This window comes from Cervus elaphus, chromosome 1 (genome assembly GCF_910594005.1).
Source record: "Cervus elaphus chromosome 1, mCerEla1.1, whole genome shotgun sequence".
NCBI lineage: Eukaryota > Metazoa > Chordata > Mammalia > Artiodactyla > Cervidae > Cervus > Cervus elaphus.
The window spans coordinates 51,092,168-51,214,959 of NC_057815.1; the positions used below are offsets into that span (position 1 = coordinate 51,092,168).

Sequence of the window (122,792 nt, forward strand, 5' to 3'; positions counted from 1 at the left end):
TAATTCAACAAGCTAGAATAAAACTCAGTAAGACAATTCAATGAAATCTTGAAAAAAATATATATATGATCAAGCTGATTTTTTTCAAAGAGATAGAAATACATAAAAAAAAAGAAGCAAATAGAAATTCTGGACCTGAATAATTCAAGAAATGAGATGAAGAATGCAATAGAGAGCATCTGTAGTAAAGTAGAGCAGATGGAAGACAGAAAAATTAGCTTACAGTTTGAAATAACACAGAAAAAAACAAAGATAAAAATAAAGACTACACGATCAATGAGAATCCCTCCAAAGGACAAATATAAAAATAATCAGGGTCCCAGAAGAAAAGAGGGATAAAGGGAAGAAAGTTTATTTAAAGAAGTAATAGCTAAGAAATTCCCAAACCTGGAGAAAGACTTGGATATCCAAGTTCATGAAGCTAATAGACCACCCTATACTGTCAGTGCCAAAAGACTTCTAAGATACACTATAATGAAGCTGAAAAATCAAAGTTAAGAAAGAACCCTAAATGTAGCCAGGGGAAAAAAGAATGTAACTTACAAAGGAACCCTTATTAGGTATCAGCAGATTTCCTGGCAGAAACTCTATAGGCCTAGAGAGAGCGGAATGACATATCCAAAGAACTTAAAGATAAAAATCGTCAACCAGAATACTCTATTCCCAAAGTTATCCTTCAGGTATGAAGACATTCCCAGACAAACAAAAGCTAAGGAAGTTCATCATCACTAGACTCGCCTTGCAAGAAATGCTAAAAGGAGTTCTCAAAGCTGAAATGAAAAGACAAAAATCAGTGACGTGAAAACATGAAAGTATACAGCACATTGGTATAAATGAAAAAAATATGCAGTCAGATTTAGAAAACATGAATTCTGTAACAGGATAGTGTGTTAACCATTTAATATAGCATGAAGGATAAAGATTATTCAAATAACTGTAGCAAAAAATAAATAAAATAAAATAACTGTAGCAACTACAATTTGTTAATGAATGCACAATGTAAAGGTGGTAAATCGTAACATCAAAAATCTAAAAGGGAGAAGTAAAAGGGTAGAGTCTTTGAAGGAAAATGAAGATAAGTTGCTATCAGCATACAATGGACTGTTTTATCTATGAGATGTTTCATGTTAGCCTCATGGTAACAACAAAGCCAAAAACCTAGGGTGGATTCACAAAAGAAAAAAGAGGGGAAACAGAGCACACCAAAATGAGAAGTCACCAATTTACAAAGGCAGGCAGAAACAGAGGGAAAAAAAGAACAGTGCAAATATAAAACAACCAGAAAACAATCAATAAGATGGCATTACTAAGTCCCTTCATAGAAATAATTGCCTAAATATAAAATGACTGAATTCTGCAATCAAAAGATAAAGAGTGGCTAAATGGGTAAAAAAGAATATCCAACAATATGCTGTCTACAAGAGATCACTTAAGCATTAAAGACACACATAGCCTCAATGTAAAGAGATAGAAAAAGATACTCCATGAGAGTGAAAACCAAAAGAAGCAGGCTTATATCAGACAAAACAAAGTAAAAATGCAACAAGAGACAAAGAAGGTCATTATATAACAGTAAAAGGATCAATTCATCAGGAAGATAAAACAACTGTAAATATATACAAACTCAGTATCAGAGCACCTAAAAATATTAAGCAAATACTAACAGATCTGATGTGCTTGACATGATTAGTCGCTCAGTCGTGTTTGACAATTTGCAACCCCGTGGACTGTAGCCCACAAGATTCCTCTGTCCATGAGATTCTACAGGCAAGAATACTGGAGTGGGTAGCCCTTTCCTTCTCTAGGGGACCTTCCCAACCCAGAGATTGAACCCAGGTCTCCTGCATTGCAGGCAGGTCTTTACCATCTGAGCCACCAGGGAAGCTCAACAAATCTGAAGCCAGACATAAACAATACAAAAATAGTAAGGGACTTCAATAGCCCACTTTCAGCAATAGATAGATTATCTAGACAAAATCAGCAAGGTAACTATGGATTTAATCGGAGAATAATTTCTTTATAGCGTTGCCATACATCAATGAGAATGAGTCATATATATATATATATCCCCTCCCTCTTGAGCCCCCCACTTCCCTCCATTCCACCCCTCTAGGTTGTCACAGACTGCCAGGCTGGGCTCCCTGTGTTATTCAGCAGCTTCCTGCAAGTTATCTATCTTACGCGTGATAGTGTATTTATGTCAATGCTACTTCCTCGATTTGTCCTACCCTCTCCTTCCCCTGCTGTGTCCACCAGATCTACATCTCCATTTCTGCTCTGTGAATAGGTTCACTAGTACTATTTTTCTAGATTCCATATATATGCATTAATATAAGGTATTTGTTTTTCTCTTTCTGACTTACTTCACTCATATAACAGGCTCTAGGTTCATCTATCTCACTACCACTGACTCAAATTCATTCAAAGGCTGAGTAACATTTCATTATATATCCATACCACAACTTTTTTATCCATTCATCTGTCGATGGACATCTAGGTTGCTCCCGGTTATTGTAAATAGTCCTGCAGTGAACCCTGGGATTCATGTGTCTTTTTGAATTGTGGTGTTCTCAGGGTATATGCCCAGCAGTGAGATTGATGGGTCATCCATACATTAGACCAAATGTACCTAACATATATCTATAGAACATTCCATCCAACAACAGTAGAATATACATTTTTTTCAAATGCACACAGAACTTTCTCCAGGATACATCATATTATAGGACAGAAAACAAGTCTCAGCAAATTTAAGAACATGACAATCATACTAAGAATCTTTTCTAACCACCATAGTAAAAAACTAGAAATCAACAAGGGGTAGCAGGAAAATTTACAAATGTATAGACACAAAAGAATACTCTCCTGAACAAACAGTGAGTCAAAGAAGACATCAAAAGGGAAATAAAAATTATCTCAAGGGACTTCCCTGGCAGTCCAGTGGTTAAGACTCCACACTCCCACTGCAGGGTTTGACCCCTGGTTCAGGAACTAAGATCCTATATGCCATATGGCACAGCCCAAAAAAATCTTGAAACAAATGAAAATGGAAACACAATATACTAAAACCTATGAGATGCGGTAAAAGAAGTTCTGAAAGGGATGTTTATAACAATAAATACATATATTAAAAAATTAGATCTCTATTAACAACCTAACTTTACATCTCAAGGCACTAGAAAAAGAACATGTCAAGCCCAAAGTTAGAAAAATGAAGAAAATAGCACAGATCAGAGTGGAAATAAATGAAATAAGCACCAAAAAAAAATTTTTATTAAGATGAAAGAAACTAAGAGTTAATTTTTCCAAAAGATAAAACTGACATACTTTTAGTGAGTCAAAGAAAAAAGAAAGAAGACTCAAAATCAGAAATGAAGAGGAGACATTACAACTAATATTACAGAAATATATAGGATCACAGGAGACTGTGACTAATAATTATATACCCCAAAGTTATAGAACCTAGAAGAAATGAATAAATTCCTAGAAACATATGGCCTACCAAGAATTAATCATGAAGAAATAGAAAATTTGAACAAATGAGTTAAGAGATTGAATCAAGCAATCAAAAACCTTCCTAACACAGAAAACACCAGAACTAGATACCAACACTGGCAAATTCTACCAAACATTTGAAGAATTAACACTCGTCCTTTTCAAACCCTTCCAGTAAATTGAAGAGGCAGGAACATTCCCAAAATCATTCTACAAAACCAGCACTATCCTGATATCATAGCCAGATAAGGACACTACAAGAGAAAAAACTATAGATCAATATCCCTGATGAATATAGAGGCAAAAATTTTTAACAAAATATTAGCAACCCAAATTGAAGTACACATTAAAAGGATTACACACCAAGTGGGACTTATCACTGGGCTGCAAGAATGTCTTAACATACACAAATCAATAAATGTGATATAACACAGTAACAGAATAAAAGGTAAAAATTACAAAATTATCTCAAAAGATACAGAAAAAGCATTTAACAAAATACAGCACACTTTCATGATAAAAATTTACAACAGTTGGGCATAGTAGGAAAAAGCCTCAACAAAATAAAGGCCATATATGACAAACCCAGTTAATATTATACTCAATGGTAAAAAACTATCAAGTTTTCCTCTAAGTCAAGAATAAGACAAGGGTGCCTACTCTTATCATTCAAATTCAATGTAGTACTGGAATTCCTAGCCAGTGCAACTAGACAACACAAAGAAATACAAAGAAAAAAAATTAGACAATACAAAGAAATAAAATATAAAAATGCTTTTTATTTTCCATTCAGAAAAAAGAATTATCTTATCCACAAACGATATGAGCGCATAAGTAGAAAATCCCAAAGACTCAACCAATAAACATTTGTCACTAATCAATGAATTCAGTAAAGTTGCAGGATATAAAAAAATCAACATACAGAAATCAGTTGCAATGAAACATCTGAAATTTTACAAAACGTGTTCCATTCATAGGGATTCCCTGGTGGCTCAGATAGTAAACAGTCTGCCTGCAATGTGGGAGACCCAAGTTCGATCCCTAGGTCAGGAAGATCCCCTGGAGAAGGAAATACAATGCACTCCAGTATTCTTGCCTGGACAATCCCATGGATGGAGGAGCCTGGGGGACTACAGTCCATGGGGTCACAAAGAGCAGGACACAACTGAGCAACTTCACTTTTCACTTTTTTCATCGCATTCATAATAGCATCAAAACAACAAAATACCTAGGAATAAACTTAACCAAGGAGGGGAAAGATCTATATAACAAAAACTACAAGACTGTTGAATTAAATCAAAGGCAACACAATAGAAAGACATCCTGTGCTCATGGATCAGAAGAATTAATATTATTTAAATGTCCATACTACCCAAAACCACCTACAGATTCAATGCAATCCTTGTTAAAGTTCCAATGGCATTTTTCACAGAAATTTTTTTTAAAACTTAAAATTTTTATGGCATCACAAAAGACTCTTAATAGCCAAAGCAGTCATGAGAAAGAACAAAGCCAGAGACATCACACTTCCCGATATCAAACAACATTACAAAGCTCTAGTAATACTGGCACTAAAAATAGACACATACATGAGAGGAACGGAATAGAAACCAGAATGCAACCCTCACATAAACAGAGAACCAATATTTGACAAGAGTGTCAAGGACATTCAATGAGAAAATTCTCTTTAACAAATGGTGTTGGGAAAACTGAGTAACCACAGGCAGAAAAATGAAACTGGACCCCTATCTTACACCAATCACAAAAATTAACTTGAAAAGACTTAGGCGGGGCCTTAAGGACAAGGGCATTATGCTAAGTGAGATGTCATTAAAAGAAACACAAATACTATGGATATCACTTATGTGCAGAAATCTGAAAAAGCCATACCCCTAAAAACAGAGTAAGATGGTGACTACCAGGGGCTGGATTAGGGAGGAATAGAAGATGTTTAAGTGTACAAATTTGCAGCTAGGAGATAAAATGCTCGAGAGCTAATGTACAGTGTAGTGATTATACACAACAATACTGTATTATAGACATCAACCTAGCTTAAAAAAGAAATGACGATTATGTGGTAGAGGTGTTAGCTAACACTACAATGACAGTCATATTGCAGTATATAAATGTATCAAATCAACATGTTGTATGCCTCAAACATACACAGTGGTGCGTGTCAGGTAAATCTAAATTTTAAAAAGAGAAATTTCTCAAATCAATTAACTAATTCTACAACTCAAATAACTAAAAATAAGAACAAACTAGGGAGTTCCCTGGTTGCCCAGGGGTTGGGATTCTGGGCTTTCATTGCTGTGACCTGGATTCAGCCCCTGATTGGGGAACTGAGATATCCCACAAGCCGCACAGCACAGCCAAAAAAACAAACTAAATGCAAAGCTAGCATAGCAGAAATAAGATTAAAGAAGAGAAAGCTGAAATAACACAAAATGATAGAGAATAGAGAAAACTAATAAAACCAAAAGATGATTCTTTAAAAAGAGCAACACAATTGACCAACCACTGGCCAAGTAAGCTTAAGAAAAAAAAAAAAGAGAAGACTCAAATTACTAAAATCAGACATGAAAGTGGAGACACCACTATCAATTTTACAGAAGTGAAAAAGATTGTAACAGGGTATTATGAATAATTGTAAGCCAACAGATTGGATAACAGATGAAATGAACAAATTCCTACAAACATAAAATCTACAAAGACTAAACCACAAAGAAATAGGAAATGTTAATATGTATCTTTTTTTAATTTTATTTTTTTCCCATTTATTTTTATTAGTTGGAGGCTAATTACTTATCTTAATAACTACTAAAGTGACTGAATCTTTTTTAACTTTCAAAGTGATATTTATACACCCATGTTTGCAGCAGTATTACTCACAATAATGTGAGTAAGTAACTCAAAGTGTCCATTGATAGATGGATGGATAAACAAAATATGCTAAACACATGCAATGAAATATTATTCAGTCTTAAAAAGGAAGGAAGTTCTAACATATGTTACCATGGATGAATCTTGAGAACATTATGCTAAGTGTATAAGCCAGTCACAAAGAGAAGAATACTATATTGTATGATTCCACATATATGAGGTAATTAGAATAGTCAAATTCATAAAGACAAAGAACAGAATGATATATTATCAGGGGCTAGGCATAAGGAGAAAGGGGGAATTTAGTGTTTAATAGGTACAGAATTTGAGCTTTGCAAGATGAAAATAGTTATGGAGATGGATGGAGGTTAGGGTAACACAAAATTATGAATGCATATAATACCACTGAATGGTATAACTAAATACAGTTGATAGTAAATTTTACGTGTATTTTACCACAATTTTTTAAAAAGCTTTTTTAAATGGAAGAGTCACCAGTGTTAGGTATTAAAGATAAGTTTAGCACTGACCTGAGACTTCTTTTTTATAAAAAGAATCGAAATCTTTAGAATGCAAAACAAACAAACACAAAGAGGTAATCCTTGATCCCAGCTCTTTTCTGGATCTTCATCTAAGAGATGGGCTTAAGGCCCCCTTTCCTGTCCCTGACCACCTTTTTGATTCCAAAGCTTCTCTCTGCTCATCCTCAGTGTACAGTTTTCCAAATTCTTCTCACTATGAAATGCAAACAGGCACACTTACCTCTAACAGCTTGTATAAGGGATCTGTGCATCATTCTCTACCTTTTTTCTTTTTTTGTAAAATACAAGTATTAACTTATTAACATCCTCTAAGTACTGAGGGGGCCTGGGTTCGATCCCTGGTCAGAGAACTAAATCCCACATGCCACAACTAAGACCCAGCACAGCGCAATAAATAAATAAATAATTTTTTAAATTAAAAAAAAAAAAAGCTTAAAAAAAAAAAAAGCTTTCAGCATCGATGTCATTGATAAGAGTAACATCACCCGAATGGCCACATAAATCATTTCTGACTTTGTCACCCCCTCACAAGAGCAACAACTAGCAGCTATTCATGAACAATAGCACCGAGAGAATCCTAGCACTTGAGGTGAGGCTGATACGCCCTCACTGTGCCACAGAGGCAAGGACAGATAGCATCAGATGGGTAAGAGGACTGGTTGCATGCCAACTGCCTTGCCCGTCCCCCAGGCCGAGACGTCTCCCCTGAGCCTACAGCTCCGCCAGTGGGAAAATAGAGCCCAGATGGCCATCCGGATCTCCTGGCTTTAAGAGTCCCTTCCTGGGAGCCTCTACTCTGGTCTTGCCCACAGGGGTTGGGGGAAAATCTGTGGGGCTTGACCACTGGGAATCTGATTGGGATGAAGAAGAGGGAAGTCCAACTATGGGACTTCATAATAAAATATGATTTCTTTAAAACTGCAATGACTAATGCCTAGTCTTGGATGAAGACATGTTTCACTCAGCCAGTTCTCCCTGGAGAATCAACACAAGTATGGATCTCTTGATGTTTTTCTCTTCACCAAGTGAATCAGAAGAGAATGTGAATTCTACTCACACTTGGAAAAGTTTTCTTAGAGTCAAAGTGATGCAAAGATAGAATGAGCTACCTCAGGAGAGAGTGACATCCAATTTTCAAAACTAAGTTAGAAGATCAGTTGGGGATGTGACAGAGTAATTCAAGCATGAGGGCTGGTGTACGTGATCTCAATGGTTCTCTTCCCACCACAAGAAACTTAGAGGCAGAAAGAATGATGTGAGAGTAGCTATGGGATGGAGACACTGAGAACTCAGAGAAAGAGGTTGCTGGTAAAATGCACTCAATTTCTATCAATTCCAACCTCCCACTTCATCACACCATCACTACTATATAACTAATGAGAGCCTACTGCACACCACGGGGAACTCTCCTCAGGGCTCTCTGGTGACCTAGATGGAAAGGAAGTCCAAAAGAGAGGGGAGATGTGTGTACGTATGGTTGATTCACTTCGCTATACAGCAGAAAATAATACAACATTGTAAGGCAACTAGACTCCAATTAAAAAGTTTTTTTAAAAGAGCATTCAATAATGAGGAGGAGGGAGGGGGGAACAGGATAGGGAACACATGTAAATCCATGGCTGATTCATGTCAATGTATGACAAAAACCACTACAATATTGTAAAGTAATTAGCCTCCAACTAATAAAAATAAATGGAAAAAATAAATAAATAAAACAAACAAACAAAAAAATAATGAGGAGGAACAGAAGGAGCTGCTTATACCATTGCACCTAATATGATCTGGCCTTGGGAACCAGGGGAAAGACATCTGACAACGTATCCTTTCTGGGAACTGTGACTTCCCAGAACTTGAACTCAGGTCTGCCCATCTAGTGAACTTCCCTTGAAAGTGCTTTTCAAGTAGTATAGATGTATATACACTATCACGTGTAAAATAGATAGTGAGTGGGAAGCTGCTGTGTAACATAGGGAGCCCCGCCTGTGATGACCTAGAGGAGTGGGATGGGGGGCGGGGAGGGAGGCGGTAGAGGGAGGGGATATATGTATAATTAGGACTGATTCTTGTTGTACAGCAGAAACCAACACAAAATTGTAAAGCAATTCTCCATCAACTGAAAATAAATAAAAAATTTTAAAGTACTTTCCAGATTTTGCAAATGAACTAAACTTATAATGGTTTGGATGTTATATTGGTTGTTATTGTTGTGTAGCAAACCACCTAAAAACTTAGCATCTCAGAAGGACAAATACCTATTATCTCACAGTTTCTGAGGGTAGCTTATCTGGGAGAGGCTCAGCTGGATGTTTCTGACTCACAATATCTCTTGAGGTTGCTGTCCAGCTCTTAACTAGGTCTGTAGTCATCTCTAGGCTCAAATGGAGCTGGAGAATCCACTTATTTTATTTTTTAATTTTTATTTTATATTGGAGTATAGTTTATTTACAGTGTTGTGTTAGTTTCAGGGGTACAACAAAGTGATTCAGTAATACATATACATATATCTTATTATTTTTCTAATTATTTTCCCATACAGGCCATTATAGAATCTTGAGTAGAGTTCACTGTATTATATAGTAGGTCTTTGTTGATTATCTATTTTATATATAGCATTGTGTATATATTAATCCCAAACTCCTAATTTATCCCTCACTCTAACCTTTCCCCTTTGGTAACCATAAGTTTTCTTTCTATGTCTGTGGATCTATTCTGTTAGTAAGGGCCTTTGTAACTTTTTTTCTAAAAATTCCACATGTAAGCAATGTCACGTGGTATTTGTCTTTGTCTGAATTCACTTAGCATTAATTTGATAATCTCTAGATCCATCCATGTTGCTGCTAATGTAGCATTTCTCTTTATGGCTGTAATACTCCATTATATATACCATCTAGAATATGAAAGATTTCCTACAACTCAAGAATAAGAAAAAAAGCTGCCCAATAAAATATGGACAAAGGATTTGAACAAAAATTACACAAAAGAAGATAAACAAATAACCAATAAACACATGAGAAGATATTTTATTTTCACTAGTCATTAGGGACACAAAAATTAAAATCTACAGTGAGATACTATTTCAGAGTCATAAGAATGGCTAAAATTAAAAGACTAAAAATACCAAGCATTGTCAAGGATGTGCAGAGCAAGCTGGATGATCATACATCACGATCATGGAATTTATACCTCATGTAACTTGAATTTTAAAATAAGAAAAAAGTTCAAATTATGTAAACTTAACAAATTCTAGAATTACGAGGGATAGTTCACAGAGATTGAATAATACTTGGAAACTCTATTGCCCTCTGCTCAGACAAAAAGAATATTTATGAATAACATAATTGCTTTAAATATATATAAACAAAGATATATATGGAGATAGATATAACTACCAAATTCTATAACTGAGGGATATTTCCAGGTATTTTTAGTCATTTATGGGTAAGGATCATATGATAAACCTCATAGAAAATCTCAGTTTCACAAGTCAAAAATTAATGGATACTTTTTCTTGTTTCTCAGTCTTTTGACAAAGATCAACTGTAGTATGGGGACTTCCCAGATGGCACAGTGCAAAGAATCTGCCTGCCAATGCAAGAGACTCAAGAGACTTAGATTCAATCCCTGGGTCAGGAAGATACCCTGGAGCAGGAAATGGCAACTCCCTCCAGTATTTTTGCCTGAAAACTTCCATGGACAGAGGAACCTGTTGGGCTACAGTTCATGGGGTCACCAAGAGTCAGACATGACTAAGCATAGCATAACACACTTTCTCAAACCTCAGTGCAAAACCTGGAACTGAAAAGTGAAGTATAGTTTTAAAAGCTAATTTAAATTTTAAAATACACTTCTATATAACTTATTTAAAATGTTTGTCTTTATTTATTTGGCTGTGCCAGATTTCAATTGCAGCATGCAGAATCTCTGATCTTTGTTGTAGCATGCGGGATTTTTAGTTGTGGTATGGGGGATCTTTTAGTGATCTCTCAGTTTTGACACCTGCACCTCACTCTACAACCTGTTGCCCGAGACTCCTGGAGGACAGTCTGAGAGTACCTGTCACCACAGCTTTTCCCCTTGGGTAACCCAGAGCTGTTCTCCTAGTGCTGGGCTTTCCTTCATACCTGATTGGGAAAAGGGGTTAGAGAGGACTTATCACTGCAATTGGAATCCCTGAGAAACTAAAGAACTAAATTCTACCGGTCAGCTGATGGACACTTCGGCAAAGAGAACTCTGTAAGAAGCAAGCTGAGAGAGTCCTGAATTGAGAACCAGGACTTAAACTGGGAAAAATATTTCCAGATCTCAAAACAGGGGCTTGCATTTAATGGCTGCCTGCCTCTCAGTCATCGCACCTGTTTTTCACCTGCCTGCACTGTCCTGGGTTCCAAACCCATTTCCACCAGTCAATTAGGAATGTGACCTGTGACAACACTGGTTACACAAAGCTATTCCTGCATCCAGATCAGCCTGCGGGGCCCGGGGAGCTCCAGCATACCAAATGGACCTAAGCATGAGCGCCACAAGAAAGAGACGGGAGCCCACTTGGGCCTGCGGAGAGTGAAGAAGGGAGTTTACAAACTGAGACCATCCAATGTTACCTTGGAAGGAGCCCTGCAGAGTAATGCAGACTGTGTGAAGAGACCTGGACAGGAGTGGACAGAGACATTGAGACAGGAAGAGATCTGCTAAGAAAAAGTACTGGAGAGAGAGAGAGAGGGAAGCAAGGGGAGAAAGAAAAACAGAATCCCAGCTAGGCAAGAATCTCCTGACTTACCTGACAGCCGGCGCCAGGGGGCTGGGAGCAGAGGAAAGAGCAGCAGCAGCAGTAGCTTTGGCGGCAGGCGATGGCACTCTGGCAGAAGGGGCAGAGACAATTGAGTGCCTCTGAATCCTCCCAGCACCAGCAGCTGCTTTTATTACTGCTGCTGTGGGTCTAGGGGGGTTCCAGGAGCTCCGGGCAACCAATGAGGGGAAGGATGTGAGCCCCAGAAAGACTGTGTCATCACTTGCGTCCAGAACATGGAGTACCCAGAAGTACCACCCCACTTGTATTTGCATTGAGGTCATTGATGGCGGGGGTGGGAAGGGGGCACAGAGGGGGGTTGGAGAGGGTGAATGAAAAACACAGGAAAAGTGAGTCGAAATTTGAGGACAGTCATGGTTAACTTTACCTGTTCGGTTTCAAGTGTTTTGAACAGGCACGCGTCCCACTCCATCCCCAGCCGTGTTATCTTATAGAGTAGAATCCAGCATTACAGGGAACCCTGACTCCGCTTGACCATAGACCCCCGTCCAAGAGAATTTCAGGGATAATGCGCAGCAGAGGTGATGATTCTGTGCCCAAGCGGGGTGTTGGATTCAGACCGCAGGAAGCATGCACAGCAGAGCAGGGCGTGTGGAGAGGAAAGGATAGAAGTCCAGGAACTTTGTCAGATTTCAACTCTGCTCTGGCTATAACTTTGCCAGGTGGTAGGATTGTGGGCTAGAAACTAGTAAAGTCTCAACATACTTATCTCTGAAATGGGAATCATATTCCAGTCTTGAGGGAATGATATCATTACTAACCATGTACCTGTTCTCTACCCAGTTAGGGATCTGGAAGAGCTTACCAGGGAAGTTCATAGAAGATTCCGTGGGATCTCGATACACTTTCCCAATCAACACCCTCCGCAGCTACCTGGAGTCAGGCTGGGTGGTCCTTCACTGGGTAAGGAGGGGCTGGATGCCCCGCTGAGCCTGAGCAGGGAAGTGCAAGGCTTAGATGCCTCCCAGCTTCCAAGCGGACTTCTAGCCCCACGCCTCCTCCCCCAACATTCATCAGCTAATGCTCACCCTCCTTCCCCAACCATTTGCCCAGCTGCCCCTTGCTTCCGGCTGCTGTTTGCCAAGATGTTCCAGTGACCCTGCACCCTCATCTACTGCAATTCAGTCCTCTGCTAGAAAGCCCGCCAAGCTTGATGGTGCTGAAGAGTCCTGCGGGAGTGTAATCCCATGCGGGCTTCTGTCTACTCTTGCACACCCACAAACTCAGCACTGACTCCAAACAAGTGCGCGCTCCCTCACCGCAGGCACTCACAAGATGACCCTGGTGCACCGGGGCATCCAGGTGATGCTCACAGTCCGGCAGGAAGCGCATAGCACACAGCAGCAGGAATACGTCCTGCGTCCATGACTCTCAGGAATAAACGTGCTCTGTAAAGCCCGATTGCCCAGCACCTCGACCCTCCTACACCCTGCTCAACAGGTTTCTGGATCTCCCTGTTGGAGCGACTGCTCTAAGCCCTCCAGGATGGTCTAAGGTCCTGACTTGTCCTCAGCAGGTAAAACGCAGAGAAAGACGCTTCTCACTGTACACAGGATCACTGGGTCTGAGCGCACAGCACATGATCCATGCAGCCTGTAGAGACCCTCCAGTACCGCAAGCACGGCAGCGTCATATTGGCGGGTAGGGGCGGAGGGTGAGGGTTTTGGAAGAAAACATGGATCCCTGGTAACGCGCTTCACAGGGAGAAGCGATGCTAGTTGAGCTATGATTGACCAAGCCACAGGTTCACACCCAGACCTCAGTGTCAAGAAGCCTCAGTGTTCCATTCGACACGCCTGCCTCGCGGCACATCTCTTCCCCTGCAGGTTCGTGGTCTCGGGGCTCAGGATATCTAACTTCAAAGGCGCCCTTATTCTAATTTTCTGCTTCTTAATGCCAGGGGTGGCATGAGTTAAAATCTTGGGGCAGGGGACCTGGGTATCTGAAACTGGCTCTCTTCAGGCAGCGCGGCAGCGGGAGAGGGGAAGGGATTAACCCGTCGGAAGCGCGCGAGTGTGATTGGGCACAGAGCCGGGAAAGGGAAGATGTGCAAGGGAAGGATTCAGGATGGCGGACCGCGGGCTCCTATCCTGGTGTCTAGAAGCAGAAATTGTGGGTTGAGACCCAGACAGGGGTTTGGGGGCTCGGCCGTAAGACCAAATTGGCAACCGCGGCAATGCAGATGTTTTGCGGCATTTAAGTGGGCTCTGATACCTAAGACTGTTGTAGGCAAGGCTTTAAAACTCAGGTGGGAAACAGTTTTGCCAAAATGACTTCCAAGACCCAAGGTTTCTGATCTGAAGTCATTTCTAAGTAGGGGTGTCCTTGGATTGCCTTTTCCTATTGAGAGAACCATTGCCTTCACCAGTGCAATGGTGATGCAAAATGGTTCAGAAAGGAGGACTTCAAAAGCCAAATTTATAACGCTGGGACTATGTGGGCTCAGAACTCTACTCCTGGCTTCCACGTGTCCTATCAGCCTTCCAAGCTCACATTCATTCCCCACTCTGAAATCTGCAGGGTCTGCTCCCAGAGGGTGCTAATGCAGCCTCCAGCAACTCCAGCTTTTCTTGAAAAGTCAGTCTGTCCAGATAGAAAGGGATTAAGATTAACTCATCCATCAAGTATTCTGAATTTCTAAGGCGTGCTGATGCTGAGTTGAGGGCAAGGTTCAAAAACAAATTGACAGACAAAAACCCCAAGTCCTTTCTTTGAAACACAGAGTGTGTTGCACACCAGGTGGCACTCACCCAATGTTTGTTAAATAATGGAAATTCATTTACTGTGGCAGATTTACCAGCCAGTCTCCATGCTTTTATAGGACTCTAGTCCCAGTCAGCAGAGCAACCAGACCTACTTAGGTAGCACAGCTTCCAACTGATTTCAAAATTGTGAGCTCACACATTTCAGAAACATTCCTCTCATTCTATTTGACATGCAGAATTGGTTTCCCCATCAAAGTTTCCAGGAATGAGACAAGGAAAGCAAGGTTAACCCTAGAGGGTTTTTTTGAAAGTCTATAGTCTCCTACTATGAGACACAAAACCATTTTCCTCTGGGTCCATCCCAGCTTTACTGAGTGAACTAAAAGTTGAGACCTTACCATATGCAGATTGCTTAGACTGCATCTCCCTGTGACTTCTTTTAACTGAAGCTCTGAATAGAACATGATCAAGAGAGAGCTGCCAAGGAAAATACTGATTTAAAAGTAGTTACTTGGGACCTCACTGGTGGCTCAGTGGTAGAGAATCCACCTGCCAATGCAGGAGACACAGGTTCAATCTCTGGGTTGGGAAGACCCCCTGGAGAAGGAAATGGCAACCCACTCCAGCGTTCTTGCCTGGGAAATCCCATGAACAGAGGAGATTGGCGGACTACAGTCCATGGGGTCACAAAAGAGTCAGACACGACTTAGTGACTAAACAACAACAACAAACTGCCTCTGATGAGGAAGGGAAATTCCCAGTTAACTTCAGTTCTAGACTTCCAAGTGGGAGAAGAGCAACACTCAGCTTCATGACCCTCTTATCACCTCACTCATCTAAGGGGGAAGGAAAAAAAAAACTGAGAAACACCTCTGAAGTTCACTGTCTGGAGGAATAGGCTCCCTATAAGACCAAGATCTAATTACAGGGCTATGGAAAGTTTCCTCTGCGCCCCGCCCCCCACCCACCACCTCACCACAACCATGTTGTTGAGTCGCTCAGTTGTGTCTGACTCTTTGCGACCCCATGGACTGCAGCAAGCCAGGCTTCCCTGTCCTTCATCATCTCCTGGAGTTTACTCAAACTCGTGTCCATTGAGTAGGTGTTGCCACCAAACCATCCCATCCTCTGTCGTCCCCTTCTCTTCCTGCCTTCCATCTTTCCCAGCATCAGGGTCTTTTCCAGTGAGTTGGCTCTTCACATCAGGTGGTCAAAGTATTGGAGCTTCAACCTCAGCATCAGTCCTTCCAATGAATATTCAGGGTTGACTTCATTAGGATTGACTGGTATGATCTCCTTGCTATCTAAGGGACTCTCAAGAATCTTCTCCAGCACCACAGTTCAAAAGCATCAATTCTTGGTGCTCAGTCTTTTTTATTGTCCAACTCTCACATTCATACATGACTACTGAAAAAACCATAACTTTGTCTATATGAACCTTTGTCAGCAAAGTAATGTCTCTGCTTTTTAATATGCTATCTATGTATTTGTCATAGCTTTTCTTCCAAGGAGCAAGCATCTTTTAATTTCATGGCTGTGGTCACCATCTGCAGTGATTTTGGAGCCCCCAAAAATAAAGTCTTTCACTGTTTCCATTGTCTCCCATTTGCCATGAAGTGATGGGACCCAATGCCATGATCTTCATTTTTTGAATGTTGAGTTTTAAGCCAGTTTTTTCAGTTTCCTCTTTTACCTTCATCAAGAGGCTCTTTAATTCCTTTTCTCTTTCTAACATAAGTGAAGTGAAGTGAAAGTCACACACTCATGTCCAACTCTTTGTAATTCTCCAGGTCAGAATGCTGGAGTGGGTAGCCATCCCCTTCTCCAGGGGATCTTCCCAACTCAGGAATTGAACCCAGGTCTCCCACATTACAGGCAGATTCTTTTCCAACTGAGCCACTGGGGAAGCCATTCTGCCATAAGGGTGGTGTCATTTGCATATCTGAGGTTATTGATACTTCTCCCTGCAATCTTGATTCCAGCTTATAGTTCATCCAGCCCAGCATTTATCGTGATATATTCTGCATACAAGTTAAGTAAGCAGGATGACAATATACAGTCTTGATGTACTCCTTTCCCAATTTGGAACCACTCTGTTGTTCCATGTTCTAACTGTTCTAACAACAGTTCTGGTTCTAACTGTTGGCTTTTTGACCATATCACAGTAATCCAAGTGTATGTCTCAACCACTAATGCTGAAGAATCTGAAGTTGAACCATTCTATGAAGACCTACAAGACCTTCTAGAACTAACACCAAAAAAGGATGTCCTTTTCACCATAGGAGACTGGAATGCAAAAGTAGAAAGTCAAGAGACACCTGGAGTAACAGGCAAGTTTGGCCTTGGAGTACAAAATGAAGCAGGGCAAAGGCTAAAAGAGTTTTGCCAAGAGAATGCACTGGTCATAGCAAATACCTTCTTCCAACAACACAAGAGACAACTCTTCACATGGACATCACCAGATAGTCAATACTGAAATCAGATTGATTGTATTTTTATAGCTAAAGATGGAGAAACTCTATACAGTCAGCAAAAACAAGACCGGGAGCTAACTGTGACTCAGATCATGAACTCCTTATTGCAAAGTTCAGATTTAAAGAAAGTAGGGAAAACCACTAGGCCATGCAGGTAGGACCTAAATCAAATGCCTTACGATGGTACAGTGGAAGTGACAAATAGATTCAAGGGATTAGGTCTGATAGACAGTGCCTGAACAGAGGTTTGTAACATTGTACAGGAGGCAGTGATCAAAATCATCCCCAAGAAAAAGCAATGCAAAAAGCCAAAATGGTTGTCTGAGGAGGCCTTACAAATAGCTGAGAAAAGAAGAGAAGCAAAAGGCAAAGAAGTAAAGGAAAGATATATCCATCTGAATGCAGAGTTCCAAAGAATAGCAAGGAGAGATAAGAAAGCCTTTTTAAGTGAATAGTGCAAAGAAATAGAGGAAAACAATAGAATGAGAAAGACCAGAGATCTCTTCAAGAAAATTAGAGATACCAAGGGAACATTTCATGCAAAGATAGGCACATTAAAGGACAGAAATGGTATGGACCTAATACAAGCAGAAGATATTAAGAAGAGATGGCAAGATAATACAGAAAAACTATACAAAATAGATCTTAATGGCCTAGATAACCACAATGGTATGATCACTCACCTAGAGCCAGACATCCTGGAATGCAAAGTCAAGTGGGCCTTAGGAAGCATCACTACAAACAAAGCTAGAAGAAGTGATGGAATTCCAGCAAACTATTGAAAATCCTAAAAAATGATGCTGTGAAAGTTCTGCATTCAATATGCCAGCAAATTTGGAAAACTCAGCAGTGGCTACGGGACTGGAAAAGGTCACTTTCATTCCAATCCCAAAGAAAGGCAATGCCGAAGAATATTCAAACTACCACACAATTGCGATCATTTCACATGTTAGCAAAGTAACTCTCAAAATCCTTCAAGCCAGACTTCAACAGTATGTGAACTTAGAACTTCCAAATGTACAAGCTGGATCTAGAAAAGGCAGAGGAACCAGAAATCAAATTGCCAACATCCATTGGATCATAGAAAAAGCTAGAAAATTCCAGAAAAACATCTACTTCTGTTTCATTGACTACGCTAAAGCCTTGAACTATGTAGATCACCACCACCATGCTGCTGCTGCTGTGTCGCTTCAGCCGTGTCCAACTCTGTGCAACCCCATAGACGGCAGCCCACCAGGCTCCGCAGTCCCTGGGATTCTCCAGGCAAGAACACTGGAGTGGGTTGCCATTTCCTTCTCCAAAGCATGAAAGTGAAAAGTGAAAGTGAAGTTGCTCAGTTGTGTCCGACTCTTAGCGACCCCACAGACTGCAGCCCACCAGGCTGCTCCGTCCATGGGATTTCCAGGGGAGAGGACTGGAGTGGGTCGCCATTGCCTTCTCCCACCACCACCATACCAGAGGCCTATTTCCAGCAGTTCTTTTGACCTGGCATATCATCTTCAACTATCCAAAAATTTTGAATTATACTAAAAGGCAAAAAACACAACATGAATACACAGTAAGCATCAGATTGGTTTCTTTTTCTCATACTTCTTGTTGTTGTTTAGTCACTAATTCATTTGACTTTTGTGACCCTATGGACTATATAGGCCTCCAGGCTCCTCTGTCCATGGGATTTCCCAGGCAAGAATACTGGAATGGCTTGCCATTTTCTTCTCCAGGGGAACTTCCCTATGCAGAGACTGAACCCATGTCTCCTGCATTGGCAGGCAGATTCCTTACCGCTGAGCCACCAGAGGAGCCCTTTCCTATACTTAGCTGATCTAACAGAAACAATTTGTTCAAAATAGTTATAACTATGATGTATTAAATAATATGGATATTGATATACATAATTACATCTATCTTTATGCTTCAGTATGATATACATCAATAGAATAAATGACAGCAATGATATAAGGATCAGAAGGAAGGAGTTATGATTATTTTGCTATTACAAGGTTTTCACACTACCCACAAAATGGTATAGTGTTATTTCAGAGTCAGTTTGGATTAGTTGTAAATGTTAATTGCAAACTCTAGGGAGACCAACAAAAAAATTTTAAAGGAATATAGCCAATATGCTAAGAAAGGAGAAAAATGGAATCATATACAGATAAAATGACTAATTAAAACCTCAAAAGTCAGAAAAGGAGTGGATGATAAAAGTAGCAAACAAGAACAATACAACAAATAAGAAACAGTAACAAATACAGTAGATATTGATCCAACTATGTCAATAAACTCTTTGAATGCCAGTGGTCTCTGAACGTACCAATTAGCAGATAGAAACTGTCAGAGTGTATCAAAAATCAGGACCCACTACATGTTGTCTGCAAGAAACTGACTTTTAAATATAGACACAGATTGAAAGTAAATAGGTAGAGAAAAATATACCATGCTGTGAAAGTAACTATGTAGCTATGTTATTTTCAGATAGAATAGACCTCAAGAAAAGGTACAGGGATAAAGAAGGGTATTGCATAATAATAAGGGGTACAATCTCCAAGAAGACATAATACTCCTTAACATGTGTGCATGCTAAGTCACTTCAGTCTTATCCAATTCTTCGACCCTATGGACTCTAGCCCACCGGGCTCCTCTGTCTGTGGGATTCTCCAGGCAAGAATACTAGAGTGGGTTGCCATGCCCTCCTCCGGGGGATCTTCTGGGGAACAAACCTGCATCTCCTTCATCTCCCGCATTGGCAGGTGGGTTCTTTACCACTAGTGCCACCTGGAAAGCCCACACTCCTTAACATGTTTGTGCCTAAAAACAAAGAGATAAAATATATGAGGTAAAAACTAATAAAACTGTCCAGAGAAAGTGATGAACCTACTACACAACTGGAGACTTCAACCCTCCCTATCGGAAATGGACAGATCCAGCAGGCAGAAAAATCAGTAAAGATATAGTTGAACTAGGCAACAACATCAATCAACTATAATCAACATCTGTAGAGTACTTTTACAATAGCAGAACACACAGTTTTCTCTAGCTCACATGGAATGTTTATCAAGTTAGACCACGTTCTGGGCCACACAGCAAACCTTGACACATTTAAAAGAAAAGGATTCATGCAATCTCTGCTCTCAGATCATTGTGGAATTAAACTAAAAATCATTAACAGAAAACTACTGATACCAAATGTATTACTCTGCTGTGGGATGTTGATAATGGGGGAGACAGATGGTGCATGTGTAGGGGCAGGAGTATGTGGGAAATCTGTTTACCTTCCTCCCAATTTTGCTGTGAATCTAAGACCATGCTAAAAACCTAAAGTGATTTTTAAAAATTATGTGTACTGCGTAAAGACAGGGAGAATCCCAAGCTTTCCATTAGTGATTAGTACAAGTGAATCTCTACAACATTGGAGGAGAGGAACATCCTGAAAAATGTTGTAGGTACTGTGAGTCTGAAAGATTTTGTAAAAATCATATTGAGATAAAACAAAGCAAAAAAATATTAAAATTAAAACTATGAACAATTGAGTTCCAGCTCTATATCAAGCACTACGTATACATTCTCTGTTATACTCTCAACATTTTAATGAGTCTCATTATCTTTGTTTTATAGATGAAGAAATAGTAAGAGAATTTGGCTTGAATTGATTGTATTTTCTTTTTTTTTTTTTTTCTGAATGTTGAGGTTTTTTTTTGTATTGTATTTTCAAGGTGTCACTGAGGCTCTGAGATGCTGGAACCTGGCTAATCTGCTATAATATCAGGTAAGAGTTCTGGTCCTCTAGACATGATGCTGAATCAGAGGAGGACATAGGCATGTTATCCTGTTTCAGGGCTAATGTGATTTGTAGTCAGAAGCTCAATGACCAGGCATGAATTATTTACAATCCTGTACCAATATCTGGGAGATTGACAATTTTGCAGCAGGAAAATGTCAGTGCTGCCACTTAAGTAAATTGCTTAAAAAGAAAGAAAGAAAACAAATCAGACCCATAACAACATTCACAAAATAACAATTTTAAATGCTTCAAAGTTCAAAGAAACAGTAATCCAATAACTTACGTTCTTAGGTTGGTATTTTGCACTGTTTCACCTCATCTGAACTGTGGTTGTTTGTGTTGTGTTTTATTTTGTCAGTGGATGCAGTAGAGACATCTGGAGAAGGAAATCGCAACCCACTCCAGTATTCTTGCATGTAGAATCTCATGTAGAATCTCTATGAGGTCGCACAGAGTTGGACACAACTGAAGCGACTTAGCAGCAGTAGCAGCAGCAGCAGCAGCAGAGACAAGGGCAAGAGTGCTGGGATCCAGGAGATAAGGTTCTAATTCCTACCCCTAACTCTAAATGACGTGACTTTAAGAAAATCATCTGGACTTCTACTTCCACATTTGTCAAACAGATCTCTTGAGTTGGGAGATTTTGAAGTTTCTTTCTAATTCTGACATTCCACAAATACACTGTAAATGTCATGCTGTCTTTACAGTATCTTTATTTAACATCAAGATATTCACTATTTGACCTCCTCCACTTGCCCTGGAAGGCACCATTGTCTTCCGAAAGAACTGCTGAAGGGGTCAACATGAAGGAGTAAGGAAAATCTCTCTAAGTGATGCAATCAGAAAAGGCTCCTCCTACCACCAGCTGCTCAATATGAGGAGGGAAGGATTTTCAAGATAGATAGGACTAAGGGAGGACAGACACCTTGCCCTTATATCCCTGACAGTAAAGTATGTAACAGTGCCCTCTGACAGCAGAGAGAGAGCTTGCCTCCTGGACTGGCAGCACCAGATCTTTCTCTACTTACTAAAATGGGTCTACAGCTGACTCCAGATTCTTGCCTAAAAAACACGCTTGCTGCAAGTTTTCAGCAGAAGCTTTGTAAAATGGCTGCTTAGTGAGTTCACCTAGAACTAAAGCATATATCTAATTGAGCCTTAAAAAGAAGGGGGAGATGAATAAAGACCAATCTCCTAAGAATGATTCTGGTTTCTTAGGAAGGTAAGACTCACACAAATGAAATAATTTACCAACAGGGACCACTATATAGTCAAGAAGCTATACTCAATATTTTGCAATAACTTAAAAGAGAAAACATCTGAAAAAATGGATACATATGTATAATTGATCACTTTGCTGTATACCTGAAACTAACACAGCATTGTAAATGAACTATACTTCAATTTAAAAATAAATAAAAATCAAGAACAATAAAAGAGAATAAGCACTATTTTCCTATTGCTGCCATAGCAAATTATTACTACTTTAAGCACCTTAAACAATACAAGTTTAACTTACACTTCTGTGGCTCTAAGTCCCATGTCCAACAGGGCTCTCAATGTGCTAAAATCTTGACAGGCTTGGGTCCTTTCTGGAGGTTCTAGAGGAGAACCCATTTCCTTTCCATTTCCCATTTCTAGTGGCCAGCACGTTCCTTCGCTCAAGGGCCCCTTCCTCCGTTTTCAGTTTTGGCAGATAGAGTCCCCCTATCGCCTCACCCCAGCCTCCTCTTCTGCCTCCCTCTTCTACTTAGAAGGAGCCTTGTGATTCTATTGGACTCACCTGGATAAATCTGGGATAGAAGGAGCCTTGTCATTCTATTGGACTCACCTGGATAAATCTGGGATAATCTCCCCATCTCAAAATCCTCAGTTTAATCACATCTTCAGAGTCTCTTTTGCCATGTAAAGTAACATATTTGCATTTCCAAGGATTAGGACGTGGACTTCTAGGGGTGGAGGAGTTCTCTACCTACCACATTAAGTAAATGCTGGGCTGATTGGCAGGGACAGTAAGTGCTGGGGCTTTAAGAGAGAGAGGCTGTTGTGGGCTGGAGCACTGAGGAAGTCTCCCAGGGCAGGTGGGCCAGAGCCAGAAAGTGGCAAAACAGAGTGGAAGTAACAGAGTGTCTAAAAAGAGAGTGCACCCGATGGGGTGTGGGGTGGGGGCGAGGAGATCACTCTTTATATCAGGGGCCATCCTCTGTGCCTCTTCTGCTGGGAATGGCACCCCCTTGAATTTACCGCCTGTATGGCTGACTGTGTTCACTCCCCAGACAGTTGTGTCTGGGAATCATGAAATCTCACATATGAGATGTCCCTCCTCTAGCAACTTCCGGTTTGTGGTCTCCAATGTTCCTGTTCATATGCACTCCAGAGAAAGGGAAGTTATTGAGCGAACTGGTGTTCATGCTCGGTGACACTCCAGGAGAGGTGGGAAACGGACTGCTTTACATAACATAACTCCAGGCCTTGACAGGTCATTGTTGTTATTCTTTAGTCACTAAGTCGTGTCCAACTCTTGGCGACGCTATGGACCGTAGCCCTCCAGGTTCTTCTGGGCATGAGATTTCCCAGCAAGAATACTGGAATGGGTTGCCATTTCCTTTTCCGGGTCATCTTCCCAGCCCAGGGATCATCTCCTGCATTGGCAGGCAGATTCTTTACCACTGAGCCACCTGGGAAGCCCCTGATGGGTTATTAAGATGCAGTTAAATCCTGAAGTTGGTGCTTGAATGTTGAGCTGCATGCCTTAGATTCCTTTGCCAATAACTAACGGAAGGCTTTTAATTAAGTGAAGATTGGATTAGAGCCCACCTGAAAAAAGCCCCTTCATTTTTTTAAACTTTATCCAGTATTTAATGATGCATGCAGGTTGGGCAGGCAAAAGGGAATTGTTAACACGTGGAAGGTGCGCACCACCTGGGCTTGGAGAAACTTTCTAATGTGTCTGTGCTCCCAAGAGACATTTTGACCATTATTTAGACATCAGACTTATGGAGCTTTAATATAGGGTTCCCTGGTGCCATTAGAGCCTAGAACCAAGGACACAACCTCAGTGAATTTTAAGTTAGACGAGAAATGAGAAAGGTATTGTATCCATGGGGTTTTCTTGGCTTCTCATTCTTGGAAAATGAGACAGCCTTGCTTACTTTCCTGTAGCATGGAGGTGACTTGTCTTCAGGGGCTCCTTTTAATCCTTTTTAATCTCCTAATCATTTATGTGAAAGGATCAAATAACAAACCTAATTGAAAATTTTAGTAAATTTCAGAAGTCAAAAATTAATAAATTCTATCAATACTTTCTCAAACCTCAGTGTAAAACCTGGAACTAAATAAGTGAAATATATTTTTGAATGCTAGTTTAAATTTTAAAGTACTCTTCTATGTTACTTTTCAAAGTGAAAATCAAAACAAAAATTATAGACCATTTTAAATGTGAGATCTTTACATCTCATAAACAGGACAATAGTTAAAGATGAACTCAGAGAACAAATCGGAGCATTCACATAAAAGCTCAACAAATATCAGGGCTTCCCTGATGGCTCAGTTAGTAAAGAATCTGCTTGCAATGCAGGAGACCCCAGTTCAGTTTCTGGGTCGGGAAGATCTACTGGAGAAAGGGATAGGCTACCCACTCCAGTATTCTCAGGCTTCCCTCTTGGTTCAGTTGGTGAAGAATCTGCCTGCAATGTGGGAGACCTGGGTTTGATCACTGAAACTGGGAAGATCCCATGGAGAAGGGAAAGACCACTCCAGTATCCTGGCCTGGAGAATTCCATGGACTGTATAGTCCATGGGGTCGCAAGGAGTTGGACACGACTGAGAGATTTTCACTTCACTTTCAACAAATATTTATTGAGGGTTTATAATGTTCTACAGAATTTTCTAAGCTCCAAGGATACATGTAACTTTCCTCAGAGTGTTACACGCTGTGGGATGACATAGACAAAAACAAAAATAATAAATAAAAAATATAAAAAATAATAAGTATATCATAGCTACTGGTAAGTTCTATGAAAAAATTATTAAGTTGAAAATTATTAATTTGAAGAAAATTAAGTTGAATAATCAGGTGGCAGAGAGTAATCTGAGGAAGGAGTATAATTTTGTGTAGGGTGGTCAGGAAAGTCTTCTCTGAGATAATTCATCGGAGTTCTAAAGGTAGGGAGGGAATCAAGCATGCAGACTTTTGGGGAACAATATTTGAAGCAAAACATTAAAGTAAATAAGTGCAAAACCCCCGAGAAAGTTGGGAGTAAAACAAGCAATGGGTTAGTTTACAAGAGAGCAGAGACATGATATGGGTCAGATCATGAGTACCTCAGACTGAAAGGGAACCAGAGAGTTGACAACAAACACAAAAGACAAGAAGATTTAACTTTTCATTTAACAAATATTTACTGAATGCTGCCTTGTGCCAGGCATACTGTTCAGTGAGTATCAGATTCAACAGTTAATGAAATAGCCATATTCCTATATAGGTGGAACTTAAATTGTTTACAAAGAATGGAATATACATATAAGTTAGCTAAATAAAATACATGTTGTGATAGTAGGTAATAAGTAGTAAAGAAGTAAAAAGAAAGAGGCAAAGAGGGTTAGGGTGGGCTGGCAGGTGAGGGACAATATCAGAAAAGATAGCCAGGATAGGTAATAAGTAGTAAAGAAGTAAAAAGAAAGAGGCAAAGAGGGTTAGGGTGGGCTGGCAGGTGAGGGACAATATCAGAAAAGATAGCCAGGATAGGTGATATTTGAATAAATATCCGGAGGAGTTAGGGCCACAGGGTAAGAGCATTCTGCAGAGAGGTACCAGCAGGTGCAAACACTTGAGGGGATTGTTGCTGATGGATATAAAATGAGGAGTCATAAGAAGGCTAGTGCAAGGGAGAAGTAGGAAGTGAGACTAGGTGGTAGTGAGACTGTTGGTGAGGGGAGAGGAAGGGCAGATGAACTTGAGCCTTGTAAGCCATTGCAATGTCCCAGGTCTCTACTCTGTGAGACGGGGACTCAATGGAGTATGCTATACCAAAGAGAGACATGGTCTGATCTACCTTTGCAGCTAACGCTGCAGTAGCTGGGCTACTGAGCTGAGTACAGACTGAATAGAAGCAAGAGTCATAATTCTGTGTGCTTCTGAAGAAATAATAGTCAGTTGGGTACGAGGGGATGATTTTTCCAACTAAAGAATCCCACTTAACTGACTGCCCACCAGTAGAATTGGCTTCCCCAGTAACCTTGAAAGTTATAGTTAACAGCTTGTCACCAGCATTTCCAACAGATGCTAGGGATGTTGATGCTGTAAAATTTCTATATGGAATAAGCCTTTACATTCTATGGCATCCCATATTCCTTCCGATACTAAGTATCTCCGATTCTAGAGCATGTTTCACCTAAATCTCCCCTGCCCCCGTTAGAATATAAGCTCTGTGAATGCAAGGGTTTTGTCTGTTTCATTCATTGCTCTGTTCCTGAAGTTCAAATAGTATTAAGCATATAACAGATACAATTATTATTTGTTAAATATAAGAATGTCTCTCTGTTAAACTTAATGCAGGACCTTGAGCAACACACTTTTCTTCTCTGCATCTCCGAGTAAAAAGTTGGATTAGATGGTATCTGATGGTCTTTCCAGGTCTGTCAGTCTGTGATCCCCTTGTAAACTGTGAGCCCTTATTCTTAAGGGCTTTGCAGGCTATGAAGTGAATGAAGGGGTGCTGTTGGGAGGGAAGACAGGGATGAGTAAGGACAAACCTGAATCAAGGAGAAGAGAACGGGTAACTCCTGGGGCAGGGGACTAGGGCACTCTCTGAAAATAAATGTGAATATCTCCTTGAGATGCAGAGTATTCTAATTCCAATAAGGGTGTATCACTAGACACTGAGCATACCCCCCAGCATGGTATCATTGCTTCATTTGAGCCAGCCTGGTCACAAACTGTTCACAGGTCTCTGAGGTTCTTTGGGAAAAACAGCATCACTCCTTTTAAGTGTATTGAAAATATATTTTTTATCTTGATGAAGTGTACAAATGAGACCATTTCTTTAAACAAAGAGTTACACTGAGGCTCAGCATTACTATGCACCCCCAGACACCCAGAAGGCAGTGACCTCATGTGCCCCTGAGGTTTAGCAGAATAGCTGACAGGTTGGCTGACAGGGCCCAGATTTGCTACCAGATAAGCCAATGAGATATGTGTCATATTTATTAAATACAGAATCAAATACATTGATATAAAAAAAGATGCACACTAGACAACTGCAATTATTTTATTCTGCATTTAGTTTATTTCAAGGGAAAGAAGAGTGTTTTCAATATCGAGAAGCATGCATACATGGGTATCTTCCATGCTATTTTCTTTTTTTGTAAGGTGCCTTCATGCAAACTAAAAGTAGAGTTCAACTTCCTGGTGACCTAGGAGGGGGAAAAATGTAACAAATATTACTTATTAGTTAAGAAGCTCCTGTCATGTATTATCACAATTATTTTTTTATATTGATGATACTGTTGTTGCATTCGAGTTAGATGAAAGCTGAGGCTCAGAGTGGGTCAGGACCATAATCATATGGTTAGTAGGGGACAGACAGACAGATTGAACCCAAGTCTATACTCTGAATTCAGATGTACGTGACATAGTAGGGCATACTCTAAAAGGAGAAAATAATTGCCTTTCAAACTCAAATGCTAGAATAGTCACAGTTATAATCCAGAGAACCATGTTTTAAATAAACACAATCAATATTTCCTGGCAGAGGATCTCAGTGTCACAAGAAGAGACTGAAAAAATAGAGAAAAATGAACCCAAGTTTTAGGGTTTTCAGCTATTGGGACTCTATGTTCTTTCTCCAGACACTGGTGTGGGCTCCTTCCCCTGTGGATTTTTCACCCATATGAATCCATGAAGGGTTAGAGTGTGGACTGCACCCTGAAGTAGCCAGTCAGTTACCCTCCCACCTAATAGTACAAAGAGCAGTCACCTTATTCTGAGAATCATTTCACTGCTTAAAACCAGTAGTTCCTGCGGGGCCCACTGAAGATCTTGAAACCCATCTTGGTCGGCAACAAGTTGCTCCTCACCATACTCCCAGATCTGCTCAGCCAGCCTGCCAGGCGATGGGTCATGCAGGTGGCAGTGTTGCAGGCTCTCTTCTGGATGCTGATTTTCAGGATAGAGAAAAAGGAAAGGCCTGTTACTGATAGTAGGTGCTGCCCCACAGAATCATCATGGAAAATTACTACTCTGAGAGGCACCAATAAACCTTAAGTATTTCTGCCAGAAATGGTCATAACAGCAGAATATCACAGGCCATTGGAGAAAGGGCCACAATCACTCCCCATAGACATTTTTAGGGGTGTCAGAAAACCCAAAGGTGGCTCCAGGATATGCCTTTCTGGGCAGGACAGGAGGGAGAGGATGCCTTGTGTTGGGTGGGGCAGGGCATCTCACCGGGAGCCCTCGGTCTTCTGAGCCTTCTCCGACTCCCGAGCCCTCATCTGCTCGTAGTCATTCACCATCGCAGACAGTAGGAGGCGTGATTCCTCCTCATCCAGGGTAGCAGGATCAAAACGACCATCAAAGACAGACCTAGGGAGGGGAAGCAAGTCCAACACCAGCTCTGAGCCCCGCCGCCCAATACCCCCACATCTAGGATAAGCAGCTAGGTTTCCTGGTTTCTGCGACTTCCCCTGAGGATGTGACTGCCCCATCTTTCAATGGAGAGGGCAAGAGGCCAGTAATCCATCCAAAAATGCTGCTTTTCCAGAATTTAGGCTCTGGTGTGACCTCAAAGAAGTGGTTTGCTCTACTAGAGGTTTCTCTAGTAGATTATCTGGGCCTGGGAAAACTGATGGTTAGATTTTCAGGAATTTTATGAACTTAGTGTTAAATACAGCCATTATTAAAAATTAAATGATAATGGTAGTTAAAATCTGAAAATGGTTTCCATTTAGTGTATTCTAAATGAAGGTGAGAAATTAGATATATAGGTCCCATACATCTAAATAACAAATTTGTTGGCAAAATAATTAGCAGATTAGGATGCGATCCATTTCTCAAATTATGGTTAAAGTAATAAATAGATTTCCTAAAGATACAAATATTTGGTAAAAAGAAATAAGTTATATGAAATTTACAATAAGAATATAATGTGTATGTCTTATGTCTATTTGTAAACTGTGTGCTACATATCTTTGCCTCATAAAAATGATAAATTTATATATAGTTTACATTCATTCATTACCAACCCCTCCATGAAAGCCAGATATAGCATGGTACAACTGGGAACACAGAATTTTATGAACCAGGGGCCAGGGGAGGTGAGAGAACCCTAGCAGGGCTTTCTTACCTGAGTGGTGCTGCGTGATACATGCCTGCCTGGTACAAGACCAGGATGCCGAGGACCAAGAATGGGGGGAACTTCCAGAATCCCATGACACCTCTCTGTAAGGGAAGAATAATGTCACCACCTGTAGCAGGTCCAAATTCCCTGAGCCCACTGATCTGGGCTCCGCTCCTGCCTATGCCTCTAATTCCCTTGCATCCTGGCTTCAGGCTGGTCATTTCACTCCCCTTCACCTCCTTGGCAAAGTAGACTTCTGGATGATCCAGTAAGCCTGTAGGATGCTTGGTTTAGAAAAAGAAACCTTCCGGGAGAACAGGGTGAGGAAATTTCTGAAGATAGCCCCCTCCCCAGCACCCCACACACTCTCACATACAACCTGTTGGCCAGGACTCCTGGGAGACAGACTGGGTCTGTCTGTACCTGTCACCACAGCTTTTCCCCTTGTACAACTCAAAGCTGTCATCCCAGTGCTGGGTTTTCCCTCCTACCTGATTGGGGGAGGGGGTTAGAGAGGACTTATCACTGTAGTTGGAATCCTTGAGAAACTAAAGAACTAAATTCTACCAGTCAGTCACTCCACACTTTTGCAAAGAGGACCCTGTAAGAAGCAAGTTGGCAGAGTCTCAAATTGGGACCCAGGACGGAAACTGGGGAAAAAGTTCCCAGAACCCACAACAGGGGCTTTCATTTAATGACTGTCTGCCTTTCAGTCACTGTGCCTGTTTCCCACCTGCCTGCACTGTCCTGGGTTCCAAACACATTTCCCCCGGTCTGCTAGGCATGAGATGTGACCCGTGACAGCACTGGCCGCACAAAGCTATTCCTGCATCAGGATCAGCCTGCAGTACCCGGAAGCTCCAGCATCCCAGACTGACCTAAGCACATGAGCCGCGGGAAAGAGACTGGAGCCCTCCTAGGCACGAAAAGAGTGAAGAAGAGAGTTTGCAAACTGAGACCATCCACTGTTACCTGTGGAAGGAGTCTTGCAGAGTAACTCAGTGTGTGTGAAGAGACTTGGACAGGAGTGGACAGAGCCGTTGAGACAGGAAGAGATCCGCTAAGAAAAAGTACTGGAGAGAGGGAGGGAAGCAAGGGGAGAAAGAGAAACAGAATCCCAGCTAAGCAGGAATCTCCGGGCTTACCTGACAGCCGGCACAAGGTGGCTGGGAGCAGAGGAAGGAGCAGCAGCAGTAGCTTTGGCGGCAGGCGACTGCACTCTGGCAGAAGTGGTGGAGACACTTGAATGCCTCTGAATCCTCCCAGCATGAGCAGCTGCTTTTATTCCCGCTGCTGTGGGTCTAGGGGGGTTCCAGGAGCTCCGGGCAACCAATGAGGGGAAGGATGTGAGCCCCAGAAGGATTGTGTCACCACTTGCGTCCAGAACATGGAGCATCCAGAAGTACCACCCCACTTGTATTTGCATTGAGGTCATTGATGGCGGGGGTGGGAGGGGGGCACAGAGGGGGGTTGGTGAGGACAAACGAAAAACACAGGAAAAGTAAGTTGGAATTTGAGGACAATTTGACGTCACAGTTAACTTTACCTGTTTGCTTTCAAGGATTTTGAACAAGCACGCGTCCCACTCCATCCCCAGCCGTGCTATCCTGTAGAATAGAATCCAGCATTACAGAGAACACTGACCCCCCCTAGATTTGACTATAGACCCCCGTCCAAGAGAATTTCAGGGATAATGCGCAGCAGAGGTGATGATTCTGTGCCCAAGCGGGGTGTTGGATTCAGGCAGCAGGAAGCATGCACAGCAGAGCAGGGCATGTGGAGAGGAAAGGATAGAAGTCCAGGAACTTTGTCAGATTTCAACTCTGCTCTGGCTATAACTTTGCCAGGTGGTAGGATTGTGGGCTAGAAACTAGTAAAGTCTCAACATACTTATCTCTGAAATGGGAATCATATTCCAGTCTTGAGGGAATGATATCATTACTAACCATGTACCTGTTCTCTACCCAGTTAGGGATCTGGAAGAGCTTACCAGGGAAGTTCATAGAAGATTCCGTGGGATCTCGATACACTTTCCCAATCAACACCCTCCGCAGCTACCTGGAGTCAGGCTGGGTGGTCCTTCACTGGGTAAGGAGGGGCTGGATACCCCGCTGAGCCTGAGCAGGGAAGTGCAAGGCTTAGATGCCTCCCAGCTTCCAAGCGGACTTCTAGCCCCACGCCTCCTCCCCCAACATTCATCAGCTAATGCTCACCCTCCTTCCCCAACCATTTGCCCAGCTGCCCCTTGCTTCCGGCTGCTGTTTGCCAAGATGTTCCAGTGACCCTGCACCCTCATCTACTGCAATTCAGTCCTCTGCTAGAAAGCCCGCCAAGCTTGATGGTGCTGAAGAGTCCTGCGGGAGTGTAATCCCATGCGGGCTTCTGTCTACTCTTGCACACCCACAAACTCAGCACTGACTCCAAACAAGTGCGCGCTCCCTCACCGCAGGCACTCACAAGATGACCCTGGTGCACCGGGGCATCCAGGTGATGCTCACAGTCCGGCAGCAAGCTCACAGCACACAGCAGCAGGAATATGTCCTGCGTCCATGACTCTCAGGAATAAACGTGCTCTGTAAAGCCCGATTGCCCAGCACCTCGACCCTCCTACACCCTGCTCAACAGGTTTCTGGATCTCCCTGTTGGAGCGACTGCTCTAAGCCTTCCGGGAAGGTCCGAGGTCCTGACTTGTCCCCAGCAGGTAAAACGCAGAGAAAGACGCTTCTCACTGTACACAGGATCACTGGGTCTGAGCGCACAGCACATGATCCACGCAGCCTGTAGAGACCCTCCAGCGCCGCAAGCACTGCAGCGGCATTGCGGAGCGGGGGGAAAAAACACAGATCCCAGGTAGCTTCTTTTCTCGGGGAGAACTGATACTAGCTGAAATGAGACATGAGTGACCGAGCCACAGGTTTACACCCAGACCTCAGTGTCAAGCCTCATTCCATTCGACACGCCTGCCTCGCGGCACATCTCTTCCCCTGCAGGTTGGTGCTCTCAGGGTTCAGGACATCTAACTTCCAAGATGCCCTTATTCCTATTTTCTGCTTCTTAAACCCAGGGGTGGCACTGATGCAAGGGAATAAAATCTTGGGGCAGGGAAACTGGGTGTCTGAAACTAGCTCTCCTCTGGCAGGGTTGCAGCGGTAGGGGCTAACCAGTCGGAAGCGGGCGAGTGCGATTGGGCACAGAGCCGGGAAAGGGAAGATGTGCAAGGGAAGGATTCAGGATGGCGGACCGCGGGCTCCTTCTATCCTGGTGTCTAGAAGCAGAAATCATGGGCTGAGACCCAGACAGGGATTTGGGGGCTCGGTCCCAAGACCAAATTGACGACCGCGGCAATGCAGATATTTTGCAGCATTTAAGTGGGCTCTGCCACTTAAGACTGTTGTAGGCAAGGCTTTAAAACTCAGGTGGGAAACAGTTTTGCCAAAATGACTCCCCAAACCCGAGGTTTCTGATCTGAAGTCATTTCTAAGTAGGGGTGTCCTTGGATTGCCTTTTCCTATTGAGAGAACCATTGCCTTCACCAGTGCAATGGTGATGCAAAATGGTTCAGAAAGGAGGACTTCAAAAGCCAAATTTATAACGCTGGGACTATGTGGGCTCAGAACTCTACTCCTGGCTTCCACGTGTCCTATCAGCCTTCCAAGCTCACATTCATTCCCCACTCTTGAAATCTTCAGGGTCTGCTCCCAGAGGCTGCAAATGCAGCCTCCAGCAACTCCAGCTTTTCTTGAAAAGTCAGTCTGTCCAGATAGAGAGGGATTAAGATTAACTCATCCATCAAGTACTCTGAATTTCTAAGGTATGCTGATGCTGAGTTGAGGGCAAGGTTCAAATACAAATTGACAGACAAAAACCCCAAGTCCTTTCTTTGAAACACAGAGTGTGTTGCACACCAGGTGGCACTCACCCAGTGTTTGTTAAATAATGGAAATTCATTTACTGTGGCAGATTTACCAGCCAGTCTCCACGCTATTATAGGACTCTAATCCCAGTCAGCAGAGAAACCAGACCTACTTAGGTAGCACAGCTTTCAAATGATTTCAAAATTGTGAGCTCACATATTTCAGAGACATTTTATTTAGCATGCAGAATTGGTTTCCCCATCAAAGTTTCCAGGAATGAGACAAGGAAAGCAAGGTTAACCCTAAGGGGTTTTTTTGTTGTTGTTTTTTGGGTTTTTTTTTAAAGTCTAGAGTCTCTTACTATGAGACATAAAACCATTCTCCTCTGAGCCCATCTCTGCTTTGACAAGTGAACTCTTGGTGCAGAGCCTGTGCTCTCAAGGTATGGGCTTCTTTACTTGCAGTACGTGGGCTCAGTAGTTTGGCTGTGCGGACTTAGTTGTTACAACAGCGTGGGATCTTCCCAGACCAGAAAACGAACTGGTGTCCCTTGCATTGCAAGGTTGATTCTTAACCACTGGTCCACCAGACCAGGAAGCCCTCTTGGCTTCTTCTAATAGGCATTCTAACAGGTGTGATGTGATATTCACTGTTGGTTTTGATTTGCATTTCTCTGATTAGAATTTCTGAGCACCTTTTCGTGTACTTATTAGGCATCTGTATTTCTTCTTTGGAAAAATATCTATTCAGATCTTCTCCCCCTCCCCTTTTATTTGCTATTGAGTTTGTGAGGCTTTATAGAGTTTTGGATATTAATCCCTATTCAATATATAATTTACAAATATTTTCTTTCTTTTAGTAGGTTGTCTCTTCATTTTATTCATGATTTCCCTTGCTATGCAGAAGCTTTTTAGTTTAATGTAGTCCCATTTGTTTAATTTTGCTTTTGTTTCCCTTGCCTGGGAATATCTAGAAAGATATTGCTAAGATCAATGTCAAGTTTACTGAGTATGTTTTCTTCTAGGAGTTTTATGGTTTCCGGTGGGAATCTTATTCCAGATCTTGGAGGGAAAGCTTTGAGTTTTTCATCAATGTTAGTATAGTAACACTATACTCAATGTTACTGTTGGATTTTTCATACATAGCTTTAATTATGTAGAGGCACTTTCCTTCTGTTCCTAGTTGAAAGTTTTTTATCATGAAAGGGTGTTCAAGTTTTCCAGATACATTTTCTGTATCATTGAAGATAATCATGTGCATTTTATTCCAATCATTCTTTTACTGTGGAGTAACTAATTCATCAATTTTCATATTTCAAATCATTCTTGCATTCCAGGAATTATTCTCATTTGGTTATGTTATAGTCTTTTTATGTGCTGCTGAATTCAATTTCTGGTATTTTGTTGAGGATTTCTATGTCCACGATCATGAGGGATATTGGATGCTAGGGTTTTTGTTTTGCTTTGCTTTTTTCATTGCAGAATCTGACTTTGGTATCAGGATAATGTTGGCCTTGTAGGATAGGTTAGGATGTGGCGCTTTCTCTTTAAGTTTTTGGAAATTTTTGAGTAGCATTGGTATTAGTTTTCTTTAAGTGTTTGTAGTATTCATCAGTGAAGCCTTCAGATCCAGAGTTTCTCTTTACTAGAAGATTTTTGTTTACTGATTCAATCTCCTTGCTAGTTATATGTGTATTTGGATTATCTATTTCTTCAAGATTTAGTCTTGGTAGATTTTGTGTTTCTAGGAATTTGTCCAGTTCATCTAGGTTAGCCAACTTGTTGCTATACAGTTTTTCACAGTATTCACTTATTATTTTTTTATTACTATAAAATTGGTGGTAATTAATGTGGTATTGTTTCTGATTTAGTAATTTAGTCTTCTTTTTTTCCCCTTAGTCCATCTAGCTAAAACTTTGTTAATTTTGTCAATGTGTTTGAAGAACCAGTTTTGTATTCATTGGTTTTCTCCACTGTTTATCTAAGCTCCACTGCTTCATCTCTGCTGTAATGTAATATTTCATTCCTTCTGATAGTTTTGAATTCAGTTGTTCTTTGTTTTCTAGTTTCTTAAGTTGCAAAGGTAGGTTGTTGATTTCAGATCTTTCTTGATTTTTAACATAAGCATTTGAGGCTGTAATTTTCCCCGTTAACACTACCTTCACAGCATCGCATAAGTTTTGGTGTATTGAATTTTCGTTTTCATTCATCTGTAAGCATTTTCTGACTTCTCTTATTTCTCTGATCCATTGTTTGTTTCAAAGTGTAGCTTCATTTCTACAAGTTCTGATGTTTTTCTGTTACTGATTTCTAACTTTACCTGTTGTGACTGGTGAAGGTACTTTTTATGATATCTATCTTTTTAGTTGATTGTGATTTAATTGGTGGCCTAACAAATGGTCTATCCTAGAAAATGTCCAGGTGAGAAGAATGGGAAGAATATGTATGCTATTATTTTTTGGTAAAGTGTTCCATAGGTGTCTATTAGATCTAGTTGGTTTACAGTGTTAAGTAATCTATTTCTTTATCTTCTGTTTGGTTGTTCTATCCATTATTGGGAGTAGGGTATTGAAGTCTTCAGCTACTATTGAAGAACTGTCTATTTCTACCATCAATTCTGTCAGCTTTTGCTTCATGTAGTTTGCATCTGTTAGTGCATGTGAAAATTTTTATAGTTAATATACTTTCTTGCTGTATTGAGCCTTTTATTACTATAGAATGTCCTTCTTTTTCTCTTGTAACTTTTTTTAATTTAAGGTCTATTTTATCTGAAAATTCAAAGTCAATTCATGACAAAAACTCTTACCAATGTGAATATGGAGAGAACATCTCACAACATAGTAAAAGCTATTTATGACAAACCCACAGTCAATATAATACTTAATGGTGAAAAGCTGAAAGCCTTCCCACTAAAATCTGGAATAAGCCAAGGATTCCCACTCTCACCTTTTCTATTAGCATAGTATTGGAAGTCCTAGCCACAATAATCAGACAAGAAAAAGAAATAAATAGTATTCAGATTGGAAGGGAAGAGGTAAAATTGTAATTTATGCAGATGACATGCTACTATATATATATATAGAAAGTCCTAAAGAATCTACACAAAAACTATTAGAACTGATAAACTAATTCAGCAAAGTAGCAGGGTATAAGATTAACATACAGAAATTGATTGCATTTCTTTAACAATGAAATATCAAAAAGGGAATGTAAAACAACAAAATACCTTTTAGAATCCTCTTGCACTGTTGATGGAAATATAAACTGATACAGCCACTAATGGAAGACAGTATGGAGAGTTCTTTAAAAAAAAAAAACTAGAAATAAAACTACCATACAACCCAGCAATGCCACTTTAAGGCATATACCCTGAGGAAACCAAAATTGAAAAAGACACATGGACCCCAATATTCATTGCAGCACTATTTACAATAGCTAGGAAATGCAAGCAACCTAGATGTCCATTGACAGATGAATGGATAAAGAAGCTGTGGTACATATATAAAATAGAATACTACTCAGCCATAAAAAGAAACACATTGGAGTCAGTTCTAATGAAGTGGATGAGCCTACAACCTATTATACAAAGTGAAGTAAGTCAGAAATAGTAAAACAAATATCATATACTAACACATATATGTGGAATCTAGAAAGATGGTACTGATGAACTATTTGCCAGACAGCAATGGAGATGCAGACATGGAGAACAGACTTATGGATACAGGTAGAGGGAAGAAAGGAGAGGGTGCTATGAATGGAGAGAGGAGCATGGACGCATATACGCTACAATACGTAAAATAGATAACCAATGGAAATTTGCCGTATGACTCAGCAAACTCAAACTAAGGCTCTGTAACAACCTAGAGGGGTAGGAAGAGGTAGGGGGTAGCAGGGAGGTTAAGAGGGAGGGGACATATGTATGTGCATGCACGCATGCTACGTTGCTTTAGGCATGTCTGACTCTTTGTGACCCTATGGGACCCAATAAAGACTTTAAAGACTTTAAAAATTATTTACATCCAAAAAAAATCTTAAAAGAAGAAAAAACAGTGTGATGTTGGCATAAAAATAGACGTATGGATGAACGGAACAGAATAGGGAGTCCAGAAATAAGCCCACACACCTACAGTAAATTATCTTCGACAAAAGAAGCAAGAATATACAATTGGAAAAAGAAAGTCTATTCAGCAAGTAGTACTGGGAAAGTGTGACAGATACCTGCATGTAAACCAATGGAATTAACACCCTCTCGCTATACACAAAAATAAACTCAAAATAGCTTAAAGACTTAAACATAAGACAGGACACCATAAAACTAAAAGAGAGCATAGGCAAAACATTATCTGACATAATATGTGCTAATGTTTCCTTAGGTCAGTTTCCCAAGGCAATAGAAAAAAAAAAAAAAAGAAATTAAAACAAAAATAAATCAGACCTAATCAAACTTGCCAGCTTTTGCACAGCAAAGGAAACCATAAACTGTCTGTTTTCAAAAAGACAATTTATGGAATGGGAGAAAATATTTGCAACCAATCTGCCTGACAAGGGCTTAATTTCCAAACTATACAAACAGCTCATACAACTCAACAGCAACAGTAAAAAAAGACCCGATCAAAAAATGGGTAGGATACCTAAACAGACATTTCTGCAAAGAAGAAATACAGAGGCCAATTGGCACATGAAAACTTGGTCAATGTCATTAATTATTAAAGAAATGCAAATCAGAACTGCAATGAAGTACCACTTCATATCAGTCAAAATGGCCATCATTAAAAACTCTACAAGGAATTCCTTGGTGGGCCAGTGATTAAGACTCCACACTCTCACTGCCAGGGTCCTGAGTTCAATCCCTGGTCAGGGAACTAAGATCCCACAAGTTGTGCAGCACAGCCAAATAAATAAAAATGAAAACTCTACAAATAACAAATGTTGGAGAGGATGTGGGAAAAAAGGGAGCCCTCCTACACTGTTGGTGGGAATGTAAGTTGGTAGAGCCACTGTGGAAACAGTATGGAGGTTCCTCAGAAAACCAAACCAAAAACAGAATTACCATGTGATCCAGCAATCTTACTCCTCCTCACACAAAACTGTAAGTCAAAAAGATGCATGCACCCAGATGTTCATAGCAGCACTGTTCACAAAACATGGAGATACCTAAATGTCCATCAATAGATGAATGGATGAAGAAGATGTGGTACATATATACAATGGACTGCTACTCAATCATAAAAAAGAATAGAATAGGGGCTTCCCTTGTGGTTCAGTGGTAAAGAATATGCCTGCCAATGCAGGAGACCCTGGTTCAATCCCTGATCTGGAAAGATCCTACATACCACAGGGCAATTAAGCCTGAGCTTTGGAGCCTGAGAGCTGCAGGTACTGAAGCCTGTGTACCCTAGAGCCCATGCTCCACAAAAGAAGCCACTGTGATGAGAAGCCCATTCACAACTATAGAAAAGCCTGCCCAGCAATATAGACTCAGCCAAAAATAAATAGTTTTTTTAAAAAAATAAAGAATAAAAAAGAATAAAATAATGCCATTTGCAGCATCATGGGTGTGACTAGAGATTATCACACTAAGTGAGGCAAGTCAGAAAGACAGACAAATACTATATGATATCGCTTATATGTAGAATTTAAAATATGACACAGATGAACCTATATACAAAACAAAAACAGACTCATGGACATAGAGAATGCACTTATGGTTGCCAAGCGGGGAGGGTTTGGGAGGGATGCAGTGGGAGCTTTAGCAGATGTAAGCTTTTATATATGGAATGGATTAACAACAAGGTCTTACTGTATAGCACAGAGAACTATATTCAATATCTTATGATAAACCATAATGGAGAATATTTTTAAAAGAATATGTGTGTGTGTGTGTGTATAACAATTACTTTGCCATACAGCAGAAATTAACATAAAAAGGGAAAAAAATCATTGAAGAAAAGCATACTGAAATAAAAGGCAACTTGAAATCATATATTGAAAGAATGTACAGAGTACCCTGGAAAATGTACCCAGAATGATTGACTCCAAGGTATATTCTAATAAAATAATGAGAATTTAAAGAGAAAGAGGGATCGGGTGGAGAGGGAGGTGGGAGGGGGCATTGGGATGGGGAATACATGTAAATCCATGGCTGATTCATGTCAATGTATGGCAAAAACCACTACAATATTGTAAAGTAATTAGCCTCCAACTAATAAAAAAATTAAAAAATATATATATAAGCTCAATTATAAAAGTTTTAGGAGTCTCTTTCACCTAGACATTTAAAAATTGTCCTGGCAGACTCATCACAGGGGCAGAGGTTGGGGGTACCAACAAGTGAGTGTCTCATGGGCTCCTGTCAGTTCTTGGCTTGAGTCCTACATGCTCAGTCCACAGTGTTCTCCCTGTGCAGAGTAAGGCAACTAACACAAAATCCCTCCTTGGTACATTCCATTATGTGTACTCATGTGTGTTTTTCCTAACAATGGAGGAGAGTGAGGGCCTGTAACAGGACAACCCAATTCTTTTTTTTTAATTGGAGGCTAATTACTTTACAATATTGTGATGGTTTTTGCCATACACTGACATGAATCAGCCCTGGGTGGACATGTGTACTCCCATACCACCCTGAATGTGCCTCATCTCGTCTGGTCTCAGAAGCTAAGCAGGGTCAGGCCTGGTTAGTACTTGGATGGGAGGACAACCCAATTCTTGATCTCAATGATAAAATTATACATGAGAATACACTGCATTCTTATGTGGTAAGAAATGGAACATCAGGTGAGGACTCTGTTTCCTGTTGGATAACCGTAACCACAGGCAGCAGTAAGCCAGGGGTAAAACTGTTAGAAATCATTTATACGTTAAGATCTGATGTGCCCTTCCAGCACTGAGAGAAAGACGAGTTTCTCTCACTAATGGATGAAGTTCCATTATTAGACATTCATTCCTTTGGCTTAAGCTTTACCCTTAGCACTTTGGAAATATTTAAAGCACTTGGCTGTTTTCATGGAAATTCTCAGGATCCTTTCAAGCTGCCTACTAACTAGGAAAACTAAAGCCTAACTGTTCCCATACTTCCTTAAAGCAACTGTCTTAGACGATTATTTTTTTTCCAATTACATTTCTCATGTGAGAAAAGAAAAACAGAGTTGGACAGATCTGTATTTCTGCTCTTCTGTTTTCTGCTGATGAGCAGTCAAGAAACCAGGTGTTCGACAGCAGGGCCCAACATTTCATGACTGTGGAAAGGTGAGTGAAAGTCGCTCAGTCGTATCCGACCCTTTGCGACCCTATAGACTATACAGTCCATGGAATTCTCCAGGTCTTTCCCTTCTGGAGTGGGTGGCCTTTCCCTTCTCCAAGGTAGCTGTGGCAACACCAGGGGCAGTGTTCCAATCCCTGGATCTCAGGCTTCATGGGATTTTCTTCCTGTCTACAGTTCAAGTGTGCGGACTTCTGAGTCCCCATCTTTTGGTTATGGTAACTGTAGCATCTTCCAGAACTACATACATTATTTTTTAACATCTAGTTCCCTATATGAAATCCCTTTCTGTTAAAATACCTAAAGTAGCTTCTATTTCAAAAACTGAATTGGGACTGTCACATGTGAGTAAGCAGCTTAGTGGAAAATGGATAAAGGATCGTGGGGCAATAAACCTCCTAGTAAGGGTATGAGCTTCAAAACTTGAGAAAACAAAGCTCATGGAAAACCAGTCCCATTGAAAACTGGACTGAAGGATGCCTTCCCTGAAAATGGCTTCTCTCAGAAGAACTCACCAGTAAGTCAGGCTGGGGTCTCCACACACACACACACAAAATAAATAGTTATAATCCGTGTCTCTCAACTAACCTCCAAGGAAATCTCATCACCACTGTAGTGTCCCTCATTTGTTCTTTGTTGTTCTATGTCCACCTCCTTAACTCCCCTTCTCATTTTAGTAAAATTAAAGAATAAGACTGAAGTGTTCCTCACAACTATTTTCATTAGATACTACTATTTTCTAGACTTAGGAAAAAGTCAAGTCACTAGAATGACTTACAGAATATGATCTATATATGATCTAATATCTACATATGATCAAAATTTACCCTGTACCTCTTAAGACTGTAGAGAAGTCAAATTAACAGAAGAGGGCTTGTTGAAACATTTAATGCTGAAGTACACCATAGAGGTAAGAATAACATTTCTAACAACCTCCACCTCATCCTGCTGTCACCTGCAGGACCTGAAATCTATCTTCCTATAGAGAGAGCAAAAAGGATTTCACAGCCTAATTTTGGCCCAGTGAAAACTCCTTAACTTCTGAGGCAAAAGAAACAAGTTGTCTCAGATTGACCACAAGACAAAGCAGAAAAAAAACAACAATTCTCTAACCTGTGATCTCTGAGTCTTTGGGATCTTCTATGAACCCATTCTTCACATTCTTATTTTAACTTATTTTCTTATTTCTTATTTTAATTGGAGGTTTGCTGTGGTTGGTGCTTATTGGTGCTGAAGAGAAGTTAGGCATTGATTTCTTAAGTGTGTGTGACTACTGCTTACTGCTTAAAGTGTGCTAAGGACAACTGACCCAGGGCTGAAGGGTTTCCAAAGGACATATAAAATCCTTTTGGTCTTTGATGCCAAAATTTGACTTTGAATTACAGAAATCAATACAAGACTGACATCAGAAAGTTAGCTGATATCACACCAGCTACAAGGATATTTGCCTGGAAAGAGAAACACAGTTTCTACTCATGTCCTCAGAGCACTATTATCCAGGGATGCAGCCTGAATCACTGAGTCTTTTCCACATCACAGACTTTGTCTTCACTACAACGGTGGCTCCTGAGAGAAACTACAAAACGCCCACTTGTCAGGTGTCCCCTGCCTGACGACCTCCGTTAAACCAGACAAGGCTGAGAAGAGACCAAGAAGATAGCCTCTGGAAGACTGAAACAGGCATCACAACAATTCATTATTGCCATCCTGATCACTACTAAGTTCTCACTCAATGTTTATAGGCTCTTCACTCACACCCAGCTCTAACTTGCTTGGCTGTTGTTACAAAAGACCAGGAGGAGGATTCTGAGAAGGTAGCAGAGTAGGAAGTACCAGGTCTCTGTCTCCCCACGGTGCCAACAACTGTGCTGGTAAACCTGTCTAATGTAATTACTTTGGAACTCTGGAGTCTGTTGAAGGCTTGCAACTTCAAAGGGAAGACTTGGACTAAAAACTGCAGTTTATGTTAGCCAATTCCATATCAACAAGTCACAGCCCACCAATCTACCATCCCCAATCTATGTGGCAGTCACCTGTGCATGTGTTCCTGAAGTGAGCTGCAAACAGCTTACGGCAGCCAGAGTGGACCAAAAGGACCCTGTTCTGCAAGTATCAGGGAACTGTGCTCTGACTGCTGATCACTGGTTTTTATCACAGAGGTTGAGGCAAGGAGGAGGATCTGAGGGGCATTTTTGCACCTCCTCTCATCCTTGCAAGCCTTACTCCTCTGCCTGTTATGACGTCCAAGGAACTTAAAGGGCCAGCGTGCATTTTCTCTCCTGTTCAATTTTCTCTTTTTCCTATAGGAAAGCAGATTAAAGACTAAGCCACTCAAAATGACTGCATATACAAGGGAAATTAGAAAGTGACCACACAGACACAGAGGGAAAATTCAGAAGACATCTGAGAAGACTTTAAGTATACACATTGGGTTGATTCTCAGGAAAGAAACCAACGTCTTGGGGCACAAAGTGTATAAAGATGTGATTTTTGACATCAACCAACTGAAAAGGATGGGGAGAGAGATGTAATGTAATGGAGTTAAAGGGGTTTTTTTGTTTATATTTTTTAAAAAATTTGGCCATGCTGCACAGTATACAGGATCTTAGTTCAATGATCACGAATGGAACCTGTGCTCCCTGCAGTAGAGGTGTGGAATCGCAACCACTGGACCACCAGGGAAGTCCCTGGAGCTGAGTTTTTTGCATGTTATTGAAGTTTAGCAGGTATAGATTGAAATTAGAGTGTATAACTTTCGGGCATTAAATGTGATCCCTATGCCAGTGACAAGGAAAATAGCTATAGAATTACAAAAAGGAAATGAGAAATGTATTTAAGCATATATTACAAAAAATCAACTGAACACAAAAGAAGGCAGTAATGCAGGACGTGAGGGACAGAAAAGCTATTAGGCATTTAGAAAACAAATAGCAGAATGGAGGTTTAATTAAACATAAGTGGATTAAGCTCTCTGGTTAAAAGACAAAGATCAGCAAAATGGATAAAAACACATGGTTAACCTATATATTCCAAAGAATCCCTTTTGATCCAAAGACACAAATGTATTAAAACTAAAAGCATTAGAAAAAGGATACTCTATGCAAATAGTAACCAAAAGAGAGCAAAACTGGCTATACTAATATCAGAAAAAATAGACTTTATTTTTATTGAAATATAGTTGATTTACAATGTGCTAATTTCTGCTGCACAGCAAAGTTATTCTGTTTATATATATATTCTTTTTAAAAATATTCTTTTCCATTATGGTTTATCATAGTATATTGAATATAGTTCTCTGTGCTATACGGTAGGATCTTGTTGTTTATCCATTCTGTATATAAAAGCGTACATCTGCTAACCCCAATCGCCTACTCCATCCCTCCCTCCATTCCCTTTGAGTTTCTGTTTCATAGATAGTTTCATTTGTGTTGTATTTATATTTCACATACAAATGATACCAAATGGTATTCATCTTTCTCTTTCTGACCCACTTAGTATGACAATCTCTAGTTGCATCCATGTTGCTCGCTGAAAATGGCATTATTTCATTCTTTTTATGGGTGGGTGAAAATTCCACTGTATTTATACATAACACATCTTTGTTAATTCATCAGTTGATGGACATTTAGTTTGTTTCCATGTCTTGGCTATTCTGAATAGTGCCGCTATGAATATAGGGGTGCATGTATCTTTCTGAATTGTACTTTTGTCCAGGTATATGCCCAGGAGTGGAACTGCTGGATCATATGGTAATTCTGTTTTCAATTTTCTGAGGAACCTCCATACTGTTTTCACAGTGTCTATACAAACATACATTCCCACCAACAGTGTAGGAGGCTTCCCATTTCTTCATATCCTCTTCAGCATTTATGATCTGTAGACTTTTTAATGATGGCCATTCTGACCAGTGTGAAGTAGTACCTCTTTGTGGTTTGATTTGAATTTCTTTAATAATTAGTGATGGTGAGCAAATTTTCATGTGCTTATTGGCCATCTGTGTTTCTTTAGAGAAATGTCTATTTAGGTCTTCTGCTCATTTTTCAATTGGATTGTTTGATTATTTTTTATTAGTAGTATTTGTTCTGTTCTCTTCAGTTGCTTTGACTTTCTTCAGGAATTTACACACACACACAGAGAGACACATACTTTGCAGATATTTAATGTTACTTTCTCTTAAATCCTTTTTAATTTCTTTCATATTTTTTTTAATTTTTTAAAAATTTCTTTCATATTTTTAAGTTAAAATTTTCTTCCCTTTCATTGTATGTTTCTCTTTATGTTACTACCTATGCTATTTATTAACTAATGTATTACTTTTACTTCATTCTTCATTTCTAAAGTGTTATTTCTTTTTTTTCCTACCTTTCCTGTTTTATAAGCTGCATTATCAAATATTCCTGTTTTCTTTTTTCCAATAATATTATGTCTGACTTGTTTTTTATTATAATTTAAGTTGTTTTTTAATATATTCTCTCATTTTCTTAATTTCATTCATCTTGTTTATTTAAAATAGTAGATATAGTTTTCCTTTATTTGTGGATCTGTCATTCTGGTTTTTTTTCATTGCTTGAAAGAATGTTACTCTGCTACTAATTTTCCTATTTTTCTGATAGTAGTTTTGAGTAGGTTTGACCACTTTTTTTTCCTGTTACTTATATATTAATGAGATGAGTTTTCCTCCCTAGAAGGGAGGACAGTCAGTGCAGATTTCCTAGCTTCAGGATTCTGGAGCTCCCTCTTCTGTCATTTATTTGAATTGTTTTTTAAAAAAACCCACTGTGCTTTGTGAAATGGGCTGTCTCCTTTCCCCTTTCCTTTCCTGTGCCCCTATTGTTCATGCTCAGTATGAGAGCTCTGTCCTAGAAGCGAGTCTTGAGTCCAGCATTGAGGTCACCCCAGCACTCTCTGATTTAACAAGGTCCCCTTGCACTCACCTGCAACTGTAGTCTACAAAGTGCCTCCCAGTTTGGACTGATGTTCTCTGGGAAATATATGTGCAAAACATATGAAGACAAAGAATTTCTAGTAATATCCAAATCATACATATCAATATGGAAAAGAAAACTACCCATATGTGCCAAGGTTAAAAACCGGCAGTCTATAGAGGAGAAAACCTGAATGTCAAATAAACATGAAAGGATGCTTCATCTCACTAGCAATTGAAAGTGCTAATTAAAACATGAAAATAGAGTTTCATCTGATTCAGTGTTGAATGCATGACAATAAGCTAATATAATAATGACCAAAAAAAAAAAATTCAAATCTCAGATTCTGCTAAAGAACAACCATCACCTTGTGGGTATTCTGAAAAAAGAAAGGAAAAAACATCTGATAAGAAGAGAAAAATTACATCTCTGTTGCTTTCTCTCTGGTCTGTGGACTTTTGCTTATACTTCCCATATCCTAGAATATTCTCTATCCACTTCTTTATCTAGTTAATTCCTACTTATCTCTTAGGTCTTATGTTAATTGTCATCAGTTTTAAGAAAACATCTGACTCCCCATAGACTAAGACAGATGCCCCTGCTATGTCAGTTTCTGGCATTTTATACTTTCTCCACCATAGAATTTTTCAAACATTATTGTGACAGTCAGTTTTACGTGTCACCTTGGCTAGGTTATAGTGCTGTTATTCAATCAAACCCTAATTGAGGTGTTGCTGTGGAGACAGTTTATAGATTTGGTTCACATCTATAATTAGTTGACTTTATGTAAAAGAGATTATCTTCCATAATTATGGTACACCTGTTCCAAGTAGTTGAAAGGCTTTAAGAACAGAGCCTGGGGTATCCTGAGGAATAAAATTCTGCCTGTATATTGCAGTGTCACCTTGAGAATGTCCAGCCTTCCTTTCTTTCTTTTTTTTTTTTTTTTAATTTATTTTTTAACTGAAGGATAATTGCTTTACAAAATTTTGTTTGTTTCTGCCAAACCTCAACATGAATCAGCCATAGGTATACTTATGTCCCCTCCCTCTTGAGTCTCGCTCCCATCTCCCTCCCCATCCCGCCCCTCTAGGTTGATACTGAGCCCCTGTTTGAGTTCCTGGAGTCTTACAACAAATTCCCACTGGCTGTCTATTTTACAAATGGTAGTGTAAGTGTCCATGTTACTCTCTCCACACAGCGCACCATCTCCTTCCTCCCTCTTCCCTGTGTCCATAAGCCTGTTCTGTCTGTGTCTCCACTGCTTCCCTGCTAATAAATTCATCAGTATCATCTATCTAGATTCCACATATATGTGTTAGTATATGATATTTATCTTCCCCTTTCTGACTTACTTCACTCTGTATAACAGGCTCTACATTCATCCACCTCATTAGAACTGATTCAAATGCCAGCCTTCCTTTCTTGACTACCTACTCACCCTTGGAATTTTGGACTTGACTAGCCAACCCTCCCAATTGTACAAGGCAATTCCTTGGCATGAATCTTTCAACCTACTGACTAGCCAACCCTCCCAATTGTACAAGGCAATTCCTTGGCATGAATCTTTCAACCTACTGACTAGCCAACCCTCCCAATTGTACAAGGCAATTCCTTGGCATGAATCTTTCAACCTACCCTATTTCTCTATGTTTATATATATTATTTATATATATACACAGACTATATAGCTTATACACATATATATAGTATATACACATACTATATATGTACATATACACATATATTCACACATTTATACACACACATTATATATACACACATATATATATACAGAAATATATATTAATATATATGTATCTCCTGCTAGTTCTGTTTCTCTTGTGAGACACTACCTAGTACAATTACTATATCAAATTAAATAATTATCTTTCTTTCCCATCAGACTATAAGCACCATTGAAACAGGAATGGTGTCTGTCTTATTTACTTTTATGTTTCTAGTGCCTAGAATGTAATAGATGCTCAAAATATTACTGAGTGATTAAATGAGGCCCAATAAAAAAAAAAATCTTCAAAACAGCTATAGGGAACCCTCCTTAATACACTATAAAATTGAAGAAGGAAGGAGCTAAAAGACATCTATGTGTTTGTAAAAAATCCTAACAAATCCCAAATAGTAACAGTTAAGTCTTTGGGAAAAATAGCCTTTTCATAAGTCACTAGAGTATTTTTCCAGTCTTCAAGGTTGTAGCAAACACTGAAAGAAAACTGATTCTAGGATGCAGTCATTTCTGTACTAAAAATGAAGGTTGAGCCAAACACTACTGGTGTAGTTCAGGGGTAATAAACTGTAATATTTAAAGGAAGTGCAAATATATCTATGGCCTATAAGAATGTACTCAAAGACTTTTATTCCATTTTTAAATCCAGTGAAATAAGAAAATAGAGTTCCATCTGATTCAGTTCAAGAGACATTACAAAAACCCAATATGACAACAGCAAAAGAGTATGTCAGAATGTCGGCTTCTATTAAAGAACAGATATTACCTTGTATATTTTTTTTAAGCCAGAACAAAATCTGATGACAAGGGAGAATGACATCAAAACTTTTACAAAGTGCTAAAGATCGAAGTTTTAAAAAAGAAAAACTCCTCAACAGTGCTATAAACCTATGTTTAAAAAACAAAAAAATATTGAAGGCTCATTACATCAGTATCATCAGAGTACTGATAAAGACACTATTCCCAGGCCTCACTCTATGCCAACTGAATCTGAATCTGCAGGGGTGAGTTCTAAGCACTGAATAGTTACTAAGATCCCCAAGTGATTTGATACACAGCCAGTTTGGGGAACAAACTCAAAACTGTCAGTCTTTGTAATATCTCACTAGTCAAATTCAGCTTTCTATAGGAAGCTTTCAACGATTTCTTTTACCTACTAGTAAAATGTCTATGCTTCCTTTTACTAATTTTTTAAATTTAAATTAATTTAAAATTTATTTTAATTGGAGGCTAATTACTTTACAATATTGTGGTGGTTTTTGCCATACTTTCACATGAATCAGTCATGGGTGTACATGTGTTCCCCATCCTGAACCCCCCTCCCACCTCCCTCCCCATCCCATCCCTCAGGGTCATCCCAGTACACCAGCCCTGAGCACCCTGTCTCACGCATTGAACCTGGACTGGTGATCTATTTCACATATGATAATATACATGTTTCAATGCTATTCTCTCAAATCATCCCACCCTTGCCTTCTCCCACCGAGTCCAAAAGTCTGTTCTTTGCATCTGTGTCTCTTTTGTTGTCTCTCATATAGGGTCATTGTTACCATCTTTCTAAATTCCATATGTATGCATTAATACACTGTATTGGTGTTTTCCTTTCTGACTTAAATAGGCTCCAGTTTCGTGAAGTCTCTCAGTCATGGCTGACTCTTTGCGACCCCATGGACTGTATTCCCCCAGGCTCCTCCATCCATGGGATTTTTCAGGCAAGAATACTGGAATGGGTTGCCATTTCCTTCTCCAGGGGTTCTTCCCGACTCAGGGATCAAACTTGGGTCTCCCACATTGCAGGCAAACTCTTTACCGTCTGAGCCACCAGGGAATCCCTAATATGGCATCTAATCAGAGTGTGTTACTTGTATTGTAGAACCATCAAATTGAGTTCGGAGAAGGATGGAGAAGAAGCAACACAATACTTTAATTCTCTCCACATTGGATCTTTAGATTCTGCTTAGTTATATTAGTTCAATTATTCTCCCAAAGCAATACATATATTAATATCAAATGCAAATCTGTATATAATCCCTAACCCTGGCCTGAAAGATACCATTTTCAGGGAGAGGATCACAGCTCACTTAGATTGGTTGACTAAATATTTTCTTACTTGTAAGCCTGACATGTAATTCTTGACCCAAAGCTTTAAACAGTTTAATTAACAGTGAGAACCTGGTCTTCCCTGGTGGTCCTGTGGTTAAGAACACTCCTTTCAATGCAGGAGACACGGGTTCAATCCCTGGTCAGGAAACTAAGATCCCACATGCCATGGAGCAACTAAGCCCCGCGTGCCACAACTAGAGAAGCCTGTGTACCACAGCAAAGACCCAGAAGAGACAATAAATAAGTAATCAGGTAAAATAAATTATGATGCATCTATGTATGTAATCCTATACAGGCACAAAAAGAAAATAAATACCTAAATGTACTGACCTAATTTAATGTGAAAGATGAAAAACGCACAACTGTGTATAGGATGATCCTATTTGTGCTAAAATATATAATAGATACTTCATTTATATAGTTGTATAAAGAGAAACATTTCTGGAAGGAGAAATTAAGAAATTGTTAACAATGACAACTTTTAGGGTATAGGATTATGAAATTGAATTGGGAACAGTTTCCTTTTCCACATTCTCTGTACTTTTAAATCTTAATTTGAGTTTTATAATAAAAATACTTTCAATGACTAAGAACAATACAGTTTTGCTAAGAGTATCAGAATTACTTTTTGAGTTTTCTTTAAAACGATTTCTTCCCTGAGGGGCGGGTGTAGGTGTTTGAAATACATTTGTCCTCCCTCAGTGATCATACTAATGCATGACAGCCATCACTCATGGAGCCACTGACTCAGACTCCAATGCCTTTAAGGACAGGCAGGCATGACTTTCATCTGAAAAAGTAAGACTCTTAAAAGTAAGCTTTTGATCAAGTTCTGTTTCACCACATGAATCTGAAGAACCATAAATACAAAAATAAAGTAGCCTCTGCTTTTAAATTTGCCACAATACTGCTAAGTGTTCTCAGAATCAACGTGATTACTTACTTCATTTTTCAACTTGCCTAAGAAATAAAATATATTAGCATAGAAACTGGAAAAATTACACATGTTAATAGAGGGAGCAGTTATGACCCCACGGTCATTTACTTCACTGACATAACATGATTCTCAAACTAGTCCACTATGTATTGCTCAGGCTAACGGTAAAATTACTTTGATTATCTAAACACACATCACCTTAGGAGTTAGGGAGTTAGGTTAGTTGGTAAGGGTGCTGGTAGGTAGTGGGGAAGTTGGCAACAGAGAATGAAATTAGCCTCATATTTTCTGTGACTCAGATGGAAATACCACAGGTAATTTGGAACTTAATATTATCAAACCAAGCATCTCAGTATAGATTTGGTGTTTTCATGTTATTATAGTGTGATTCATGGTAGAAAAGTTTTGATTTAGAAAAGTGATTAAACAATCACTGAACATTTTTTCATGAAAAGTGAAAAAAAAATCTCAAAAAATACTAACAAAATAGAAAGAAAGTCGCAGCCCCCGCTGAGACTATATTAATTCCCATGATATTGAACTTATAGTCCAAGCTTCTGGCTTTGTCCTCTGAACTCTCAGAGCATATTATTTGGTCAAGAAGTCTGTGTTGAAGTCCTCAGTGACATATTTTGCCTGACAGAGAGGTGAAGGATGTCATTCTTGCTCTCTGAGCTTATGCTTACATCGTTAGTATAGTTCATATCACATCATGTTATGGGTCATGGTAACTATGTATCAAGGCAAGGCTTAGGTCTTATTAACATTTGTTCATCGTGTCTAGCACAATAATCAGTTTTAATTTCAGCAAGAAATTTTAAAAGCAATTTTCTACCCAAAATATGGTCAGAAGAATAATGAGAAAGATGAGACTAGATAAAAAAGAATCAGGATTGTTGGATGAACAAGGCACCAACATTTCTTGATTGCCCATCATGTGCCACACATCATTCTGGGGGACTTGTATGTGATCCACTGTTTAATCTTCAGCCAAATCCTGTAAGGCAGGAAGGAACCTAAGCCTTACAGAGGTTAATGACTTAATCCTTTCCAACCTATCCTTCCCACCAGAGACCAGTAACATAGTCTATTACTAATTGCTTTAAAAGGCTCTCCACTGTTAAGACCCTTAACTAACCTTTCAAGATATATGCAAGCTGGTGCATTTCTAAGCTTCCAGGTTCATTTCTTGTGTCTCTTTCTCCTGCTCTCTTCTCTCTTTGTATGCTGCACTTCCTTCAGTTCCTTGAGCACACACCATACCCTTTTTCTTATCCTGGCCTTGCACAAGCTGTTCTTTCTACCTGGATTGCTTTTCCTTCCTCTATTCTCAAAAAATGTTGAATGAATGAAAGGATATTAGAGAAAGTAGGATCCTACACAAGGGAAAGATGAAGAGCAGTAAAGGGATTAGGGAATTAATCACAAAACTATGATAATAAATGAGTTGAGGTTTAAGCTGATCACAGGTTGCAGCACACCTAGCACCCAGATACTGGTTTTGTCTCTTCACTATTTCCTTCTCTTCCTTCAAGCCTCAGCGTCAGTTGCAATTCCTCTAGAATGCTTTCGTGACCACCAAAATGTTTAAATCCCTCATGATATGCCCTATAGCTCCATGCACTTCCCTTCTATAATACTCATCATATCAGACTGAAGCGGTTTGAAGGAAGGACCGTGACTTCCTTATTTACTTTTCTATACCTAGCACACAACGTTGTAAACACCACTAGTGATTACTCTCCATATATTTCCATATAACATTTTCCAATAAAATGAAGCAGGGATCCTTGAGAAATAGGTGATTCTGGGACTGGGGCAAGGAAAATACAAGATGAATCTGAAACATTTTGTAGTGCTAGAAAGTAAGGAGATGTTCAAGTCTCTGAAATGTGGGGTGTTCTTAGTGATTCTCATCTATCAGATAGACTATGAAAAGAGAAAATAGTAACTTTCTAACAGAAGAAACTTGGAAGATACCACTCTAACTGTGATCAAGTTAGCATCACCAGTAGTAAGTAGGACTCTCTGATCAAGGACTCCCATTATGATGCAATGAAAAAGGCATCTCTTGGTGTGGAAAAAAGGAACCCTCCTACACTATTGGTGAGAAAGTTTATTAGTGCAGCCACTATAGAGAACAGTATGTAGGTTCCTTAAAAAACTAAAAATAGAGTTACCATATGATCCAGCAACCACACTCCTGGGCATATATCCAGACAAAACTATAATTTGAAAAGATAGGTACCCCAGTGTTCATTGCAGCACTATTTACAACAGCCAAAACATGGAAGCAACATAAATGTCCTTCAACAGATGAATGGATAAAGAAGAAAGAAGATGTGGTTTGTGTGTGTGTGTGTGTTTGCGTGTGTATATATATATGAATATATATGGGAATATTAACCACCCATAAGAAAGAATAAAATAATGCCATTTGCAGCAACATGAGTGGACATAGAGACTATCATACTAGGTGAAGTAAGTCAGACAGAGACAAATAATCATGTGATATTGCTAATATGTGAAATCTTAAAAGTGATAAAAATGAATTTATTTACAAAACACAAATAGACTCAGATATGGAAAGCAAACTTATGGTTACCAAAGGGAAAGGGGGGATGGAAGGGATAAATTAGGAGTTTGGGATTAACATCTACACACTGCTGCTGCGCTGCTAAGTCACTTCAGTCGTGTCCGACTCTGTGCAACCCCATAGATGTCAGCCCACCAGGCTCCCCCGTCCCTGGGATTCTCCAGGCAAGAACACTGGAGTAGGTTATCATTTCCTTCTCCAGTGTGTGAAAGTGAAAAGTGAAAGTGAAGTCGCTCAGTCATGTCCGACTCTTAGCAACCCCATGGACTGCAGCCTACCAGGCTCCTCCATCCATGGGATTTTCCAGGCAAGAGTACTGAAGTGGGGTGCCATTGCCTTCTCCACATCTATACACTACTATATATAAAATAAATAACATTAAGAAACTACTGTATAGCATAGGGAACTATACTTAATATCATGCACTAATCTATAAGGGGAAAGAATCTGAAAAGGAATATATATATATATATATAATTGAATCACTTTGCTGAACACCTGAAACTAACACAACATTGTAAATCAACTGCACTTCAGTTTTAAAAAGAAAAAGAAAAAGTCACCTCTATTCTGGGATATTCTTCTTCAAGATCCAAAACCTTTATGTAATCATAAGAAAATCACAGATAATCCATATTGGGGGGTAGTATAAGAAATATCTGACTAGTATTTTTGAGACATGACAATGAAAAGTACCAGGGGAGCAATGTCAGCAACATAGCAGCAGCAGATGTTCCTTCTCTCTAATCAACATATTAGTCATCCCTACACAAACTAAGGGCTTCCCTGGTAGCTCAGACGGTAAAGAACCCACCCACAATATGGGAGACCTGGGTTTGATTTCTGGGTTGGGAAGTTCCCCTGGAGGAGGGCATGGCAACCCACTCCAGTATTCTTGCCTGGAGAATCCGCATTAACAGAGGAGCCTGGCGGACTACAGTCCATGGGGTCACAAAGAGTCGGATACGACTGAGTGACTAAACACAGCACTAAATTACCTTGGTCAGTCTTTAGGCTCCTAGAACCTTACTCCAAGGGACCCAGGAGGAGTCTCATGCACCATGGCAGCTAGTAAGAAACTAACCTCCATATGGGCTGCAGAACAAGTGAGGCTAGTGAAACTGCGCAGATGCCTCTAGTTGCTATCAGGCAAAGATCAAGTAAGTACTGACCAAGTAGGCACTCATATATGAGAGAGAATTTGGAGAAGTCTAGCCATCCTAAAGGGCTCAAGCACACCATTGGAAGAAATATAGAAAATATAGAAAAACACAAATTTGGTTGCCACAGAGGCGATAAGAGAAACTTTCCTGTTGCTGCCTCCTTGTCACTTGTTACAGTGAGTGTTGGAACTTCAAATCTTTAAAAATATTCAAAAGGGAAAAGATCAATAAATAGAAAACTTCTGTACAAGAACCAACTAATCACAGCTGATTAACTAATTAACTAACTGATTAGTCAAACTAACTGATTAGTTAGTGAAAATAAAAACAGCAGGGGAAGTATTTGTCTCAAATGTTTGAGAAATGAATTATTACATATAAGATATAAAAAGTTTATTCCAATATATATAAATATCCTTGATGCCCAGTTAATGGTAAATGATATAAACAGAACAAAATGTAAACAAATGAGGGAAAATGTGCAGGTGGCATAAAATTCAAATTAAACATCAAAGTATGTTTTTATACCAATTAACTTGGCAAAGAAAATGTAATAATATTAGTGCCAGGGTTTGTAGTGAAATTGATAAATACCTTTGACAGTGGATATAAAGTAGGAACATAGAAGGATATACTGAGAATCATAAAAATATTTATATCATTTGATTCAGTAATTTGATTCATTGTAATTTAAATTGAGGGGATAATTTTAAAGAATAGTAAATCCCTGTGTGTGACACTTCATTGTAGCATTCTCTAAAATAGCAGAAATGGAGAACGACCTAAATGTTCAACAATAGGAACAGGGAGAACAGTGAAGTATATGACAATAGATTAACTGGATGGAATATTCTACCTCTTTCACAATAATAATTATGACGAATGTGAAATACAGCAAAGTGAAAGTGGTTGTGGGTGTCTGACCCTTTGCAACTCCATTGTAGCCCACCCGCCAGGCTTCTCTATCCATGGGGATTCTCTAGGCAAGAATACTGGAGCAGGTAGCCATTCCCTTCTCCAGGGGATCTCCCCAACCAAGTGATCAAACCCAGGTCTCCTGCATTGCAGGCTGATTCTTTACTAGCTAAGTTACCAGGGAAAACCCTGGATACAGCAAGAAGTTTTTCAAAACACTGTTTCATAAAACAAAATATCCAATTATGTAGATGTTTTGATTATAACTCCCTGGGTTGGGAAGATCCTTTCTGAGTGGGAAAAGGCAACCCACCAGGGTATTCTTGCCAGGGAAATCCCATGCATAGAGGAACCTGGAGGGCTATACAGTCCATGGGGCCACAAAAGAGTCGGACTTGACTTAGAGACTAAACAACAATACACTATATGAAAAATATGGGCTTCCCATGTGGCGCTGGTGGTAAAAACCTTCCTGCCAATGCAGGAGATGTAAGAGACTCAAGTTTGATCCCTGGGTTGGGAAGATCCCCTGGAGGAGGGGCAACCTACTCCAGTAATTTTGCCTGGAGAATCCCGTGGACAGAGGAGTCTGGCGGGCTATAGTCCATAAGGTCGCACAGAGGCGGACACAACTGAAGTGACTTCACAGGCATGCACACATACATGTAAAATATACCTGAATGTAGACAAGGACTATAAGGGAAGGGAAAAAATAGGTTGTATTTACTCCTGCTGCTTCTCTTCAAAATCTGAAGTTGCTAAAGTTTTTTCTTGGTATTTACACATCCCTCTAACTTCATTGCCACCCCTATTTCATAGCTCCTCCTTTCCCATTTACTGAGGATCCATGCTGCTTCAGGACACCCATGTCACTTAGAAAAAAAGGCAACAGATAAATTTATTCTTTAGTTATAGAGGGGTTTTTTTGTATTTAACATTTGGATACAATCGTAATTAAGACCTCTCCCCTCTGCCCAATGAGCTCACCGTTGACGGGGGGATAAGGAGATATTTGCACTACATGACAGAAGGCAAAAGTGGTCAGGAAAAAAAGAAACTAAGTGGAAACCAGAATCCTAAGGAATCAATATTTTATCTCTTTAAAGGGACTTTACATTTAAAAGGGGCTTAGGGAATTGTTTCAGTTATCCCACTTTCCTCCACATCTCATACTTCCTATTTTGTCTCTTCCCTGAGAGACATACATGTGTTTGATCTCTGCTCCATGGCAAAAATTGTTTTGGCTGCACACCCCCCCCCCTTATCATCTGTTCTATAACTCGCCTTCAATTTTACTCACAACTCCATACTTCTTGTTTTCCTACTGACCAGTCACTGTTTTGCCCATGGCCATTTGAGTTATTTGTGACAATTAAAACCACAAGAAAAGATAGATTACACAGGAAAATATATGGCTCATGCAATTGGGTGGAGGAGACAGACACTGCACAGGGGATGATGGACTCACTGTGCCCCAGACCAGAGAGCAAGCCAGTGCGTCTAGAGCATGGTGAACACAGTGGGGAATAGCAGGAGCCCCACCGTGGAAATGGGGTCTATAGATCTGAGTAGAGTTTGCCCTTTAAGTGCCAATGAGATGGCATGAGAAGCCACAGAGTGGAGAAACATCTCTGCTGTTTCTTTTCTCCCCTCTATACTGCTTGCACAGCATCTTCATGAACCCTGATCTTCATGGCAATAACAGGAAGTGAGTGGATTATGTGATAATATCCATTTGATAGGTAAGGAAACTAAGATTTTCACAAGACCATATGACTAGGAAATGAAAGAAGAGTGTGAATAAAAAAAATCAACTGACCTGGGAACTTAAATAAAAGAGATTAAAAAGCCCTTTCTTTGTCACTAATGCAAGTAGGTGACCTTTCCCTCTTGGCCTGTTGCTGCACCTGAGAACCTTGCTCTGGAGGGGTCCTTCTAGTTTTCCACTGTGAAATGATAAGATCTTTCCATTTCCTTTCACAGCCTCCTCACCTGGGAAGCTTCCTAAACGTGATGTCCAGGACACAGACCAGACCGATTTAATCAAAATGTGGAGAAGAGGGTGGAACTTGTGAACCGGCATTTTGCAAGAGTCCAGTGAGCACCCGAAGTTGAGAAACAACATATTAGAAGTTCCTGGAGGGCAGGCATGAAGGAGGGCCATGAAGATCTGCATTACTCTGCCCTCCCACCCCCCACCTCCACCTCCCTACCCACCTTCACCTCTCCACCCCCACCGCCATCACCCCCTGCACCACCATCACCCCCCCACTGCCATCACTGCCACCATATCCTGCATCACCTATTCCTCCTCCCTGTCCCAGGGCCGCTGCTGAAGCTCCAGTCAGACCACACCCCTTAACTGCTTTCCACAATATTTATTGCCCCTTCTCTGTTGACAGCCATGATAGATTCTGCAGATTAAACAATCCCAGCCATATTGAGCTGTCCTGGGATTGGCCTGTCACCAAAGGCAGCAGCAGCCTTTGCTCCTGGTACTAAATGAATAATAGACTCTAAATACCCTCCCTCTCCAGCAGGTGCCCAGGCTCCTTAGCCAAACGGAGATGAGCAAGGGCTGACTCTAATGGGATGAAGGACCAGAAATGAGCTGTCCAAATGGAGTGGGTGTCCAAGCAGCTGCTGTATTAAGTGAGAAACACTGAAAACTTCAAGTCCTTCTTGTTAACTAGACACTCCAGGTGAGGACGTGCAGCAAAGAGCCCTGCAGAAACCCAGGCTTCAGGCTCCAGGGTGGGATTTCCTATTAGGACGGGCCCCTGGGGAGGTGATGTGAGTTCCTCTCCCTGCTCACTTTCTACATCCTTCTCCTCTCCCCCCTTTCCCACTTCTCTTCTGCACACTCACCCTTGCTTCCCTAGTATCTGAAAAGATTCCTTAGAGCCTTATTCCTCCTCAGTTTAAGAGGCAATTTCTGTGCCAAACCCTCGCTCTGGGCTCCAGTGTCCTCCACTAGTGTGTGAGAGGAGCCGCGATTAAGATGTCTGATACCTCCTGGCACTGCTTGCTCCCTGGAAACCAGGGTTCTGAGGAGTCACAGATCAGGAAACATGTTCCATGTCCGTAATCTTTTCCATCGAGAGGAATGCTGCTCAGGGTTATCTTTTTTATTGGCGTGCTCAGTCACTTCAGTTATGTCTGACTCTTTGCAACCCCATGACTGTAGCCCAGCAGGTTCCTCTGTCCATGGGATTCTCCAGGCAAGAATACTGGAGTGGGTTGCCATATCCTCCTCCAGGGGGTCTTCCCCACCAAGAGACTGAACCCAGGTCTCTTACATCTCCTGCATTGGCAGGTGGGTTCCTTACTACTAGTGCCACCTGGAGAGCCCTATCTTTTTTATTTATCCATTATTAATTCCTCATTCAATAAAGAATTATGTTCAACACAAACAAGGTGAATCCCATGTTTCTTCTACAAGTTGTGTACAGCCCAGCAGCAGAGATAAATATGTGCGCAAGGCAAGACACTCACTGGAGGTGCAGCTCAGAGAGACCGCACTGACAAGATCCCCTTGTCACTCTGCTCAGGTTCATGTTGCTTGGTCACTAAGACCACATCAGTTGCATGAAGGAGATTTCTGGGAGGAAAGACAACTGAATGGTGGCCATTCCCCTGGTTGATGTCCAAATACATTGTGTTCAGTGGGGCTGTCCCAGTTGAGGCCAGAAAGCAGAAGAAAGTGCACTGGGCCCCAAGGACTTGGCCAACAGGAAGAAATGTTGCTTCTGGGAATGGTGTGCTGCTGTAAACAGGAAAATCCCAAATTAGCAGCATATGTGCACAGTGGGGGAAATAAACCCAAAGGTGGTGAGTGTAACTCAGAGCTGTTACAGGAGCATCTTAAGACTAAATCTCGGAGGAGAAATCTCTCTTGAGCCTGGGTGGGAGGGCATTTGGAGGGAGAATGGATATATGTATTTGTTTGGCTAATTCCTTTTGCTGTTCACATAAAACTCACAATATTGTTAATCGGTTCTGTGTGTGTGTGGGTGTATGTGTTGGTCACTCGGTTGTGTCCAACTCTTTGTGACCCCATGGATTGTAGCCCACCAGGCTCCTCTGTCCATGGAATTCTCCAGGCAAGTGTACTGAAGTGGATTGCCATTCCCTTCTCCATGGGATCTTCCTGACCCAGGGATTGAACCTGGGGCTCCCGCATTGTAGGCCACCAGGGAAGCCCAAATTGGCTATATCCTAATACAAAACAAAAAATTTATAAAGAAAATCTCTTGCACTTGGGAACAAGACATCAGTGGCTCCCCAGTGCCTGGAATTGTGAGTTATAATCAATGCGGCCCCACTTCCCAAGAGAAGGAGCATGCAGTCCCTCTAGGAAACATTATTCCTGCCGAGTCTTCAGGTTGAGAAAAATAGCCATGGTGACTCACTTTTAAGTCATGTTTCCTAATGAGACTGCATCAGAAACATTAATTATGTTGTCACAGAAACAGAGTGAGGACCGCAAATTAAAAGAGAAAGTCCACTTAGCAAAGCATCCAGAGCCCCTCACAATTATTTTCAATCTACCTTTCAGCCTCGTCTGCAGCTTCTGGCCAGTTTTCTCCCTAATGTCCTTTCTGTTCAGGAGCTCTGTGGTTTGGGTGAAAGAGATTCCCCCTCCCCCACTGTAGGGTGGGTTTGATGATTTTAAATTATCACAAACTCTTACAGATCTTCCCATCAAGAGGTGGGGACTTGCTTTGACTAATAAAATGTGACAGAAATTATGTCGCACAGGTCTCAAGTTTGGATGTCAAGGGTCCTTGAGCCTCTGTTCCCACACTCAGGAGGTGCTCTGTGCATAAGAACATACCCCAGCAGCCTGGGTGGAGAGGACACAAAGAAGAGAACCAAGGCCGCCCAGACAACCATCAGGCATAGGACTGACACCTTCCAGCACCATCTGGCCCCAAGCTGACTTGGCAAGTCACCCTAAATGCATGAGTGATCCTGGCCAACACCACATAGAAGAGAGTGCGCCATCCCACCTGAGCCCTGCCCAAACTCTTGATCCACAGACTCATGAACTAATAAACTACTGTGGTTTTTGGAGACACTAAATTTTGGAGTATTTTGTTATGTAACAAAGACCAATGGAAAGAGTAGGCTAAGTCATTCAGGGCCTGACAGAACACAAGTGATCACACCTGAGCCTGCAGGCTCAGGTGTGGTCCAATCAGTGAGAACCTCGAGGCTTTGGCTGGGGATACTGGTCAGAGTTGTTCCTCCCTTCTCTGCTTGAGTATGTTGTGAGGTGAAGCTGGAACTGTGTCACCATTTTATCACCCTAATAGGAGCAGCCTTCCCTGGTGGCTCAGATGGTAAAGTGTCTGCCTGCTATGTAGGAGACCTGGGTTCTGTCCCTGGGTTGGGAAGATCCCCTGGAGAAGGAAATGGCAACCCACTCCAGTACTCTTGCCTGGAAAATCCCATGGACAGAGGAGCCTGGTAGGCTACAGTCCATGGGGTCACAAAGAGTCGGACACGACTGAGAGACTTCACTTTTCCAAGGATGAAACTCTTACATGACAACTCCCCAGGAAATTGCAGAGAAATGGAGTCAGAGGCTTGATCAAAATCTCTGTCAAACTGCACTGGAACCTCACATCTTCTCTAGACTTATTTATAATTATAGGAGCCATAAATTCTTTGGCTATTTAGGACATCTGACCTCAGCTTTATTTACAAAGTTGGGAAAGGACATCCCATTCAGACTAGCGTGACCCTGTTCCCCAAGGGCCAGTAGTGGAGCAGCTTCCATCACAGCACTTGCACTGGTCAAGGTTGGCACAAAATGCCCAAGAGAAAGGGAAAAGGATGTCAGGGCATCACCCTCTTGTCCATTCGCTATAGAGATTGTCTTCAAAAGGCAAATGAGGTTTCTGCCTTTAAACAATGAGCACACCAAAACACAACCCAGAGAGCACTGATCCAGTCGTCTCCAGGAGACCCCATCAGGCAAGATGAATAGGGGCTTCCAAGGTGGTGCTAGTGGTAAAGAACCCACCTGCCAATGCAGGAGACATGAGACATTCAATCCTTGGGGCAGAAGATCCCCTGGAGGAGGGCATGGCAACCCACTCTAGTATTCTTGCCTGGAGAATTACATGGACAGAGGAACCTGGTGAGCTAGAGTCCATAGAGTCGCATAGAGTCAGACATGACTAAAGCAACTTAGCATGCTCACAGGATGAATAGAGAGGACAGTGGGGCTGAGGGTCATTTTCTCTATAATTACCCTCTGGTTTTCGAAAGGCACTTGGTCGGGGCATCAGATACACCTGGTTTTGAATCCCAGCTCTGCTGCTTACATTATAACCAAGTGTGTAGCTTAATCTCTCTGTAAGTCTCTGATTCTCACTTGTAATGGGACGATAATGTCTACTTAACAGTATTTTGAGAGAGTTAAAAAACGTTAAGCATTTAAATTATCTAGCAGGGTACATAGGTAATCAATTTTCTTTCTTCATGCTTTAATAACTTGTTTACAGAGAACAGAATCAGGGCAAAGGAGCCATAACAGCCTGAGTCATTGATCTTTACCAAAGAGAAGATCCTATTATCTTGGTTTATGAGACACAGCTTGCACCTACATCCCCCCCACCCCCACCCAGTCTTTGCTGCAAACATACTGACTAATTCAGCTTGGCTACCCTTTTTCAGGACTTGGTTGCCTGCCATCTCTGTGTGATTCTGTCCTTAGGGTGTTAATTAATGATGTCACAGTCTTCTTTCAGATCAGTTCCTTTTAGGGTCCACATTTTGCTCCCTACAGATGGCTAATCTCAAACATCATATATGAGATTACACATTTTAGCAAAAGGTCCTAGGAGAAGCTCACTCTAGTTCCCATGAACCTAAACATCTTCCATTGTCCTTTCTCTCCTTGGAGAGGGTCAAATGTGTTTAAGGGTGTGAAATTCTCCCAAAAAATTAAAATCACTATGCAGGTAAGACTAGTATTGCATGCACTGCTCTCTCTCTCTCTCTTTCTCTCTCTCTCTCTCTCTAGCCTCTATGTCATGTCCGACTCTTGCAACCACATGGACTTAAGCCTACCAGGCTCCTCTGTCCATGGGATTCTCCAGGCAATACTGAAGTTAATTGCCATTTCCTTCTCCAGGGAATCTTCCCAACCCAGGGATTGAACCCTGAGCTCCTGCACTGCAGAGAGATTCTTCACCAACTGAGCTACAAGGAGGGCCAATATTTCATGAACCTCAAATCCAGCAAGCCTCCCTGCACCCTTCACTCTGTGTGTGTGTGTGTGTGTGTGTGTGTACATGTTTGTGTGCATGCTCAGTTGTGTCTGACTCTTTGCCACCCCATGGACTATAGCCCGCCAAGCTCCTCTGACCATGGAATTTTCCAGGCAAGAATACTAGAGGTGGTTAACATTTCCTACTCCAGGGGATCTTCGTGACCCAGGGGTTGAACTGTGTTTCTTGTACCTCCTGCATTGGCAGGAAGATTCTTTACCACTTGAGCCAGCTGCGAAGCTCACATCTGCTCACTGCAGTCCCCTAAATGGTCAAACCTTGTGTGACCTCTTGTTTTGAAATTTTATGTTTAAGAATTTAGATTTTCTTTAGATGAGATTCAAAGATAGTACAGAATTCCCGTGTACTATTCACTCAGCTTCACATGGTGTTAAGATCTTACATAACCATACATAACTTATCAAAACAAAAAATTAATATTGGTTCAGTGAAATTTCTAAACTAGAGAATTTATTCAGATTACATCACTTTTATTCTTCTTTTATCCTTTTCCACTATTATCCTTCTTTTGTTGCAGGATACCAAGTTGCATTTAATTGTCATTCTCCTTAGTCCCCTTTCATTCTTCAATAGCCTCTCAGTCACTCCTTGTCTTTCATGACCTTGACACTTTTGATTAGCTCATCAGATATTTCTTAAACCTTCCACCAATTAAGGTTATCTGATATTTTCTTGTGGTTCATGCTTTTTGGAAGAATATCCCAGAAGAGAGGTGTGTTTCTTATTGCATCATATCCAGGGCATCCATGATATCAACATGTGTTACTGGTGATGATAACCTTGATTGCTTGGTTAGAGCAGCATCTGCCAGGTTTCTCTTCCTATTAAAGTTACTCTGGTTTCTTTTCCATATTTTTTTCTATTAGATGAAATTTAGTAAGTTCAGCCCACATTTAATGGCACCTTGAACACTTCTTTTTTTTTTTTTTTTAACACTTCTTTATTTTCTAGCCCTACATGTTACTCCAAACTCATCTTAAATTTTACCTGCTCCAGCCTTAGAAAAATCAGCCATTTCTCTAAGGTTTTCTCTCCATTTTATTAGAGAATGGTATTTAGCGACCAAGATCTAGGTGCTAGGTAATGCTGCAATCACTGTGTAATTGATTTCCTCATCTCTTTACTCCTGATCTTTCCTGAACAACATCCTACCCTGAATTTCCCCAACTCACCTTCATTTACTCATTCACTCACTCTTTTATTCAACAGCATTTATTGAGCTCCTACCATTTGTCAACTGCCCTTCTACTTGACACTAGGAATATGATTGTCATTTAGATAGCCAAGGTACACACTGTCTAAAGTGATATACTCCTGCTGACATGTAGAAGATGGATAGGAATTAGTCATTAAAGAGAGAAAGATGAGAAGTAAGGTAAAAGAAAGGAAAACAGAGACATGTGCTCCACAGAACATGTGCCCAGAGGGACATTTTTGAGAATCAGAATAGTTGTTATTTTAATCTTCTTATTTAATTAGATAATATCATTTTTTACTTGAGAGTATCTCTAATCCCTGACAGTTGTACTCACCCTAGAAGAGAAGGTAGGGAAATTATAAAATCTCCAACCACTCCTTATGCTATGTGAAAGAAACAAATGTTTCTCAGTTAAAGAGGGTAAGTTGTTACTAGTTTCATTAGTGATTCTACTTTGAAACATATACTTCCCCACTGCTCTCATTTCAGGTTTCTGCATCCTGTTTAATTAAGAGATTTCTTAACATTGCAAGTCAAGTTCTTTTTTCTTTTTCTGTTTTTTTTTAACTGTTATCATTTGCAGCTACTCATTTGGTTCAATAAAGAATATTTTGATACTCTGCAATAAAAAAAAAAAAAAAGAAAGAAAGAAATGGGCAAACAAAACACCAAACCAATGAGAAAAACAATTCAACTGTATGTCCTGGAGTAACTAATTGTATGTAATTTAAATCAATAAATACAGAGAGAGAGTAACTGCCAGTGGTGTTTACAATGTGTCCCCAGCTATGTGCTGGGGATAGAGAAGCAAACAAGAAAGACATATAAGTGTGAGTCATCAAAGTGTGATGAGCATTACAGAAGTGAAGTGCATATAGCTAGTTCTATGCCATATAGCAGAAGTTTTCACTAACTTGAGAGTAGAAAAGATTCCTAGAGAATGTGGCACCAATGTTAAAGACAAATAGCATCTAGTAAAGGGAAGAAATCAAATGTGGGTTTTAGATGTGCTACATCTTGTGATCAACAAGAACTTATCTACTATCAGAATTTTGTGGTTAATTCCCTAATCCCCTCACTACTACTAGTCCTTCTCCTGAACAGGCTCCTATCCTCTCTCCAATATCCCTTATTCAATCATTCATTCACTCATTCATTCAACAGTTAATGAAAAGCATTCCAAATTTAAGAAAAGGATATGGTAGACTTCCCTGGTGGTCCAGTGGTAAAGAATCTGCCTGCCAATGCAGGGGACACGGGTTTGACCCCTGGTCCGGGAAGATCCCACATCCCACAGGGCAACTAAGCCTGTGTGTCACAACTACTGAAGTCCATACGCCCTAGAACCCATGCTTCACAAGGGAAGCCACCGCAATGAGAAGCCCACCCACCACAACTAGAGAGTAGCCCCCACTCCCAGCAACTAGAGAAAGCCTGCACACAGCAACAAAGACCCAGTGCAGTCCAAAAAATAAATAAGTCTGTGTGTGTGTCTGTGTCTGTGTGTGTGTGTTAGTTGCTCAGTCATGTCCAACTCTTTGTGACCCTGTGGACTGTAGCTCACCAGGCTCCTCTGTCCATGGGATTTCCCAGACAGGAGTGATGGAGTGAGTTGCCATCTGAATCACTGAAAAAGAGAGGGAGGGAGGGCATAGTGAATGCTGAAGGAACTGAAGGAAAAGCATTATTTCAAAAGAAAAGGCAGTAGGAGAAAGAGAGGCAAGAAATGAGGCTGAGACTTGAGAACATACCAGCCTCATAGCTTGTTAGTCAGTTGAGGGCTTTAGACACTATTTCTAAGGCAGTGGAGAGTCACGGAAGACCGATAAGCCAATGAGTGACCAGCCCAGGTCACCGGCGGCAGTGGGTGGGTGGGTCAGAAGGGTGTAACACCTTTATTGCTATAAAGCTCAGTGAGGTTAGTTTCCTTCCCACCTTATAGGATTGGGGTAAGGATTACACACAGGAACAAATTCCTGGAATAATATTTGGTGCATAGAGGTCAGTCAAGAAATACTGGTGCCTTGTTCAGGCAATAATTTGGATTCTTTTTCACCTAATCTCATTTTCTCTTTATCCTTCTGATCATATTTTGAAGGAAAAAAATTACCATTTAAACTTTCTACTACAATTAAAATTGACTGCTGTGCTTGACGGAGTGAACAAATGTGAAAAAGGCCTAGACCCTTCCTTAATACAACCTGATTAATGTGAACTATACTGATGACATGAGCCAAAGCTCAAAGGTCAAAGACAGCTTACTTTACCTCTCTGTCCTCAGCATCAGGCAAAATGTGTGGCAGTGTGGACATGAACACAATGGACATGACTGAATGATTGCATGCTCTGGGAGTTCAGAGGACAAAGCAGGAAGACTATAGGAACTGAGAACTGAATCGCTGAGGATTTCCTACAAACTCATTGGGGATGTGGCTTTCTTTCTTTATATTTTGTTGATTGATATTTGGGATTATTAACTAATGAGATTTCTTTTTTGTTTTTATTTTTAGAAAATTTCTTCATTATGATTGTTTAGTACATTTTCAAATTAAATCTTTCTTATCATGAAACATGGTATGGTAACATGAAAACATCAAATCTGCATGGTGATGTATAGTTTGACAATGCTAATTATCTATGGTATTTCCATCTGAGTCATAGGAAATGTGAGGTTAATTTCATTCCCTATGCTGACTTTTCACACCACCTACCTTCAACCTGGCCACCTAATGCTTAATGGGAATATGACAAGGTTAAAAAAACAAAACAAAACATGTGGGGTGGGAAATATTTCAGCCAATACTGGAAAATACAATCTGCCACACTCAAAAGACACCTTCTTCAACTACAGATAGATAGTTCATAATAAAATGGTACTTCTGACTTTTGAAACAGGGATATCTGTTTTGTTGTTGATCATATTCTGAAAATTGTTTTTTAATATCACCATCAGTTTGCATCCTTTCTAGTGATGTAATATTCTATCTATTCCCCATTATGGATGGAAGCTGTGTCATTTGTATGATCACTAATATTTATTTTAGGGGTGAAAAAATTGTTTTCCTATTCACCTATTACTTAAAATAGCACTACTGATTATCAGCTGTTTCTATTATTATTCTATAGGAGGTACTGTACATCACTTAATGATGAAATTTAGATGTGGAAAGGTGAAACAAGTTTTCTAAGTCACAATTAAATTTAAACAAAAATGTAACCCTTTTTTTTCTAAAATTACATCAGTGTTGAACCGGGGATTTAAACCTAGCTCTGTGTTCTAAGCCTAGATTCTTACTCTTAATTAAAATCTATCTAAAGCTTTGGGTCAAGAACTTCAGGCAAGCTTGATAAGTCTCTTCAGTTGTGTTTGAGACTTTGTGACCCCATGGACTATAGGCTTCTCTGTCCATGGGATTCTCCAGGCAAGAATACTGGAGTGGGTTACCATACCTTCCTCCAGGGGATCTTCCTGACACAGGGATCGAACTCACACCTCTCGCATCTACCTGCATTTGGCAGATGGATTCTTCACCACTAGCGCCACCTGGGAAGCATTCAGGCAAGCTTATCAGTGGGAAATCCTTAGTTAAGGCTCAATGTAAGGGAGCTGTGATACCCTTCCAGAAAACTCTATCCTAAGATCATTCAAGCCAGGAATATGGGTTACAGATTTGCATTTGAATATTACTAAATCTGTTGTTTTGTCTGAGAGAATACTTGAACTAACACAACAAAGTAAGATCTATAGATCCAATGTGGAGAGACCAAAATATCATGTTGTTTCTTCTCCACACTTCTCCCAACTCAATTTCATTGTTCTATAAGAGAATGCACTCTGGTGTGAATGTCAGTGGGGCCCCCGCCCAGCCCCACCCTCAAGCCTGCTGTGTCCACACGGAGGAGGTGCTAGTCCTGGTGCCCCCCTCCCACCACATGCCCCACACAACTGTCCCCCACAAACAAGCAGCAGTTGTCCATCCACCTCACCTCCATCCACCCCCTTCACCCCCCATGTGATCACTGTACAATTTTTTTAATTCACAAATTCCTGCTCCTCTCTACTCCAGCCCTCACCTTGAGGTCAGTAACTTATTTGTCTGCCTTCTTGGAGGCACCTCTGTGTGTTTGTCCTCAGATGGTCTTATGGGTGTCTTTCAAAAAAGGTTCTTTTATATGATTTGTCATGGAATTTTTTCTAATAAATCATTCTTCTATCATGTGGCAACAACAGAAAGAAAAAAGGGAGAGAATGCACTCTGATCCAATTACATATTATACTAAGATAAGGAATTAGTAGTTAAAGAGAAAGAGAAATTTTACTCATCCATAAAAGAAATCACAAAAGCTTCCTGCAGGAGGCTGACCTTGACTAGCAGATGAAGGAAAAGAAAGATATCTTGTGAAGACGCTGACATTTCAGAGTTAGTTTCCCAAACCGGCTATGCATCAGAATCACCTGGGGAGTGTAGAATCTATTCAGTGCTCACATCCGATTCCTGGAGATTCAGATTCATTACACGCATTCATTCATTAGAGTGGGACCTCTGAATAAAAATAAAATAAAATAAAATATATGTCTTTATCAATACCCAGATGACACTAATATAATAATTCTTTAGACCTCTTGGAAATTTTAGCAATTTTAGGGCAAAATTTAGGAGATTTTTTAAAAACTCAAATGTTTAACATTTGAAAAATGTTTTGATGTCCCTTTTCTCATCAGATTTTTTCCCTTGGCTTTCTTTTTTTGTGGGTGGAATACCTACTAGGTGATGTCTGTTCTTTAGTAGAAGCCAAGATTCTGATACATTCTTTTGCAATTATCATAACAAGTTATTGTAATAACCTTTTAGCTGAATCAGATGAAGTTCTATTTCCGTGTTTTCATTAGAATTAAAAAGTGGAATAAGATTCCTAGAGCATATGCTTATGAGGTACTTGGTATTTTAATATTTGTATTTCTTTTAAATGTCAACGTGAATTGCCACTGAACAGGGCAAGAGATATTTGGTTGATATTTCCTTTTCAGTGCAGAAATCACTGCCTCTTAGATCAGCTTTCTTTCTTTCAACATGTGCTAAAACTTTGAAAACTGGATGGATACTACAATGGCTTACCAAAAGGATGATTTCTCCCAAGACAGATCTGTTACTCTTTGGCATTTTTCAGAACTTCCTATAAATATCTAGAAGGCTTTTAGCTCATGTCTTCCCCAAATCTATAGTGCATTAAGCAGGGTTCCAAAAACTGTGTTGAGAATTTTCATATTGGTCTTCCTATATTCCTCAAATTTACTAGAAATTCACTTATTCAAGAGGGTTGTGAACATATACTATACTCTAAGAACTAGATACAAGGGTGAACAAGGCAGATATCATTCTTGCTTTAATGGGACTTACAGACTGATATGAAACAGATAATTATATGGGTTATAATCATATCAAGCAGAAGGAGGAATTCACTTTCTCAAAAACGTCCCACTTATTCTACCTCATCACCATAGGAACTGGTTCTCCATCTTCCTGGAGAAAGAGCAGAAAAGATTTCTTAGTAGTATTTTGGCCAGTGAAAATTCCTGAGACAACAATGAAAAGAACAACTCATCACAGATTGACCACAAGGCAAACTGGGAAAAGGAGAAACCAACCCTTCTCTATCCCATGCTCTCTGCTCTGCCCTTGGGCTCCTCAGGGAGCTCATTCTTCACATTTTCATTTTAACTGGAAGTTCGCTGCGATGGCACTTATTGGTGCTAAAGAGAAGTTGGGCATTGATTGCTTAAGCCTGTTTAACTACTGGTTGAAGACAACTGGCCCTGGGCTGATGGGTTCCCAATGGGCCTTTAAGATGCCCCGGACATGTTATGCCAACGGGTGACTTTGATCTGGACATTTGAAAGCTGATCAAAAAACATCAGCTCAAAATATCAATTACTTATTTGCCAAAAATGAAACATGATTTCTACTCATGTCCTCAGAACCCTATTATCCAGGGACACATTCCTCCCAAGGTTGCAGCCTGGATCACCAAGCCCTTGCCACATCACAGACTTTGTCTTGTCTTCACTATGACTTCACTCTTGAAAGAAACCACACAAAAAAAAAAAAAAAGAAAGAAACCACAAAATGCCCACTTATCAGGTATCCTTAGACTGAAGACTTTCCTTAAACCAGACAAAGCTAAGATGAAGAAACCAATAAAATAGCCTCAGGATAACCTGAAATAGGCATCACAACATTTCATTACTGCCATCCTGACCATTACTGAATTCTTATTCAATGTCTATAGGCTCCTCACTCATACCCAGATCTAATTTGTGTGGCTAATCTCTGTTTTTCTCCTGAGCACGTCAGTTGAAGCTGTTGCTGTAAAAGACCATGAAATAGCTGATCACTACTCATAGATGTTCACTTGGTATCTATTTACTCTGTGTGTGTAAGTGTGTGTGTAAGTGTGTAGTTGCTCAGTCGTGTCCGACTCTTTGCGACCCTGTGGACTTCAGCCCACCAGGCTCCTCTGTCCATGGGATTCTCCAGGCAAGAATACTGGAGTGGGTTGCCATTTCCTTCTCCAGGGGATCTTCCCGACCCAGGGGTTGAACCTGGGTGTCCTGCATCACAGGCAAATGCTTTACCCTCTGAGTCACCAAGGAAGCCCACAGATCAGACAAGGACTGTTTTTGTTCACCAGTACAGATTAATGCAGTAAATGTACAAAAAGAGGCTTTTCATAATTCTTGATAAATATATAAGAAATATATAACATGTTTAAATATATAAAATGTACATTATATAAAGTATATATAATAAATTTACAGGTTTGCACTAGTGTTTTCAGGTAGGCCTGTTGATCCCATACCATTCTACTAAGCATGGTTTTTGCTGTTTTGTTTTTCTTTTATTGTGTGTTTTACCACACACCAAATGAAAATGGGAGTGGGCAGACTGATGCAAAATACAGTTACAGTGAAACCAGCAAGATGTGATAGTTGACAACCTGATGAACAGAAATGAAATAAAATACCTACAGTATTATATTAATTTTAAACCACAAAAAGAGAGATAATGTGATATCAACTAGTTCAAGGCTACTGGCCTTTTGTATCTTCTTCTTTGTGTTTTTTTTTTTTTTTTAATATTTATTTATTTAGCTGCACTGGGTCTTAGTTGCAACATGTGGGATCTTTAGTTGAGGAATGTAGGATCTGTTCCCTGACCAGGGATCAAACTCAGGCCCCCTGCATTTGAGAGCACAGAGTCTTAGGCACTGGATCACCAGGGAAGTTCTGGTTCTGCATGTGTTATAGATGCTGAGAGTGAACAGTATTAATGTCCAGTATGTTATGTTCTAATGGTGTCAATGAAATCAAGAAAGTGTTAAAACTAAATTCATTATATTCTTTTAAGAACGAAGAGGAGAACTGTTTGCAGATGACATGATTCTCTACACAGAAAACCCTAAAGACACAACCAGAAAATTACTAGAGCTAATCAATCAATGAATATAGTTAAAGTTACAGGATATAAAATTAACACACAGAAATCCTTTGCATTCCTATACACTAACAATGAGAAAACAGAAAGAGAAATTAAGGAAACAATTCCGTTCACCATTGCAACAAAAAGAATAAAATACTTAGGAATAAATCTACCTAAAGATTTATATATTAAAAAGACCTATATATAGAAAACTATAAAACACTGATGAAAGAAATCAAAGAGGACACAAATAGATGGAGAGATATACCATGTTCAAGGATTGGAAGAATCAGTATAGTGAAAAGGAGTATACTACCCAAAGCAATCTATAGATTCAATGCAATCCCTATCAAGCTACCAGTGGTATTTTTCAGAGAACTAGAACAAATAATTTCATAACTTGTGTGGAAATACCAAAAACCTTGAATAGCCAAAGCAATCTTGAGAAAGAAGAATGGAACTGAAGGAATCAACCTACCTGACTTCAGACTATATGACAAAGCTACAGTCATCAAGACAGTATGGTGCTGGCACAAAGACAGACATATAGATCAATGGAACAAAATAGAAAGCCCAGAGATAAATCCACGCACCTATGGGACATCTTATCTTTGACAAAGGAGGCAAGAATATACAATGGAGAAAAGACAATCTCTTTAACAAGTGGTGTTGGGAAAAGAATGAAACTAGAACACTTTCTAACACCATACACAAAAATAAACTCAAAATGGATTAAAGATCTAAACGTAAGACCAGAAACTATAAAACTCCTAGAGGAAAACATAGGCAAAACACTCTCTGACATAAATCACAGCAGGATCCTCTATGACCCACCTCCCAGAGTAACAGAAATAAAAGCAAAAATAAACAAATGGGACCTAATTAAACTCAAAAGCTTTTGCACAATGAAGGAAACTATAAGCAAGGTGAAAAGACAGCCTTCAGAATGGGAGAAAATAATAGCAAATGAAGCAACTGAAAAAGAATTTATCTCAAAAATATACAAGCAGCTCATGAAGCTCAATTCCAAAAAAAAAAAAAAAATGACCCAATCAAAAAATGGGCCAAAGAACTAAACAGTCATTTCTCCAAAGAAGACATGCAGATGGCTAACACATGAAAAGATGTTCAACATCACTCATTATCAGAGAAATGCAAATTAAAACCACAATGAGGTACCATCTCACACCGGTCAGAATGGCTGCTATCAAAAAGTCTACAAACAATAAATGCTGGAGAGGGTGTGGAGATTCCTTTAAAAAGTGGAAATAGAATTCCCATATGACATATGAATATGAGAGTTGGACTGTAAAGAAAGCTGAGTGCCAAACAATTGATGCTTCTGAACTGTGGTGTTGGAGAAGACTCTTGAGAGTCCCTAGGACTGCAAGGAGATCAAACCAGTTAATCCTAAAGGAAATCAGTCCTGAATATTCATTGGAAGGACTGATGCTGAAGCTGAAACTCCAATTCTTTGGTCACCTGATGTGAAGAGCTGACTCATTAGAAAAGATCCTGATGCTGGGAAAGATTGAAGACAGGAGGAGAAGGGGACAACCGAAAATGAGATAGTTGGGTGGCATCACTGACTTGATGGACATGTGTTTGAGTAAGCTCTGGGAGTTGGTGATGGACAGGGAAGTCTGGAGTGCTGCAGTCCATGGGGTCACAAAGAGTCAGCCACGACTGAGTGAAGGAAGTGAACTGAAGATACCAAAGTCTTACTTTTCCCAATCCCAGGTGACTCTAGTTACAGAGTAAATCCCCTTGTAGGCACCTCATGGTTCTCTGACAGTGTTCAAAAAGGAGTCATCAGTGTTAGGACCTTTGTAGTACACTGGGAAGATTCCTATTTCTATTCCTCTTCTCCATGGAGCATTGTTCTCAGCCTGGGAGAAGAGGGATATTCTTTATCTGGTAAGTCTGAGCTAAGGGAAAATTTTAATCATCTAAGAAGAACCCATCCAGAGTAATTCCTTGACATGACAAGTTGAGTCTATCCACCTCTCAGAGTGACCAGCCTGGCCCTCCTCAACCATGCTCATTTCTTTCCCTGGAAGCTGAACTGACCCTAAAAACAATCTTTTGATTTCCGAAGGAATCTCTCCTGGTGCTTACAGCAAGAAGGAGCCTGGAGGTTGGAAGGAGGCAGCCTGTGGAGGTTCGAAAAAGCAGTCTCCAGACAAGTCTGGACAATGAAACTTGGCGTGCTGGAGTCTATGGGGTAGCAAAGAGGTGGGCACAGCTGAGTAACTGAACAACAGGTTTAGAACTCCCCCAACCCCAGAAGTCCACACCCTAATCCTTGGAAATGCAAATATATTACTTTACATGGCAAGTTCAGTTCAGTTCAGTTGCTCAGTCGTGTCCAACTCTGTGACCCCATGGGCTGCAGCACACCAGAACTCCCTGTCCATCACCAACCCCTGGAGCTTACTCAGACTCACGTCCATTGAGTTGGTGGTGCCATCCAACCATCTCATCCTCTGTCATCCCCTTCTCCTCCTGCCTTCAATCTTTCCCAGTATCAGGGTCTTTTCAAATAAGTCAGTTCTTTGCATCAGGTGGCCAAAGTATTGGAGATTCAGCTTCAGCATCAGTCCTTCCAATGAATATTCAGGACTGATTTCCTTTAGGATGGACTGGTTGGATCTCCTTGAAGTTCTTTACATGGCAAAAGAGACTCTGAAGATGTAATTAAACTAAGGACTTTGAGATGGGGAGATTATCCTGGATTTATCCAGGTGAGTTCAATAAAATCACAAGACTCCTTCCAAGTAGAAGAAGGAAGCAGAAGAGGAGGCTGGGGTGAGGCGATAGGAGGACTCAACTTGCCAATACTGAAAACGGAGGAAGGTTCTGAAAATGGAGGAAGGGGGCCTTGAGCCAAGGAACTACTGGCCACTAGAAACAGGAAATGGAAAGGAAATTAATTCTTCTCTAGACCCTCCAGAAAGGACCCAAGCCTGCCAAGAATTTTGCACATTGAGCACAATGTTGAACCTGAGACTTCTAACCACGACATGTAAGTTAATAAACTTGTATTGAGTTATGCCACTAGAGTAGTGATAATTTGCTATAGCAGTAATATGGAATGAGTACTAATTCCCTGGGCTTCCCAGGTGGCTCAGTGGTAAAGAACCCACCTGCCAATGCAGGAGACATAAGAGACATTCCATCCCTGAGTCAGGAATATCCCCTGGAGGAAGGCATGGCAACCCACTCCAGTATTCTTGCCTCAAGGATCTCATAGACAGAGGAGCCTGCAGGGGTTACAGTCCATAGGGTCACAAAGAGTTGGACACTACTGAAAGGTTTTAGCATGCATGCACTAATTCCCCATCTTTTATTGTTCTTTAATTATTTCATTTGTGTTGAGTCTTACTTCCCTAGGAGACCATAATCATTCTTAGGAGATTGGTCTTATTCATTTCCTCTTTCTTTTTCAGGTTCAATTAGATATAAGCTTTAGGCTCTAGGTGAACTCACCAAGCAGTCACATTATAAAACTTCTGCTGACAACTTGCAGAAAGCATGGCATCCAGGCAAGCACTAAGAGTTGTAGACCCATTTTTATTAAGAAGAGAAAGATCTGGTGCTGCCAGTCCAGGTGGCAAGCTCTCTCTCCCCTGTCAGAGGGCACTGTTACATATTTTACGGTCAACAATACAAGCGCTAAATATCACTCTGCCTCTTCCTCCTATTTTGAAAATTCTCCCTCTTCATGTTTAGTAACATTTTACAGAAATATATCATACCTAAGCATATAGACATAACATATTTAACTATACATCATTGAATATACCATTGCTATTTTTATTTTGAACAAATTGTTATCTGTTGGATTAACTAAGTATAGGGAAAATAAATTGATCTGATACTTGATACCTATTCATGTTGTTTTATCACCTTTTTAATTTTTGGATGGCTGGACATGATGTACCAGGTCAAAGGAAATGCCAGAAATAGACCATTATGTGGTAGTGAGGTGTGGGGGCGTGGAATGATTTCCATAGCCCTATAATTAGGTCTCAGCAGTTTAGTGAGACTATTCCTCCAAATTGTGAGCTTCACAGGTGTTTTTCAATTTTTATACTTCCCCACATAGGTGAGAGAGGTGGCTAGAGGCTGGAGTTGGTCGTTTCCCCACTTCCACCTGAAAGCTTAGGAATGCAGTTAATTGGGAATTTCCCTTCCCCCAGGTCACTTAGGCTCTGACAATACCTCAGCAGAGTTAGGCTCTGATTAACTTAATAAGGGCAGACCTTATTAAGTAAAAACAGAATGCTCTGGTTCATTTCAAAAGGGTTCCTTTTCTCCTTCCCAGGTTGAAAGCCCAAAGGAATTTTTCTCCGATATTTACTGTGAGAACCTAGTTGAGCTACTGGGGTTAAATTGCAGACAGTGGCAGCTTAGGAAGGTGGGTTTTTAAGTTTCAGAAGCTGCCCACACTGAGCCTCCTGAAATTTGTCGTTACAGTTCAGGTGTTCCTGCTCTGTCTGGGGCTGGTTTCAGGTGAGTTTGGCCTTGTGAGTGTCTGCTCTGGGAAGCTATTACTCCCTGCATTCACCAGTCTCCCTAGTCTTGAGGGCAGAAATTTGCCCATTCAGTCCTTATCTCTCTTAGGGCTCCTAGAAGAACTGTTGATTTTTTTAATTCTATTTAACTTTTTATTTGTTATTGTGATTTCTAAATTCCTTGTAAATGGAACCCTGTACAATCAATGTTCAATTAAAATTCTCTGGTTAATTTGACAGTTCTGAGTTTCCCCTAGACTGAAAAGAATGAATTTGTGTTGTTGTTGCTACTACTCTGAAGTTGTTATTGTTGGGGTTTTGTTGTTGTTGCTGGTGGTGACTCTATATCATATACAAATTATATAGAATGAAAGGAATAACCTAGAGGAGAACTTCAGGAAAACATTCTTTGACATGAATTGTAGCAATATTTTCTTAGATCTGTGTCCCAAGGCAAAAAAAATGAAAGCAAAAATAAACGAATAGGACCTAATCAAATTTAAAAACTCTTGCATAGCAAAGGAGACCATCAACAAAACTAAAAGACAGCCTACGGAAGCAGGGGAAAATATTTACAACAATGTAACTGACAGGGTGTCAATATCAAAGATATACAAATAGCACATACAGCTCAATATCAAAAAAGCAAATGGCCCAATCAAAAAATGGGCAGAGAATATGAATATACATTTTTCCAAAGAAGACATACAGATGGCCAATAGGCATAAGAAAGGATATGTGGTAGGAATCACTTCACACTAGTCAGAATGGCTATTATCAAAGTCTACAAATAATAATTGGTGGAAAGGGTGTGGAGAACAGGGAACCCTCCTACACTGTTGATGAGAGTATAAACTGGTGCAACAAGTATGGAGAGAAGTATGTAGGTTTCTTAAAAAATTAAAATAGAGATACCATATGATCCAGAGATACCATATGCTCTCCTGGGCATAATCTGGAGAAAAGTATAATTCAGAAACATACATGCACCCCAATGTTCAACAGCAGTACTGTTTATAATAGCTAAGTCATGAAAACAACCTAAATATTCCTCAGCAGATGAATGGATAAAAATGTGGTACATATATACAGTGGAATATTACTGACCCATAAAAAAGAATGAATTAATGCCATTTGCAGCAACATGGATGGACCTAGAAATCATCACACTAAGTGAAGTAAGTCAGAAAGAAAAAGACAAATACCATATGATATCACTTATATGTGGAATCTAAAATATGACACAAATGAACTTATCTATGAAACAGAAACAGACTCACAGACATAGAGAAAAAATTTGTGGTTGTCAAGGGGGAGGGATGGGTTGGGAGTTTGCGATTAGCAGATACTATTATATATAGAATGAATAAACAACAAGCTTCTACCGTATAGCACAGGAGACTATATTCAATGTCCAGTGATTAAAACAATGGAAAAGGATATGACAAAGGATGTATATATGTATATACCTGAAGAACTGTGCTGTACAGTAGAAATGAACACAGCATTGTAAATCAGCTATACACGGGTAAAATAAGTTTCTTAAAAAAATATGTATATAGTGGAAAATTACTCAGCTATAAAGAGAATAAAATAATACCATTTGGACCTGTAGATTATCATTTTAAATGAACTAAGTCAGACATAGATAAAGACAAATATCATGTGAAATAACTTACATGTGAGATCTAAAAAAAGATACAAATAAACTTATTTACAAAACTGAAATAGATTCACAGACATAGAAAACAAACTTATGTTTACTAAAGGGGGAAGGAGAGGAAGGGTAAGTTGTGCATTGGGAATTACATATACACACTATTATATATAAAACAGATAAACAACAATGACTTACTGTATGGCACAGGGAACTATATTCAATATCTTATAATAACCTGTAATGAAAAGCATCTGAAAGAGTATATATATAACTAAATCACTTTGCTGTACACCTGAAATTAATAAAACTTTGTAAATCAACTACACTTCAATAAAAAAAAGCAAAAACAAAAGCCCTCAGAAACAAGAAAAAAATTTTAAAAGACACATGCATCCCAATGTTCATAGCAGCACTATTTACAGCAGCCAAGACATGAAAACAACCAAAGTGCCCATCAGATGATTGACTTAAGAAGATGTGGCACATATATACAATGGATTATTACTCAGCAAAAAAAGAGAATGAAATTCTGCCATTGGCAGCAACATGGATGACTGTAAAGAATATTATGCATAGTGAAAAGAGTCAGAGAAAGACAAATATCACATGATATCACTTATATGTGAAATCTAAATATAATACAAATGAATCTGTATACAAAACAGAAGCAAACGCACATAGAGAACAAGTTTATGGTTACCGAAAGGGAGAGGGAATTAGGGAGTGGCAAATTAAGAGTAATAGATAAAAACTATATAAAATAGAAAAGAAACAGGATTTTCTGTATAGCACAAGGAATTATACCCTGTAATTATATCCTGTAATAACATATAATGGAATATACTCAGGAAAAAAAAAAAAAACTGAATCACTATGCTGTATGTCTGAAACTAATATAGTATTGTAAATCAACTATACTTCAATTTAAAGAATAAAAGGCATAAGCCTTTAGGAGTCACCTTTTTATTTTTTTTGTTCTTATTTTTTTAAATATTCATTTATTTGGCTGTGTCGGATCTTGGTTGCATCATACAGAATCTTTCCTTAAGGTGCATGGATTCTCTAGTTGCAGCACTCAGGCATAGTTGCTCCACGGCATATGGGATCTTAGTTCCCTTGATCAGGGATCAAACCTGCCTCCGCTGCATTACAAGGCAGATATTTAAACTCTGGAACCACTAAGGAAGTCTGTAGGTGTAATCTTTTTAACTTAAAGATAATGAGAGGCATCTTTTTCTGCACTCCACTTACCAAGGACAGCAGGTCAGGACCTCAGACCTTCCAAGAGGGCTTAGAGTAGTAGTTCAAACAGAGAGATCCAGAAACATGTTGGGCAGATAGGAGGGTGGAGATGCTGCATAACTGGGTGGTATACAGCATGCTAATTCTTGAGAGTAGGTGCGGCCTTCACAGACCTGAGTCATAACCATCCAGGTATATGTATGTTCAGGGTGCAACTGAGAGTGAATGCCACATGGATCCCTCTGTGTGCCAGCATAATTTTGCCAGTACCTGTGGTTTAGGAGGAGGCACGTGTTTGGAGACAATATTGAGTTCATGTGTTTGGAAAAGTATGACTGGAAACATGAGGATTAGGTTCCGCAGTAAGTCTTCAACACCATCAAGACTGCAGCCAGCAAAAAATGTTCCTTTTTGTATATTCCATCATGTAAAAAAAAAAGAGTTTACAAATTTGTGAAAGTGAAACCATGCTTTGATATGAAAGAAGATATCATAAGAGAAGCTAGCAAATATTTATAGATAAATGAAAATGAAGAATACAGCATGCTAAAAGTTATAGGATGCTATGAAAGCAATGCTAAAGAGGAAATTATAGCTTCAAATGCCTAATTAAAAAACAAGAAACATCTCAAATCAACATTCTAACTTAACAACCTAAGAAACTAAAAAACAAAGTACAAATTAAATGCAATGACATCAGAAAAAAGGAAGTAATAAAGATTGTAAGGGTAAGGGTTATTCGCTCAGTTGAGTCCAACTCTGTGACTCCATGGACTGTAGAACACCAGGCTCCTCTGGCCATGGGATTCTCCAGGCAAGAATACTAGAGTAGGTTGCCATTCCCTTCTCCAGGGACTCTTCCCAACCCAGGGTCTCCCACTTTGCAGGCAGATTCTTTATCTGAGCCACCAGAGAGCAGGGTAAATGAAATAGAGGGAGAAAAAACAGTAGAGAAAATCAAAGAATCTATAACTGGTTCTTCAAAAACATTAACAAAATTGACAATGTTTTACCTAGTAGCCTAATTAAAAAAGAGAAGATTCATATTACTTAATCAGAAATGGTAGGGGGACATTACTACCAATTTGAAACAAATTAAAATAATAAAATAGTATTGTGAATAACCACATGCCAAAAAATTGGATAACCTAGGTAAAATGGACAAATTCCTAGAAACATAAAACCTACCAAAATTAAATCAAGAGGAAATGGAAAACCCAAGGGAATTCCCTAGCAGTCCAGTGATTCAGACTCCACAAAGCAAAAACTACTTTTGCTTCAAAGGGCATGAGTGGGGAATCAAGACCCTGCAAGTCATGCCACAGGCTTCTCAGGTGGTGCTGAAAAGTTAAGTAAAAGTGTTAGTCGCTCAGTCATGTCTGACTGTGAGACCACATGGACCACAGCCTGCCAGGCTCCTCTGTCCATGGAATTTTCCAGGCAAGAATACTGGAATGAGTTGCCATTCCTTTCTCCAGGGGATCTTCATGACCCAGGGATCGAACCTGGGTCTCCAGCATGGCAAGCCAATTCTTTATGTCTGAGCCACAGGTGGCACTAATGGTAAAGAACCTGCCTGCCAATGCAGGAGACACAAGAGAGGCAGCTTCAATCCCTGGGTCAGGAAGGTCCCCTGGAGTAGGAAATAACAGTTCAGTTCAGTCGCTCAGTCATGTCCAACTCTTTGTGACCCCATGGACTACAGCACACCAGCCTTCCCTGTCCATCATCAACTCCCAGAGCTTACTCAAACTCATGTCCATTGGCTGGATGCCACCCAACCATCTCATCCTCTGTTATCCCCTTATCCTCCCACCTTCAATCTTTGCCAGTATCAGGGTCTTTTCAAAGGAGTCAGTTCTTCATATCAGATGGCCAAAGTATTAGAGTTTCAGCTTCAGCATCAGTCCTTCCAATGAATATTCAGATCTGATTTCCTTTAGGATTAACTGGTTTCATCTCTTTGCAGTCCAGGGGACTCTCAAGAGTCTTCTCCAACACCACAGTTCAAAAGCATCTGTTCTTCGGTGCTCAGCTTTCTTTATAGACCAACTGTTGCATCCATACGTGGCTACTGGAAAAACCATAGCTTTGACTAGACAGACCTTTGTTGGCCAAGTAATGTCTCTGCTGTTTACTATGCTGTCTAGGCTGGTTATAGCTTTTCTTCCAAGGAGCAAGTGTCTTTTAACCTCATGGCTGCAATTACCATCTGTAGTGATTTTGGAGCCCCAAAATATAGTCTTTCACTGGTTCCATTGTTTCCCCATCTATTTGCCATGAAGCGATGGGACCAGATGCCATGATCTTAGTTTTCTGAATGTTGAGTTGGCTTAAAGCCAACTTTTTCTCTCTCCTCTTTCACTTTGATCAAGAAGTTCTTTAGTCCTTCGCTTTCTGCCATAAGGGTGGTGTCATCTGAGTATCTGAGGTTATTGGTATTTCTCCAGACAATCTTGATTCCAGCTTGTGCTTCATTCAGCCCAGCATTTCACATGATATATTCTGCATATAAGTTAAATAAGCAACAGTTAGAACTGGACATGGAACGACAGACTGGTTCCAAATTGGGAAAAGAGTACATCAAGGCTGTATATTGTCACCTGTTTTTTTAACTTATATGCAGGGAATAACAACCTACTCCAGTATTCTTGCCTGAAAATTTCCATGGGCAGAGGAGCTTGACAGGCTATATAGTCCATGGGACTACAGTCAGACAGACACAACTGGGCAACTATACACACACACACACACACACACACACACACAAGCCACACCACATGGAAAAACAAGCAAAAAAAGAAAGAAAGAAAGAAAAGAAAACAAGAAAAAATTCCAAATGTACCTATAATTGGCACGGATTAAATCAGTAATCAAAAACCCTTCAGCAGTGAATTCCCTAGCAGTCCACTAGTTGGGATTCCACACTCTCACTGCCAAGATCCCAGTTTAATCCTTGGTCTATTATTCACTCACCTCAGTCATGTCGAACTCTTTGCGATGCCATGGAATGCAGCACGCCAGGCCTCCAAATCCTTCACTATCACTCAGAGCTTGCTCAAACTCATGTCCATTGAATCCGTGATGCCATCCACCCATCTAATCCTCTACACCCTCTTCTCCTCCCGCCTTCAATCTTTCCCAGCATCAGGGTCTTTTCCAGTGAATCCACTCTTACTGTAACTGGCAGAGCCCAGTTACACGCCACACAGTATCTGCATTGCCGCGATCTCCAATTTGGTCTTGAGCCCCTAAACCCCAACATTGTCTCATCCCCTGATTTCTGCTTCTAGACTTCAGGATGCGGCCCGCCATCCTGAACCCTTCGATTGTACATTTTGCCTTTCCCGGACCTGTACCCCATTGCACTTGCGCACTTCCCACTAGTTACTCCGATCTCCGCGTCCCTTGCCGCCCGGTCCAAAGACAGCCGATTTCAGGTAGCCAGTTTCCCTTCCCCAAGACTTTATTCCCTTGAATCAATGCCACTCCTCGGCTTAAGAAGCAGAAAATGGGGATAAGAGCAGCTTTGAGGTTCGATGTCCTGAGCCAAGAGACCACGAACCTGCAAAGGGAACAGATGTGCCGCGAGGTAGGCGTGTCGAATGGAACACTGAGGTTTCTTGACACTGAGGTCTGGGTGTGAACCTGTCACTCCGTCACTCATGTCTCGTTTCAGCTAGAATCAGTTCTCCTGGGATCTGTGCCCCACCACCCCACCCCCCTCCCCCGCTCCGCAATGCCGCTGCAGTGCTTGCCGCGCTGGAGGGTCTCTACAGGCTGCATGGATCATGTGCTGTGCGCTCAGACCCAGCGATCCTGTGTACGGGGAGAAGCTTCTTTCTCTGCGTTTTACCTGCTGAGGACAAGTCAGGACCTCGGACCTTCCCGGAAGGCTTAGAGCAGTCGCTCCAACAGAGAGATCCAGAAACCTGTTGAGCAGGGTGTAGGAGGGTCGAGGTGCTTGGTAATCAGGTTTTGCAGAGCACGTTTATTCCAGAGAGTCATGGACGCAGGACATATTCCTGCTGCTGTGTGCTATGCGCTTCCTGCTGGACTGTGAGCATCACCTGGATGCCCCGGTGCACCAGGGTCATCTTGTGAGTGCCTGCGGTGAGGGAGCGCGCACATGTTTGGAGTCAGTGCTGAGTTTGTGGGTGTGCAAGAGTAGACAGAAGCCAGCATGGGATTAAACTCCCGCAGGACTCTTCAGCACCATCAAGCTTGGCGGGCTTTCTAGCAGAGGACTGAATTGCAGTAGATGAGGGTGCAGGGTCACTGGAACATCTTGGCAAACAGCAGCCGGAAGCAAGGGGCAGCTGGGCAAATGGTTGGGGAAGGAGGGTGAGCATTAGCTGATGAATGTTGGGGGAGGAGGCGTGGGGCTAGAAGTCCGCTTGGAAGCTGGGAGGCATCTAAGCCTTGCACTTCCCTGCTCAGGCTCAGCGGGGCATCCAGCCCCTCCTTACCCAATGAAGGACCACCCAGCCTGACTCCAGGTAGCTGCGGAGGGTGTTGATTGGGAAAGTGTATTGAGATCCCACGGAATCTTCTATGAACTTCCCTGGAATCTTCTATGAACTTTCCTGGTAAGCTCTTCCAGATCCCTAACTGGGTGGAGAACAGGTACATGGTTAGTAAGATAGCATTCCCTCAAGACTGGAATATGATTCCCATTTCAGAGATAAGTATGTTGAGACTTTACTAGTTTCTAGCCTGTGATCTTATTCCTGGCAAAGTTACATTTAGAACAGAGTTGAAATCTGTCAAAGTTCCTGGACTTCCATAGCTTTATCTCCACACTCCCTGCTCTCCTGTGCGCGCTTCCTGCTGCCTGAATCCGACTCCCCGCTTGGGCACAGAATCATCACCTCTGCTGCGCATTAACCCTGAAGCGCTCTTTGATGGGGGTCTATGGTCAGATCAAGGGGAGTCAGGATTCTCTGTAATGCTGGATTCTACTCTACAGGATAGCATGACTAGGAATGGAGTGGGACGCGCGCCTGTTCAAAAACCTTCAAACGGAACAGGCAAAATTAACCGTGACGTCAAATTGTCCTCAAATTCCGACTTATTTTTCCTGTTTCTCATTCGCCCCCACCAACCCCCCTCTGTGTCCCCCTCCCACGCCCGCCATCAATGACCTCAGTGCAAAAACAAGTGGGGTGATACTTCTGGATGCTCCATGTTCTGGACGCAAGTGGTGACACAATCCTTCTGGGGCTCACATCCTTCCCCTCATTGGTTGCCCGGAGCTCCTGGAACCCCCCTAGACTCACAGCAGCGGGAATAAAAGCAGCTGCTCGCGCTGGGAGGATTCAGAGGCATTCAAGTGTCTTCGCCACTTCTGCCAGAGTGCCATCGCCTGCCACCAAAGCTACTGCTGCTGCTCCTTCCTCTGCTCCCAGCCACCTTGTGCCGGCTGTCAGGTAAGCCCGGAGATGACTGCTTAGCTGGGGTTCTGTTTTTCTTTCTCCCCTTGCTTCCCTCTCTCTCTCCAGTACTTTTTCTTAGCGGATCTCTTCCTGTCTCAACGGCTCTGTCCACTCCTGTCCAGGTCTCTTCACACACACTGAGTTACTCTGCAAGACTCCTTCCACAGGTAACCCTGAATGGTCTCAGTTTGCAAACTCCCTTCTTCACTCTCCTCATGCCCAGCCTGGCTCCAGCCTCTTTCTTGCGGCTCATGTGCTTAGGTCAGTCTGGGAGGCTGAAGTTCCCCCGGGCACTGCAGGCTGATCCTGATGCAGGAATACCTTTATGAAGCCAGTGCTGTCACGGGTCACATCTCATATCCAGTGGACCAAGGGAAATGGGTTTCGAATCCAGGACAGTGTAGGCAGGTGGGAAACAGGGACAGGTAGCTGTTAAATAGAAGCCCTCATTTGTGGGTTCTGGGAATTTTTTTTTTTTGCCAGTTTAATCCCTGGGTCCCAATTTGAGGCTTCCAGATTGACTCTTACTGGTCATATTTATCAATGTGTGGAACAGCTGAGCATTGGAATTTGGTCCTTCAGTTTCTTGGGGATTACAACAGCAGAAATTTGTCCTTGGGAACCTCATTCCCCCACCGTGTGTAGTAAAAGCCCCACACCAGCAGGACAGCTCCGGGTTGTACAAGCGGGAACTGGTGGTCACAGGTACTCCCAGTTTGCCCTCCTGGAGTTGGAGGACAGACTGGGAGTCTGTAAGGTGCTGGTAGGGGCCTATAGACCAACATCTTTTCACCCAATTTCCTGCCAGGTTTCTTTGCTAAACCAAGCATTTTACAGGCTTACTGGATCATCTAGTGGTTTATTTAGATATTGAGGATATGATGGTGAAACGGAGTGAAATGACCAGCCTGAAACCAAGACAAGTGGGAGTTAGACGCATAGGCTGGAGCAGAGCCCAGGTCTGTGGGCTTGCGGAATTTAGACCTGCTACAGGTGGTGACATTCTTCCCTTGCAGAGAGGTGTCATGGGGTCCTGGAAGCTCCCCCTCTTCCTGGTCCTCAGCATCCTGATCATCCACCAGGCAGGCATGCTCCAGGCAGCACCATTCAGGTAAGACAGCCCTTCCTGGAGCCCTGTCACTTCCCACAGCCCCTGAAATTATACAATTCTATGTTCTCAGTTGTGCTGTGCTGACTCTGGCTCTTATGAGGGGGTGGTAATGTATGAATGTAAACATGTAGATAAGTTTATCATAAATTTTTTATGAGACAGAGATGTATAGCACACAGTTTACAGATAGACATAACATGATATTCCTTGCAAATATCATATACTGTGAAACTCACAGCATTCTTTTGTTGATTTTTACCAGACATTTTTATCTTTAGGAAACCTAGTTACTAGTTTAACCATAATTTGAGCAATGAATTGCATCCTAATTTGCTAATTGCTTTGCCAATAAATGTTATTAAATCTGATATATAAAATCTGACATATATTTTATCTAATTTCTCACCTTCATTCAAATTAGAGTGAAACCATTTTCAGATTTAAATAATTTTATTAATAATGGCTATATTTTATACTAAGCTCATAAAATTCCTGAAAATCTAAACCATCACCTTTCACAAGTGTATATGATTCACTTGAACCAAGCCACTTCTCTAGGTCACACCAGATCCTAAATCCTGGTGAAGCAGCAATTTTGGATGAACAGTGGCCAATGCCCTGTCCACTGAGAGCTGGTTTAGTCACATTTGCAGACAAAGTCCCAGAATCCAAGAAACTTTGTTGCTTATCCTAAGATGAGGATTTTCAGGGACTCGGAGCACCATTGCTCTTGTTTCTCCTCCCCAGGTCGGTCTGGAAAAATGGCTTTGTACCAGCTACACTCACTGAGGAGGAATCGTACTTCCTACTGGCCACAATAGTGAAATATTACGTGCAGAAGAAGGCCAGTGAGCTGGAGTATGAGACTGAGGACTTCGGGTAAATCTGTGTATCCCTCTCAGAACATGGCTTACCTTCTCCATTGGCATACCAGGAAGACATGTCCTTAAGCATGAGATTGGGGGACTTCCCTGGTGGTCTGTGCTTCTGATGCAGGGGGTGCCAGTTTGATCCCTGGTTGGGGAACTCATGTGTTGGTCACATGTTGATCTCACATGTTGGCCAAAAAAAAAAAAAAATTGAGATTGGGATAGTGCCATAAGTGTCTCTCTCACGTCATAAGCCTTGGATGATTTTTAATTTACACAGAAAAGACTGGCTATTACAGATCTATATTCCAAGACCAGTAACCCGAGCCCCCTTTGTTTTAAAATACCCCTGGAAATGTCTACAGGGAGTGATTGTAGTATTTTCCCTAATGCTCTATGATTTTCTACTGTGATGATCATATTTAGCAGAAACATTTAAGGTTCACTGGTGCCTCTCAGAGTAGTAATTTTCCACTGATGGTACCATGGAACAGCACCTGTCCTCAACCTCTCACTGACAGATCTTTTCATTTTTCTCCATCCTACAAATCAGCATCATTGCCCAGAAGAGAGCCAGTCACACCGCCACCTGCATGACCCATAAGATGGCAAGCTTCCTGGGCAGATCTGGGAGCAAGATTAAGAGGAACATCATGTCCACCAACGTGGCTCCAAAGCCTCTGGCCGGCACCAGAGGGATCTTCAGAACCAAGAAGTGAAATAACTCCAGGAAGAAGGTCACCACCCTAGTACTGTCACAGCTAGTGGTTGGGTATTATAGACATGCATGCCACATTCTAACCCTCTCTTGGCCTGTATCATAAAAAAATCCACAGCAGAGTTGCTGAGCCCAGTGTCTAGATATAGAACAGAGAGTCTCAATATCTGAAATCCCTCTAACTTGGGTTCATTTGTTTTCCAGTGTCTCCCGGTGATACTGAGATCTGCCGGGAAACATAGATCCTATTCATTTATAACACTGTTCCAGACTTCCCTGGTAGTCCAGTAGTTAAGACTGCATACTTCCACTACAGGGGACAAAGCTTCAGGCCCTGGTTGGGGAACTAAGATCCCACATGCTTAAGATCCCACACTGCAACATGCCACACCATGGTGCAGAAAAAGCAAGCATACAAACAAAAACTGCTCCTTGCAGTTATAATTGTGATTATTCTAGTTTTTGAGTTTGAAAGGCAAAGACCCTACCCTTTGAGAATATTCCCTACAATGTCATCTGGATTCAGAGATAGACTTGGGTTCAAATACTGTGTCCTCTACTATGTCACCATGGGCCAAAACCCTCTATAAGCCTCAGTTTCCCCATTTAACTTGAAGGCAACAATACTAGCTACCTGTTAGCAGCTGAACTCTACTTCTTGTAATTTGCAGTGAAAGAAACTTGCAGAAAAAATAGCATGGAAGACACACATGTATGCATGCTTGTTGATGTTAAAAATGTTCTTTTCCTTGAAGTAAACTGAAGCTAAATGCAAAATAAAATCATCTACAGTTACCTAGTGTGTATCTTTTTAATATTTGATTCTATGTTCAGTAAATGTGATTCATGTTTCATTGGCTTATCTGGCAGAAAATTAGGGCCCTGTCAGCCAACTTTGCCAAGAGGTATTACATCCATTATGAATTCAAACTTAGTCTTCAGACATATTTTGTCCTTAGAAGTATTTTGATTGTGAGATCTTTTAGTGATAACTTATCTGACAATGTTTATTAAATGGCAACCAAACTCTTAGTTTAAAACAAACTTAGCCAAAATATACTACATGTTTTCCCTGTGCTCTAAAGTTAGAATGTCCTTAAAATAACTTTAATATTCTTTAATATGTGTGTGTATACTCAGTCATGTCTGACTCCTTGCAATCCCATGGACTGTAGCCTGCCAGGCTCCTCTGTCCATGGAATCCTCCAGGCAAGAATACTGGAGTGGGTTGCCATTTCCTATCCCAGGGGATCCTCCCAACCCAGGGATCGAACCTGCACCACTGAGGCACCTGGGAAGCCCAATCTTCTTTAATAAGCATGTTCAGCTTAACCTACTGTTTATTTTGCTTCTTTAAAGTTAACTCTTTTTAGAAGCACAGTGTAAGAATATTTATCAAGATCTTTTGCAAAGCCAGAGTAAAAAGGCTTCAAATTAGGACTGAAGTGACTCTCTGAGCGAGGTTCACAGATTTAAAGAACAGACTTGTCGTGTTCTGTTTCCTTACTCTTCCTACTTGGCGCTCAAAGTTCCATAGAAGCCCAGTTGCTTAAGAATTTCAAAAAAAAAAAAAAGAAGAAGAATTTCAGTAAACTTTGCAGTCAACATGACTGTGGGGAAGACAAGTCCCTGACTAGGAGCTAGTCCTGTGCCCCAGGCAGCAAATTCTGACCTCCACTGATTACATTTCCTGTGTTATACAGGCTAACAATACTGTTTCTTTACATCAGAAAACTTAACTATTTGTAATGATACATCTATTTGTGATTATTTGATTTATGTACACATTTCCCAATAGACTGTAAATACCATGAAAGTGAGGTCCATGGCTAGTTTTGCTCACCATTACATCTACAGCATTTAGTCTAGGAGGTGTTCAATAATTCTGTGATGAATGAGTGAAGAAACATCTGCCAAGTCTATACAGAGCCCAGATTTCTGGTTCCACTGGTGCTGCCCTGTATGACCTTGGACAGAGAATAACATTTCCACTGAGTCTCAGATACCATGTTTGGAAGAGGGTCTTCAGGAAGATGGTCACTCAGTGTTTGTCCATCCACTTTAGACTTCTAAGCTCTTTAAATATAAAGGAAGGAAGTCATCCAGATTAGAAAATGGCCCAGTAGGGTGCTGTAGCAGAGGCAGTGGCAGACGGTGGTTTGCTGAGCATCCCTACGAAATGGCATGAATGACTCCCGAATGAAGTGTGACCTCTCTACAGCTTTTGGAAAAATTGTGAAGGGAAAGAAGCTTCTCTGAAGCTTCACTGAAAACCACTTTTTTCCTTCCTCTATCAGTTTCTTAAATCCTCACACCCACCACCATCAACATGATCATGCTGACAACTCCAACAGATCAGTGTCCTCTCACCTCCCATTCTGTCCTGACTGTAAAAAAAAAATGCTGAAATAAACACATTCACATATAAGTGCACTTTTAGGAACTTTTTTTTTTTTTTTTAACACTTTGCTCTCCTGCCGTTGGGGTTTGCATTTTCCAACTTAAGCTGTTTGGGGGGGGGGGGGGCGGTGTTTAACTCATATAAATTAAATAGTAAAGACTGAACTTCAGGCACGGTGGGAACTTTTTTTAGTGGTTTAAGGGAGGCTTTCATAAGCTTCCTCAAATCCCATGCAGAGGTGCTACATTTTACCAGCTTTACCTCACTGCCTGACTCCTAGGAGCATCAACGAAATCCAAGTGCACAAACCTATTCTACATAACACTTTGTCAACAAAATCATCACTTAGGTACCCTTTCAGGGCTGAGACTCTGGTGAGGTATGTGAGGTATTCACCTAGGGAGCAAATTAAGGGGGCACCAAAAAGCTTAGTTATCAAGGTGATATTTTAATGTAACACTTTAAAATAAAAATGCAGAAAAAATTCATGATGAAGATACCAAGTTTTTAATGAGCCAACATCAGTATTGATTTTTTTTTTCTTTTTGCCTTAGGCTTCAATACGGCTAGACTAGGCATTTGAACTCTTCCTCCCTTCCATTCTGATGAAACACAACTGTGAGTGTGCATAATGAAATGTGACAACAAGGCCCCTTGTGCTGATTGCATCACTGTAGGCTGGGGGAAGGGCTGTTGGGAGGGCACCTGGCTCAGACCATGGGAGCAGGCATCCAAGAACTGACAGGGAACCTTCAGAATGTGTCCTGGGGGGAGGCTTCCAAGTTCAAGAAAGAGGCTTCGGCTGGAGCACAGACACTCTAAAACCATTACCTGTCTGCACATAGAAATATCAGAGCCATGTACAGGGTTTTCACATTTCTTCAGGCAGCCATTCAGCCCTGCATACTGAAGAAGGGATCTCTGCCGTGAAACAGAGAAATACTTCATTTCCTGTTCTACCAAACATCCCTGTCCTGATAAAGTCCAGAGACAAACATAATATTGGTTGTTTTCTCTCACTCTAGGAGCAAACGCAGGGAGGGGGGACAAAGAGAGGGCTTTCGTTTCGCTGAGTGCTGAGAGAACACAGTAAATGATGACAGGAAGGATCTGTGTTCTGAGAGACTTTAAGTGAGTCGTGACGACCTCCCACACAGTGTCCCCAAGGGGCAGTGGGGGTGGGGATGAGGCATCTCATCAGTGCCGTTAGTGAGTCAGGCTGCCTTCAAGGCTTCAGCTCTCCTCTGCTAACGTAGGCAGGGGGAAAATGCCAAAGGAGAAATGCTCCTTACTTTACGTTTTTGAAAATAAATGATGGAACAGGGCCACTCTTGAACCAAGCACCATACTGCCTAATAGCTGTGGCCAGCCAGACAACGCAAGCGGGATGATGTTGGGGAAAGCAGGCAGGGCTGACCTCAGACATCCAGCAGGTGATATGACTCCATTCCTGGTGCCTCTGCATCACTGTGCTCCGCCTGCAATGCCAGTATCCTCCCTGGGCCATTTCCACCGACTTTTGGCTAGACACTGAGGACTAAGTTTAGAATGGTCACCTAACATTATTTTTTCCATTTTACTAGAAAGTTATTGATTAATAAGAATTTTAAGGAATCCCTAAAGGTAATATATTAGGCATTTGTAATAGGCAGTAGGTAGATATTCCGTGGCTGGAGATCCTGTGAAACATACAGGACACTGGAGATGTCCACTTACCAGATAGTGAGCTCAAAACAGTTAAAAAGGAAAACTTAAGGCTAACTACCTAGATTCCCCTTCAGTGTTCTTGCATCAGAGATACAGAAATTGAGAGACTAGAAACACTCTTGGACAACAAGGCTTGCTTAGCAGATGGGGGCCTTTGCTCTTGGCATTCCTTCTTTGGAATATTTTCCCCATATCTCTTCCCCTGAGTGCCCCTCCATCCCCACCCCTCACCTCCAATATATCCACATCCTAATTCCCAGAATCGGAGTATGTTAGGTTTCATGTCATGGAGCAATAAAATGGAATTAAGGTTGATAAGGGCTTCCTTGGTGGCTTAGAAGGTAAAGAGTCTGCCTGCAGTGTGGGAGACCCAGGTTGGATCCCTGGGTTGATAAACATCTGTCTGTTGAGAAGCGGAGATTATCCCGGATTATCCAGGTGGGCCAAAGTAATCACAACTGTCCTAAGTAGAAGAGGCAGGCAGAGAAGGGGGCAGAAGGTCACTGAGATCCAATGTGCTGCCTTTGAAGATGAAGGAGAGGGAACATGCCTTAAGAAATGTGTGTATCCCCTAAAATTTGAAAAAGGCAAGGAAACTAATTCTTCCATAGAGCCTCTAGAAGGAATGCAGCCATACAAACACCTAGCTTTTGGCCTCTAAGACCCACTTTGGACTTCTGAGGACAAAAATCTGTAAGATAATAAATATGTGGTTTTAAGGCACTCTAGTAATTTGTTACAGCAGCAGTAGGAAACTAACTCATCTTATCATTTAAGTTCAAATGTCATCTTCTTAAAGAGACTTCTTGACATCTCTCATCTGATAAGGGATTTTCCTATGCCCAAGCACTTTCTGTAACACATTTTCATTTTGTCTGCTTATTATTATCTACAATTACTTTACTAATGTGTTTACTACTTTTCCCTCTCACAAGAATGTAAGTTCTAGGAGGGTAGTGGTTTTCTTTTCACATATTATCTTCATTGCTTTGCATACTACTACATGGTAGACACTTAAATAATATCTGCAGTGTGAATAAGCCTTAAGCCAACAAGGACCATAACATTCCTGCTACTGCTCAGTCACAAAGGGCAGCTGTTACAAGTGTCCCGTGGCCAGTAGGTCCTGTGTTGCAAGGAACTCCCAACACAAAACAGGAATAGAAGCAGAAATAGCAAACAGAATTTTCCAAGTAGTTAATCAGTTGCTTAATTTTAGGTACCTGGAAGCAAAAAGTTTGAACAGTAAGCACTATCCCTGGACAACTGTAGACCAGACAGCCTTCTGTGACAGCCAAGAAGTAACCAGTTGGGGATGACCAGAAAGCTGTGAAAATATATGTAATTAACTCAGGTTGCCTAAATTCTAACTACAATTCATAAGGGAATCACATGTAAAAACACCTTATAACGTAAGGACAAAAGGATAAATAAAAAAAGGCCAAAGAGTGAGATTACTTTCATTTTATATTGATAGGTCAATTCTTTAATGGAAATTCTGAAGAGTATCAGGTTCAGCTAAAGACAACAGTGTTGATAATCTCCAGTTGTCTGGTCAGATACAAGCAGACCTGACTCCTAAAAAGAGAGCCACAGAAAGAGCTGGCTGCCAGGGACGTTGGATCCGCCTGCTCGTGAGGAAGGCGGTGCTGTCTCGTCTTCCAGGCCCAAGTGCCCAACCAGCTGTGACTTGCCAAGAGCCGCGCATAAATCAAAAGGGCCGCACACCCTACCAGCCCAGAACAAAGCCAGCAGTAAACAGCCCGAGGGCCCTACGCTCAGCCAGCCAATGGCCATAGAAATGGGGCGGGACTTCGGGGGTAATGGACCAATAGGATGTGGTGGGGATGGAGCTCTCCCCGGGTCCTAGGGCGGCCCGGGTTTGCAGCCCCCGCCCCAGGCCATGTGGGAGCCTCACAGCGCCGAGGCGTTCGCGGCGGCCCTAGGCGGGGTCTTCTTCCTGCTTCTCTTCGCCCTGGGCGTCCGCCAGCTGCTGAAGCAGAGACGGCCGTCGGGCTTCCCCCCGGGACCGTCGGGGCTGCCATTTATCGGCAACATCTACTCACTGGCTGCCTCGGCCGAACTCCCCCATGTCTACATGAAAAAGCAGAGCCAGGTGTACGGCGAGGTACAGCCGACGGAGGGCCCGCGCCTTCCTCCCCGGGGTGGGGGATGAGGGTGGGGTCCGATGCTCGTGGGTGCCAGTTATCGGGACCCTGCTCCGTGTGCCCGCAGCGTGGAAGCAAGCCCGCTTCCTGTGCCAGGGGACAAGGTCCTCGGGCGGCGCCACTGCCGGGGGCGGGAGAAAGGAGAGCCCCGCCCACCCGACGCCCGCGGAAACTGGGCGGGATTCTCCCGCCCCCGAGGGCGAAGAGGTGCAGCTCCTGCGCATGTGCAGTGGGACCCTGGACCCGCGCCGGCCGCCCCGTCGGGCGTCACAGGCGCTGCCTTCAACGTTCATACCCCGCGCCCGGCTTCTCGGGTTCACGGAACCTCACGCCGCGCGCGTAGGTTAGCCTCCCCTCACGGCTTCTGTGGCTTTCTAGGGTTGAGTTAGTGGTTAATAGGAGGTCGTTGGGTATTTGCATTTGAGAATGGCTGGTCTAGGCGTCTGCTGTGAGGAGGAGAGAGCGCAGGTGAAGGACTGTGAAAGAGCGAGTGAATTAATGAGTGAAGATCAGTGCGGTGTCCCACTGCTGTGCTATCTAGCTAGAGATAGGAGCGCCCCCACAGCAACACGGAGCCTCCCTTGCACTATGACCTCTCAAGGGCAGGTCTTCTAGTCCTCCTTTTTTTCGGCGGGTGAAACTTTGGTGCAGACCTGCTGAGTGATTTGTAGGTTGCCACACAGCCGCCCAAAGCAAGAGAAAGGCCAGAGTCCTAGCTTGCTTTGGGAAGAGTGTCCTAACAAGGAGGAGGCAGAAGATTCCAGAAAACGCCTTGACCCAGCTCAGTTGATTTGTTTTAAATCCTTTCCTTTATAGGAAACTACTAGCCAGACTCTGCCAGATTCTGGGATGAAGAGGTGAAGAAGGCAGTGTCAACTTAAAAAATTCGCTGATGTGAGAGTTGGGAGTTAAGTTTTATTTGGGGGCAGAATGAGGACTGCAGCCTGGGAGACAGCACCTCAGATAGCTCTGAGAAGCTGTTCCAAAGGCCACGGGGTAAGGCCAGTATTTATGTGACTTTGGTTAAGGAGTTGTTCATGTAATTTGGGCACATATTTTTGCAGAAGGTTTTAGTAGTCGTGAGGAGCAGATGTCACCATGAAGGAGTTGAGTGCTTTTCTAGATATGAAGAGATGCTTGAATTGGGTTCATAAAATTAGCTTCTGAAAATAGCAGCCTATCTGAAGACCTGTTCTGCCAGTTTTCTGGAATGGAGTGCCTCATTCCTGGTTTCCATCCTGACTGCCTTCAGGGCATATTGAAGGTCAGCAGGTACAACAGCACTTGATGTAGAGGTAGATGGCAAGTGCCAATTTGTAGTGGACAGCAGTCACAGCCTGATTTTAGGTAGTTACAGTCCAGTGAGAGAGAAAAATTAATGATCAACCACAAATTGTGTTGTGAAAAAACAGGACTGTTTGGCAGTTGTGGCATTCAGGTTTGGGATTACATTCGTATTTAAACCAGTTTTTACAAGAATTATTCTATTTCTGCAGTTCACTAATGGTCTGTATCACTATAGGAAGGCTGGACTTAAAGCAAATAGGTATAATTCTTAGATTTTATTTTCCATCCTCCAGTTTGTGAGTGTATTTGCATGGTTTTCATCAAATATATTTGGTTTCTGGTGTGTTGGTATGAAGCATCATCAATATTACAGAGAAATCAGAAGATGTGAAAGTACAAGACCAGAGGTTGAGTCCTCTTTCGTCCGATAAAACTTGACCTTTTCTTGTCTAAATCTTAATTTTTCATGATATGCATCATGGCAATAATAGTAACTGAACACAGCTAAGTGCTACTCAAATGTTCTTGGTTATTAATTACAGAAGAATTTATTAGACCTACAAAGTAGAAGGTGTTTTTAGACCAGCTATGTGAAATGCTGTCATTCAGAATAGGAAGTTGTTTTTCGTATGTAGATATTTGAAGTGAAAGGAACTCAATTTTCTATGAACATTCTTTTTGGGGAGAAGGTAATCTAAATCTCCCAGTAATGTAGCCTGCCAGACTCCTTTGTCCATGGAATTTTCCAGGCAAGAATACTGGGACAGGTTGCCATTTCTTACTCCAGAGGATCTTCCCAACCCAGGAATTGAACCCACGTCTTCTGTGTCTCCTACACTGGCAGGCAGATTCTGTACCACTGTGGTTGTTGTTCAGTGGCTAATCATGTCCGATTCTGCAATTCCATGAACTGCAGCACACCATACCTCCCTGTTCCTTACCATCTCCCATTGAACTGGTGATCTCATCCACCCATCTCATCATCTGTCACCCTCTTCTCCTTCTGCCTTCCATCTTTCCCAGCATCATGGTCTTTTCCAGTAAGTCAGCTTTTTGCATCAGGTGGCCAAAGTATTGGAGCCTCAGCTTCAATATCAGTCCTTCCAGTGAATATTCAGGGTTGATTTCATTTAGGATTGACTGGTTTGATCATCTTGATCTCCGAGGGACTCTGAAGAACCTTCTCCAGCACCACCAGAGCCACCTGCAAATCTCCCAGTAGTAGGACCCAAAAAACTGGGTTTGCTTTTTTGAGGGTGTGGAACCAAAAGATAAAACCAACCCAAAGATCAGTAGAAGGAAGGATTTACTACTTGCAAGTAAAAAGAACACAAGGGATCTTTCCCAAGGCAGCTTCTCTAGACAAGAAAATTGGGAATGTTTTAGGTTAAGGAATATGCATGTTCATGAAGGCTTGGGCAGAGTGTGCACATTCATGAAGGGGCTTGAGCAAGAAAATTCAGCATAGAACAGGGACAGAGGTTGACGGGTCAAGACAGTTGATTGAAGTCCCAGAGTTCAAAAAAGGTCTTCTTAGGTTCTAGTTGATCTGGTGGTTGAACGCTTCAGGCTAATGTTTACCATTTAAAGAGAACTGGGATTCTTTACAGCTGATGTATTATCTTTATTATTGTTACTTGTTTTGCGTGATGAATCATTTGTTCTTTTATTCCCTTAAGATTAATTACTGAGACCTGTACAAGGGCAAGTATTATGCCCAGGCTTAGATCCCCAGATAGCTTAGGCAGAAAATGACTTCTTTTAAGAAAGCCATTCCTGGTTCGTTCTTTCTGAGGACCCCCTATCCTATCTGATGATAAACAATAGAATATATGAATGTGTTGGAAGATTGTCATCTTGGGATAGGTAGCTCTAGTTTAATGGATTTGTGGCACGAATTACCAGTTTTATTGCTGATGCAACTACTTAAGGCAGTCATGGATCTTTACAGGGTTCCCTGATAGCTTAGTTGGTGAAGAATCCGCCTGCTTTGCAGGAGACCCCGGTTCGATTCCTGGGTTGGGAAGAGCCCCTGGAGAAGGGATAGGCTACCCACTCTAGTGTTCTTGGGCTTCCCTTGTGGCTCAGCAGGTAAAGAATCTGCCTGCAATGTGGGAGACCTGGGTTCGATCCCTGGGTTGTGAAGATCCCCTGGAGAAGGGAAAGGCTACCCACTCCAATATTCTGGCCTGAAGGATTCCATGGATAGCATTGTCCATGGGGTTGCAAAGAGTCGGACACAACTGAGGAACTTTCATTTTCACTTTGGATCTTTACAAAGTGGTCTTTTTACTGAAGGTGGTAAAATCAAATAGGACTAACAGAGTGGAGGGAGAAGAAAATGCAGAAATTGAAAAGATGTATGCATTGAAGACATTGAAGACATTGTTTGAGTAACTCTATTTCAGACTTAAGTTGAAAACCACCTAAAGTATTAACCCTTTAATCTGATAGCTCTTTATCTTAGTTGTGAAACACCCCTACAGGTCTCTCATTGTCTTAGAGGTATTTTCCAATTATCACAAAGTCTCAGAGTTGGTTTGAGTTTGTTTTTTTTTTTTTGCTTTGAGTTTTTAAAGTACTATACTTTTTTTGGAAGTGTAAGGAAACTATTATCTCCTGTACTTCTAGAAGGTTGTGGAAAGTTGTTTATATGTCTTACTTATAAATAGAATCTTATTTTTCTGCTATGTTTCATGATGATCTGGAGATGTGTGCTCAGAGAAAGTCATGGACTTTAAAATTGCTTATGAGAACTGACAATCACTTCAAGTGACACCTACTTTTATGAAGTCTGTGAATTCAATTCTCCTTCGTAATTCTTGAAGACAACCAGTCCTGAAGTCTTATACAGTCATTTTAAAGACATTCTTATATAGAAGTGTACCACACTGAGACTTAACATTACCTTAGAGATCCACCCTGAATGTGTAAGCTTCTGCAGTGACTAATCTTAACCCAGATTTTCAGAAGCATTCCCTAGCTAGCAAAGCTAGTATGAGGGGTTTTAATAGATTATTTTCAGGTAATGCACATAAGGATAATAAAATAATTACTTTGAGGCAAATGGAGTTGACAACCTATAATTTATTTATACAGTAAGCATTTATTGAGATTTATGCAAGGCATTGAATGAGATTTTATGGAGTGTTCAAAGATGAAAGGGATGAAATCACTGAATCAAAAGAGTTTATAAGTTAGCTGACAACAGAAGATAAGCATTCATATAACGCTTCTGGTTTTTTGTTCTAGTGCTATATTGCTTGAGTCGTGTCTGACTCTTTGTCTGTAACCCACTGTAACCCACCAGACTCCTCTGTCCATGGCATTTACCAGGGAAAAATACTGGAGTGGGTTGCCATTTCCTACTCCAGGGGATCTTCCTGACCTAGGGATTGAACCTGTGTCTCCTGCATTGGCAGGCAGGTTCTTTTCCATTAGTACCACCTTTGGTAGTATTAAAGAAGTGCCATGGGAGCTTTTAAGCATGTGCTGTGGTGGTTCAAGGGAAAAAGAGAGTGCACCAAGAAAGGCTTCATGGTGGTTGGTCCCTAAAGACTTGGTGGTTTGGACAGTATGGCAGTCAAGGGAGGTATTCCAAATGAGAATACAGCCCAAGCAAATGTTGAAAAATATGGCAATTACCAGTTTTTATCAAAGGACTTTTTACATTCCTGTTATTGGCACTTAGTCTATAGTGTTGTAAAACATGCTTAAATGTGTTTCTCCACCACTTTTATTTAATTCAACATATATTTATCAGTTGTTAGCATATGCTATATACTATCCTAGTTGTGGATATTGAGCAATGAACAAAACAAATGAAAATCCCTGCTCTTGTGTGGTTTACGTTATAGTGGTGGAAGGGAGGCAGTAAGCAGGATAGGAACAATGTAAACATGGTAAATATATAACATGTTCGAGTATAAAGTATAAAATAATTAGGGTAAGGAAGATGGAGAATGTTAGGGGGTGAAATTTTAATGGGTTAGAGCAGGACTCACTGCAAAAAAGGCATTTGAGCAAATACTTAGAGGAAGTGAAGTAGCAAGCTATGGGAATATCTAGGGGAAGAACATTCCAGGCCAAGGGAACAAGTACTAAGGCCTTGAAGCAGGAATATGCCATGTTGAGAGTCACCTGTAAAGACACAAGAGGCATTTGAAATCATATAGGGGAGAAATGAAAGATTAGAGTGATGAAGATTACTCTAGATGAAAGATTAGTGATGAAGCTGGTAAGAAACTGTCATATTTTGTCTGTATTTTTAAGTCAAAACATCATGACGGCTGAGAAGTGATGTGGGGCTTGGGTGAAAAATGGAGTCAACGTGGCCAGTTTGGGACTTCCTGGCTGTCCAGTGGTTAAGAGTCTGTACTTCCCCCGCAGGGGGTGCAGGTTCAGTTTGTAATCAGGGAACTATGATCCAACATGCTGTATAGTGTGGCCGAAAGAAAAAAATCCAAAACAAAAAACACCATGAGCAGTTTGGGACCTGAATATAGTTGTAGGACATCTACCTGGTGTCCCAGAATTGCTTGATATATGGAAAATCACACATCTGGTGTCATAAGTATTGTAGTTGAGTGCTGAGAGTTGAGGAGACACACAGGAGGAAGAGTTTTTCCTTTGTATTTACTTAAAATTATGCTCCTGGGAAAAAACTTTAAGACCATGCCATTACTGCTCTGGGAACTGAAAAGAGCCCCTCCTTTGCTCAGCTGGTAATCGCTTCCTTTGTACTGAAACTCCCACACTGCCACTTTTGACATACCATTGCTTATGGCAGGCAGTCCACGACCCTTCCCCAAAGTTCTGGGTGTACCTTTTGCTCCGTTAGCAGGGTACATCCTTGTACCAAAAACTCTATTGCTCAGTTTGTTGATTCTATTGCTACTTGGAGGTCTTGATCACTTTTTCTTCTGTAAATACTTCTGTTGAACTTCAATTCTCTGCTAAGCCTTCTGGTTTCCTCCATCCCACCCCCCTAAAATTGTGTGAATCATGGCCAAAATCCATTCTGCCTGTTTGCACAGAGATGAGGCTTGACTCAGTATTTTTGGCACTCGAAAACCCTCAGCCAGGGACTTCCATGGTGGTCCAGTGATTGAGAATCTGCCTTCTAATGCAGGGGACATGGGTTTGCTCCCTGGTTGGGGAACTAAGATACTGCAGGGTATCTACTGCAACAGGAGAAAGCCTAGATGCTGCAGCAAAGAGCCCTGTACACAGTGATGAAGACCCTGCACAGCCAAATTTTTTTTTTTTTTTTTAAAGTTCTCAGCCAGTGCCTGAGAGGATGAGGATAAGCAATCATTGCATCTCACTCCACTGGATTAGGCCCTTATGTGGGGCTAACTAGAATAGAGTACAGGAGGTATGACATTTTAAGTGAAACTGTAATGAAGCACCTGAGAAACTACAGCAAGGAATAGGATGGATATTCCATCTTTTAGCTCAGAGGCACCTGTACCAAAGTGGCAAATGCCTGTAACTCCAAGGTCAGATACCCTTAGGGCCCTCTGTTAACTTCATGGCATTCAGGGGCCTAAATAAATAAACCAGTGAGTTTCAGTATGTTTTGTTGAGGAAGGGGAAATTTTTCCCTCTGCCCCTCTTAAATTCTTATGGCTGGACTAATAATAGAATTGACACAAGACAGAGTAACAGGAGAGAAAGAAACACATTAAAATTCATGCGCATGGAGGTCTCGTAGAAATGGGATGCAGGAAATGACCAAAGCAGGCAGATTTTATATTTTTTAGATAAAGAACCAATAAATTTGCAAAGAATTGACAGGGCAAGAAAATCTTTGGCTTTGGGTGCCCAATTAGTGAAGAATCTAAACAGGTCTTGTGATTGGGTAGTAAATTAAGGAAGTAGCAAGATTTGTTTAAAAAAGGCTCCTCATCCCCAAATTCCCTATCTTTGGTAATTGGCAGTAGGGGGTCCTAGGGCTTCCCTGGTGGCTCACGTGGTAAAGAATCTGCCTGCAATGCAGGAGACCCACGTTCAATCCCTGGGTCAGGAAGATCCCTGGAGAAGAAAATGGCAACCCACTCCAGTATTCTTGCCTTGAGAATTCCATGGACAAAGGAGCCTGGTGGGCCCAGTCCGTAGAGCCATAAAGAGCTGGGACACAACTAAGCGACTAACACCTCCTCCATATGCAAAGAGTGCACCTTTCACATGAGAGATTTATTTCCTACTTTCAGGGAGATACAAAGAGAGAGGTGTCCCTCGTTTTTATTTATTTCTATTTTGGCTTGCAGGATCTCAGTTCCCTACTAGGGATCACACCCAGGCCACAGCAGTGACAGTTCCAAGTCCTAACCAGTAGGCCACCAGGGAACTCCCTAGAGTATCCCTTTTTGTGTTGGCCATTTCTTCAGTAACTTTTAATTCAAAATAATTAATGCGCCATTGAGGCATATTTTGGGATTACATATACCAGGCCCCAACAAAAGTTGTCTTCAGTTTCAAAAGTCTCCTGGGCCTTTGACAATCCCCTCCTCTACCTAAACCTAGAACAATAAATGATATATAGATGGAGTCACCTCCTCAATTTTTCTTGGAAATAAACAGAGATTCTGAGATATCGTTGACTGTTTTGAGTTGGGATGAATTTTAAAAGAGCATATAACTCAAGTATTTCTTGATTTCCTATAGCAGCCCTGAAGCCCAAAAAGATTAAGGGTTCTATCCAGTGTCCTATATCTGTTTAATGGCAAAGCTTAAAGTATAACCCAGACCTCCTGAATCTGGTTTTCATTACACCATTTACAAGATTATGTCTTGAGTCACTGAATGCATAATAAAATCATTGTGCTTTATGTGCCTTATAGAGAGAAGGCACTCTATAAACAGTCAGCTGGGTAATAAATGCCAGTATTTTCAAGAAATAACAAATACTGGGAGAGCTGGACTTAGTACATGTAGATTTCTCTGGTTATATTTCTCAATATATTTTGCCATTTAAATGTTTTTCTTTTCTTCTCAAAGATCTTCAGTTTGGATCTTGGAGGTATATCAGCTGTGGTTCTAAATGGCTATGATGTAGTAAAGGAATGCCTTGTTCATCAAAGTGAAATTTTTGCAGACAGACCATGTCTTCCTTTATTCATGAAGATGACAAAAATGGGAGGTATGTTTGTTTTCACCTATCTAGTAATTTACTAAACTATTATAAATCGCACTTCTTATTTTATGTAAATTTATTACATAGTAGTGACTGAACAGCTTAATTACAACAGACTTAGCAACTGAACAACAACAATCACATAGTAGAGATTGGTTTCTGTTGTACTGATTAATTTTTATTATTCAGTTACAAAGTCATGTCTGACTCTGCAACCCCGTGGACTGCAGCGCGCCAGGCTCCTCTGTCCTCCATGATTTCTTGGAGTTTGTTAAAATTCATGTCTGTGGAATCAATGATGCTATTACCATAACCATCTCATCCTCTGCCGCCCCTTCTCCTTTTGCCTTCAATCTTTCCCAGAATCAGGGTCTTTTCCAGTGAATTAGTTCTTCACATCAGGTGACGAAAGTATTGGAGCTTCAGCCTGGTATCAGTCTTTCCAATGAATATTTAGAGTTGATTTCCTTTAGAATTGACTGGTTTGATTTCCTTGCTCTCCAAAGGACTCTCAGAGAGTCTTGTCCAGCACCACAGTTTGAAAACATCAGTTCTTCCGTGCTCAGCCTTCTTTATGGTCCGACTCTCACATCTATACCTGACTACTGGAAAAACTGTAGTCAGGCTTAAATTGAAGAAAGTAGGGAAAACCACTAGGACATTCAGGTATGACCTGAATCAAATTCCTTATGATTATATAGTGGAGGTGATGAATAGATTAAAGGGATTAAATCTGGTAGACAGAGTGCCTGAAGATTGTGGACAGAAGTTCATACTGATTAATAGGAAAGCATTAATTAGTTAATTTAAGTCTTAGAACCTAACATTTGAGGACTTTCAGGCTCTATTACACTCATATTTTACACGCTAATTCTTCTGTTGTAATCTAGTTCTAATAAATACTGTAAATGATGTTTTAAAGAATTAGCACAAATATTAATATGTGCAGGTTTTGTGAAACAAGTATACATATGTGTGCACACATACTGGAATTAGAAGTATGTTTTAAGCTAGTCTTGAGTGCTTGGTGACATTTTATGATCATTTTACTTATAAGTTTATAAACCCTGAAACAGCCTTTCTTAACTACTAATTAATATGATATGTAAATGAAGAACTGTAGGGTATGTGTGAAGGACTAGTATTCTCTATGGTTTAGGCTTGACCAGTGTCAGATGATTATTCAACAAGAGAGAAAGGCTGAAAGTTAACAGAATGGATGAGAAGAAAGCAACAGAAGACTAACATAGAATGTTGATGTCTGTACATCTGTTTTCATGCATAATAGTATGAGTTTTTATGAACTTCAAATTTTTCCAATTTAATGAGAGCTTCACACTTCATTTCCAAGAAAAATACAATAGCTTGGTTACATAGACTAAAAAAATAGATTTAAAATGAAAAAGATAAAAAGTAACTATTAAATTGCAAAGCCAATCAACTTGTGCAAAGAAAACACCAATTTAAAAGGCTGAATTAAAAAAAATAAATTAAAAAAAATTTTTTAAATAAAAAAAATAAAATAAAAGGCTGAATTATCAGGCCAGAGTATGAAGACCCTTGAAAGCAATAATATAACTAAAAAGCAAATCTCCAGCTTCTTCAAAACTCTTCTAAGTAATAATTAGACCAAAGAAGAAATTATACCACAAGTATAATAGAAGATCTTTTAGGAAATTATGAAAATGAATGATATGATCAGAGTAATATTTAGGATAAGTATATGTGTTTTGGCATCACCTTTTGTTGGAGTGAAAGGCATTCAGTTGGAATTGGACGGGAATAAAAGCTGACCTTTTCCAGTCCCATGGCCACTGCTGAGTTTTCCAAATTTGCTGGCATATTGAGTGCAGCAATTTCACAGCATCATCTTTTAGGATTTGAAATAGCTCAACTGGAATTCCATCACCTCCACTAGTTCATAGTGATGCTTCCTAAGACCCACTTGACTTTGCATTCCAGGATGTCTGGCTCTAGGTGAGTGATCACACCATCATGGTTATCTGGGTCATGAATATCTTTTTTGTATAGTTCTTCTATGTATTCTTGCCACCTCTTCTTTATATCTTCTGCTTCTGTTAGGTCCATACCATTGCTGTCCTTTATTGTGCCCATCTTTGCATGAAACGTTCCCTTGGTATCTCTAATTTTCTTGAAGAGATCTCTAGTCTTTCCCATTCTATTGTTTTCCTCTATTTCTTTCCACTGATCAGTGAGGAAGGCTTTCTTTCTTTCTTTCTTTCTTTTTTTTTTTTTTTTTTTTTTGAGGAAGGCTTTCTTATCTCTCCTTGCTGTTCTTTGAAGCTCTGCATTCAGATGGGTATATCTTTCCTTTTTACTTTTGTCTTTAGCTTCTCTTCTTTTCACAGCTATTTGTAAGGCCTCCTCAGACAGCCATTTTGCCTTTTTGCATTTCTTTTTCTTGGGGATGGTCTTGATCTCTGCCTCCTGTACAATGTCATGAACCTCCTTCCACAGTTCTTCAGGCACTCTGTCTATCAGATCTAATCCCTTGAATCTATTTCTCACTTCCACTGTATAATTGTAAGGGGTTTGATTTAGGTCATACCTAAATGGTCTAGTGGTTTTCCCTACTTTCTTCAATTTAAGTCTGAATTTGGCAATAAGGAGTTCATGATCTGAGCCACAGTCAGCTCCTGGTCTTGTTTTTCCTGACTATATAGAGCTTCTCCATTTTTGACTGCAAAGAATATAATCAGTCTGATTTCGGTATTGACCATCTGCTGATGTCCATGTGTAGAGTCTTCTCCTGTGTTGTTGGAACAGGGTGTTTGCTACGACCAATGCGTTCTCTTGGCAAAGCTCTGTTAGTCTTTGACCTGCTTCGTTTTGTACTCCAAAGCCAAATTTGCCTGTTACTCCAGGTGTTTCTTGACTTCCTGCTTTTGCATTCCAGTCCCCTGTAATGAAATGGACATCTTTTTGGGGGTGTTAGTTCGAGAAGGTCTTGTAGGTCTTCATAGAACCGTTCAACTTAAGCTTCTTCAGCATTACTGGTTGGGGCATAGACTTGGATTGCTGTGATATTGAATGGTTTGCCTTGGAAATGAACAGAAATCATTCTGTCATTTTTGAGATTGCATCCAAGTACTGCATTTCAGACTCTTTTGATGACTATGGTGGCTGCTCCATTCTTCTAAAGGATTCTTGCCCACAGTAGTAGATATAATAATGGTCATCTGAGTTAAATTCACCCATTCCAGTCTATTTTAGTTCACTGATTCCTAAAATGTCAGTGTTCACTCTTGCCATCTCCTGTTTGACCACTTCCAGTTTGCCTTGATTCATGGACCTAACATTCCAGGTTCCTATGCAATATTGCTCTTTACAGCATTGGACTTTACTTCCATCACCAGTCACATCCACAACTGGGTGTTGTTTTCCTTTGGCTCCGTCTCTTCATTCTTTCTGGAGTTATTTCTCCACTAGTGCATTCAAGTATGACCTAAATCAAATCCCTTACAATTATACAGTGGAAGTGAGAAATAGATTCAAGGGATTAGATCTGATAGAGTGCCTGATGAACTATGGATGGAGGTTCATGACATAGTACAGGAGACAGGGATAAGACCATCCCTAAGAAAAAGAAATGCAAAAAGGCAAAATGGCTGTCTGAGGAGGCCTTACAAACAGCTGTGAAAAGAGAAGTGAAAAGCAAAGGAGAAAAGGAAAGATACACCTATTTGAATGTAGAGCTTCAAAGAATAGCAAGGAGAGATAAGAAAGCCTTCCTCAGTGATCAGTGGAAAGAAATAGAGGAAAACAATAGAATGGGAAAGACTAGAGATCTCTTCAAGAAAATTAGAGATACTAAGCGAACATATCGTGCAAAGATGGGCACAATAAAGGACAGCAATGGTATGGACCTAACAGAAGCAGAAGATATAAAGAAGAGGTGGCAAGAATACACAGAAGAACTATACAAAAAAGATATTCATGACCCAGATAACCACGATGGTGTGATCACCCACCTAGAGCCAGACATCCTGGAATGTGAAGTCAAGTGAGCCTTAGGAAGCATCACTATGAACTAGTGGAGGTGATGGAATTCCAGTTGAGCTATTTCAAATCCTAAAAGATGATGCTGTGAAATTGCTGCACTCAATATGCCAGCAAATTTGGAAAACTCAGCAGTGGCCACAGGAATGGAAAAGGTCAGATTTCTTTCCAATCCCAAAGAAAGGCAAAGCCAAAGAATGCTCAAACTACTGCATAGTGGCACTCATCTCACACACTAGTAAAGTAATGTTCAAAATTCTGCAAGCCAGACTTCAACAATACGTGAACCGTGAACTTCCAGGTGTTCAAGCTGGTTTTAGAAAAGGCAGAGGAACCAGAGATGAAATTGCCAATATCCGCTGGATCATTGAAAAAGCAAGAGAGTTCCAGAAAAACATCTATTTCTGCTTTATTGACTATGCCAAAGCCTTTGACTGTGTGGATCACAATAAACCATGGAAAATTCTGAGAGAGAGGGATTACCAGACCACCTAACCAGCCTCTTGAGAAATCTGTATGCAGGTCAGGAAGCAACAGAACAGGACATGGAACAACAGACTGGTTCCAAATAGGAAAATGAGTACGTCAAGCCTATATACTGTCACCCTGCTTATTTAACTTATATGCAGAGTACATCATGAGAAATGCTGAGCTGGAAGAAGCACAAGCTGGAATCAAGATTGCCGGGAGAAATATCAATAACCTCAGATATGCAGATGACACCACCCTTATGGCAGAAAGCGAAGAAGAACTAAAGAGCCTCTTGATGAAAGTGAATGAGGAGAGTGAAAAAGTTGGCTTAAAGCTCAACATTCAGAAACTAAGATCATGACATCCGGTCCCATCACTTCAAGGCAAATAGATGGGGAACAGTGGCTGACTTTATTGTTTTGGGCTCCAAAATCACGGCAGATGGTGATTGCAGCCATGAAATTAAAAGATGCTTACTCCTTGGCAGGAAAGTTATGACCAATCTAGTCAGCATATTAAAAAGCAGAGATATTACTTTGTCAACAAAGGTCCGTCTAGTCAAGGCTATGATGTTTCCAGTAGTCACGTATGGATGTGAGAGGTGGACTATAAAGAAAGCTGAGCACCGAAGAATTGATGCTTTTGAACTGTGGTGTTGGAGAAGACTCTTGAGAGTCCCTTGGACTGCAAGGAGATCCAACCAGTCCTTCCTAAAGGAGATCAGTCCTGAGTGTTCATTGGAAGGACTGATGCTGAAACTGAAACTCCAATACTTTGGCCACCTGATGGGAAGAGCTGACTCATTGGAAAAGACCCTGATGCTGGGAAAGATTGAAGGCAGGAGGAGAAGGGGACGACAAAGGATTAGATGGTTGGGTGGCATCACTGATTTGATTGACATGAGTTTGAGTAAGCTCTGGGAGTTGGTGATGGACAAGGAGGCCTGGCATGTTGCAGTCCATGGGGTCACAAAGAGTTGGACACGACTGAGCAACTGAACTGAACTGATCTCCCGTAGCATATTGGGCATCTACCGACCTGGGGAGTTCTTCTTTCAGTGTCCTATCCTTTTGCCTTTTCATGCTGTTCATGGGGTTCTCAAGGCAAGAATGCTGAAGTGGTTTGCCGTTTGTTTTCCAGTTGACCTCGTTTTGTTGGAACTCTCCACCGTGACCCTCCCATCTTGGGTGGCCCTACATGGCATGGCTCATAGTTTCATTAAGTTAGACAAGGCTGGGGTCCATGTGATCAGTTTGGTTAGTTTTCTGTGATTGTGGTTTTCATTCTATCTATCCTCTGATGGATAAGGATAAGAGGTTATGGAAGCTTCCTGATGGGAGAGACTGACTGAGGTGGAATCTGGGTCTTGTTTTGATGGGCGGGACCATGCTCAGTAAATTTTTAATCCAATTTTCTATTGATGGGCAGAGCTGTGTTCCCTCCCTGTTGTTTGACCTGAGGTCAAACTATAATGGAGGTAATGAAGATAATGGCAACCTCCTTCAAAAGGTCCCATGCAGGCACTGCTGCATTCAGTGCCCCTGACCCTGAAGCAGGCCACTGTTGACCCATGCTTCCACCACAGACTCCTGGACACTCCCAGGCAAGTCTGGGTCAGTCTCTTGTGGGGTCACTGCTCCTTTCTCCTGGGTTCTGGTGCACACAAGGTTCTGTTCGTGCCCTCCAAGAGTCTGTTTCCCCAGTCCTGTGTAAGTTCTGGCGGCTCTATGGTGGGGTTGATGGCGACCTCCTCCAAGAGGGCTTATGCCATCCATACCCAGGTCTACTGCACCCAGAGCTCTTGTGCCTGCAGCAGGCCACTGCTGGCCCATACCTTCGCAGGAGACACTCATACACAGCTCTGGCTCAGTCTCTGTGGGATCCCTGGGTCCTGGTGTGCACAAGGTGTGTTTGAGCCCTCTGAGTGTCTCTGGTGGGTAAGGGGTTTGATTCTAAACACGATTTCACCCCTCCTACCCTCTTGCTGGGGCTTCGCCTTTGCCCTTGGACGTGGGGCATCTTTTTTTGGTGGGATCCAACATTCTCCAGTCGGTTGTTCAGCAGTGAGTTGTAGTTTTGGAGTTCTCACAGGACACGGTGAGCACATGTCCTTCTACTCTGCTATCTTACGCCACTGGAAAGGGTGTAATCCCAAAGAATTTCCAATCCCAAAGAATTTCCAGTCCCAAAGAAAGGAAATGCCAAAGAATGTTCAAACTACCACACAATTACAGTCATCTCACATACTGGCAAAGTAATGCTCAAAATTCTCCAAGCCAGGCTTTAGCAGTATGTGAACCATGAACTTCCAGATGTTCAAGCTGGATTTAGAAAAGGCAGAGGAACCAAAGATCAAATGCCAACATCCATTGGATCATCAAAAAAGCAAGAGAGTTCCAGGAAAACATCTATTTCTGCTTTATTGACTACACCAAAGCCTTTGACTGTGTAGATCACAACAAACTGTGGAAAATTCTTCAAGAGATGGGAATACCAGACCACCTTACCTGCCTCCTGAGCAATCTATATGCAGATCAAGAAGCAGCAGTTAGAACTGGACATGGAACAACAGACTGTATATTTTCACCCTGCTTATTTAACTTATATGCAGAGTATATCATGCATAATTCTGAGCTGGATGAAGCACAGGCTGTAATCAAGATTGCCGGGAGAAATATCAGTAACCTCAGATGTGCAGAAGACACACCATCCTTATGGCTGAAAGCGAAGAAGAACTAAAGAGACTCTTAATGAAAATGAAAGAGGAGAGTGAACTCAACATTCAGAAAACTAAGATCATGGCATCCAGTTCCATGACTTCATGGCAAATAGGTGGGGAAATAGTGGAAACATTGAGAGACTTTATACTTTTGGGCTCCAAAATAACTGCAGATGGTGACTGTAGCCATGAAATTAAAAGACACTTGCTCCTTGGAAGAAAAACTATGACCAACCTAGACAGGATATTAAAAAGCAGAGACATTACTTTGCCAACAAAGGTCCGTTTTGTCAAAGCTATGGTTTTTCCGATAGTCATGTATGGATGTGAGAGTTGGACTGTAAACAAAGCTGAGCACTGAAGAATTGATGCTTTTGAACTGTGATGTTAGAGAAGACCCTTGAGAGTCCCTTGGACTGCAAGGAAGTCTAACCAGTCCATCCTAAAGGAAATCAGTCCAGATTCTTTGTTGGAAGGACTGATGCTGAAGCTGAAGAAAGTTTGATACTTTGGCCACCTGATGGGAAGAATTGACTCATTTGAAAAGACCCTGAATCTGGGAAAGATTGAAGGCAGGAGGAGAAGGGGACGACAGAGGATGAGATAGTTGGGTGGCATCACTGATTGGATTGACATGAGTTTGAGTAAGCTCTGGGAGTTGGTGATGGACAGGGAGGCCTGGTGTGCGGCAGTCCATGGGGTCGCAAAGAGTCAGCCACGACTGAGCGACTAAACTGAACTGTACTGAAGTGTTTTTTGAAACTATAAATTTATAGTTTAGACTAGTTTTATCATGAAGAATTAGTAAGTATTCAGCTTAAGATTTTCAAAGAAATAATAAGAGAAAAAACAGAAAATTAGATGTGGGTTTTTTTGGTTTTTGGCCACAATGTGCCACTTATGGGATCTTAGTTCCTAACAAGGGATTGAACCCAGGCAAATGACAGTGAAAGTGTGGAGTCCTAACCACTGAACCACCAGGGAATTTCCTAAATGTGTGATTTTAAGATACATGTACACTGAACTGTATATACTTGGAACTGGGAAATCAGAGCTACCATAAACTCACTGCTTGAATAGGAAAAAGTGGCCCCTTTTTGGTGGGTTTGGCCCATGCCTAGGCATACAGATTGGTCAGTGTAGGCTTATAGTCAGATTCCTGTGTACCATCTTATATGTAACCATATGCATTTGTTTCAGACACGTATCCTATATGCGTACATTTCCCTTGGGCTTGCTGTCATCTCAGTGCCTGTGCACTAGTTCTCTACCTGCAGTGATCTTTCCTTGGATATCTGCTTGACTCACTTCCATCCTCTATGCCTTTACTTATGTCACCTTCTCACTGAGTGTTTCCCTGACCACTCTTACGTCTCTCACCTTGCCAAAGAATTTGTTTGACTCTCCTCACTAGTATGTAAGGTCCATGAGAAAGAGATATCTTTGCCTCTTTTGTTTACTGATATATCCCTGGCACTTTAGCTCCAGAAATACATTCATGTTGAGTGAATAGTCATCTGGGAGTATGGAGAAGAAAAGAGAGTATGGAATATAAGATTGTTGCACGGCCTTAAAGACCCTCTTATGTATGGTTAACTTTATCATAAGTTCTAAATTTTGTGCAACAGCTGTTGCACAAAAGTTGTTGAAATGTGAATTACATAGGCACCTCAGGTAGACTAGAGAACATGACATTTTTCATGATAGGTAGACCTATGTACCAATTATAAATGAAATTCCAAGTGAACTACATGTTACATAAATATTTGTGCTGAAGATATTTTTTTTCTTGATAGTTGATTTAAAGAGAAAATATCCCATAGTAGACGTATCAGAACAGCAGAGTGTTCTGTGGAGACTCTGAAATTTTAAGGCAAGTAATATCAACATTAGAAGTTTGAGTTTCATGTTTGTCTTCTTAGTTTGGGCTGCTATAACAAAAATACAGAGAATGAGTGGCTTAAACAATAAACATTTATTGTCACAGATCTGGAGGCTATGGAGTTCAAGATCAAGGTGCTAGCAGAACAGTGTCTACAAAGAGCCTGCTTCCCATAGACTGTAGACTGCTGTCTTCTCCCTGTATCCTCAAAAAACCAAGGGCAATCATCTCCACCCACATCCCTTCTTATAAGGGCACTGAGCTCATTCATGAGAGCTCATGACCTAATTGGGCTTCCCTGGTGGCACAGTGGTAAAGAATCCGCCTGCCAATACAGGAGACAGCAGTTCGATCCCTCAGTCAGGAAGATCCCCTGGAGAAGGAAATTACCCACTCCCGTATTCTTGCTGGGAAAATCCCATGGGCAGTGAAGCCTGACAGGCTACAGTCCATGGAGTCAAAAAGAGTCTGATATGACTTAGCAAACAAAAAACAACAACAAACTCATTCATGAGGGCTCATGACCTAATTACTTCCCAAAGGCCCCACCGCCTGATACCATCACACTGGGAATTGGCAGCACATTTAGTCCTTTAGCACCTCCTTTTGGGTTGAGTCTTTCCACTACCTCATTCAGGCCATCCTTGCTTCTGCCAGTTATATTATCAGGTTACATATGCCTTTAATGAGAGTAATTTGTATTCTAAAATCTAGTCTCTTAAAGCAGAAAATTTCTAATTCTATAAGGATGATTTTTCAAGTATGTGTTTAGTCTAGAATAAAAAGTTGCCAATAGCGCACACAGTCATTTGTTGTAAAATAGGCTTGTGGTAGAAGTTGAATAATAAAGTCATCCGTGCCTACTTCACCCAGGTTGAATTACACAACATAGTTCAATTTCTGGTGATGGAGATTATAGGTCTTTTCTGCCTGTCCCTAGGGAAGTATAGATAAGTTTATCTGTTTATAGTATTCCATGGCTACTGAGGAGTAAAGAATAGGGCTTGACTGCTGGGTCTAGTTTTAGTTTTATAGAAAATTTGAAGACGAATGAATAACCATCTCCTCCCCAACCCCACTCTGCCACCATAGCATTTTTAACTGTTAGATACAGGGATATAGGACTAATAAAAATTTTTAATAGTTTTGTAAAAAGATAATTGGGAGAAAAATTACTAACCATCCCTTTTCTTTTTCTTTTTTTTAGGCTTACTTAATTCCAGATATGGCCGAGGATGGATTGATCACAGAAAATTAGCTGTAAATAGCTTTCGCTGTTTTGGATATGGCCAGAAATCTTTTGAATCTAAAATCTTAGAAGAAACCAATTTTTTCATTGATGCTGTTGAAACATACAATGGTAGCCCTTTTGACTTAAAACAATTAGTAACAAATGCTGTTTCAAACATAACCAATCTAGTCATTTTTGGAGAACGATTCACTTATGAAGACACTGATTTTCAGCACATGATTGAGTTATTTAGTGAAAATGTGGAACTAGCTGCCAGTGCCTCAGTCTTCCTCTATAATGCCTTTCCATGGATTGGCATCTTACCTTTTGGAAAACATCAACAACTGTTTAGAAATGCAGCTGTGGTCTATGACTTTCTCTCTAGGCTTATTGAAAAAACTTCCATCAACAGAAAACCGCAGTTACCTCAGCATTTTGTTGATGCTTATTTAGATGAGATGGAAAGAAGTAAAAATGACCCATCATCTACTTTCTCCAAAGAAAACCTAATTTTTTCTGTGGGTGAACTCATCATTGCTGGAACTGAAACTACAACTAATGTGCTACGGTGGGCAGTTCTTTTCATGGCCCTTTATCCTAACATTCAAGGTGAGGATTCGCATGATCTTAAGATCTGTGCTTACGTTTAGGGCCCACACGTGTTTTACAGTCTTTGGCTGTATACAAAGCATTTTAGTTAGGAACTCCTGCTATGCTGTCCAAAAAGAGAAGTACTGAATAGCTAGTACTGAATAACTATAAGGTTTTAAAAACTATTAATTCATGTAAAAATCTCAGATATAAATCTTACAATACCTGTATTATAAATGAGGGAAAAGGCTAAGTGACTGATTTGCCCACTTCCTTCTAGTTCTAAGCCAGAACCCGAACCCTAGTTTTTTGGGATTTTTTGTTTGTTTGTTTTGATTTGGTTTTGGTTACACCACGCAGCATGCAGAATCTTAGTTTCCCAACCAAGGATTGAACCCATACCCTCTGCAGTGGAAGCATGTAGTCTTTATAGCTGAACTGCCAGGAAAGTCCCAACCCTGGCTTTTTAAAAATTATTATTTATTTTTAATTGAAAGATTATTGTTTTACAACATTGTGTTGGTTTCTGCCATACATCAACGTGAATCAACCATAGGTATACATATGTCCCCTCCCTCTTGAACCTCCCTCCTACGTCCCACCCTAACCCACCTCTCTAGGTTACAGAGCCCAGATTTGAATTCCCACTGACTATTTACATGTGTAGTCTATATGTTTCCATACTACTCTCCATTTGTCCCACCCTCTCCTTACCCCCAACCCCATACCCACAAATCTGTTCTCCATGTCTGTGTCTCCATTGAAAGTGAAAGTCACTCAGTTGTGCCCAACTCTTTGTGACCCCACAGACTGTATGTAGCCCGTTAGGCTCCTCTGTCCATGGAATTGACCAGGCCAGAATACTGGAGTGGGTAGCCATTCCCTTCTCCAGGAGATTTTTCCCAACCCAGGGATCAAACCCAGGTCTCCTGCCTTGCAGGCAGATTCTTTACTGTCTGAGCCCCAGGGAAGCCCCTGAGTCCCCATTGCTGCCCTACACATAGGTTCATCAGTATCATCTTTCTAGATTCCAGATATATGCATTAATATACAATATTTATTTTTCTCTTTCAGACTTACCTCACTCTGTATAATAGTTTCTAGGTTCATCCACCTCATTAGAACAGACTCAAATATGTCCCTTTAATTCACTGAGTAATATTCCATTGTGTATATATATGTGTGTGTGTGTGTGTGTGTGTGTGTGTATCACAACTTTATCCATTTATCTGTTGATGGATATTTGGGTTGTTTCCATGTCTTTGCTGTTGTAAATAGTGCTGCAATGAACATTACCAACCCTGGTCTTTTTTATTTGAAGTTTCTAATGCTTTGTTCTTTTCCTTGATCAGAGTAATGTTGTTTTAATTCTAGATTTAATTTTTATTTTTATTACCTATAATGTGTGTTTCACAATTAGGTACTGGTTGTGTAAGATATGTGGCATGTGTTTAAATAGATCTCCCAGATAATGAAAAATCTGAATCTGAATGTACCCATACCATGTTGGCTGGTTATCGTTTGTTTTATCCTAAAGAGAGGTTACTTTAGATATAATTCTAAGAATTGCATAATAATGGGAACACTTTTTCTCTTACAGGACAAGTTCAGAAAGAGATTGACTTAATTATAGGACCCAGTGGGAAGCTTTCTTGGGATGACAAGTGTAAAATGCCTTACACCGAGGCAGTTTTGCATGAAGTTTTAAGATTCTGTAACATAGTGCCGTTAGGGATTTTCCATGCAACCTCTGAGGATGCAGTTGTACGTGGTTATTCCATTCCTAAAGGCACAACAGTAATCACAAATCTTTATTCTGTACACTTTGACGAAAAGTATTGGAGAGACCCAGAAATATTCTATCCAGAGCGATTTCTGGACAGCAGTGGATATTTTGCCAAGAAGGAAGCTTTGGTTCCCTTTTCCCTAGGTAAGAGAGCTTTTTCACAGGGGCTTAACTTGAGAACAAAGTATAGTGATGATTCATTATGTATAACATCTTAATCTGAAGCATTCTGTTGTAGAATTAATATCCCAACTTTGAAAACAGCATTGACTCTTAAGGAGAGAACGGTTTAATTAGATGTCATTAACACCTGTTTCTACTCAAAATAAACAAGGCATAATTTAGCAGCTAGAAAGTAACTGATGAGAAGCTCTGGTTTCTTTTGAAACTCTCTTGCTTATGAAATTTGTAGAGCTGGAAGTCAGTAACAGGCACCTTGAGAAACTGAGACCCAGGGACAGGAATGGCATCATAATTTGAAGTGAAACTGGAATCAAGCTCTCGTGACTTTTAATTATTATACCTCATTTCCAAAAACATTGCGTCTCCTGTGAAAAAGTACACAGATCACAAGACCCATGGAAGATGGCTTGGAGAAATCTTTTCACTGGGGAAGGGTACACATACAGTCATTTGAAATGAAATGAACTTTTCCTGGGTCAATAGAACTAAGTGTCACACCTTAGATCTTTCATGGCATATCTCAGGCTCCGTTGCAAAGAAAGCAGAGAATGGAACTAATGAGCTTACAAAAGTACATGACCTGACAAAAGAAGGTAAAAAATGGGCCCTGGGAACTGAAATGCTAGGGCCCATTTATATTCTTTGGGGCTTAAGAAAATCCTTTAATGAACATAACTTCCTCTCAGTTCAGTTCAGTCGCTCAGTCGTGTCCGACTCTTTGCGACCCCATGGACCACGGCACACCAGGCCTCTCTGTCCATCACCAACTCCTGGAGTTTACTCAGACTCATGTCCATTGAGTCGGTGATGCCATCCAACCATCTCATCCCCTGTCATCCTCTTTTCCTCCTGCCTTCAATCTTTCCCAGCATCAGAGTCTTTTTCAATGAGTCAGCTCTTCGCATCAGGTGGCCAAAGTATTGGAGTTTCAGCTTCAACATCAGTCCTTCCAATGAACACTCAGGACTGATCTCCTTTAGGATGGACTGGTTGGATCTTGCAGTCCAAGGGACTCTCAAGAGTCTTCTCCAACACCACAGTTCAAAAGCATCAATTCTTCGGCCCTCAGCTTTCTTTATAGTCCAACTCTTACATCCATGCATGACTGCTGGAAAAACCATAGCTTTGACTAGGCAGACGTTTGTTGGCAAAGTGATGTCTCTGCTTTTTAATATACTGTCTAGGCTGGTCATAACTTTCTTGCCAAGGAGGAAGCATCTTTTAATTTCTTGGCTGCAATCACCATCTGCAGTGGTTTTGGAGCCCAAAACAATAAAGTCAGCCACTGTTTCCATTGTTTCCCCATCTATTTGCCATGAAGTGATGGGACCAGATGCCATGATCTTAGTTTTCTGAATGTTGAGCTTTAAGCCAACTTTTTCACTCTCCTCTTTAACTTTCATCAAAAAACTCTTTAGTTCTTCTTCACTTTCTGCCATAAGGGTGGTGTCATCTGCATATCTGAGGTTATTGATATTTCTCCCGGCAATCTTGATTCCAGCTTGTGCTTCATCCAGCCCAGGATTTCTCATGATGTACTCTGCATATAAGTTAAATAAGCAGTGTGACAGTATACAGCCTTGACATACTCCTTTTCCTATTTGGAACCAATCTGTTGTTCCATGTCCAATTCTGTTGCTTCCTGACCTGCATACAGGTTTCTCAAGAGGCAGGTCAGGTGGTCTGGTATTCCCATCTCTCAGAATTTTCCACAGTTTATTGTGATCCACACAGTCAAAAGGCTTTGGCATAGTCAATAAAGCAGAAATAGATGTTTTTCTTGAACTCTCTTGCTTTTTGGATGATCCAGCGGATGTTGGCAATTTGATCTCTGGTTCCTCTGCCTTTTCTAAAACCAGCTTGAACATCTGGAAGTTCACGGTTCACGTATTGCTGAAGCCTGGCTTGAAGAATTTTGAGCATTACTTTACTAGTGTGTGAGATGAGTACAATTGTGCGGTAGTTTGAGCATTCTTTGGGATTGGAATGAAAACTGGCCTTTTCCAGTCCTGTGGCCACTGCTGAGTTTTCTAAATTTGCTGGCATTTTGAGTGCAGCACTTTCAAAGCATCATCTTTTAGGATTTGAAATAGTTCAACTGGAATTCCATCACTTCCACTAGCTTTGTTCGTAGTGATGCTTCCTAAGGCCCACTTAACTTCCTCTAACATTCTTTAAATACCAGAGTTCCTGAAAGATATGTATTAAACATAAGTTTTGGTAAATAATTTAAAAACTATTATGCCTGCTTTCTGTTTAGGGAGAAGACATTGTCTTGGAGAACAGCTGGCTCGGATGGAAATGTTCCTGTTTTTCACAACATTGCTTCAGAGGTTTCATTTGCATTTTCCACATGAACTGGTTCCAAACCTGAAGCCCAGGTTAGGCATGACATTGCAACCCCAGCCCTACCTCATCTGTGCAGAAAGACGCTGAAAGTACACAGATGTTTTGTGGAACAAGCTGTTCGCCTCACCCTCAAACCTTATTTAATTATGTGTTTGGACAGGAATCACAGCATCATAAAACCAAATGAACAGAGATGTATCTTTAAAAGCAGTACTACTATAATAATATGCATTAGCTATTGTTTTTTCCTTATAAGTCTTATGACTTATAATTCCACTTAAAGTGGAATTATCTGAGGAAAACAGAGGTGCAAATGGCAGCTCTTGCATCAGTTTCCTGACTTTTTAACCTCTTATTGAGCACCAGGTACCTGTCATCCATTCTTGACTCCAGCTTGCTCCTTTCTGATATATTTGCCTCCAATGCCAGTGCCAGCTCCTTTCTAATCAGGTATTATCTGTGTTACCACACAATCCAGTCCAGTTTCATAGTAGACCAAAGAAATTAGAACGCAAATAAGTGAGTTTGGACTACAGAGGTATTTTATTAGATGCAGTGGTAGACGACAGAATATATATTTATATAGTATATTTAATATAAAACCTGCTAATACTTTCAAGTCTTACTTCCTACTATAGTTTCATAAGAGTTGTATCATTCTTCCTACATATGAGGGTCCTATGATATATAATAATGATATGATATTGATAATGATATATGATAATGTATTTAAAAATGACGGGTAGCATGACCTAGATGCTTAATGATGTAATAAAAAGCCTGTTTCTTCACATCCCTCAAGTTTGCTTTCCAGATGATACTAGCTTTATCTTAAGGCTGGCTTTTGGAAGTACATGTTCTTTGCCCATGTCCTTTCAAGATACTGAGCTTGGATTGTTTTTGGGAGAGCAAGGGAGCTTTTCAGATGTTCCCTTAAAACTGTTCTTTGTGTCCCATAGGTCCTAACTAACCTATGTGTCCACCCATTAAAACTATGTCTTGAGACTTCCCTGTCGGTCCAGTGGTTAAGACTCTGTGGTTCCAATGCAAGGGACACAGGTTCGATCCCTGGTCAGGGAGCCAAGATCCCACGTGATAGATGGCCAAAAAAACAAAAACAAAAAAACCTGTCTTGTGAACATGGAGGCAACCCAAGTGCCCAGTAACAGATGACTGGATTAATAAAATGTGAGATAGATATAGATAGATAGATAGATATAGATAGATAGATAGATAGATGCTATTTATTTTCTTTACCTTGCATCTAAGGAAATGTATTTTTCCCTGATCAAGTTAATGTAAACCTGATGAAGATCATTTAAATATGTAGATTCACAAGTTGTTAATGTTAGAAGAGGTCTAATCTCACTTGATGTGCTCATTTTATGGCCAAGGAAGTAGGCGTTCAGATAGGGAAATGAAGAGCATGGCCCTCTTTCACCTCATCCATGTATTTTTTTAATCCAAGCTGTTTATTGGGATGGTTCCTCACTTATCCTGATTCAGAGTGCTTTTAGTGCTTCCATCTGAAGGAGCATCCTTTTGTAAGCCTTGTTTTTCCTGCTGTGGGCTGGCGGAGTCCTGCTGACTGTGCCAGAGCCCCAGTTAGCACATGGCTAACAATGGTGGTGATCTACAGCATTCTGGGCATTTCACATCCATGAGGTAAGAACTGCAGCTCTGTCCCAGGTACTTCTTTTTGTGTATTCTCTTCTCTTCTGAAGAGGGATGAAGGAGCTTCTTTGTAAGATGCGCATTCTTGTCAGGAGGTCATCAGACCATCTCTTATCCTTCTTACTCACACCCAATAATTTATACTATGCTTTATAGTTCATATGAGCAACTGAACTGAACTTACAGTTCATAAAGTTGTTTTCATACTGGCAACTCTTGACTATTTTCAGCCAATTTTAACTGGTAAAAATAAAGTACTGCAATTTTAGAAAAATATAAATTAACATGAATTTAATAAGTAATCCATAATGGATAATATTTCTTTTTTGGAACTATATAGTAACAGACTATCGATCTACTATAGTGAGAATGCCTTCTCTCTGATCAGTCAGTGGTGAGCTACTAACTTAAAATGTTAGAATTCACTTATGGTTTAAGATGGCAACTGAGCATACTTATTTCTTCTCTACAAATGCCACTGAAATAACCAAAAGGATAGAAAAAGGGATAAAGGCATTGATGATGGGGTTGGAGGGATATATTAGTGAATCAGCTACTCCCAGGTTCTAAAAGATGGAATGTAAATGGGATAATATTGAAAGAACCACAGATAGGACCATGCATAGACAAAGCCTGAGGTAGAGATAGGAGCTCATTCTTCACAGCTGATTATGGAAAAAGCAAGTAGCCAAGGAGAGTAGTACACAAGGACAGCAAGAGTGGAAAGAAATCATGTTGATGCTCCTGTCCCCATACTGCTTTCTCTTCTTGTTTGTGCAGCTATAGAATGTGCTCCCAGTGCTAAAGTAAATGTTTAAATAAATTGAGTACTATGTCTGGGAGGTAGTGGTGCTCCTACATAGGGATTGGAGCCGTCAATTGGCAGCCCCTTAATTTGGTCTGATTTTGGACCTAAAGTTCTACATAACCAAAATGATTAACCAGGTGGAAGGGCAAATTTCAGTCAACCAAGTGATGACTGGGGAAACATCAGCAAAAGGGCTAGTGTTAAGAATTGAATGTATTTAACTATAGTACTAACACTAAAACAAAGGTTGGAATAAGTGCAACAAAATAATGTGTAAAAGTTTATACTCTGACAGTGTGGAAATAATGTATCTAACAAAAATAAATGAGAGGAAAAAAAGGTGGAAAGTAGAATAAATCTCATTGCTTCATGTATAATAGTTAGAAGTCAAAGAATATAATTTGACAAATCAAGTATTAAATGTTTGAGTAAATTTAAGAGTATAAAAGTAAATGGTAGTAATACTGCTTAAAATTGGGTACTGGAAGACATGGAAGAAGAAAACGTCCATGTTAATTTATTATTCTTAGAAGAGAAGCAGATATTATCCAAACATATTATATAAAGGTATAAGCATAAAGATGACCACTAAATCAAAAATACAAGCCCACAAAAAAGAAAAAAAATACAAGCCTTCCTAAATGTCAGGAGAACTAAAATTAATAAAGAACAGATTATATGAGAGAACTAAAAAGGCTTATCTTACCTATTAAAACTATATTCAAATTGGATCACAGAGATAACTTGATGATATAGTTATGTTGTATATGAGAAACATCTTAAAAAAAAAAGTTAAGAATATAAGGATGAGTAAGGTCATACCAGGCAAATGCAAATAGAAAGCATGACTCATGATCTTAATAAAACAAGGTAGAATTCAAGGCAGAAAGCATAAGCAAGACAAAGAAATTCACTCTTTAAAGACTCCTAAAGACTTCACTCCTAAAGACTCTGATTCTAGAAGTTACAATAATTATGAATAACTGTTGCACCAAAAAGCAGTATCTTTCATGAAGCAAAAATGGCAAGAGGTACAAGGAAAAATGTATGGATGTATATTAATACTAAAAAACTAATTCACTTCTCTCAACCTAAGACAAATCAAGTGGATCTCAAAAAATAAAGATAAAGAAGACCTATACTAAGAATTCGCTGGTTGTTCAGTGGTTAGGACTCCACTCTTCCACTGCAGGGAGCACAGGCTCAGTCCTTGGTTGGGGAACTAAGATCCTGCGTGCCCTAGAGTGAGGCCAAAAAGAGTCGTCTGTACTGCATAATCAGTAAGGTAGAACTGAGGAATACACATCAAATTTTATATCTGATAATAGAGTATGCTATTTTTATACATGTTGATGAAAATTGACCACGCAATGGATCAAAAGTTGAACTTTGAAAAATTTCAGAAGTATAAATATTACAGATTTCATTATCTGAGCATAAGATAATAAGAATGGGTATTAATAACGGAATAATAAAACCAAAATTGCCTTCGTATCTTGAAATTAAAATTGTAAGATAATCACTGGACAGGGGGAAAACAAACAATAATTGGAGAATTTCTAGAAAACATGATAAAAACATCAGAATCTATGGAATACAGCTGCAGTAGTCTTCAGAAGAAAATTCACAGCCCTATGTACTTGTTTAGATGAAAAAATAAATCTCGAGGATGAGCTAGGCATGCTTTTTGTAAATTAGAAAAACAGCAAACCAAAGGAAAGTAGAAGGAAAAATTACAAATTCTGGATAAGCAGGAATTAATGAGTTAGACAATAGAAAATAAGACCAATAGGTTGTATCCTTTTTTTTAAAAATCCATATGCTAAATCAAGGGTCAACAATTTTATACTTCACAGGTGAAATTTGGCCCACCATCTGTTTTGTATGACCCCAAGTTAATGGTTTTTACATTTTTACATGCATGGTTAAAAAAAAGAATGGCTGAATGAGGGGAATTAGGGTAAATGGGTCAACATGTGATAAAGCAATATAGGAAAATGTAAATTCTAGCATCTAGACTGTTTAAGGGTGTTTCTTCTATAATTCTTTCAACTTTTCTGTTTGAAATTTTTGATAATAAAATATTGGGAGGAACACTAAAAACAAACAAAATATTTTGTGATAAATGAAAATTTTCTGCATTTCAAATTTAATGTTCATAAAGTTACATCTCTTTCCTGAAAGAGAATTTTAATAATTGTAAGAAATTGATTTGTAAAACTCAGTGCAAAGAAGTTTGAAGACCTGAATGAAATGGATAATCTCCATGAAAACATAATTTACCAGAGTCTAGTTTTCATAAAAGAAAAGTTGCCAAAGATGACCTTCAGAAAACTATTTGAGCTCTTCTAGAGCATAGAATGGAGGAGGAAATGGCAACCCACTCTAGTATTCTTGCCTGGATAATTCCATGGACAGAGGAGCCTGGCAGGCTACAGTCCATGGGTCGCACAAGTCAGACACAACTTAGTGACTAGAGAGAGAGCTAGAGAGAGCATAGAAATGAAAAGGAAATTTTTTTCTTTTGGCTGCTTCACTCAGCATATGGTATCTTAGGTTCCCGATCAGGGATCGACTTGTGTCCCTTGCATTGGAAGCACAGAGTCTCTCAATCACTGGCCCACCAGGGAACTCCCCTGGATGTCAATTTAAATGTCCTAAATAAGTTACTAAGAAAGGATCCAATAGTACATTTAAAAATTAATACATTCCAATCAAGTCAAGTTTACTCTAGGTAAACTATATGAATGGTTCAATATTAGAAAATGTTATTATTATTAATCATTTACAGAGAAAACTTATATGGACAAGCTCATACATACTGAAAAGACACTTGACAAAATTTAGCATTGAGTGAAATACAAATTGATAGAATGAATACATCAATATATACATATATACACCTCTAGGGGACTTCCCTGGTGGTACAGTGGTTAAGACTCCACGCTTAAGGCAGTGGTGGAGGTTCAATATCTAATCAGGGAACTAAGATTCCACATGCTGCATGGTGTGACAACAACAACAATATATACATATATATATATATATATATATATACACACACACCCCCACTGGAGAAGGCAATGGCAACCCACTCCAGTACTCTTGCCTGGAAAATCCCATGGGCAGAGGAGCCTGGTGGGCTGCAGTCCATGGGGTCCCGAAGAGTCAGACACGACTGAGCAACTTCACTTTTTATATATACCCACACATGCAAACAGCATACATATACTCTACAATATACTATATATATATATAGCAAATAGTATAACTATAATGTGTATTATATATGTTGTTGTTCAGTCACCCAGTTGCAACCCCATGGACTACAGCACTCCAGGCCTCCCTGTCCCTCATCATGTATTATATATACACATTCCAAAACTGATGTGAAAACATTGGAGGGATTCCCTTAAAGTTATAAACAAGAAAATGAGTCCACTTTCACCATTCTATTTTCACATTGTATTGAAGGTGTTCTCTAGCACAGTAACATTAGATTAAGAGACTTCGAAAGAGTAAAACTTTTTATTTGCAGATAATATGACTGTATTCCTGTACAATCTATGAAAAGAAATAGAAAGTAAGATTATTTAATAAAGTAATACGCTATTTGCTGACAAAGGTTCCTATCATCAAAGCTATGATTTTTCCAGTAGTCATGTACAGGTGTGAGAGTTGGACCAGAAGGAAGGCTTAAGCACTGAAGAATTGATGCTTTTGAATTGTGGTGCTGGAGAAGAGTCCCTTGGACAGCAAGGAGATCAAACCAGTCAATCCTGAAGGAATCAACCCCGAATATTCATTGGAAGGACTGATGCTGAAACTGAGGTCCAGTACTTTGGCCATCAGATGCAAAGAGCTGATTCATTGGAAAAGACCCTGATGCTGGGAAAGATTGAGGGAAGGAGAAGGGGGCGACAGAGGATGAAATGGATGATATCACTGACTCAATGGACATGAGTTTGAGCAAACTCCAGGAGATACTGAAGGACCAGGAAGCCTGGTGTGCTGCAGTCCATGGGGTCACAAAGAGTTAACATGACTTAGCGGGATATAAGATTTACATACAAAAAATCAATAGCTGTTATATAGAGAGCAACCATTAGTAGATATATGGAAGAAAAAGTACTATTTTTCAATTTCAAAAAAAATAAAATACTGGGAATAAACATAACATAATAAATACTGGAATGTGTAACCTTTCGCTTCTCTAGGGGATCTTCCCAACCCAGGGATCAAACCCAGGTCACCCGCATTGCAGGCAGATTCTTTACCAGCTGAGCCACCAGGGAAGCCCCTTTTAAACATAACAAGAACTTGCAAAA

At 40.6% G+C, this 122,792-nt stretch overlaps 2 protein-coding genes across 6 annotated transcripts; one reads left to right on the forward strand and one right to left on the reverse strand.

Annotated features, from left to right (window-relative positions):
• Positions 1-26,948: 26,948 nt before the first annotated feature.
• LOC122694136 (calcitonin receptor-stimulating peptide 1) lies at positions 26,949-92,495 on the reverse strand. 2 transcript variants are annotated; one of them, XM_043902460.1, is made up of 6 exons: positions 92,224-92,495; positions 85,377-85,512; positions 29,030-29,124; positions 28,132-28,269; positions 27,662-27,840; positions 27,044-27,098 (listed from the first exon to the last, which is right to left on the reverse strand). In XM_043902460.1, exons 1-5 carry the CDS (start codon positions 92,247-92,249, stop codon positions 27,687-27,689), a joined length of 549 nt encoding a protein of 182 aa, XP_043758395.1. In that variant the 5' UTR covers positions 92,250-92,495; the 3' UTR covers positions 27,044-27,098; positions 27,662-27,686. The 2 variants fall into 2 exon arrangements, with proteins under 2 accessions (XP_043758404.1, XP_043758395.1); XM_043902469.1 differs by lacking the exons at positions 85,377-85,512; positions 92,224-92,495 and adding an exon at positions 30,169-30,271 and having other exon boundaries at positions 26,949-27,098; positions 27,662-27,871.
• On the forward strand, positions 91,977-121,543 carry LOC122694116 (vitamin D 25-hydroxylase). Of its 4 annotated transcripts, XM_043902442.1 has the most exons (6): positions 92,649-92,668; positions 93,142-93,321; positions 100,615-100,756; positions 111,050-111,682; positions 113,265-113,594; positions 115,894-121,543. In XM_043902442.1, exons 2-6 carry the CDS (start codon positions 93,256-93,258, stop codon positions 116,067-116,069), a joined length of 1,347 nt encoding a protein of 448 aa, XP_043758377.1. In that variant the 5' UTR covers positions 92,649-92,668; positions 93,142-93,255; the 3' UTR covers positions 116,070-121,543. The 4 variants fall into 4 exon arrangements, with proteins under 4 accessions (XP_043758359.1, XP_043758368.1, XP_043758383.1 ...); XM_043902424.1 differs by lacking the exons at positions 92,649-92,668; positions 93,142-93,321 and adding an exon at positions 91,977-92,285; XM_043902448.1 differs by lacking the exon at positions 93,142-93,321 and having other exon boundaries at positions 92,591-92,668.
• Positions 121,544-122,792: the final 1,249 nt, after the last annotated feature.

What these genes read in the sequence shown, in the direction of transcription:
- LOC122694116 (XM_043902424.1), top strand. Translation starts at nt 92,061, where the DNA reads ATGTGGGAGCCTCACAGCGCCGAGGCGTTCGCGGCGGCCCTAGGCGGG. An exon ending in CCTTTATCCTAACATTCAAG is followed by an intron (nt 111,683 to 113,264) that starts GTGAGGATTCGC and finishes TTTCTCTTACAG; the next exon opens with GACAAGTTCAGAAAGAGATT. An exon ending in TTTGGTTCCCTTTTCCCTAG is followed by an intron (nt 113,595 to 115,893) that starts GTAAGAGAGCTT and finishes CTTTCTGTTTAG; the next exon opens with GGAGAAGACATTGTCTTGGA.
- LOC122694136 (XM_043902460.1), bottom strand. Translation starts at nt 92,249, where the DNA reads ATGGGGGAGTTCGGCCGAGGCAGCCA. An exon ending in GAGTTCGGCCGAGGCAGCCA is followed by an intron (nt 85,513 to 92,223) that starts GTGAGTAGATGT and finishes CCAACATGTGAG; the next exon opens with ATCAACATGTGACCAACACA. An exon ending in CAGAAGACCGAGGGCTCCCG is followed by an intron (nt 27,841 to 28,131) that starts GTGAGATGCCCT and finishes CCTGAAAATCAG; the next exon opens with CATCCAGAAGAGAGCCTGCA.